General features: G+C 40.2%; 1 protein-coding gene and 1 pseudogene across 1 annotated transcript; both read left to right on the top strand.

Annotated features, from left to right (window-relative positions):
* Positions 1-62,937: 62,937 nt before the first annotated feature.
* Positions 62,938-112,094, top strand: PARP1 (poly(ADP-ribose) polymerase 1). Its single transcript, XM_069069106.1, has 23 exons — positions 62,938-63,253; positions 71,620-71,788; positions 76,876-76,994; positions 79,464-79,678; positions 81,703-81,799; positions 83,118-83,234; positions 84,837-85,013; positions 88,869-89,013; positions 90,474-90,614; positions 92,670-92,912; positions 93,835-93,903; positions 94,612-94,744; positions 97,162-97,357; positions 98,292-98,420; positions 100,490-100,573; positions 103,168-103,290; positions 104,562-104,690; positions 106,271-106,369; positions 107,157-107,309; positions 107,751-107,878; positions 108,391-108,452; positions 109,557-109,671; positions 111,508-112,094. The coding sequence occupies exons 1-23, from the start codon at positions 63,134-63,136 to the stop codon at positions 111,587-111,589; spliced, it is 3,045 nt and encodes a 1,014-aa protein (XP_068925207.1). The 5' UTR covers positions 62,938-63,133; the 3' UTR covers positions 111,590-112,094.
* A 4,018-nt stretch (positions 112,095-116,112) lies between these two features.
* On the top strand, positions 116,113-117,957 carry LOC138146975 (ribonucleoside-diphosphate reductase subunit M2 pseudogene; annotated as a pseudogene).
* The last annotated feature ends 26,222 nt before the right edge of the window (positions 117,958-144,179 follow it).

Below are 144,179 nucleotides of genomic sequence, written 5' to 3'. Positions count from 1 at the left end.
ATAGGTGTCCAGTTAGGACAGAGTATTTCAGAAAGCATTTATTCTCATTTAGATGTGAGCCCAAATTCCAGAGAAGGCATTATTTTACAATTCATTTTCAATTGTCTCCTTCCCTACCATAATTGGGAAATCAGATGTGGCTCCATCAGCCAGGCCACTAACCCATTAGAGCAATTCATTTTTGGATTGGAAACTTCTGGATGACAGGAGTTTACTAGCTTTGCCATCTCTGTCTCACTCTCCACATCTGCTGGCACAAATACACAAATTCATTGTCACAATTGAGATTTTAACAAAAGGACAAACTGAGGCAGATCTCCAAGCAAGATAATATTTATTAGCAAGGGTATACTACCTGTCAAATGGGTCGATGGATTGCCTCCATTAATATCAAAGACCCCCAAGCAACAAAAAAAACAACAATTCACCTTTTATACGTTTTGGGGAGTACAGAACAAAAAGCAGAATGGGCTAGGCGATGTCATAGGGTTGAAGGCAGAATGATTAGTTACAGAGCTGAGGCTCTGGGAACAACATGATTGTTTGGAAGTTTGGTAATGGGGGTTAGCAATGACTCCAGCACCACCCTGCTTTCTTCTCTCATGAGACTAAGAAGTGCTTTTTGTTATTGACCAGGTGCAAGACTTTGCCCAGACTTTGGGAAAGCAAACTGGACATCCTCCAAGGATAACTTGGTGGCATAAAGGTATCAGGCTCCACTTCCTATCTGTTCACGCACATTTCCCAAGGTTAGCAAAATTCCTTGAGGCAAGAACAGATAAATTTTAAAATTTAACCCACTACAGACCACCTGAACTCTGACCTAAGTTCAGACACAAAGAATCATGACTTGAGTGATTACAGGATAAAAGCGGTTATAGAGCAAAATCAATTAATTGCAAATAGGATCAATGAGAAGATGATACAGGATCAATTTTAATCTTCTGGCTTTGATGGAGCTGTGATTTTTGACAATGTGGGAAACTCCCTCTACCCGTATAGATTGCAGCTCGCCTACAGCATAGTACACATGAAGCCAATGGATTTGCTTAAAGCACATAGAAGTTAAACAACTCACTTTTCCAGAGTCCCACAGCTAGTAGGTAGAGGAGGCAGGATTTGCCTCCAAACCCAAAAGTCTAAACATTACACTGTGCTGCATGATACACAGTACTATGCAAGCAGATAAAAGCCCTTATTGCACCCTCTTTTAGAAATATCAGGGAAGTATATAAAATAAAAAAGATCCTAATTCTAAATCCTTTGGACTAAAGAGAAACCCTTATCAGTCTTTTTCTAACTATTGATTCCAAAATGTCCTGCTCAGCTCTCTCTAATTGGCCCAGAAAGGATTCCTCTCTGAAGTAATTAGGGTGGTGACTAGACAAGGGCAAACAGCCCTTGAATGATCCACCTTGAAAGGATTAGGGTAATGATCAGAAGGAAGAAATCTCTTGGATTACTTCAATTAAAGGAAATATCTGTGGAGTTCACCTTTGACCAACTGGGAAGGAAAATACTTAAAGAGAGTGGTCATAAAGGGATTAAGTAATTTTAGAAGATTATTCTTCAAGGGTATACTGAAAGTTAAGAGACTCTTGTTCCATTTGATGAGCTAAAATGCTAACTTAACATTACCCAGAATGTTACAACTATGTTTTAACTCCTTGTGGAAATTTGTCTATTATCCAGGAATGCTATAATTGTAACTCCAAAATGTCTGAGATTGGAGAGATATTTTCAGAGTCATTAGGGTAATTCTCTTCATCTTTGCTTTCTCTCCCTAAGCAGAAATGCTTAGATTTAGAGCACTCTAAATTAATAAATATTAGTTCTGGCAGATTTGTGCCTAAAATGCAAGGTACGGAATTTTCTTCCGCAGTAGATACTTAATAAATGATTGTTGATTAATTCACTGCATCTTATGCAACATACAAATAGACAATGTATATATTATATATATTTATATAAATATACCAATGTATACTCTGATGATAAGTCTAGCATAGAGGACTACAGCTGAGGCTATAGCATCTATTCTATATAAGAGGTGTTACAGGGAAATCAGATTAAAATGTAAGTATCTGAGACAGATCTGAATGGAGGAAGATGAGTCTTCCTGCCTTCAGACCCAGTGGTCTGTCTACTTCATCACTTAGCTTCTCAATAATAATAATAGTTAACATTCATATAGTACCTACTAAGTGCTTGGCACTATGCTAATGGCTTTATAATTATTATCTCATTTGATCCTCATAACAACCCTGAGAGGTAAAGTACTATTATTATCCCCATTTTACAGATAAGGAAACTGAGGCAAACAGCAGTTAAGTGACTTGCCTGTGATCACAGAGCTAGTAAATGTCTGAATCAGGATTTGAACTTAGGTCTTCCTGACTCCAGGCCTAGAACTCTATTTACTGTGCCATGTAGCTGCCCCTAATGACAAAACAAATTAAAATACAATAGAGCTTAGATAATATTGATATGTGATTTTCTAAGTAAATACAGAGGGTGTTGAGGTGCCTGCTTCTATTTAAGTTTGACAGCATGGTTCTACCGTGTTTCCCCGATAATAAGACCTATCCTGAAAATAAGCCCTCCCCTTACTGTGTAATATTCCTCTAAAATAAGCCCTCCCCTGAAAAGAAGCCCTATTGAGATTGCTACTGTAGTGAAGGTGATCCCCTGCGCTACACGCGAAACACACGATGCACTCCAAGCTGCATCCAATCAGAGCTGCAGCAGTGAGCGCGTCATCCTGTTCTTCCCCAGTGATTTGCTTATTGAATAAAGTTACATTTTTTTGTTCACATTTACCTGTTTATTAAAATTGCTGTCAATGTTCATTAAAATAAGCCCTCCCCTGAAAATAAGCCCTCTGGTGTTTTTCTGTCCAAAAAATAATAAGACAGTGTCTTATTATCGGGGAAACATGGTATGCCCAGCCATTGAGGTTCTGGACTGTGTTCTTCACTTGGGGAACCCTCCTCTAAGTGGGGAAATTAGACCCCCATTTCTCACACTCATCAACGCATTAACAAAGACCCACTGTTGCATCCCAAGGACAATATTAATAATAGTTTGAGTAATGGTTTATATCTGGTCTCATCAAAGATGAAAGTAAGAGTTTTCCATTGCATAGTGTGAATCAGTCACACACCCTGCAGGTAAGCCAGTCTAGCTGAAGCACAAGGTCTCCTGAAGTAAGACAGGAGGGTATGTACCAAGCAAGACAAACTAGCGCTATCACCTTAACCATCATCTCTCTCAGACCCTGATAGAGCCATTCCAGGAACCTGAGCCCAAATGCCTTGGGAATAACAATTCTCCCCCGCCACCCAATTCCCAGACAACCATTCCTGCTTCCAGCCCTGCCCTCACAGACACCATCTGTGAAAGCAACTCCTATGGAGAGGGGCCAACCACCCTCACCAACTGCCACACACCAGGTCAGACAAGACAGTGAAGCTGAAGCAGTGGGGCCCTGGATGGTGACTTAGGAGGCAGCATGTTTTAGACAGGTCAAACCACCGCTACCACCACCACCAGCCTGGTTATACTCAGACCCTGATAGAGACAGCCCAAGAGCCTTGGGAATAGCAATGCTTCCAGCCCAGTGCCCTGAGTCATCATCCTGGGCAGTAACCTCTGTAAAGATAGAGCCTGGAAACTGTTCTTGTAGATGCTACAGACACAGCTACTGAAGACCCAGAAAAGAAAGCTGTTGCCACCAGAGTCCATGGTTCAACATCAGAAACTGATCCAATTTTATCAATAGAAATGGCATTGAGTAGAGGTATATGCAATTATCTGCATTGGCTGCTCCCAAAGTACCCAGGGACTTAACCGTGTAACTTGCAAATTAAACCTTTCTTATGCGTTGTTTTCTTTAGAATGTAAGCTCTGAGAGTAGAAACTGTCTCACTTTTCTACTTCTATCCCTAATGCTTAGTACAGTGATTAGTAAGGTAGTTTTTCATACACAGAAAAAGGAACTCTAAACATAAAAGCCTAATAACACATATTAACAGAATGATTATGACAAAACTTAGGAACAGCTTACAATTATGTTTACAATAGGCCTGGAGGCTAATATGTAAACTTCATCATTAAGCAGTTTTACAATATTCCTAATTAGGCCGTCTACATTTCATCTCAACACTGCATTGTTCAAATACTCCATTGGTGAAAGCCTTCAGACAAAACAGCCAAATGGAGCCAATCATGTTTCTCTTTATGATGGAGATGATTCTTCCTATTATCAGCCACTGCCACTCGAAGGATACCACAGATGCCAACACCCAGACATCTCAGATCCTTTGGACCTTTTAGAACTGATAGGGTGACTCTCCAGTCCTATACAATCCATCACAGCATACTCATTCACCTAAGATAGGGATGAGGGAGACTATAGGAGCAGAAGTGATCATGTGGGAAACAAGACAATTACCCCTTTCTCTTACTAATGCTCAGGACTTAGCTTTAAGCAGACCTCATGCTTTACAGCCACAAAGAAAGATGTAAAGAACACAGTGACTTATCTTTTTTTTTTAATATCCCTGAAGTCAGAGCAATTCTGACTCAACAGGAAGGTGTTGACCTAGTCCACTAGTACCAGGTAATGAATAAATTTGCACATTCTCTAAGGAATGACTTCAGAGGGTCATTTCACCTATGTTACGATAGTGTATGCCTGTATTGCCAAGGAGATATTCATAGCAACAACAGCAACTATGAATATGTCAGCATAAGTCTGAATCACAAAATATAACAGACTCTCCATATAGAAGGGAGCAAAACATTTATTGAGAAACTGGGTCAAATCCCAATACCATAAAACTGAATTCATTATAGCAACAAAGAAATCTATACACAATAACACTGCAGAGAGCAACACCATCCCAAAGCCTTCCTACAAACAAACACTCACAAGCCTAGCTGTCTCCTTGCCTATGTCCTCTCTCTCCCACCATACTACTTACTCTGACTCCCAGCTTCCTCTCAGCTCTGCTCCCCCTTCAGCAAACTCCTCCCACCACAGGTTTCATGTGATTACATTTGGCCTATTAAGAGGCAGGGAAGATCTTCAAATTTCCATTACCATTACAATGCCATTGTTTGTTTCTCTATGCATAGGTTCCCAAAGTGAGTGATACCACCTCCTGGATTGGAATGATCCAGGGGGCAGTAGTAGCCTTGGGTGCACATGGGGGCTGTTGAATAAAAATAAGGGGGCAGCGGAAGCATAAGGAAAGAAAAGAAGAAAATTTTGAAAAACCATTCATACATGTTTCATCTGTTGTATAATAAAGTCACAGTGATTATATTATTTTCCAAATAAACACACAAAGCACAAATTATAACCAATAAGTGATCAAGTCCACTGACAAGCCTTAACAAGCAAGTGTTGGCAGGTGAGCATATAGCACCTTTTCAGGAAGTCCAGCATACATTGGCAGGAATGTACACGTGTAATGACTTGTTTACAATATGAGAGTATACTGTTACAAGGCGCAATATTGCATCATCAAAATTTTAATGCAGAAAAAAAACAAATTTACAATAAATTATTAAATTTAAAATCTGTCTTTTTTTTTAATTTATATTTTTTTGAAATGGCACATTTTTTTAAAAGTTAAAGGACTAAAGAAAGTAGATTTCCAGTGGTACACTGGGTAATTTTTTTTAAGGGGACAATAGGCCAAATAAGTTCAGAAACTTATGATCTACAGAGTATCTCTCAATGTAGCCTGGCTCATGAGGGTAGAACCTTTCTTTGCTTATCTCTCCTTTCACCTAGGCCTGCCCACCACGTCGCTGAAACTACAGAAGCCTGGGAGAAAGACCTGGAGATAAAACCATGGAGAAAATGTCATGATGTGTTATACTGAACAGAGACTCTCTAAAATGACAGAGTGACCATGAGGTAAGGGGGTACTATGACAGCTGTCATGACAGCAACAATGTTAGAGACTGATAACTGCTAGAGAAATTGAGACAGAAAGAGCCATGCTGGACCACTCAGAGGCAGCCAGGCCTGACTGCCATGCTGAACGCCATGAGAGAAGGTTTGCATGATAGCAAACTCACTGTCCTCTTCTCAAACCTCTAAGAGTTCAGAGTTAGGAAGAAAGGAAGGAAATAAGCATTTTAAGTGCCTACTATGCGCTTAGGCACTGTGCCAAGTGCTTTACAAATATTATCTCATTTCACCTCACAACAACCCAGGGAGGTAAGTGCTATCCCCCATTTTGCAGTTTGAGGAAACTGAGGCAGAAAGCAGTGAAGTGACTTGTCCAGGGTCACACATCTAGTAAGTGTCCAAGGCCAGATTGGAACTCAGGTCCTGACTCCAGATCCAGAGTTCTAGCCACTGTACCACTTAGCTAAGACTGTCTTGAATGCTAGAGAGACAAAATTTGTCTGTCATAGTGTAATGGGAATGCAAATTTGGAAGATCTTCCCTGCCCCTAGGCTAAAGTGCACCTGAAGCCTGGGGTGGGAGGCTTGTTTTTCAGTAGATACTTTTTGATTGGCCAGTGGGTCAATAAGGTTGTTACATTCTCTGAGCCAGAAGAAGGCTATATAAGCCCTGATGTGAGGCTTTGTTTTGGGGGCTCACTTTGAGAAGTGTACTGTGATTTGATCTGTATTCTGGGAAGCCGTTGTCCAGGGTCCCCCCGGCTTTGAAAAACCCAGATGTGGAAACCCAGATGTTGACTGGGTATGGATGTAATGGTTGGACAGTTTGGAAATCTGTCTACTTGATCTGTTTCTGTCTTGATAATTCTGCCTGTATACTTTGAAGTTCGGGGTGCTGACCTTTTCCCCTGAACAAGGTAAACAATATATGTCTGACTGATTAAAGTAAGCTTGTTAACCCATTTTGAGTTGCTTTCCTTTATCAAAGCAGATCCAAGAACCTGTGTGAGCAGCCACCCTAGGGACTCCAGGGTGCTTGCTGCTACACATAGCCAGAGATAATGCAGGATCATTGTGTCTATAATAGGAGTTTGTCAAACCCTAGAGGATGGACAGAATCACCTGAATATGGGGAGGGACTGGTCCATTCAAAAGAGTTAGGGGAGGAGGTCATCACTTAGCCTCTCTGAGGTTCCATATACTCATCTTTAAAACAAGGAGTGTGGGCATGATGACCTCCAAGGTTCCTTCTTTGATGTTTGATCCTACAATCCTAAGAAAAGATGTAGGGACAGGTTAGTTGTTTCAAGTATTTAAAGCACTGAGGTTAGGATGATGCTCCCTGCCACAGTGGGCATTCAGCTTGGTAAATATAAAAATGTGATTTCTTTCTAGATTATGAGGTCCTTGAGGTCAAGAACTATGTCTTACATACACTTTGTATTTCTCTTAGCACCTAGTTCAGTTTTTTGCACAGCGGACCCTTACATAAATGTTTGTTATTGTTGATTCTCCTGCTGTTGTAGTTTACCTAGAAATAATGAGCCTCTGGTCAATTGACTCACACGAGCCATGCTCCCACAAAGCTGTTGTATGAGCCAGAATGCCAATTTATTTCCTTACGGTGAAAAATAAGCTATGGAATTGGCAAGAATACTAGAAAACTCACACCAACCAGTCAGAAAGACCTTTTCCTAAGTTGAAAAGTCTGCTGCGAAAGTGAATTAACATCAGGATATTTGGTGAATATGACATGATATCCACAAGAGTATGATGAGTCGCCCTCATCCAACAAGGTTCATACCAGCAGTAGGTCATGGGTTCCTCTCCCCTGAAGAGGGTTAGAAATACATTGACAAATTTTATTTATTAATGCTGGTTATTGTAGCATACTCTTTCTAGCCAATTAAATACCTTCTGCACCATTTTATTTTTATCTGGAGCTCATGAACCCCTACAAAGCTACCCTGGGTTCAAAGTACTTTGCCAGTCAACTCAAAACCATGGCATACAAGCCCCCATTGATGTGTTTACTTTTATATAGGCCAAGCAGAAAAGACATATTAGTTCAAAGCAAAACACATTTAATGAAACAACATAAAAAAATAAGTAACCAGAAAATATATACATGGGGGGGAGGCACACTATGCCACAGGACACACATTTAGAAAACACATGTGATAGGGTAATAGAAGTAGGGAATATACGTGGCCAGAAAGCTCTAGGAGTGGCTTCACTCTCCCAAACCATTCCTGCTTCCAGCCCAGCCCCAGAAGCCATCATTCCAGGAAGCAATTCTCATGGAGAGTTGACCTGGAAACTATTTCCATGGGTGCTGCATCCACAGTTATTGAAGCCACAGAAAAGAAAGTTCTCACCACTAAAGTCCTTGGCATTGTCAAGTGATTCAAAATCTATCAAGCTAACAGGAACTGATAGGATTTTGTCAGGGGAAATAACATTTAAAAAGGCATTACCATTTGCTCAGGCATTATCCTCTGATGACCATGGGGACTTTCCATATGGCTGACTCCTCTAATGTGTTACATCCTCCGTTAGAACAAGAGCTCCTTGAGAACAGAGACTTGTCTTCTCTTTTCTGTTGTTATCCTCAGAATTTGGCGCAGTGCTTTTTACATAGTAAGCACTTAATAAATACTTTTCCTTTTGTTTACTCATTCACTTTAGCAAATTGAAAAGGGGATGGGTGAAACATTGATGGAGAGAAGACTTTTTCAACTGTCATCCCCACCACCCATCTTTATCTCTCTCTCTCACACACTCACACACACACACACACACACACACACACACACACACACACACAGTTCAATCATGAGTTAATCTCCCTTTCTTATCTCTTCTCTCCCTTGGGAAAAGGGGAGAAAAGATATTCCATCAGGTCCCTCCATTGGTCCCATCTCCTGAGCTACCTTGCTCCCTGAGAAGACTCCACCATGAGAACAAAACCCCTGTGGATACTGATATCCTACTTAAATTCATTCCTCAGTGATTAACAAATTCCTGTCTTATAATGCTTTTTCTTTTCTTTTTTTTTTTTTGCCTTTTTTGGAGGAGGGAAGGCAGGGCAATTGGGGTTAAGTGACTTGTCCAAGGTCACATGGCTAGTAAGTGTTAAGTGGCTGAGGCTGGATTTTAACCCAGGTTCTCCTGACTCCCAGGCTGGGGCTCTATTCACTGCACCACCTAGCTGCCCCAATAATGTTTTTTCCATACCAGTGATACTGAACCCCTGACTATCATCATTCAAAACTGTTCTCTCTCCCCTACCACGAATTCCTTTATTCCCATTTCCATGAACCCACCACTTCCTCATGCACAATGTCTTACTCTAAGATTACCCAATTCTTCCACTGTGCTCTCTAGAATGCCTGCTCCATAGGTTACAAACTTGCATTCATCTTAAATCTTTTCCTTTCCCATGCCTTCCTTCTCTAGGTTCTCTCTGAGATTGGCTACTTCCTGCTGACACTAGCTACCCATTCAACCACTGTTTGCTCTTTCATTTATTCCCCACAACTCATTGGGTGAGGTGGAATACTCTTTTCCTCCCCATTACCAGTTCCAAACTCTTCCTCTATCATCATCACTCCTCCTTTGAGGTTCACTCAGTCCATATCTACTACCCAATCAAAATTCTGGTAGTTGGTGTCTATTGACTTCTTACATTCTCCTCTGCTTCCTCAATGAGCTCAGTACCTGGTTCACAATCTCTCTTCTTTAACTTCTGTCCTCATACTAGGGGATTTCAACATTCATATAGACACTCCTTAGGGATCCCTAGGGACGTCCCTAACCTCCAAGTAACTCAACTTACTCATTTCCCATGATCCTATCTTCTACCCCACCTCAGCTACACACAGATAAGGTCATACCCTAAATCTTGCTATCATCCACAAATATACCACTTCCATGTTTATTAACTATGAAATTCCCTTATCAGATCACAATCTGTTGTCATTCCACTTCTCCCTCTGTTTTTCAACCCCAAAGCATGGTCTTCATCTTCACCATGACCTCTAGTACTCACTTTTTTAGCAGATCATTGCCCCTATACTTTCTACATTCTCCTCCTTCACCCTCTTGGAAAAGCAGTTCAATTCTATACTTTCCTCTTTTCTCAAGTCCTTTGCCACCATCAGAACATCTCTCTTGTACACTCTCTTGTCTCCTCTGAAACTGAAACTATCTTAGTGAAGGAACCCATCACCTCACTCCTGAACTATTTTAATAACCTGTTGGCCTCCATACCTCAAGTCTCTTCCCACTCTAGTCCATCTTCTATTTAGCTGTCAAATTGATCTTTCTAAAGTACACTGACCCTCTCACCCCCCTACTCAATAAACTTCAGAGGCTCACCACCTTCAAGAGTAAATATAAAATCCTCTGTCACTCAAAGTTCTTCATAACCTAGTTCCCTTCTACCTTTCCAGTTTTCTTACACCTTATACATACCTCCATCCTCTTAAATCTAGTAACATTGTTCTCCTTGCTATTCTTCACACAGACCTTCCATATCCAGACTCCAAGCACTTTCACCAGCTGTTTCCCCATACCTAGAATGATCTCTGCCTCTTGGCTTCCTTCAAGTTGCAGCTAAAAGTCCACCTTCTACAAGAAGGCTTTTCCAGTCCACCTTAGTGCTAGTTCCTTCCTTATGCTGATTATCTCTAATTTATTCTGCATATATCATTTGTACATAGTTGTTTCTATGTTGTCTACCCCCATTAAACTGTGAACTACTTAAGAGTAGGGACTATCTTTTGCCTTTCTTTGTATGTCCAGAGTTAATTTTGTTCAGTTGCTTTTGGTTGAGTCCATTCTTGACTTCATTTGGGGTTTGCCACTTTCTTCTCCAACTCATTTTATAGACAAGAAACTGAGGCAAACAGGGTTAAGTAACTTACCCAGATCCACATAGCTAATAAGTGTCTAAGGCTGCATTTGAACTCAGGAAGATAAGTCTTCCTAACTCCAGACCCATCATTCTATCCACTTTGTTACCTAGCTGCCCAGAGTTTAGCACAATGCCTGGCAAATAGTAGGTGCTTAATATCAATGCTTGTTGACTAACTTATTTTGGGGGGGGGGAGGGTTACCTTTTAATTTCTTTTTGTTGTTGTTTTTGCTTTTTGGAGCGCAATTGGGGTTAAGTGACTTGCCCAAGGTCACCCGGCTAGTAAGTACTGTGTCTGAGGCCATATTTGAACTCAGGCCCTCCTGACTCCAGGGCCAGTGCTCTATTCACTGTGCTACCTAGCCGTCCCCTACATTTTAATTTCTGATCTATCTCCCTTCATGTTCCCTTCCTCACCCTGCTCTAAAGAAGGCCACCATTTGATACAGATTTACAAATATATGTAAAATATACCATACCATGTATATTTCTATTCATCAATTATTTCTCCAGAAATATTCCTTCTTAAGATCTTCCTTCCATCTTCCTCCATAAGTCTTTTATAGTTGATTTAAGTATTTATAGTACTCAGAATAATTTGGTTGTTCACAATTATTCTTCAAACAATATTGCTCTTACTGCACATACAATGTTTTCTTGGTTCTGTTCACTTTACTTTTTATTTTTTCATGCAAGTATTTCCATGTTTTTTCTAAAATCAACCAGCTCATCATTTCTTATAGCTCAGTAGCATTTCATCACAATCATATACCACAACTTGTTTGACCATTCTTCAATTGATGGGCATCGCTTCAATTTCCAGTTCTTTGCCACCACAAAGATAACTGCTATAAATATTTTAGGACATATAGGTTCTTTTCCTTTTTCACTGATCATATTAGGAAACAGACCTAATAGTGGTATTCCTGGATAAATATATAAGTATATACATATATACAGTTTTATAACTCTTTAGGCACAGTATCAAATTGGTCTTCAAAGTAATTGGATCAGTTCACAGTTCCACCAACACTATATTAATGTCTCAAATTTTCCTCAACCTCTCGAATATTAGTCATTTTCCCCTTCTATCATTTTAGCCAATCTGATAGGTATGAGATGATATCTCAAAGTTGTTTTTAATTTTAATTTCTCTAGTCAATAATGATTTAGAACATTTTTTCATTTGACTATATATAATTTTTATTTCTTCATTGAATAACTAACTGTTCATATCCTTTGGCTTTGACCATTTATAAACTGGAGAATGGCTTATACTCATACATTTGATGAAATTCTATATATATATATATTGTGTACCACCATGGCAGGCAGGGGGAGAAAAGAAGGGAAGAAAATTTGAAACTCAAGGAATTGTGGAACTGAATCTTGTAAACTAAAAGTAAACAAACAAATTAATAATGACCAAAAAAAAAAAAAAGAAATTCTCTATATATTTGAGATATGAGACCTTTATCCAAGAAATTGTTCATAAAAAAATTTTCCCCCAATTTTTTGCTTTCCTTCTAATCTTGGCTACATTGGTTTTATTTGTACAAAAAACTTTTAAATTTAATGTAATCAAAATTATACATTTTACTACTCACAGAAATCTCTATATCATTTATTCATAAATTCTTCTCTTATCCATAAGTCTGATAGAGACTGTGTTCCATCTTCTTCTAGTTTTCTTATGATATCTTCCTTTATGTCTAAGTCATGTATCTATTTTGACCTTATCTTGGTAAATGGTGTTAGATAGTGACCTATACCCAATTTCTGCCATACTGCTCTCCATAATTTTTTTGTTGTTGCTTTTTGGAGGGCGTAGGGCAGGGCAATTGGTGTTAAGTGACTTGCCCAAGGTCACACAGCTAGTAAGTATTAAGTGTCTGAGGCTAGATTTGAACTCAGGTTCTCCTGACTTCAGGGCCAGTGTTCCATTCACTGTGCCACCTAGCCTCCCCTTATCTCGATAATTTTTTACCCAATAGTATATTCTTATCCTTGAAGCCTAAATCTTTATATTTGTCCAACACAAAGTTACTATAATAATTTAGAATTGTGTATTGTCTGCTTTGTTCCACTGATCCACCTTTCTATTTCTTAGCCAATACCAAAGAGTTTTGACAATTTCTGCCCTATAATATAGTTTAAGATCTGGTACTGCTAAACCTTATTTTTCTTTTTTTTTTCATTAATTTACTTTTTTTTCATTAATTCTTTGATATTCTTGACCTTTTATTCTTCCAAATGAATTTTATTATTATTTTTCCAGCTCAATAAAACAATTTTGGTAATTTAATTGAAATAAGATTGAATAAATAGATTAGTTCAGGTAGAATTGTTATTTTTATTATATTGGCTCAGTCCACCAATGAATAATTAATATTTCTCCAATTATTTATATCTTACTTTATTTGTATAAAAAGTGCTTTGAAATTATGTTCATGGAGTTCCTAGGTTTGTCTTCACAGGTATTCTCCCAGGTATTTTACATTGTATAGTTATTTTAAATAGGGTATCTCTTACTATTACTTCTTACAAGGTTTTGTTGGTGATATATAGAAATACTGATGATTTCTGTGGGTTTATTTTATGTCTTGCTACTTTGCTAAAATTATTCATTGTTTCAATTAACTTTTTAGTTGACTCTGTAGGATTTTCCAAGCATATCATCATATTGTCTGCAAAGAGAGATAGTTTTATTATGTCATTCCCCATTCCAATTCCTCCCATTTGTTTTTCTTCTCTTGTTGCTATTGCTAGCATTTCTAATACAATATTGAATGATATTAGTGATAATGGGCATCCTTATTTCACTCTTGATCTCACTAGGAAGGCTTCTAGCTTATCCACATTATAAATAATGCTTGTTGGTGGTTTCAGTAGATGCTTCTTATCATTTTAAGAAAAATCCAATTACACTTATGTTTTCAAATGTTTTTAATAGGAAAGAGTGTTGTATTTTAACAAAAGCTTTGTCTGTATCTATTGATATAATCATGATTTTTGTTACTTTGGTTATTGATATAATCAATTATGTTAATGTATTCCTAGTACAAATCCCATCTGGTCACCTTGTATAATCTTTGTGACAAATTGTTGTAGTCTCCTGGGTATTATTTTATTTAGGTTTTTTGCATCCATATTCATTAATAAATAGTTCTATAATTTTCTTTCTCTGTTTTTGTTCTTCTTGGTTTAGGTATCAGTACCATATTTTTTTCATAAAAGGAGTTTGGTAGGATTCATTTCTTCTTGCCTATCATTCTAAATAATTTATTTAATAATTAAATTAATTGATCTTTAAATGTTTGGTAGAATTTACTTGTAAATCATCTGGTCCTGCTGCTTTTTTCTTAGGAATCTTATTTATGGCCTGTTCAATTTCTTTTTCTAATATAGGTTTATTTAGATAGTCTATTTCCTCTACTGTTAATCTACGCAGTTTTTATTTTTGTAAATATTCTTTGACTTTATTTAAATTGTTAAGTTTATTGGCATAGAATTAGGCAAAATAACTCCTAAAAATTGCTTTCACTTTATCTTCATTAGCGAAAAATTCACCTGTTTCATTTTTTATACTAGCAATTTGGTTTTCTTTTCTCTCACTTTTTTTAAATCATAATAACCGGTGGTTTATCTATTTTATTGTCTTTTTTTTTTTTCATAAAACCAACTTCTAGTTTTATTTATTAATTCAAAGGTTTTCTTACATTCAATTTCATTAATCTTATTATTAATTTTTAGAGTTTCCAACTTGGTGTTCAATTGGGAATTTTTAATTTGTTATTTTTCTAATTTTTTTAAATGGTATGCCCAATTCATTGGTCTGCTCTTTCTCTATTTTATTGGTGTAAGCATTTAGAGATAGAAATTTTCCTCTGATTACTGATTTTCCATAGGTTTTGATGTTATTTCATTATTATCATTCTCTTTAATAAATTTATTTGTTTCTGTAACTTGTTCTTTAACCCACTCTTTCTTCAAGATTCATTCTTTAAAATTAGGTTTTTTAGTTTCCAATTAATTTTTAACTGTGTTTCCATGGTCCTTTTTAAAATATAATTATATTGCTTTATTAAAATTATGCATTTAATATTTCTGCTCTTTTACATTTAACTATAAAAATTTTATATTCTAAAATATGGTCAATTTTTTTAAAGGTGTCATGTACCACTAAAAAAAGGTATCTTCCTTTCTATTCCCTTTCAACTCTCTCCAGATAGCTATCATATCTAGCTTATCTAAGATTCTATTCGTCTCCTTGACTTCTTTCTTTTTCATTTTTGTGTTAGATTTATCTAGTTTTGGAAGGGAAAGATTAAAGTCTTCCACTTTTATAGTTTTGTTATATATTTTTATCTGTAATTCATTTAGCTTTTCCTTTAAAAAATGTGAATTATATAGCATTTGGTACATATAGATTTAGTACTGATATTACTTCATTTTTATAATATGTTGTAAAACCAAGCACAAGCAACTTTTAGGTTCAATTACGAGCATAGCAAACTCCATTTATTCAGTGACAGATTAAGGCAAAACATTCACAGAAAATCAAAATACAGTCATTTAGTAAGTTCTTAATTCAGTCACAAAGTACTAAGGTCCAAGTATTCCACTCCTGGGCAGTACATTCATTTAGTCAATCACAAAGTCTCCTCTCTATTCAACTGGAGATTAGTTTCTAATCATAAACAAAGTACATTCATTTGATCAATCACAAAGTATAAAAATCAAAAGTTTTCCACCCCTGGATCACAACTGAATTACAATTATGATCAGTTACCACTAAGCACTTTCTCAAAGGGGCAGTGGAGAGCACAAAGGTCATCTACCCCTAAGCCACAACAAGGTTATGTCATCACAGCATTCAGTACCCAAGGAGAGGTCTTTTCTTCATCCTGACCCAAGGCAATTCTCAGCAATCTCTGTTCCTGGGAAGACAAAACTTAACAAAGCCACAATATACATTGCCAGTGTCCTCATCAATTCACTCTCTGCCTGCAGAATAGTCTCAGGACCCCTGAAAACATCAGCAAGAACCTCCTTCAAGATTTCTGTAAACATACAACAAGAAAATCCTCCTTCAGGGTTTCTGAACCAACAGCAAGGTTCCAGGACCTCTACAACAACAGCACTGTCCTTTACCAGCAGAGGAATCTGTCAAACTAACATCAAAACAGACCAAAAAAAATACAGGCACCACAGTCATCTTTCTTCCCAGTCCAGTCCTCAGTTCTCATTTCTCTCTCTCCAGCAGTAGCAGCAGCCTCCAGATGCTGGCTTCCAGAAGTTCTTCTTACTTCTCTCTGCTTGAGCCTGTCTCACAAGTGGGATTCACAAGCTCTGGGTTTTAACACTTAACCAGAAAACTAAGCCAATATAAAGGAAAACTAGCCATGTAACCTTGGGCAAGTCACTTAACCCCAATTGCACTACCTTCCCCCTCCAAAAAAAGCAAAAAATGAAACAAAAAACAAAGAATCCCTCCCTTATTCTCTCCTCTTGTCCTCTTTTTTCTTGATCTGCACACCTTTCTTTAAAGTCTCTTCTTTATCCTATCCTCTCACCCTCTTATTTCTCTGTAAGTTAAAAAGATTTTTATACCATTATAGATGTATATATTATTCCCTCTTTACCTCAATTCTGATGAGAATGAGGTTATAGTACTTCCATTCCTCCACCCTCTCCTTCCTTCACCGTAATAGTTCTCCTATTCATGCCTCATTTATATTAAATGATTGCTCCATTTTGTCTCTCCCTATTCAATTTTATTTTTAGGATCATCCCATCATACTCAACTCAACCCCACACCTTGTATCTCTACATGCTTTTACAAACTACCCAAGTAATGACAACATTCTTAAGTATTACAGATAACATTTTCCTATATAAGAAGATTTTGACCTTATTAAGTTCTATATAATTTGTCTTTAATGTTTACTTTATGTTTCTCCTGTGTCCAGCAGGTCAAATTTTCCATTCATTTCTGGTCTTTTCTTCACAAACACCTGAAAGTCCTTTATTCACTAAATATCCATTTGCCCCCCATAAAGGATATTACACAACTTTGCTAGGTAGATTATTTTTGTAAACCCAGCTCTTTTGCTCTTTGGAATACATTGTTACATGCCCTTCTATATTTTAATGTATAAGTTGCTAAATTTTGTCTTATCCTGAATGTAGCTCTGCAGTATTTCTTTTTTTTTTCTAGTTGCTTGTAGTATTTTCTCCTTGACTTGGGAGCTTCAAACTTAGCTATGATGTTGCTATGAATTTTCATCTTGGTATCTCTTTAAGGTGGGGTAATTGGCAGATTTTTTTCTGTTTTGATTTTACCTTTTCATTCTAAAACTTTAAGGCAATTTTCCTTAATAATCTCTTGAAGTATAGTACCTAGATTTTTTTAAATCATAACTTTCAGGTAATCCAACAATTCTTATGTTGTCTCTTCTCAATTGGTTCTCTAGGCCAGTAATTTTTCTCATGAATTCTCTTCTATTTTTTCATTCTTTTGATTTTGTTTTATTATTTCTTGGTGTCTTATGAAGTCATTAGCTTCATCTTGCCCAGTTCTAATTTTTAAGTCACTTTCTTCAGTATATCTTTGGATCTCTTTTCCTAATTAATTGACTTTCTTTTTCACAATTTTCTTGATTTTCTTGCATTACTCATTTTTTCCCTAATTTTTCCTCAACCTTTCTTATTTGGCTTTCTAAATCCTTTTCAAGCTCTCCCAAAAACTCTCTGTGCTTGTGCCCATTTTGCTTTTTTACTTTGAGATAGAAGTAGCTGTTTTAACTTCACTGTCTCCTTCTGAATTTGAACCCAGGTCCTCTCTATCACCATAGTAGCTATCTCGAGCTGGGTTATTTCTCTTTTGCTTGCTCATTTTTGCAATCTATTTCTTGTCTGTTAATTCTGTGTTAAAGTTGGGCTCTAGTCCCAAGATGTGGGGGATATCTCAAGCTTCAGGGTTTGTTTGTTTTTTTGCTGTTGTTTTCTGAGCTCTATCCAGGAACCTGACTTCAGGTATTCTCTCTAACCCTGAGCCATGTTCAGGGCCCCCAGCAATGCTATCACTACAAACACTCCTGTTTCCTGTGATCCTTTCTGCAGTTGCAAACTTCTGCTCACCCCCTCCCTGGAACCAAAACCAAGCAACCTGCTCTCCTGAGAGCACACAAAGCCAGCAGGGGCCCTTGTCCTCTGCAACTGCACCCTCTGGTGTGTGTTTACTCCTCCTTGCCCATAGCTACAGCCCAGGACCAGTCAGGTCAGCACATCTTGGCCTAGAGTGGAGCACCAGCAAAGAGCCCTACAATCTTCCCCTTGTCAGCTGTCTGACCCCCACACTGTTCATGATGCAAAAGTTCCTGAAGCTGAGGCTACCACCAACACAACTGCCCCCAGGGCTTATTGTTTGTTGATTCAACACCTGAAAGTATTTGCACTTCAATCAAGTCTTCCCAAGTTGTCTTACATGGACAGCTGCTTTGTCCTGACTTTTAATTATTTCTGCCACTCAAAGCTCACTTTGAGGAATTATTTTATATTGTTTGTGGGGTATTTTAGGAGAGCCAGGTGATTTCCTGTTTTATTCCATCATCTTCCCAGAATTCTCCCTGACTTATTTATGTCTGTGTCTGATAGAGACACATTAAAACCACCAACTATTATTATTTTTCTCTTAGTTCTCTATAGTTTGGTTAGATTTTCTTTAATTACTTGGATGCTATGCCATTCCATAAATCTATATTTAACAATGATGCTGTTTTATTATGTGTGGTACCTCTAAGCATAAAGGAATTTCTCCGTTTATCTCTCTTAATCCCATCTATTTTTACTAATGCTTTATCTGATTTCATGATTGCCATCCTTGCTTTATTGGATTCGACTGAGGAACTATGGTTTCTATTTAAACCCCCTCATTTAAGACATCTATTTTAAGTATATTTCATGGAAGCAGCAAGTTATTGAGTTTTACTTTCTGACCCATTCAGCAAGCCAGTAGAAGACATTCACTGTACAATATAAATCAAGTACATGACAGGTAGTTTATTCTTACACGAAAAAGAAATGCTAATAATAGAATCAACTAAACAGGATTCAGTAACAACTTATAACTGTAGTTATAATCTGCTAAGAGGTTGATACTTAAATGTCATCAAGACAGAACAACTTATAGGACTACTAATTAGGCATTTTATGCTATACTTCAGCTCTGTGATGCCCAAACAATTCCCAATATGTGTTTGCTAACAAAATGGCCAGTTCTCATATCAGTGGCCATGTGTTCTTGACTGCCATGTCCTCACTGCTCCATGGTAGATTGCATGGGGAACAGAGCCAGCCTCCTCTCCCCAACATAACTCTCAAAAAGTACTTTGAGACAGCCCTAAAACAAGTCACAGACAGAAAGAAAGAGGAATTTGAGGGGGGGGCAGGCCATTTCCTTTTGTATATCTACTGAATCATCAGCTTCTCTGGCTCCACAAACCAACAAGAGGACTCTTGGACATCTCAAAGAACAAGCCCCTGAGGCAGAAACAAGCTTCTTCAAAGCTTCAATATGGTTGTCAGGAACCAATAAAGGCAATTCCAGGCATGTTCTATGGGATGGCCCATACTATAACTGTATACAGAGGTATAGTTAGGAACAATTGAGATTCTCAAGAAAAAATGTCATGGTCAACTCACTCATTCACCTGTGACTTCAGTAAAAGGCCACTTTATTTTTTATTCATTAAAAAAATCCAAAAACAACCAGAAATACTTCCACTTCCTGAAATGTGGCTCCTACTTGAAACACACTTTACACCAAAGCAGAAAGAGAACCGAGGCACTAGCAGGGATAGTCTGCTTTCCTCAGACTTCCACTGCCTTTTGAACTTCTCTCTCAAGAGCAGAGTTATATCAGATTTTAACCTTGGCTCCCACTTACCTTTCCAGTCATTTCATAATACTCCCCTTCACATACTCTTTGTTCTAATCAAACTGGTCTAGTAATTCATCTTGGTACCCAGCGTACTATCTCCTCCCTCCATACCTCTGCATAGGTTGTTCTCCCATTCCTGGAATGCCCTCCTTCCTCACTCAGCTCTCTCTGTTTCCCAGGTACCTCTCTAAGTAGAAAATCAGTATTGATAAGGGCAATTTCCACACCCTGAAGTAATGTAATCAAAGATCTGACCCAAAAATAAAAGTATTTTGGGGAAGGAGGAGGACAGCAGTAACTGAGGGTATCAAGATTGACCCCATACGGGAGTTAGCCCTTGAACTAAGCCTCACAACAACTCTGTGAGGTAGGTCCCCCCTTGTCTTACAGATGAGGAAACTGAAACTCAGAGGTTAAAGGTCTTTTTCAGGGTCACAGATAAAGTATCAAAGTCGATCATATATATATATAGTGTCACATCTCTTGACTCCAAATTAATCACACCTTCCACTATTATCATACTGCCTGTCATGGTGCAAGTTGTAATGACTAGAACCAGAGGACTCTGGGATTGTTTCTAGACCAGCCATCAATAAATCAATGAACATTTATTAAGCATTTAGTATGTGCCAGGCACAGTCCTAAGTGCTAGAGGTACAGTAATAGACAAAAGACAATCCATGCCCTCAGTAATGGGGGAGACAACTTGCACACAAATATATACAAAGCCAGCTGCATACAGGCATACATGTAGATATATATCAATATGTATGACATGTTTATTATATATATTATTTATATTATATATGTGAAATAATTACAGAACTAAAAGAGGTTAAGAAAGGCTTCCTGTTGAAGGTAAGATTCTAGCTGAGACTTAAAGGTTTTCAACCTGACCACACTATGACCTCTCCCCTGTAAAAAGACAGGTGCTCTCAACTCCTCCCTTTACCCCCAAAACCTTCAAGTATTTTCTATTTCCAGGAGATTCTCTGCAATAATATGGCACTGGAACTGACCTTCTGTATCAGTCTTTAATTAGCAAAAAAATAAATAAATAAATATCTATTCCTCTCTCCCCTGGAATGCCAGACTCAGCAAGAAAGCAAAGGAAAAAGAAGGAAAAGCCGACCACATGGAGTTCCCCAGGGACAGACTTTTATTGCCCATTCAATTAATGCTTTTCAAGTTCCCTTGGGTTTCTAGAAAAGTCTTTTTGCATCTTTATCAAGACCTGCAAATCCATAAAAGATGCACCTACTCAGCTTCCTGGGGTCTCTCCTCTCTGAAGTGATGAGTCAAGGTTGTTCTCAATCAGAACAGCTTGACTACTTGAAGAGGCATTTAGCATCACAAATGAAGAGAGTTGCTTTAGTCCTTGTTGCCTCAGTTTTCCCTCTACAAAACAAGCATTGTGGTCCTTGGTCCTTCCTGACATCATAGAGTTATTACAATGATTGGACTTGATCCTTGCCACATAGCAGGGAGACTCCCTTATGCTTGTTTGGGAGCCATCGTCAATATTCCACAGCATTGCCTAATCACTTAATGGCAGACCAGAGAATCACTCACACTACACCACCATGACTTGGAGGAACAATGGCAGCCATTGCCACTGGATTTGGAACTCTCCCCTTGCCACAATACTGTCACTGCCCCCTGAACCAGTTTCCTGGTGCCACCCTTCAGTGGTTTACATTTGGTTCTGTAGAATGATTCTGAGTTCAGTACTCAGTCTATTCTCCTGCTATGTTCTTTCACATCATATTAACATACACCAGGACACCCCACCGGAAATTTCAAGGAAGAGAAGGATTTCAACAAATAGAGATATGAAAAAGTGCTTTCCATGCAAGGGGGACAGCCTAGATGAATTGTGGGAGATGGCAGTGGGGGGGGGGGGAAGGAGAGAGGACAAGAATAAGACCAAGAAACAGCTGTTACTATTGTTCAATCATTTCTGACTTTGTGACCTCATTTGGGGTTTTCTTGGCAAAGATACTGGAGTGGTTTGCCATTTCCCTCTCCATCTCATTTTAAAAATGAGGAAACTGAGGCAAATAAGGTTAAGTGACTTGCCCAGGGTCACACAGCTAGTAAGTGTCCGAGGCTGAGACTCGTCTTCCTGACTCCAGACCCACTGCTTTTGCTACTGCATCACCTAGCTGCCCAAGAAACAGCTAGCAGTCTAAGTTACCTGGCACATACAGTGTACACAAAGGAAAGTAATGTGAAATAAGGCTGGAAAGGTAGGTTGAAGGCACACCATTGCCTTGACCACTGAGACATGCCTCTTCTCTGACCTCTGGGAAGAAGGACAAAGGAATCCTCTCCCTCAGTACCTGGGGAGCCAACGAGGAAGATCAAAGTCCCCACCTACAGCTACAGAGCCCAGAAGAATATATGGCAAGGTTGCTCACCATCCCAATTCCCAAATAAATCACTCTGGGTTTATAGTCAATAAGCCACTTCTAAGCAAAAGCAATAAACATAGATCTGTAAAAATAATTTCATTTGAGATGCATTTTTTTTCCTAGGCAGCCCCAGGCTTCATTAGTATGTAGGAGGCTTGAAGCCCCAAAACTCCCTGCTGTGCCTCTGGCTAATTGGAAATTGATCTCTACTTTTGAGAGGGAAAAGATGATTTTCCAAGCAGGGGAGAAACTCAGGAGGATGTGTAGCCACTTCTAAAGACAAGGCCGAGAGGTCCTTAGATTGCTATAGGCTGGAATTAAAAGAGTCCTGCAGCTCCAAATCTGAGTAGCCTGAGACCAAGTAGAAAAAGTATTGCCTTTCCTGTACTTAAGACAAAAGCTTCAGCAAGACCCATGGGCTGTGCATTGGTTTTCTGTAAGGGGTGGTGAGTTTATGCTGAGCCTCTACTGTTATATTTCTAGGGAGGGTAAAGAGTATACATTTATGACATAAGATCATGGGACTTTAAAAACACCCCTCCTTTTACTGATGAGTAAATTGAAGTTAAGTGACTTGCCCAGGGTCACACAGCCAATAAGGTAGGATTTGAACTCAGATTTTCCTGACTCCAAGTCATACTTTCTACCCACTGTGCTACCTACCTGGCCTAAGGGCTGGAGTCAGTTATACAGCCTGAGATTGTAAAATAAAATTAAATTAAAGGACCCTCCCAAGGGGATTAAACCCTAAGAACTTCTTACAAAAGTGTCATGGTGTGAGCTCTATAAAAGAAAACTCACTGAGATACACAGAAAAGAACAGAATAGGTTCAGCAGGTCTAGACAAGCAAGATAACTTTGAAACTAATATATTGAATTTATTATATGCCTTATAAAAGTACACTTCTATTACAAATGCTTTTAAAATACAAACTGTATCTGATTGAGATTCACGGTATCATATGCAATCCTCTTACAATCCTTCATATATTGAAATATTTTTGTTTATTGAGGTTTGTCAAATTCAGAAAAAAAATATTGCATACAACCCCCACCCCAAAAAAACTTTAAAAAGGAAAACCTCCCCAGAGGTCACCTCTTCTTCACCCTGCATTAGGTCACAGAATTTCTGGCACAATGTTGTAAATGCTGGGTGGAGGTGAGATCACTCTACTGGACCCCCTTCAGCTGTCAAATATGATCCCAGGTTAACGAGACCAACCATGTGTCTCACCAGACTGACCTAATATGTCACATTGTCTTGTAACACACAAAGTCTTAACTATGAGGGCTATTTCTCAGCAAAGAAAAGGTAACCAAAAAAAGAAGTGATTTCTCCCCCTCCCTCAAACTGCCCCATGGCAGCACTTCCTGTCTGTTCTCTGAGATGAGGCAGAGGGGAAACCATCATCTTTAAGAGATAGGCACAACACATCCAATAAAATGAGTTCAATATCCTAATTTCTTCTTAAATTTTTATTCTCCTGACTTCCTCTAAACTTTAGCACATGCCTAAGTCCAGTCTTCTCTCTGAGCCTTCCCAAAATGTTACTAACAAAGAAAGGCAGAATTTTCTCTTCCATGGCTCTTGTAATAATAATGATGATTATGGAGATGGCATTTATTTAGTACTTCAGGGCTTTCAAAGCATTTTAGTTACATTATCTCATGTGATCCTCACAACAATTCTATTAGGTAGGTGCTATCATTATCCTCATTTTGTAGATTAAAGAATTGAGGTTAAATGACTTGCCCATAGTAACACAGTTATCAGGTATCTAAAGCAAGATCTGAACCTGACTGCAGGTCAAGCTCTCTGAATGCTATGCAACGCTGATACAGAGTGACCTGCCTTTTGAACCTCTCTCCACTTGTCTTTTTCAAATCTCATCTCACTGCAGAACCCCTCCCCACCTCCTCTCTCTTGTTCTCCTCCCTTCCAACCCCTACTTCCTAAACACCTCTTGTCCAAGCATGTCTCAGACTTGATTATTGGTTAAATGATTAAATACTTTCATTTATTTGCCCAATAATAGCTTTATAACTCTGCTCTCAGTCATTTGTCTTAGCATGACTTGTAATTTTGAATAGAGAGACTGATAGAGTATATACCTGTAGACACATATATATGCATGTGTATGTAAATGTAATAGTAATGGAATTTAAAGATACCCCTGTATTGGCTTGGTTTTGGGGTTCAGTGTTAAAACCCAGAGCTTGTGAATCCCACTTGTGGGATGGATTTGTTGATGTGAAAAGAGAGGGCTGAACTGGGAGGAGCTGGTGCCATAGATTTGGAGAAGCACAAGCAGAGGAAGAGAGGCAGAAGAGTTTTTGGAAGCAGCATCGTGGAGGCAGAGTAAGAGAGAGAGGATTCCTGAGGGCCAGTTTGAGCTGCCCAGGACTTTTGAGAGCTGCCACCCAGAGCTGCCAAGGACTGAGGAGACATGGCTGTGTTGCTGGTACTTTGTCCATTTTGATGTTGTTTTGCCAGATTCATCCACTGGTGAAGGACAGTGCTGTTGTTGCAGAGGTCCTGGAACCTTGCTGTTGGTTCAGGGGTCCTGAGACTGTTCTACAGACAGAGAGTGAATTGTGTCCACTGGTGAAGGCCAGTGTTGTTGTTGCAGAGGTCCTGGAACCTTGCTATTGGTTCAGAAGCCCTGAAAAAGGATTTTCTTGTTGTACATTTACAGAAATCCTGGAAGAGGATTTTGCTAATGTTTTCAGGGGTCCTAGGACTGTTCTGCAGACAGAGAATGAATTAATGAGGCAATGTATCTTGTGGCCTTGTTGAGCTTTGTGTCCCCAGGAACAGAGATTGCTGAAAATTTACCTAGGGTCAAGATGAAGAAAAGACCTCTCTTTGGGTATTAAATGCTGTGCTTAAGCTTGTTGTACTCCGGGGTAGATGGCCTTTTCAGTTGTGATCCAGGGGTGGGAAACTTTTGACTCTTTTGTGCTCTGTGACTGACCAAATGAATGTACTTTGTTTATGATTGGAAACTAATCTCCATTTGAGAAGAGGGTCTTTGGGATTGACTAAATGAATGTACTTCCCAGGGGTGGAGTAGTACTTAGAAATTATTGTATTATACTTGGTGAATGCTGTATTTTGATTTTCTCTGTTCTTAATTTGTCACTGAATAAAAGGGAGAGCTGCTATGCTGGTATTTTGAATCTTTGGGAAGTTGCCTTTGCTTGTCACTACAGTAAATAAACATATATCCCCATATCTATGTACATATATGTGTATGTGTATATATACATATAGGAGTTCAAAACCTGCTTCTTACACACTGATATATGTTAGTCATGGGACTCGGCCAAGTTACTCAATGTCTCATTGTCCCCAGCCAAATCTCTAAAACTTTATAGAAATTACAGAGCATATTCTAAACTACATTCAATCAATTAAGCATTTATTAAGCTTACTAAGTTTCAGGAACTCTAAGTGCCAAGTGTTGGAGATACGAAGAAAGTAGAAAGATAATGACTGCCCTCAAGGAACTTCCATTCTAATAAGGAAGATGACATGTATATAAATAGATATATATAAGATACATACAAAATAGATATAATGTAACTTTAGGAAAAAAGGCACTACTAGCTGAGAGGACCAGGAAAGGCCTTTTGTAGAAGATGGGTCTTGAGCAGAGTTTTGAAGGATTGCATTGGTTGAGGAAGTTCCTAACTAAGAGCTCCTTCTAACCTTAAACAAATAAAATCATAGAAAAATTATGTATATAATTATTTATTTTATATACATGTATATTGTATATGTATGTATGTATGTATACACACACATACGCATATATTTCTTCTTGATGCCACCCTGCTATACATGTCATCAAAAATGAGGCTACCATGAAATCCTTGGAAACAATCCCACCAACCCAGGACTAGGGCAATAGTGATGAAAAGTGGTAGGTTGGAATCATCCTGGGCTCTTGAGTCAGAAGCTTTGGATTGGAATTTTGGCTCTTCTTCTTACTACCTGTATAACTTTGAGCAAGTTACAAAGTGCCACGTATGTAAAAGATGCTTAATAACTGTTTACTGAATTGAACTTAATTTTTTAATGCCTCAGTATCCTCATCTCTAAAATCAGGTTTAGATTTTTTTTTCTATAGATAGTGATATGGCTCTGCAGGTATAAGGTACAACTTCCCTAATCAATCAATAAGCATTAATTTTTATTAATTTATTATTATTTATTAATAAGCATTTATTAAGCACCTGCTATGTACTAGACATTGTGTGAGCCACTGAAGATACAAATACAAAACTGAAATAGTCTCTGCCTTAACATACACATGGATAGGTGTAACTGTCCTTCTGGAAAGTCTTGGGCTGGCTGCCTTTTAAAGGGAAGAAATACAACTCTCATGATCTTTAGTAAGTACAAGTACAAGGCAGCCCAGTTCAAGCTTTGCCAGAAGAACTGTTATATTCCTATATATATAAAACACATACCAGATAACATTGTGGGGGAAGTTACAAGAAACTGGGGAGAACAAGAAGGGCTTCATATAGCAGCTGAGCTCAGCTCAGCTAAAAACTGAGGAAGTGAGAGGTACAGGTAGGGAAGGAATACATTCCAGGAATGGGTGATGGATGGCCTTTCAAAGTCACAGACTCAGGGAATGGAGTGTCACGTGGCAGGAAGGACAGTTTGGCTAAATGAAAAAATAAATAAAAGAGAGTAGTGTGTGATAGTGTATAATTATAATTACACATATGTACTTGGTGATTGCCTAGCAAACATATTCAGGCATTTGCAATATTAAGGAGAGGAAGGGATGAGAATAAACCCAGGAAATAGTATAGACACAGACCATGTCCCACCTTTTGAAACAGGCAAGACCAGGAACCTTGAATAGATTTGATAATTAGGGAATAATTTTAAAGTACCCAATATAGTTGTTTCTTTGTACCTGCCTTTGCAAAACAGATGTGTTCTCCAAAATTTGGGAGTTTTCCTCAAGCAACAGGTCACTGCTGTATCTTCCCAGAGATTTAGACTACCCAAAGGGCAACTGGGCATTTTCTGGAAGTCTGTGATCAGAACCGTGAGCAGATCTGCTGTGAGAGAAGACAGCAGAGAGCCAGAGCCCACCATCCCCTGGAAATTGTCTAATGGTGTGGTCAGCTTACCTATCCAAACCCACACTCAAAACAGTCAAACTACTCAAAACAGTCTAGACTAGACCTATTTTACCCTACCCTACCCTTAAATTGGTTCCCAAAACAAGCTCTAGACAGAGCCCTCTATAGTTTGTGTGAAAAGATCAGGAGCAGGGATGTGAGGCCATAATCTTAGGATATCTGCAAGATGAATGATGAAGATAAAAGAACAGAGTAAAAAGTACAAAGAGAAGAAGATGGCAAAAGTCTATAGATATTATGACACTTTTTTAAAAAGCACAGTATGAGACAGAAGAGAAAGGGAAAACCTACTTCTATTAAAATTGGAAAAATCAAGTCAAAAGCCACAGAATTACAGAATCTCAGGCTTGGAAGGAGGCCTCAGAAGCCATCTAGTCTAACATAAATCTGCCTTCCAATACCCTAATTCTGCTTCCACTTAAAGAACCTCAGGGTTGGGGGATTACCTACTGAGGCAGCCCATTTTACTTGGGGACAGCTCTGATTGTTAAGAAGTTTCTCATTAGGACCTGGAGCTGAAATCTGCCTCTATTTCATTTTCATGCAGCACTCCTGATTATGCCAATATGGTCAAGCGGCAATAATCCCTCTTGCACATGACTCAAAGATAGCTTGAGTCTTTCCTTCTCTAGGCTAAACATTCCCAGTTCCCTTAACCAATCACAGTTTCCGGTCGTCTTGGCATCCTGGTCACTATCATCTGGATACGTTCCCAAAATGGAGCCCCCGGAACTGAACACAATAATCCAGATGGGACTGACCAGAGCAACACTAGAATCATCACCATCACTGTGTCACAGTTTATCCAGAACATCTACCTCAAAAGGTTGTTGTGAAGACTTGGAAATTATGAAGATTTGGGAGTTTTAGCAAACTGTAAATGTCAATTGTGTCATATGATTACTAGATGAAGAGAAAATAATCATAGTAATAACAACTGATGCTTCTGTACTGCTTTAAAGTCTTTTTCTTTTATCTTGTACTGGTGTCTTTTATTTTTATATCACATACTCATTTATGAATATATTTCTTTTATCTTGTACTGATGTCTTTTATTTTTATATCATACATTCATTTATGAATATATCTCTTTCCTCATCTCCTAGCCAACAAGTCTTTCCTTGTAACAAAGATTAAAAGAAGGGGAGAAAAAAGCCCAGTTCAGCCCAATTTAGCAATATAGTATAAGATAATGAATGAGATAATGTAGGGAAAGCACTTTTGCAAATGTTAAAATACTAACTAAAGCAGACTAAAATAAGCAGAAGCAGGAAAATAATATCCATAATGACTAAGACAATGTAAATGAGAAGAACAATAAACCCAGTTTATTGTGAATAGAGCTCTAGGTGTCAACTTAGGAAGACTTGAGTTCAAATCTGGCCCCAGACACCTACTAGCTCTGTGACCCTGGGCACGTCTGTTTGCCTCAGTCTCCTCATGTGTAAAATGGGGATAATAATAGCTCTTACCTGCCAGGGTTGTTGTAAGGATCAAATGAGATAATATTTATAAAGTGCTTAGCATAGTATCTGCCATATAGTAGGTGCTACATAAATATTAGTCATTATTGTTATTAATGATAGTGACCAAACTTGGCCCCAGAAAAGAGCTGAGAAAATAGACCTGACTCACTTCAGTGCTAGGGCAGAGGATTGTGGGTATGGAATATTATACACACCATATTGTTGGGTTGAGCTGAACTGGAGTTTTTTTTCTTCTTTTTCCTCTTTTAATTTTTGCTTTGTTAACAAAAAGGCTTGCTGGTTAGGAGATGGGGAGAGAGACAGTCATAAATGAATGCATGATGTAAAAATAAAGCATCAGTGCAAGAAAAAAGGAAAAACTTGAAAGCACTACAAAAGCATGAGTTATTGTTACTATGATTATTTTCTCTTCATGTAGCATACGTTCACATTAGCTTTTTCACCATATGGCACAATTGACATTTACTATTTGCTAAAACTCCCAAATTTCCCCATAGACAGGTATCTCTCTGTCCTTCCTTATTGTTGGCTAGGTTTAACTTAGGCTTGGTCTGGTGATTTGGGTTTGGATCTGGAACAAAATAATAATAACAACAACATTTATATAATATTTACTATGTGCCAGTTACTTTGTTAAGTGCTTTACAACTTTTATCTCATTTGTTTCTCATAACAACCTGTGGAGGTAGGTGCTATTAATATACCCATTTTATAGATGAAGAAACTGAGGCAAACAGAAGTTAAGTGGATTCTCAAGGTCCCACACAATTATTAAGTGTCTGAGGTAAGATTTAAACACAGGCCTTCCTGACTCCAGACACTGTACTCCATCCACTACACCACCTGGCTACTTTATATGAGACTTGTAGAACAAAAAATGGTTATCAGAAGGAAATTTACTTAGCCATTGCATGGAAAAAATATTCAGCATGGATATAGCATTGATTCACTTGGGTGCAATTTTTTTCCTCTGTATATACCCTAATAGGTTGGTGCCAAGAGAGGATAGGGTGCCAGTTTTGGAGTCAAGAACACTCATCTTCCTGAGTTCAAATATAGCCTCAGACACATACTAGCTGTGTGAACCTGAACAAGTCACTTAACTCTGTTTGCAGGGACTGTCTTTTGCTCCTTTTTTGAATCCCAGGACTTAGCACAGTGCTTGGCACTTAGAAGGAGTTTAATAAATGTTAATTGATTGATTGACCCTTAAAGGATGGCAATGGATAGTAGGTTGGCCTGGCAGTTCCAAAAACCTGGATTCAGGTGTTACCTCCAGAAAGTATAACCATGGGAATACTCAGACTATGAGCTGCTGATCTACATTGGTGAAGGAACTTCCCATATCAGAAACTCCCTATCTAATGAAATTGTTAATTTGGACTCATTTGGATTTTGAGTGAGAGAACCTGCATTCAAATCCCAGATATATCATTTACTCCCTGTATAGCCTGGGGCAAGTCACTTAACCTCTCTGAGGTTCACTTTCCTCATCTATAAAATGAAGGGGTTGATCTAGATGTCACTTCTAGTTGTAGATTTTTATATTGGTCCAGATTTATATATCATATATATATACATACATATATATATATATATATATATATATATGTTTTTGTGCTATATCAGGACAGGCTTGAGAATCAGTTGAGAGTTGGTCATAACTGAAAGACAGAGTGAGTCCTGTCTCTTTGATTAAATGATAAAGTCCTCATTCGGCCCTCTGTGGTCAAATTCTAGCTTTGAAAATTCTACTTTGCCCCTTTTGATTTGAAAAAGTATCAGGGAAGAGGCTTTAGGAGCCCCCTTTTCTCTCCCAAATTCAGTTTTTCCTGTTTTTTCCCTGAAGACCGACCAGCATGCAGTCTGCATATTAATCAAGAAGTTCTTAATTCAGCCAGGAAGCGCAGACAGAATAATAATTATGGTAATCATAGGAGGAAGAACATGTTCATTTACATAGCACAACAATATCATCTTTCCATACAAAGTGCCATGCATCTTCTCAAAGTAGTGGGGCACTGAGATGGTGCTGACTGCTATTCTTGGGGAAAAATCAAACCCCAAGAAATTAGGGGACTTGTCTAAAGTTACAGTGAGTCAATGAGAGATCAGTCTCTGGATTTACATCTGGCTTGGCTCACAGTTGGCAGGGCAAAGAGTAATTTTAATGCAAATAGTTTTCACAGTCTTCAAGAAGAATCAAGCATTTTTTAGGTGACTACTATGTATCAGGTGGTGGGTTAAGAGTTTTACAAATATTATCTCATTTGATCCTCACAAAAGCCCAAGGAAGAAGGTGATAGTATATTCCCATTTTATAGATGAGATTAAGCAGACAGAGGTTAAGCAATTGGCCCAGGGCCATACAGTTAGGAAATGTCTGGGTTTGAATTTGAAGTGAGGTCTTCCTGAGCCCAGATCCATCACTCCATCTACCAAGCCACCTAGGTCCCTCTGGGCAAAGGATAAAGTTCAAGTAACCCTGCCTTTAGAAGTGTGTTGGCAGCCTGTAATAGTAGCTCACCTATACAGCATCTGCCCTGGGACTGTAGCTAGGATAGAAAATTGTCAGTTCTTTTATGAGATAACATATGTAAAAAAATTTGGAAACCTTAAAACTCTATGAAAATATGAGTTATTACTATTATTATTATTTCTGAGAACCATAGAGAATTTTTCTCTCAGCACTTCTATTAAAGCCGAGTGGTTGTGTGTAACTGTAATGGGAATGTAAATTTTGAAGATCTTCCCTGCCCCTAGGCTAAAGTGCACCTGGAGCCTGGGGTGGGAGGCTTGTTTTTCAGTAGATACTTGTTGATTGGCCAGTGAGTCAATAAGGTTGTTACATTCTCTGAGCCAGGAGAAGGCTATATAAGCCCCGATGTGTAGCTTTGTTTTGGGGCTCACTTTGAGAAGTGTTCTGTGATTTCATCTGGATTCTGGGAAGCCATTGTCCAGAGCCCCCCGGCTTTGAAAAACCCAGATGTTGAAACCCAGATGTTGATTTGGTATGGATGTAATGGTTGCACAGTTTGGAAAGCTGTCTACTTGATCTATTTCTGTCTTGATAATTCTGCCTGTATTCTTTGAAGTTCAGGGTGCTGACCTTTTTCCCCTGAACTAGGTAAACGATACATGTTTGACTGATTAAAGTAAGCTTGTTAACCCATTTTGAGTTGCTTTCCTTTATCAAAGCAAATCCAAGAACCTGTATTGGCGGCAAACCCTGAGGATGCTTGGGGTGCTTGCTGCTACGGTAACTACCAGACAAAGCATGAAATACCCAATGGGGAAAGAAGAAAGAAATGAACATTTATTAAGCACCTACTATATACCAGGAATTATGCTAAGTGTTTTAAAAATATTATCTCATTTGATAAGGAGTGCCCTATCATGTCAGCTGAACCTAAGATTGGGATCATGACAATCAACCCCACCTTGTTGGCAAAGTCACCAAAGTGAGCACCAATATCTGTTTACATGTGTTTGGGAGTTGTATGGGGAGAAGTGCTCAGAAGGAAAGAAAAAAAGGTAATCTAATTTATGACCTTATTTATTATAGTTTTTGGATGGGGGAAGGGAAGGCAATTGGGGTTAAGGGACTTGTACAAGATTACACAGCTAAGTTAAGTGTCAAGTGTCTGAGGCTGGATTTGAGTTCAGGTCCTCCTGACTTCAGGGCCAGTGCTCTATTCACTGCATTACCTAGCTGCCCCATGACCTTTTTTATTATTTAGCTATGTGTATCCCCTCTCCCCAGTTAGAACATAAAGACAATGGCTATGGAATTGGTGGGGGGAGGAATATTTTTTGGAGAAAAATATTAAATCCTCATAGCTCACTGTATCCAAAGTCCAGTTAAGACAGTGGCTTATAGCACTTTTTGTGATGGCAAAGAATTTAAAATTGAGGGGATGCCTATAAATTGAGGAATGAATGAACAAGTGGTGATATATGATTGTGATGGAATACTATTGTGCTATAAGAAATAATGAGCAGGATGTTTTCAAAAAACCTAGAAAGACTTACATGAATTGATACAAAGTGAAGTGAGCAGAACCAGGGGAACATTGTACACAGTGATAGCAATGTTGTACAGTGATCTACTGTGAATGACTTAGCTATTCTCAGTAATATAAAGATGGAAGACAATTCCAAAGAACTTATCATGAAAAATACTATCCACCTGTAAAGCCAAGCACGAGCGGCTTTCGGAGGACTGCTGCTATGAACAGCTTTCAAGGTTCTGATTACATAGTATAGCAAACTCTCTATTCAATAACAAATCAGAGCAAAACATTCACAGAAAAATCAAGATACAGAATTCACAATGTTACAACTTATCAGAGAAAATCAAAATACAGTATTCACCATGTCATAGCTCAACAACTTATCACTAAAATGGCCACACAGTTTTCACTAAAGTGGTCACATAGTTTAGAACAAAGTACAATAATGTAGTAACTCAATCATTCAATCATCCTTAAGGAGGCCTCCTTAAGGGATACAAAGTACAAAAGGTCAAAGTCCTCCACCCATGGGACACAGTAAGTTACAATCAGTCACTATTCAATCATCAGTCACTACTCAGTACCCTCTTAAGGGGTAGTGGAAAATACACAGGCCACCCACCCCTCAGTCACAAGTAAGTTACAATTTCATCAGTCACTACTCAGTATCCAAGGAGAGGTCTTTTCATCCTGACTCGAGGCAGGTAGGTCCTACCTGAATCCATCAAATTGTCACCTGAGTTCAAAGGCAGACAGCTCCCAGTTCCTTGTCCAGCTGTCCATGCATTTCCTGCTCCATATTGAAGCGCCCAGGGTCCAGTCCATCTCAAATCCTTCACAGTCTCTGTTCCTGGGAAGACAAGGCTTAACAAAGTCACAAGAACATTCACACACATTAACAAAGTCACAACAACATTTGTACAAAATACCAGCACCACAGTTACACTTCCTCAGTCTTCTGCAGCTCCAGCTGGCCCTTGGAAATCCTCAGCAGCTCCTCAGCACCATAAGCTTAGTTCTCAAAATCAAAATCACTTTATCCAACCTCTGAGTGGCTTGCTCCAAGAAATTCTGACTCAGTTCTCAATTCTCATTCCTCTTCTCAGTTCTTCTCAATTCTCAGTTTGGTCTTCAGTCCAGCAGCAGCTGCCCTGTCTCCATGATGCTTATCTCAAGAAGTTCTGTCTGTTCAGTTTGTGTTCTTCCTTATATAAGATATAGCTCCTCCCTGTTCTTCCCCTTCCTGTTACATCAGCAACTTCCTCCCAAGGTGTTAACTACTTCTGTCTTAATTAAGTAGCTTAAACAAGGTGTTAACTTGAAACAAGGTGCTTTACTTACTTGCCAATACAAAGGGGCATGGAAGATCTTCAGATTCCATTAACATTACACCACCTCCAGAGAAATAGCTGATGGAATCTGAATGCAGATCAAAGCATATTTTTGTATTTTCTTTATTTTTCCTTAGGTTTTTTTGTCTATGTTTTCTTTCACAATATGGCTAATATGAGAATGTTTTGCATGACTGCATATGTATAACCTACCATAAAATTGCTTACTTTCTCAATGAGGGGAAAGAGGGAGAGAATTTTGAACTCAAAAAATTTTAGAAACCAAAGTTAAAAATTTTTACATGTAATTGGAAAAAAACTTAAATATATTTTAAGAAAAGATGGTAGCTTGTGACTAACTCCAAGATGAGTAACTGTGGCCTCAGGTCTCTTCTCTAGCATGAGACCAAAAGGTGGAATTGACTTTCTCTAGATTGACTGTAGCCTTTGGAGGCCACTTATGGAAAGGCAAAAGGTGGTGGTATGTAGAACATTGAATTTAAAGCTCAGAGGACCTGTGTTCAAATTCCAGCTCTGCCACTTACTTCCTGAGAGACCTAGGGCAAGTCCTCAACTTCTTTAGGATTCAGTTATCATAATTATAAAATAAGAGGACTGAATCATTTCTACGGCTCATGATCAGGTCTAATTCTTTAATATATTGATTTGGCTGCCAGAGGAACCAGTTGTACCAACCCCCAAAATACAGAAAAAAATAAATTCAGAGTTGGAAGGGCACCAGAGAGCATCTAGCACAATGAGTGCCTGAAACAGAATCTCTCTTACCATAAAACTGACAAGTGGTCATCCAAGTTCTACTTGCAGGGAATAATCTACAACCCACCAGAGCATCCCATGTCCACTTTTGGACTAACCTTCTAAGATTTTTCCTTATGTAAAACCTAAATTTCCCTCCTTGTTCCTAATTCTGTTGCTCAGCAGAATGATTTCTAATTTTCTTATTTTCCATAAGACTCCAGGGTCTCCCCTCTCTCTTTCAAGCATACCTCTGCTTTATCTATAATGTGTTAGGACCAAAAATATTGAGCTGGAAGGGACCTCAGAGGCCATCTCATCCAATCCAATTATTTTACGGATGAGGAAACTGAAGCCCATGAAGGTTAAGTGACTTGCTTAATAATAATAAGCATCAGAAGCAGGTTTTGAACCAAGGTCCTCAGATTCCAAAGCCAGAGCTTTGCTTTTCTGTCTTTGAGCAACTCCTTACATTTCCCTAGGTCTTGGTTTCTTCTTTTATAAAATATGGGGGACTGGACTAGATGATTTCTAAAATGGCTTTTGGTTCTAATCTATGATCCAAATAAGGCAGGTGGATCTAAAACTGTGGGAGTCAGCTTATGGGTAATGCAATCTCTGTGTGTTTTGATCACCATCTAGTGGCCAAGAAGGCAACCTGCAGGCCCGTAGTTCTAAACTATTCAGCCATCATTTTTAATATGTAGCTTCCTCATGTAGTGATAGGCATCTAATTCCAAAAGAGACCCTTTGGCATTCATGCCTTGAAGGGAAGAGTGAAGCAAGGTAGTACGGTGGAGAGTGATAAAAGTCAGTAGTGACGATGAACCAGAGATACTAACACAAGAAGGCAAATTTGACCTCAATTTCCATCAAATAAGATTCAGCAGAATTGAGAACCATATTTGAAATATACTCTGGTAGAGCTCATAACTCTAATGTTGTGAGTCTGGTGCTTATTCTTTTGCCCACAATCAGTTAGGCTGTGCAATTTATAGCGTGCTGGGCTTAGAGTCAGGAAGACCTGAGTTCAAATGTGGAGTCAGACACAAGCTGTGTGACCCTGGACAAATCACTTAACCTCTGTTTGCCTCGGTTTGTTTTTTTTTTTTAATCTTTAAGATGGGGATAATAAAAGCACCTACCTGCCAGGGTTGCTGTAAGGATCAAATGAGATGATATTTATAAAGTGATTAGCATAGTACCTGGTACATAGTAAGAACTATATCAATGATAGCTATTAGTATTAGTCCAGCAGTTTCCAGAGTTGGGGCTGGCAGGAAAATGCCTTTATCCTAAGGCAGTTGTAGCTTGATTTTAAGGGGTGTGTGTTATTAACAAGTCTGAGAGTTAAAAGGTGAATTGCTGGAATCCCACCCCCACACACAAAGTGGTCTCCAACACAACTACACCAGCCGCTTCACCCAGTCTAAACAAACACCACCTCTCTAAAATCCCTTTCACCACTGGCATCCCGTGGTTATACTGAATATTGGCCACTGTAGTGGGAGCAGTACATTAAATGACTCTTCCTCATGTGAATTTAGACAGTTGTTTATTAACAGGTATTAAAAATGTCCTTCAGATTTAACTGATTTGGGGACTAGGCCACGATTTCTGGGTCACATGAGTACAAAAAGTTAGGTGAAGCTTCAGCTGGGCCACCATTAACACTTCAGAGAAAGAGGAACTAAGCTTGGCTGAATCAAGTGTCCTTACTGAAAATCCTTCCCTTTCCCTAAGTAAATGTCATTTTGTTCAATGCTAAGTGTTCCACAAATATTAATTCTAGTCTAGAATTAAAACTCCTTCCCAACACATGCATGGTGCTTAGGACAACGCTTTAATAAGCGCTTACACACACACATACACACACACACACCTTTCCCCTGCTTAGGATCCCAACTACCACAAGGCACCCTCAAAAGGAGGGCTTCTTTAGAGCAGAGCTCAATAAGACCCTGTTGATGGAACCACCATCTTTCCAAACACCCAGATTTTCATCTTCAATGTCTTGATTCTGACTGACAAAATACCTTAAACATGGAAACTGGGGCAGCCAATGGGTTTCTAAGTAAATGAGGGAAATGGGATCCTTGAGTGACCAGTACAGGGGTGGGGAACCTGTGGTCTAGAGGCCACATGTGGCTTTTTAGGTCCTTGGGTGTGGCCTTTTGACTGAGTCCAAATTTTGCAGAACTAATCCACCCCTGGGCCAGTACCTCAAGTATTAAATGCTAATGACACCAAGCTGGAAAAGACAGTTAACACACTGGATAAGTGAGTAAAGTTAGCAAGTATGCAGAAAGATCTCCACAAAATAGTTCTATAAACATTGGGCCCAATCTGATAAGATAAAATGTACTAGTTATGAAGGTATCAAGTCCTGAAATAAATCAAACTCATGAGTGGAGGAATAAAGTGTCTCTAATCAAGATAGCAGGGTAGCAAGCTTGCCACCCTGAGGGAATTTCCACCAGCAGACTCACAAGAAAAGCTCCTTATACTTTTAGCAGAGAACAGGGCTGGAGTCATCTTAGGTAGCAAGGCCTGGTCATGCAGTGCCAACCACTGTTGGCAGTCCAAGCAAGGAGCACTTCATTTTGGCTGTTTTGCCCTTCATGCCATAAATCCCAAAGGAAGGAGGCTAGGACATTAGGAACTACTTTGGAAACTGGTCTAGTCCACACTGGCTTTGTTTACAGAGTAAGATTCCCAAGGTGGGACTCCACCTAATGAAGAGTAAATGTCTTAAGAGTAGGACAATACAAGGACATTATTGAAATTCTGACATTGCTAGGGTAATTTAAGGGACTTGGCAAGTAATATTACATTTGGTATTCACAATTTTCTGTCATTATACTAACAATTCTTCTGTCTAAAGGTAAAGTCTATCATGTGGGTTCAAACAATCAACTTTAAACAGTAAAAATTGGCATTGGAGAACACGACTAGATAATAATTCAGCTGAAAAATATCTGCTAGTATGTGTATAGCTTTCATTTTATTCTCACAACAATGTCTTATGTGGAAGGAGGGATCAGTGGAGGGAGAAGGAAAAAAGGGAAAAAATAAATTTACATAATAACTTTATTATATATTTAAAAGGAATAGCAAGTTGTAATGAAACTTACAGTTTCATCTGTAATCATCTTTTTTTATTATACTGTTATATAAATGCTAGTTTTATTCCATAAATTAAAAATAAATAAATATGCTTTTTTTAAAAAAGGAGTTTACAGTGTGATATGACAGCCAAAAGAGTTCGTGTGTTCATTGATTATGTTAAAAGAGTCTGGGACCAACGGGAATCCTTGCTGTACTCTACTGCATTCAGAATTCACCGTGGAGAACACCTTCAGTTCTGGACATCACACTTCAGGATGGACACTGATGAAGTACAGAATTTCGGGAGGATAACAAGGATAATAGCTGACCTTTCTATAGCCTGTTAAGGCTTCCAAAGCATTTTGCATATACAGTTATCCCTTCCACATCTCATCTTTCCCCACTTCGGTTTCAATATATCATGGATTGACCTAAGAAATCAAATGGGAATTTTGGGAGAGTTTTGCAGAAAGCCAGCCAACAACACAGAAAAAGTTTAGAAACTCAGAAATGCATAAAATATGTGTATAGTATTGTGTAACATCAACGTATTTTATCTTTTAATTCCATAATAATTCAGACTTTCTCTGGTAGGGAGGACCAAAAAAATTTTACACGGATTTTCCAAATTGTGGGGGCACCTCCCCCCTAATCCCTGTGATGTGGAAAGGATAAATTGTATTATCTCATATGACCTTCACAGCAGTCCTATGAAGCAGGTGCAATTATTGTCCCAATTTTATAGAAATGGAAACTAAGGCCTCAGAGAAGTTAAGGAACTTGCTCCAGGTCTCACAAGTAGGAAGCAACTGAATCAGGAATTTAAAAAAACTTCTTGACTCCCAAGCCCAGAAGTACTTTATCCACTCCCATATTTGAATGAGGTAGCTAGGTGACATAGAGTGCTGGGCCTAGAGTCAGGAAGAACTGAGTTCAGATGTGACCTCAGATATGACCTCAGCTTTATGACTAGGGTAAATCACTTAAGCTCTATTTGCCTTAATCTGTTGTTGTTTTGTCCTTCATTCTCAAAGAGGACTATGACATCAGGAAGGTGATGACATGAATTGCAGGTGAATTGGATTTAAGTGAGGGAGGGCTGTACAAAGTCACCTGTTTCACTTTCTCCTACGGAGCCATACTAAAGAAGGAAATGCCAAACCACTCCAGTATCTTTGCCAAGAAAACTCAATGGACAGTATGGTCCACCAGGTCATACAGAGGAAACGACTGAACAACATTCTTGAAGAAAAGAAACCATAAGGTTGAAGCTAGAAACAAAATAATAAACGGTTACGGTATTTGCAAATGTCTGGAATGTTGGGAACCAGTAGATTATTTCTGCTTTGCCCCTGAAGGCAGAATTAGAATCCATTTGTATACTTTATTGAAAAGCAGATTTAGGCCTGATAAAACAAATTTTCCTAACCACTAGAGCTATCCCAAATTAAAATGGGTTGCCTCAGGCTCTTCAAACAAAGGCTGCATGCCTTACTTCCCCAGTGCTCTCTCCTCTTTCTGAGCTCCCTCACTTCAAATCCCAACCTTCAACTGGAAGCCTTCTCTGACCCCTCTTAATTCTAGTGCCTTCCCTTCATTAATTATTTCCTATTTATCCTGTATATGTTTGCTTTATACATATTGTACAATTAGATTGTAAGCTCCTTGAGGGCAGGAAATGGAAACAGCCTTTTTTTGTATCCCCAGTGCTTACTTAGCACAGTGTCTGGCATATAGTAGGCACTTAATAAATGTTGACTGATTTGAAGATTATTGGGGGGCAGGGGACATGGTGTGATTCTGTGGTTCTGGAGTTGGACTAAGGTCCCTTTCCCAGAGACTTTTCTTGTTTTTGTTTTTTGGAGAAGGGAAGGCAGGGCAATTGGGGTTAAGTGATTTGCCCAAAGTCACATGACTAGTAAGTGTTGTGTCTGAGGCTGAATTTGAACTCAGGTCTTCCTGGCTCCAGGGCCTGTATCTATTCACTGTGCCACCTAACTGCCCCACAGAGACTTTTCTTGTTTTTGTTTTTAATAAGAAGCCCTCAAGGGGCATTTAGAATAAGTGGGTGGATGTTACTAGAAGGCAGGGACCCAGTCAACACAATTTCTTAACTTCATCTGGCACTGTTCAGTGGCGCATGTATAGGAGCAGAGGAGCCAGATGGCAAGAATAATCCTGAGCTGGGGCTTGGCAAGGCATAAGTGAAGATGTAACTAGATTTTTTGCAACTCTGCCTCACTTAAATCCAATTCATGAGCAAGTCAAAAAACCACCTTGATGTCATTGGTCTTCCTGGACAGACAGCAACTGTTCTCTTAAGGAAACACTGGTCATAAAGCCAATACAGAAAAATTATCTCATCACATCATTATGACATAATTTCTTTTTTGGGGGGGGGGAAGGCAGTTGGGGTTAAGTGACTTGCCCAAGGTCACATGACTAGTTTTTGTTTTTAAGTGTCTGAGGCCAAATTTGAACTCAGGTCCTCCTAACTCCAGGGCCTGTGCTCTATTCACTGTGCCACCTAGCCACCCCAATCACATAATTTCTAAAAAAAGGCTCTGGATTTCCTTGGACTCTTGAAATTACTTATCTGGCTTTTTACTAGGGCCTTTGATAACAATAATAAGAATAATACACTTTTGTATAGCAGTTTACAATTTGCAGAGCACTTACATATATTTTTATTATCCCTATTTTATAAGTGAGGGAAACTGAAATTCAAGGAATTTTTTAAAAATATTTTATTGATACTCCTTTCTTTTTTTTATATCACTATCACTTCCCAATGATTCACCACCACAAAGGGAACCCTAGCTAATAACAGAAATACCACTAGGTAAAACAAAGGAATACATTGGCCGTTTCTGACAATATATGCTTCATCCTATATCTATGGTCCACTGTCTCTCTGACAAGAGGAGAGGACCAGGCTTTGCCGATAGTTCATTGAAGTCATGAGAAGTCACAGCATTGATTAAAGTTCTGAAGTCTTTGTATGTTGTTTTCTTTTACTTCCATTACACTTATCATGCAAATTATTCTCTTGGCTCTACATACTTTACACTGCATTGATTCACACAAATTTTCCCAAATGTATCTTAATTCTTAACTTTCATCATTTCTTATGGTACAATAACATCCCATTAAATTCACACACAATTTATTCAGTCATTCTCCAATTAACAGGCAACTACATACTTTCTTTCCAGTTCTTTGCTATTACAAAAAGTGCTGATGTGAATATTGTTTTATCTATGGAGCCTTTTCCTTTGTCTTTGACCTACTAGGTACTTCCTAGTAGTGGCATCATGGAGTCTATGAATATGTTGAATTTGGTGACTTTTTAAGTACAATTCCAAATGATTTTCCAGAAAGGCTGATCCAATTTGCAATTCCTACAATGGTACATTAGTGCATAAATCTTCTCACAACCCTGCCAATATTTACCATTTTGTCTTTGGTCCCCCTCCTCAGTCTGATATGTGTGACAAGAAACCTCAGATTGTTTAAATTTGCATTTCTCTTATTATTAGTGAAAGCCTGGTCTATCATTTTCCTGTGAGAGACTCCAGGGAAGGAAGAGATCTACTTTCTTATGTACATTCAATTGTAGCCCAGTCTCTTCTGAGTCATCAGTCTACCAGATCTGAAGCCAACTAGAAAGCTTTTCATCATCACAGAGTACTAACCCTGAGTTATCATGGGCATCCAATTCTCCATGTACCAAATTGGAACCAAGTAGGAAATATTTATATGTGTTCCATGTAACTCATCTAGAAGGCCAAATTGGAGCACAATTCAAGGACTTAGACCTTATTATTAGACAGTTGTTCCACTATATTTACATATACTGAATATCAGATATTTACCAAATATATTTGTTACAAAGACTTTTCCCTCTTCTATTCTAGCTGCATTGATTTTCTTTATGCAAAAGTTTTACATTTTACGTAACTGAAATTGTACATTTTATCCTTTATGATCACCTTTATCCCGACTTCAGTTAATAATTATTTTCCTAGGCATAGCAGTACAATGTACTTTCTTCATTGTTCTCTAATTTTCTTATGGTGATCTTTTATATTTAGTTCACGGATCCATTTGAAGCTTATTGTTGTATATGGCATATAACATGGATCTGATATGCGATATTTGATATTAGGCAGATTCTTAAAATTTTTTCAAACTCAGGACCCCTTTAGGCCCTTAAAAATTATTCCCCAAAGAGCTTATGTTTATGTGAATTATATCTATATTTACAGATGAGGTACAGGCTCTGGGAACCCCCTTGAACTCTGATGGAATCTTCCCATTTGATAAGGCATTTGCCTGAGGCCATAAGCCTTTCATTATAGCTAGGCCCAAATCTCTGTTACTAGCCTAGCCCTCCATTGTCCAACTAGTTCCCACTCTTGATCCTCCCAAAATATATATACCCAAATCTTGTTACCCTTAGACTAACCTAGCCCTCCATTGTCTCTCATCTCCAGGTAGCCTCCAGCTACTTCCCACCCTTAATCTCTCATCACTGGAGTCTGACCTTATTTGACAGTCTGAAGACCCTCCCCAATCTCATTACTGGAATATGACCTCATTTGACTCCTCCTGAAGACCCTCCCCAAACTGCTCCTCTATACTCTAGACCTCTCCTAGATTCTTCCCACAACCTTTCTGTATATAAGACCCCATCTTGCCTCCATGAAAAAAAAGCCAGTGAATTCCCCAGCGCGGTCTCTATGTCAGATTATTCTGGCCCACTTGTCCAATACAAGCATCACAGATACTGAGGCTCCTTAAGAGTCTATCCGTTATGGCGAACCTTTAATAAACTTTGCTTTTCTTTGGCTGAGGAAGACTTGAGTCGAATTCATTCAGCAGGACCCAGTGTGTTGGTATTTTGGGGTCTCGAGTACCCCTAACCTCTACATTTTATGGTTCCCTGACCTCAACATTTGCCATATGAAAAACTGAAATATCTTCATAGTATTATGTATCATTCTCACCCCCTGTTAATCACAGACTCACTAGGAATCTTGCTCACCCAACCAGTGTCATAATAAACTCACTACTTAGGCTAAAAGAAGGTTTGAGTGGTCGAATTCTTTTGAAGCAGACCCACCCTCCACCCTTGCGTTTCAGGGTTCCTAGTACCCCTAGACCTCATCAATACTGCTTTCTAATTTTCCTAGTAGTGTTTGCTGTCTAGAGTCCTTACCCCAGAATTTCATAATCTTGGTTTTATGGAATGTTTCGTTAAAGTGCTTTTAGGTCCTGCTTACCTAAGGATCAAATAGTTTTATTGTTATAGTGTGACATTATAGTTTGAAATCAACTTAGAGAAATTACTTTCTTAAGAAACTATGCACTGTAAGTAACAATACCTTAACTAAACCCATCAACTTCTGTCTTATAGTCTAGGGCTCTTTATATACCACACTATCATGGTTTGTGTGCAGCACTAAGGAGGGCAGGGCTTTGATCTCCATGTAGACCACTCACTTTAGCTTTTTCATAGCCACAGGCTTCACCTCAATTTAGTCCAGCCCTCTCATGAACATGGCTACTACCCCCACCACTGGGAAACAAAAGATTTCTAAGTTTTGTTCATCCTCCATATGTAAGAATACCCTTCATATGTTGTTGTCCAATCATATCTGACTCTTTATAACCCCATTTTCTTGGCAAAGATACTGGAATGCTTTTCCATTTCCTTCTTCAGCTCATTTTACAGAAAAGGAACTGAGACAAACAGGGTTAAGTGATTTCCTCAGGGCAACCCAGCCAGCAAGTGTCTGAAGCCAGCTTTGAAATCACAAAGATGAGTTTTTGTGACTCCAGGCCCCACACTCTACCCACTACACCACCTAGCTGCCCTTATCCTCCCTGCCTTTTATCATACAACTCTTTCCATCTATGCTGTCTCTCCATATATTTTCCCTTCTTCCTTCTAACAATCCAAATGCTGACTCTGCTTCAAGGTCTAGCTCAAGTCTTACATCCTCTAGCAAACTTTCTGTTATCAAGCCACCTAACTCCTTTTTTCATCTAAAACATCTATTGAATTTGAATCAATACCATACCATTTTATCACTGATTTATTTTCTAATTGCATTACATGCATTCATTTTGTAGATCTCCAATAAAGTGCTACTCTTACATCTCTTTATGGCCAGGTGATGCTCCTAGTTTCCCTATGTGAGTAGACCACAAGTTTCCAGCAAGTTCCACCAAGTTGAAAGGGCTTTAAATATTGACCAGAGATATACTATATGTCTATTGTCTGAGTTCCAGCCTTGTCAATAAAGGCTCATCACCAGAAGATCGAACACCAAATGATTAATTTTGAGGAGCCATGAAATGGATAAAAGCACAGTTTTTTTAAATACCCTTTTGTTTCATTGTGATGGGGAGAAAGGCAGAGAAAAAGGAGCAGACCATATTAAGTTTACAAATATTATGATTCTTAGTCTACAAATATTAAGAATTGGCACATTTAAGTACAATTCCTATCAATGACCAGTTTCTTGGTATATTAACTACTACTTGGGTTTCTATTACTGAAAATAATCAAGCAGACTCACCTTTGGATCCCAAGAGAAACCATTATGGACTTGAAAAATATATGAAAAAATGCAAATATATACATATCACATGTGGCATTGTAAAGCTATCAATATATCAAGGATGAGCTATAGTAATGTAAGAATACCCTTCATGTGTCATTATAAAGCCTTTAACATGACATTGCAAAACTCACGTGTTGAAAAGATCCCACTCAGAGAAAAGGTCAAGAAGGTTATTTATAAAAGTATAAATGGCAAAACCTGGCAATAAATTAGATACATGTGGTAAGTGTGGGAGATGAGTTAAAGAGAACACTAAGGTTTTGCATTTGGATGACTAAATGGTGTGGCTTTTAATAATAATGGGAATTTCAGAGGTGGGGAAATATTTGAGAAAGATGAACTCAGCTTTGGATATGGTGAGTTAGAAATGTCTGTGGAATATCCAATTTCATATACTCCTCAAAAATTAGGGATAATGAAATGTGACATCTACTACTTTTCCTCCACTAATTTTTACATCCCTAGTCATTAAAGGGTCCTTTTTCAATTTCATGTCCTAAAAATTGAGGATATAATGTCTATTTTAATGAAACTCCCTGTAACCAAACAAGTCAGAATTCATTACAGTTTTAATATATTTATAATACAGCATTTATGTATTTAGCATATTGCATATAACACAGTATATATATATAGTATTTATGTTTTGGTCTTATTTTAAAGGTGAAAATACAGAAACCCCAAGTGGCCTCAGTAAGATACATGACCTGCTTGAAGTCATTATTGGTCTCTTAAAGGTGCCAGTCCTAACAGTTCATGCAACAAAAGAAGTTTCTTCACAAAAATAAAGGGAAAAGATCCCACTCATGTGGTATTATAAGGTCAATGTTCCTGCATCCAAGTTGATCATACCCTAGGAAGATGAATCTTCACCTGTAATTCCTACGAGGGCTGCCCTCTATTCCAAATCAAATAATCTCTCCAAGTCTCAATCTTATCTCCAAAATGGTTGGTAATACTTGCACAACCTGTCTCACAATATTGTTGCAAAAACCAACTGAGATAACATGGAGCACTTTGTAAATCCTATAAACTTTACAAACCTGCATTGCAAATGCCAGCCAAAAAAATCTGGTCTAAGACAATCCAGTACTTAGACCAGCTCACACAGTGTAGGAGGACATTCACATCAGAGCTTATGAGGTCCTCAAAGATCTAGTCTGACACCTCATCTTACAGATTAGGAAACTGAGGCTCTGAGAGAAGTGATTTTACCAAAGTCACACAGAGAGTAGTAAGCAGTAGACGAAGGTCTTCTGGCCCCAAATCTAGTGCTCCTTCCAAATCACCACAGTTATATTCCTCCCCAAACCGAAACTGACCTTTTTGCAACTTCTACCCCTAGCTCCTAGTTGATGTGTTCCCTGGAGCCAAACAAAATAAGTATGATCCCTCTTCTACTGACAACCTTTCAAATACTTGAAAACAACTGTCATTTCTCTACCTGCCCTGTAAGGGGAATGTAAATTTTAAAGATCTTCCCTGCCCCTAGGCTAAAGTGCACCAGGAGCCTGGGGTGGGAGGCTTGTTTTTCAGTAGATACTTCTTGATTGGCCAGTGGGTCCAGAAGATTGTTACATTCTCTGAGCCAGGAGAAGGCTGTATAACCCCTGAAGTGTAGCTTTGTTTTGGGGGCTCACTTTGAGAAGTGTTCTGTGATTTGATATGGATTCTGGGAAGCTGTTGTCCTGAGCCGCCGCCCCCCCCCCTCCCGTCCCCTTCCCCCTTTGAAAAACCCAGATATTGATTTGGTATGGATGTAATGGTTGGACAATTTGGAAACTTGATCTGTTTCTCTGTCTTGATGATTCTGTCTGTATATTCTGAAGTTCGGGGTGCTGACCTTTTCCCCCTGAACTAGGTAAATGATACATATGTCTGACTGATTAAAGTAAGCTTGTTAACCCATTTTGAGTTGCTTTCCTTTATCAAAACAGATCCAAGAACCTGTGTGAGCAGCCACCCTGGGGACGCTGGGATGCTTGCTGCTACACCCCCCCACCCCCATATCATCACACACACCCCTCCAGTTTTTGGTTTGTTTTCTCCAATATGTCCAGTTCCTTCAACCAACCCTCATATGACATGGACTCAAGGCCTTTCATCATTCTGGTTGCTGCCTTCAGGCACTCTCCAGTGGGGAACCATAGAATGTATGGTTGTAGGGAAGAAAAGGAGAAGTTATTGAAGAAATAAATCAGAACAATTGAAAAATACTTCTGTGCAAGCATGGTTATGCAATTTCCATGCTGATTAACATTATATAACTATTTCCAGAGTGACTGTTTCATAAACAAAGAGATTCTCAGCAGGGCAATAATGGAGCTGTGGTTTTGTGAGCCTGTTTCCCTCTGGAAGTGGTAAGCTATCTGTGGCTTCATTTTCTTCACTCTCCTCTTTATGTGTATTTAAAAAGGAACAAAGACATTAAAAAGGATGTACTCAGTTATGGTAACAACAAGGGGAATGGATGAAATGATCGCCAAGGTCCCTTCAAGCAATAACAATTCAATGCCGCAATCACTTGACAAGGTAAAATATAGAAAAACTAAAAGTAGGGAACGAGAAATGAGGTTCATTTTGATCCCAGTTGGTTTCCCAAAGCAATACTATCCCTATATGTCACATTATGATCTAACAGTCTTTATTTCCAAAGGGTTTGGTTTCATTGCAACAAAGCCTTTTATCTTGACAGAAAAATCAGTATCCAGTGCAAATGTGTGGGCTTGGAAAGGAACATAATTTTCTGAGACAGTTGTGGGTGTCTTTAAGTTGGCCTTGAATTTTAAAATAACACTGTGTTTGTTTACTGTATGGATAATTTGTTCAGTAGGAACCGCTCTATGGATCATAGGTTGAGAGCCAGAGGAATCTTAGCAAACGTAGTCACAGAATCAGAATTTAAGATTTGGAAGAAAACATAGCAACCATCCAAACACACATACACACACACACACACACACACACACACACACACACAACCCACTATAACATACCTAACAAGTAGTCCTCCGGCCTCAGCTTGAAGGAAGGGGAACCACCACTTCCTGAAGCAACTTGTTCCACTTAGAGACAGCTCTAATTATTAGAAAACGGTTTCCTGAGGGAAAGGTTGAGCAAGTTATGGTATAGAAATGAGATGGAACAAATAAGGAATAATGAAGGGGACAGATTCAAAGAAATCTAGGAAGATTTGGATTAACTGTTGCAGAATGAAGTATGCAGAACCAGGAGAAAAGTTATAACAGTTATTATTATATAACTATATATTATGCCTTATGTAATATATTTATATAATAATATATTATTAAATAACAATAATTAACTGTTAATAACAATTAACAAGACCAACAACTTTGATTTTACACAAGTAGTAGAAAGAACTCAAATCTTTAGACCCCAAATCCAGGGCTCTTTCCAAAGTACCACATGTTCCTCCCCAAATCTAGATTGGCCTCATAGCAACTTCTGCCCTTGGCTCCTAGTTCCGCACTATGGAGACAAACAGTGACAATCCATGTGACAATCCTTCAAATTTCTGACAACTGCTGCCATTTCCTCTCTACCTCTCCTCTCCCCATCTTCTTTTCTCCAGGTCCAATTCTTTTAACCAACCCTCATATGTCATGAGCTTAAGGGAAATGAAAAAAAAAAGGCAGGAAGAGGGACTAGCAGTACCTGATCTCAAACAAAGCAGTAATTCTAAAATCAGAATTCTCACATCAATACTAGTTAAAAAATAAAGGTGGGGGAGAGAGGAATTGGGGGGATTGGCAGAGGGGGGTTTTGGAGGGGAAGGATGATATAGCATCACCTGGGAGCAAGAAAGACCTGAGTTCAAATCTGACCTGAGACATTTACTAGCTGTGTGACCCTGGGCAAGTCACTTAAGCCCCCCAAAAAACCTAAATAATAAAGAGATAGACCAGTGGAGTAGAATAGGTACACAACATAGAGTCTATATATGCTATATTAAAATAGTTGGATGTAGCCATCTCTTCCATGGGGAGACAGAATCAAAGACTTAGAGATTGAAGGTGGTCATCTAATCCAACCCACTCATTTTACAGCTAAGGAACTGAGTCTCAGAAAGTTCTGTGACTTGCTGATGGTCACATAGATTAAAAGTCACAAAGATAGGATTCATACTCTTTCTCTGACTCTGAATCTGGCATACTCTGTCCTATTAACTCCCAAGGGTCAGCCATAGCACCTCCCCTTTGAATGTATCGAATAAACACTAACAAATTCTTATTCTTACAGCTTCTTTTTCTAGATTCCATATAGTTTTTGGTTATGGTATTACTCTTATAATTTTTAAATTATGCTACAACTTATCTCATATTAGTTCTATTTTAGAATCTTATCTGCCTGGGAAGTACCCTAGTCCTTTGATGATTAAGGAAACACCTTGGACTCCTTAACTAAATCTGGAAGCTATCTCAAAATCCCATTCACTAAATCCCTATTGGACTGGATTAATTTTGTACCTGGATCATCATTTTCTATTGATTCTAATTTATTTCATTTCAGAGCATGGCATCAAAATTCTGGCATGATGCCATATACGAGGTTAACCTCTAATAAGGAGAGTATGGGTGATGTTTACTTTAAGCATCCATACTTAGCTGGTTTAAAGCAATCAGGCTCTGGGCCAGAAAGAAGAGGTGTTTCTTGGCAGTTAGTGACAGTCTGCTGAGGGCAGTGGACCTGACATGGCCAATCAGGAACTATGCTCTCTTTCTGGGCTGTGTATGTAGGAAGTGGTATAGAGCCTGCTGAGATATCTCAAACCTGCCAACTGGCAATACTTCTGATGATTCACACAGAAACAAATGACACCCTAAGAAGGAATTTGGAAAGGATTTTGTGACTATAAAGTCTGAGCAAGAAAATCGATGAACTTTGCTGCATAAGATAACAGAAGAAGAAGTAGAATTGCTGAAGGCATATGTAAAAACAAAAGCCATCATTAAGACATAAAAAGTTGATCAGCAAAATAAGGGAGGGGATAGTCCCACTGGCTTCTGCCATTATCATATCACATCCATAGTATCATTTTCACTTCTGGGTACCACATTTTAAAAAAGACACTGATAAGTTGTCGTAAAACCTAGAAAAGAGCAACTGGGATACCATGAGGACTCAAAATCAACTCATAATAATAGCAATAACTCACATTTATCCCATACTTCATGTTTTACAAAGCATTTTCTGTAAAATAGGTTAATATGATGATTATACTCCCATCTTACAGTAAGGATATAGAAACTCAGTGAGGCTCTCGACCACTGTACTGTAACACCAAGGAAAGGCAACTTCCCAAGGTTCAAAATACCAGCATAGGTGCTCTCCATTTTATTCAGTGACAAACTGAGAACAGAGAAGATCAAAACATGACATCATTCCAAATACAGCATTTACTAAGTGTGATTAAATAATCTCCAAGCACTACCCCACCCCAGGACCTTCCAATCATTCAATCAATTACAGTCTCTGTTCTAAATACTTCTCCACCCCTAGGCTATACCTTTATTTGTCAATTACAGTGCACAAGAAGGTCAAAAGTTCCCCACCCCTGGATCACATTTGAATCTACCCCAGAGTTACATCAAGTTTAAACACTGCACTTAATACTCAAATGGAGGTCTTTTCTTCATCTTGACAAGAGGCAAGTTCTCAGCAATCTTAGTCCCTGGGGAGACAAGGCTTAGCAAGGCCACAAGATACGTTGCCAGTCCCTTCATTAATTCATCCTCTGTCTGTAGAACAGTCCTATAACCCCTGAAAACATTAGCAAAGCCCTCTCCCAGGATTTCTGTAAACATACAACAAGAAAATCCTTCTTCAGGGCTTCTGAACCAACAGAAAGGTTCCCAGACCCCTGCAACAACAGCACTGTCCTTCACCAGTGGACAGTATTCATTCTGTCTGCAGGACAGTCTCAGGGCTTCTTAGCGAACAGCCAGGTTCCAGGACTTCTTCAACAGGCCTGTCTTTCACCAGTGGACAAATCTGGCAAAACAACATCAAAACAGACAGACAAAGTACCAGCAAAACAGCCATGTCTCCTCAGTCCTTGGCAGCTCAGGGGGCAGGTCTCAAAAGTCCAGGGCAATTCAAAGCGGCCACCAGCAATTCTCTTAGTCTCTCTCTCTCTCCACGAGGTGCTGCTTCCAAAAAGGTCTTCCGCCTCTCTCTTGTGTCTCCAAATGTACGTCACCAGCTCCTCCCAGTTCAAGACTTTCTTTTCACATCAACAAGTCCATCCCACAGGTGGAATTAACAAACTCTGGGTTTTAACACAATCAGTTTGAAAACCAAGCCAATACAGGGGAATCTTTAATTGCCATTACTATCACAACCACAGAGCTAATAAGGGTGAACATTAGGACTATAATCAAAATCTTTTGGTTCTAAACCTGGTACGTTCTGCTACGCCACACTACTTTTCACATAAGCATGGGATATATGATAAAATGAAAACTATCTCCCCTCCCCCCCAATTTATAAAGGAAACAAAATATTTAAAAATTGGAGGTAGGCCAGAAAATATGGTCATCGTATATGAGAGAGGCTGATGAAATACTAACATATTGCAGGTCTATAATCATGCATGACCCAAACCAAAGTAGCTTTTCTCCATAAGCAAATCCTACCACACTCTGCCAACCTAAATGCTGGCTAATTCTCCTACTTATGCTTCATCTGCAACTTTAATAAGCTTTTTATGATAGATAAGTGGTCAAAGTCTATCAACAGGGATTTTTCAAAGAGGAATTACAAACCATTAACAACCATAAAAAATTTCTCCAAATTACTAATAGTGAATAGAAATATGTTAAAGCAACACCAAGATTTCACCTCATAGCCAGAAATCTGGTTAAGACAATAGCTAGAAATAGTCAGTGTTGGAGGGACTGTGGAAAGAAAGACATATTAATGCACAGTTGATGGGCTGTGAATTGGTGCAACTGTTTTTGAAAAACTATTTAAAACTGTCAGAGGACCATCACTAAACTGTTCATATCCTTTGACCTAGAGACCTAAGTACTGGGTACATACTCTAAGTTGGTCAAAGACAGAATTAAAAGCTCCGTATATGCCAAAAATATTCATATCTATACTTTTTGTGGTAGAAAAAAAATGGAAATAAAGTGGGTGCCTATCATTTGGGGAATGACTAAACAAATTGTGGTATATATAATGGAATATTATCTACATTATATTCCATTATATCATATCATATCATGCATCATATTATTTGTCAAATATGAGGAATTCAGAAAAACATTAGAAGATGCATGAACTGTGGCAGAACAAAGTAGAATCAGGGAAACAACAATATTATAACATCATATATTTAGAGTTGGAAGGAACCTTAGAAAAATCTACTCAGTAATGACTTCAGTAATGTAAACAAACATTAAATCCTATCTCTCTGATACGAAGGTGAAGGTTGAGTAATTATAATAAAGAATGTTGAACCTGGAGAAGAGATAAGGAAAGATACCTTTCTTTTGCAGGAGTCATTGGGGTAAGAGGGACTATGAGTATAGAATGCACATATGCATATGCTGTTCAACAAGACACAATATCAAGTGGTATCACCTACCTATTCTTGTTTGATACCATGAAAGCTTCATAGGGCACTGAGGAAGATTATTCTCTGAAAAGACATATATGAAAACAAAAGTCATCAATAAAACAACACACAAAAAATTGATAGGCAAGCTATCTATGTCTTGCTCCAGATCACTGATAAAAATCTTGAAGAGCACAAGGTTCTGACTTTGGGGCCAGGGCGCTTTCCATTGTATTATTCTGCCTCCCAAAATCTTTTGTCTTCTTTTCCAGTTTGTTGAATTTGAAGTGAAACTTCAGAGTCCTTTCAATGGATATTTCTCTTGTCAGTATATGAAGTAATCTTTCATATGATCGTTAATGGTTTTTAATTATTCTTTGGATAGCTGTTCACGTCTCTTAGCCATTTATATATTGGGGGATGGTTCTTTGTTTTATATATTTCTATTGTGTAACTTAAATAGCAGTTGAACATGGGGTGTACAGGTATTCAGGGAGGACTAGTACTTCTGGTGTGAGGGCTGCAGAGCCCTTTTAAGGGCTGCTTTCCACTTTTGAATCCACCTGCCACCCAGCTCTCACCTATGGCTCCAAGAAGTATAGCATGGACATCAGTCACACCCTGGTAAATCATTTCAGCAGATGGGATAAGACAGATTGAGTGTAACTAAGGGGCCTCAACCAGTTAAGTGAGTTAGGGGAGAGTCTACCCCAAGCATGTGAAGACTTTCCCCAAAGGAACAGGCAGATGAGGACAATTTGTTCCAATGGCTATGAAGGCTGCCAAAACAGGCATTGTGGAAGGCCTAGAGTTTGGCCAGACATCAAAGACACCAAAGTCCCCACTGCATACTGGGCCATCACCAGTGGTCCTGACTTTTGTCTTGCCACTGGATTTCCATGACTGTGGAAGAGAGAGTGAGACTGATGTCTCTTCAAAGCCCTGCCTCACTTAAATCCAATTTATGCAAAAGTCAAAAGACATCACCCTTACCATTTTAGAAATGTGAGATGTGCAAATTTAGAGCCATCTCCACTCCAAATGTTCATGTGGACTATTTGTGACTGACTCGTGATAGAGCCTTCCCAGTTCATATTGCTCTGATCAGCCACAGGCAGACACACTGTACCTTGACCCCAACATTTTGATCCTCTTCAAGCAAGGACAACAACCAGTTAGAATATATTAGTTGCCTGCTTTTACCAAACTGAGAGCACAGGTATGGGTTGAGTTAGATGACCTTTTGAGGTCCCTTCTGATTCTGTGCTGCTACATGGGCAAGGTGTAATGTTAATGGGAGTCGAAGATATTAATAGGCTTCAGGTGGAGCCCATTAAAGGAAGCTTGATTGGGGAGGCTTTTTTTGGTCCACATCTTCTGCTAATTTCTAATTAGATACTCAGTTAAGAGGGTTTTGATTCCCTCTAGCTCTGAGAAGTCTATATATACTCTGAGATTAGCATTTTGCTTTGGGGCTCACTCACTGAAAGACTATTCCTGTGATTCAGCCAGAAGAGACTGAGACTCTGGGTAACTGTTAAGGAGTCCCTGGCTTTGAAAACCCAGATGTTGGTGCTTCTCTCTCTGGTAATTATGTATGTATTGCTATGGTCAGACAGTTGGATGTGTCTGTTGATCTGTACTAATGTCTCAGGGTAAGAAGCCCTGTCTGTTGGTCTATACTATTTTCTCTGCTTGTAATTTCTGCTTATAATTTCTGATTGTATTTTCTCTAAAGTTTGAGCTGACTTTTCCACTGAACTAGTGAATGTGATTAAAAAGATTGTTGACCCCTTAAATAGCTCTTTCCTAGTAAAAGAGATCTAAGAACATGTGCTAGCAGCCATCCTGGGTATGTCAGTTTGGTTACTGCTATACAAGGTGGCACAGTGAATAGAATGGCCAGCCGGGAGTCAGGAACACTCATCTTCCTGAATTCAAATCTGGCATCAGAAATGTACTAGCTGTGTGACTCTGGGCAAATCACTTAACCCTGATTGCCTTAGTTTCCTTATATGTAAAATGAACTAGAGAAGGGAATGAAAAATTACTCCAGTATCTTTACCAAGAAAACCCCAAATGGGCTCACAAAGAGTCTGAAATGACTGAACAACTACAATGTTTGCATGTTGACTTTAGAAGCCAAGAGTTTTTGCTGATTCTTTTCTTGGATCCCTGTTTAATGTTTCCTCCCTTCCACTCCTTTTTCCATTTAAAGCCCTTTACATATGTTAATATTGAGGGAATTGAGTGAACCACACCAACTCCACTGACTAGTTCAGGAACTAGTTCAGTTCCCTTTCTACTCAATTATGGGTCTAATCCAGGGCTGGGGAATCCTCCTTAACAAAAGGATTTGTTCTATAAAGTTTAGATTCAGTCAAAGTGCTACATTTAAGGACCTAAAGGGTTATGTGTGGCCTGGAGGTTGAAGGTTCCTTACCACTGGTCTAGTCCAATTTTCTGTCTTGTGAAAAAATTGTATTCAATTGTGGGAATTGTAGGAAAACTTTAGTGCATTGTTTGAATCTAATCCTGCCTGGCCTGGAAGTTGGATCACCCTTACCGGCTGCTTAGAGACCCTTAACAAAGGACCTAGGTTATGCTGACCAGAAGCTCAGTCAGATCTAAAGATTATGCAAGGAATTTTCTCACAATTATATATCTCAAGTAACCCATGTGTCTTATCTGAAAACTGGCCCTATACCAAGTAGACAGTTACTGTTTTCATGTTCCTTTGGTTGAATACAGCCACTTGGGGGGAATAGGACACCTCTTTTTTTCTAATTTCAGGGAATTGAATATGTTCTGTCTTCCCCTCCCAACTTGGAAAGTCCCTAATCTTTCCTCCAATTAGAAATCAATGTATCCTGGTTAATTGTTCCCTTTTAATTAGTGTTTTGTGATTAATTGTTTTTAATGTATAAAAATCTTTTCCCCCTAGTATTCAGGGTCTACTCCTGAGCTGAGAAAGGGGCCTGGTAGCCTGATTTGTTAGGCAATTGGCATGTGTTGCTTAACAAATCAATATGCTCCAGAAGCTCAAACTTTTATTTCTTCAGTCATTTCATCTTTCACCCATCACAATATATAAAAATAAAGAGGTTACCCATAAAGAGGGTTAGGGTTGCTCTGGAGACCCCAAAACACCAACACACCAGGTCCTGCCAAATGAATTCGACTCAAGTCTTCTCAACCAAAGAAAAGTAAAGTTTATTAAAAGTTCGCTTGCATTAGACACAGAGTAAGCCTGTCCTAGGTCATTCTATGGCACTCACTATTCTTTTTTTTTTTTTAAAGCAATTGGGGTTAAGTAACTTGCTCAAGGTTACATGGCCAGTTATTTCTGGGTGTGGTGCTAAGTATCTGAGCCTGGATTCGATCCCCTAGGTCATCCCGACACTGGGGACAGTGCTCTTACTCACTAAGCCACCTGGCTGCCCCTCACTCTCACTATTCTATGGTGATCTCACACAAATGGAGGCAATATGGGGACTACAGGCAATGGTGGTGGGCTAGGCCAGTTCATCAAGGGTGGATTGATATTTTGATAGGCTCAAGGGTGGGAAGTCTAGTAACAGAGATAGGCTCAGTCACAAAGTAAGGCTTATGGCCTCATTCAAATGCCTCATCAAATGGGATGATTTAATCAGAGTTCAAGGGAGGTTCTCAGAGCCTGTACCTCAAGGACTCAAGGAGAGCTTGAGGGGGCTCCCAGAGCCCATACCTCATCATTCCCTACTCAAACAAATGGGACCCAAACTCCTTTGGGGTAAAGGGCAAAGGTCTCCACTTCTGAAAGTGCTTCCTGCTGGCAAGGGGAGTAGAGCTGTCCCTGCCTCTCTGGGTCCTGTTCAAGGGGATCAGACTTCACATTCAAGGGGTCAGACTCTGGAACATGAATGATGCTAGGTCCAGTGGGCTGGAGAACTTGGATGCAGTTGGAGATTTGCATAGCCTTGGTGGTCATCCAGAGGTTGATGGCTTGAACCCTGGAGGAGACAAGCTTGGCAAAGAGGTTAAGCAAACAAAGACCAAACAGGCACCAAAAAAAGGAAAAGAGGAAAGACAATTTCCCTGGTACAAAAGACAATTTTCCTGGTTGGAATTAAAGATGACTATGGCAAGGCCAAAACACTGTAAGATATCCCTTTCCTTTCCAAACTACTTTACGGACATTTAGTATGAAAAGCAATAGCAGCCACAGAATCTAATAGTTTTCAAAAACAGGCAACAACTCCCAAAGCCTGTTCGCCTTCCATCGTCATAGAGGGTAAAAGGTTTTTCCTAGATTGGGTAAAGCTGGAGTGTTGGTCAATTTAGTTTTCAAAGTCTCAAAAGCTTTCATCTGGTGGTCTGGGCCTTGAGTAGTAATTAATGATTGCAGTCCCTCCCAGGCCTTGGGTTTAATTGGATATAGACCACCATGGGGGGATACTTTAGGATCTAGGAGTCAGACAAATACTGGCATGGCAGAAGTAGCTCACCCAGGAATTTCCTGATCGCAACCTTTTGAGGGAACATGGAGAGATCTGGGAGGCTTAATTAGAGAAAATTGGCCCCCTAATTTCACCAACAGGTCCCTTCCCAACGAGGGTAAAAGATAAAAGAAGAGCATAAGGAAGGAGTGTTCAAACAAGAGATCCTCAAGTAGGCAGGGGACTGGGGATGTCTGGAGACATCCCTTCAGTTTCCCCTTCCATGCCCCTGACCTGACGAACAGAGAACTTAGCCATAATAAAATGGATAACCTCACCTTCAGCCTTGACGCTTGCCCAGAGTTCAGTGAGAGATGGAGAAAGTGGGAGCACTGCCTAGCCCCAGGCTTCCCTGTCATTCCAGTCTTGAGAAGACTGGAGGACAGGGTACTAGGAGGTGGCTCTACCACTTTTCCAACCTCAGGCACAATCCTTCCTGCAGTGTCCCTCCTGGTCAGATGGGCACAGTTCTAGAGGAGTTGGTTCCTGGGGCTCCCTCTGGGGGGGTGCCCTGGAGGGGCACTCCTTAGACCAGTGACCCTCCTTGTGGCATCGAAAGCAGGTTTTTCCCCTGCCCAAGTGACTGGGCTTCCTCCAAGGGGGTTCTCTAGAAGGGCTTTTCCTGGCCATTGCAGCAGCCACGAATCTAGCATGTTCTCTGTCTCTGGTTCATTCCCTTCGTTCTTTCTCCTCTGCTGCAATCAGATGTCTGTTATTAAAGACTCCAAAGGCCGTCTCCAGTAACTGGGCCTGAGGTGTTTGGGGTCCCATTGTCAATTTCTTCAGTTTCCTCTTAATATCTGGGGCAGACTGACTAATAAAATACATGTTAAAGACTGCTGCCCCTTCTATAGAGTCAGGATCTAAATTTGTATACTTTTTCATAGCTTCTACAAGTCTATCTAGGAAAAGGGCAGGGTTTTCTTGATTTGTCTGAGGAATTTCTCTAACTTTCTGATAATTTACTTGCTTTTGAAATGCAGTTCTTAGGCCTTATAACAGGCAAAGTACCTTATGGTCTCTCTTCTCCCTGTCATCCCAGATCTGATAATCCCATTCTGGGTCACTGGTGGGAACAGCAGCTGTTCCTGAGGGGTTTTTCTGGGGTCATTGCTAGCCAAACAACCCCCAAATGTAGCAGATTCTCCTCTTCTCCTAAGCAGAACAACAGGTAGAGAAGAGGATATGCAAATCACCCCAAGAAAGCTCAAATTGTAGGGATAAGTCCCAAAAGTCTTCAGTAAACTTTGTTGAGATTTTGGAGAACTTACCTGACTTTTCTTTAATTTGATTGAGATCTGAAATGGAGAATGGGATGTGCACTCTAGTTGTCCCACCTAAGGAGAGAGAGTTGCTTCCCTTAAGGGAAAAAGCCGTGAAGGCAGTGTGGGGACAGAGGCTTGTGAAAGAAGATTGAAAGTCCCACTTCCTGTGAGAGAGTAACTGGGAGGTGCTGGCTGAACTGGATCAGACTGTTAAGATTGGATGATCTGACTGGCAAGGGGGAAAGTCAGCTGGCACATGAGTAGAAGGGGTCAGAAGAGGAGATACCTCTATGACTGCCTCAGGGGTAGAGCCTGAGGCCTGAGTGGGTGTTGCCTCATGGGGAGGGGCCACAGAGGGAGGCACTTCAGCCTGACAAGTGGCTGGGACCTGAGCAGGGGTCCCTGAGGGGGGGAGGGGCCATGCTGGGAGATGAAGGGTAAGAGATATGGATGGTGTAGAAGACAGGAAATGAGGGTTGGGCTAGAGGAAAAAGGAAGGGGAACCAAGGGGAAAAGGGTTGGGGTGCAGCAGAAGAGGCTGGGGGAGCTGCTTCAGTGATCTGAACAGGAGTTTCTGAGAGGGGAGGGACTGGGGCTGAAGCCATAGGAAAGGGGTCATTTAATTGGTCTCTGTTCCCCTCTGTGGAGGGGCTCTAGCTTCAAGCATCTCACAGTCTTTCCTGAGAACTTTGTTCTGAGAAAAGCCATTAAGTAGGCAACTGCAATACATCTTGCTTCTCTGCAACAGTATGATTCTAACTGCAAGAGAGTATTATCTTTTAAAGTCCCCAAAACAGGCCACAATTCATCGTCTTCTAGGCTATACCTAGGCCAAACAGTGTTTCGGAAAAAAAAAATGCCTCATCAAATGGGATGATTTAAATAGTTCAAGGGGGGGGAGGTTCCCAGAGCATGTACCTCAAGGACTCAAGGAGAGCTCCAGGGGGATCCCAGAACCCATACCTCATCATTAAGATGTCACACATGGATAACTGTCTATAGCATATCTTCACCTGGATATATCATAAACTGAGCATGTCCAGAATCTAATCCATCAACTTTCCACCCTTGGATCCACTCATTGAGACTAAGAACCTGTCATTTTTGTCTTGTCTCCCCTTTATCCTTCACTTTTAATTAGTTATACTTGACCTGGGAAAGTCCCCAGTTTCTTTATCTATAAAACAGTAGGGTTTGATCCCAGTAGTAGAGCTAAAAAGGACCTCAGGATTGCCTAGTCCAATTCCCCCATTTTACAAAAGAGGAAACATCATTCAGAAAATTTAAATCACTTGCTTAACGACATACAGGTAATAAGTGTTAGAGGTGGAAAACAAACCCCTATCCTCTGACTCAGTCAAGGCTCTTTCCCCCTGTGCCAAGCTGTTAATTTACAACACATCTAAAAGTCATCCCTCTCCTTTCCATAGCATCCTAACTTTCCTTATTTAGGTCCTTACCAACCCTTATTTGTAGTGACAATAATAGGTAGTCTCTTGTTTAGCCCCTCTCTAATCCATCCTTTAAATGACTGAAAATGAAAATTTTCCTAATGATCAGGTCAAAAACCTTCAGTGGCTCCCCAATGCCTTCAAATAAAGTCAAGATGTCTTAGCTTAAAGCCCCCTTTACACTGTAGCTTGTAACCTGTACTTGAAAGATTATCTCATTCTACTCTTTGCATATTCTACAGTCTAGACCAGGGGTGGTGTTGAGGTCATGTGTGGCCCTCTAGGTATTTATTATTTACTAATCCTTAATAAAAGTGTTTGTTCTGTGAAGTTTAAATTCAGTCAAAGGGCTGCACTTGAGGACCTATAAGGTCACATGTGGCCTCCCCATTCTTGGTCTAGCTATATGGTACTATTCACTATCTCCTGTCCTCTTTCATCTTGGTACATCTGTTCATACAGCCAAAAATAGACACACACCCCCATTCCCACTTTTATTTTTTAAGGCAATCAGGGTTAAGTGACTTGCCCAGGGTTACACAGCTAGTAAGTGTCTGAAATCCAATTTGAACTCAGGTCCTCCTGACTCCAGGGCTAATGCCCATTCCCATTTTCATCTCACTTGAGGGAATCCTTCTCTTCCTTCATGATTCATCTCAGGTGCCACCTCTTCCATGAAGCTTCCCTGACTCTTCTCAACTGGACAGGATCTCTTTTGCTTCAAATTTCTCAAAGCAGTTTGGATCTCTCTTCTGCATTTTCCATATTTTCCTTTGCAGTATATTTATGAAAGTCCTGCTATCCCAAATAGATTGTAAGTTTCTTGATAGTAAGGTGTTGCTGCTACACTTTTGATCTCAGGGACAAAGAACTATCAAAATAAACTTAAAATGTGTACAATTTTTCTATTTTTTCTCCATTCAATATTCTTGAATACAAAACCAGTATAGAAAAGTTAACAAGGTAAAAATGCATACTTATTCTAGGAAAACCAATCAAAATATTAACAACATTGTTGTTAATAGCTATGGCATCAATAAAATATCACACCTCTGCCATGAGATATGTAATTGTGGATGGGCAAGTCACAACTTCTTCAGATAATCTCAATATTAGGATATTAGTCAATCAGCATTATTTTTTTAAACTTTTATTTATTTTTAATTTATGAAATGAAACAAGCATTTCCATAATTATGGTAGAATAAAAAAAGATGATTACACATGAAACTGCAAATCTATTATGTATGATCTATTCTTTTTAAATATATAATAAAGTTATGTAAACTTTTTTCCTTTTTTTTTCCTCCCCCAATGGATAAATGCCTACTGTGGGGAGGGATACAAAATAAAGGCAAAAGATAGTTCCTGCCATTAAGGAACTCACTGTCTATTGGGGCAGACAATTTACAAACTATATACAAACAAGATAAATTGGAGATAATCAACAGAGGGAAAACACCTGCAATAAAGGGTATGGTGGGATGGGGGCGGGGGAAGGCTTCCTGGAATGGACAGCTGGTTGCTATGAAGCTCTAATGATGTGTCTTAGTAACCAACCCCAGCTTTGCACGGGTAAAGTGCAATTAGGGTCTTATTTAAACTCTGTATCTCCTCCTCACCCTTCCCTCTCCCTCCACAGCTCTCACCCAGAGAAGCTTTATTGGACCAGTAAGTTAAGTCCAGGGTAAGGAACTCACCTCTGTCAATATCAGTTATTATTATTCCCAGTTGGTCAGAATTGCCTTCTCCCGGAGGGCCCTGTTCCCTCGCTCACTATTTTCTTTATAAAGGTGCTGGGAGGATTCTCTCAATGTAGAAGTAGGAATATGAGGAGACAGAAAGGAAAATGTTTCCCATTTTTATCATACAAACACAAAGGGGGTGGGGGCTGGAAATTAGAGGAAGGTCAACAAGCTGTTTCCCTAAGTATTCTTTGGGACAAATTGCTGGACTTTGATGATTCTGGAAGAGAGAGAGTGAGGCTGAGAACTTGGTGTCTCACTTAAATCCAATTCACCCAAGAGACAAGACATCACCCTGTGATGTCCTCGGTCCTTTTTAAGAAGGAACAACAATCATTCAATCAATCATTCAAACCAGCTTATGTCGAGGTCTTATCCTTCGGATACTGAAAGTTTCCAGAGGTCCAGCCAGGTCCTAGTATTTATGTCAACTTTGGCTACTCCCCTCCCTGGCCCAGGGGGACTGGGCAGAACTTGTGGATGTCAAGCTGCATTTTTTTATTAAGGAACCTACTACTTATAGGGACAGGTAGGTGGGGTAATGAATAGAGCCTGGCCCTGGAGTCAAAGAGGAAATGAGTTCAAGTTCAGCCTCAGACACTTTAATAGCTGTGTGACCCTGGGCAAGTCACTTAACCCTGTTTGCCTCAGTTTCCTTTTTGCCAAGAAAACCTCATATGGGGTCACGAAGAGTGGGACACGACTGAAAACGACCAAACAAGTATTAAATGCCAGACACTGCTAAACTGTGGGGACAAAAAAAAAAAAAACAACACAAAACCCTTCTATGTGCTCTCAAACAGCTCAGAAAACATGCAAACAGTTACGTACAAAAGATGCTAAAAATTAATTGGAGGTGGGGGGGGGTAATCTCAGAGGGAAGGCACAACTCCCTCTTCAACCATGTGTCCCCATCACCTCCAAGATCAAATATAAAATCTTGCTTGGCATTCCAGGCTTACCCTCAGCTGCCCCTCCCAGCACCACCGCGACCACTCCGGGGAGATGCCGGTCTCCTCCCTCTTCTCTGCCTCACGTCTCCACCCTGTGCATTTGCCCCGGTCCCTGCACCCACTCCGGGAATGCCGCCCCTCCCGACTCCCGGCCTTCCTCCAAGCCCGGGCTTAGGTCCCCTTGGATACGCCTTCCCCTTCCCCCCTTAATCCGAGCGCATCGGGCATCTCTCTGGTCTGTGCCTAGCTGTCTGCCCCGTTAGACTGGGAGCTCCAGGGGAACTGCGCCGGTCTTTGGTCTCTCTCTGTAACCCCAGTGCTTGGCACGCACGCAGCAGGACTCTCTCGGACCCGACTCATTGGTTTAAGTCCTAGATCTGGAAGCCTCCTCTTATGCAGGTCGGCACCTCCTCTGCAGCTTGCAGCCGCGGTTCTCTAGAGCTCTGATAAAGCAAGTGACTCGCACAGGGTCCCGCAAACTCTAGGCTTTCAGGTCAGCTTTCTCAGCTTAACTAGCTTTATTTCGGGCTTAACAAAGGTCAGCTGAATTGAATTGCCCCGCAGAGCGGCGATGCCGGGCCACCCCGCCAGGAGGCGCCTTACGCTCTCGGGCCAGCTCCCGCCACACCCACCCGAAGGGCGCCTACCTCCCTGGGAGGGGTTTCCCCCACGCACCTCCTCCCAGCCCCCTCCCACCCCTAGGCGCAGGCATTAGCAATCTATCTGGGGAGAGCGGCTCGGTGCGCGCCGGGTTCTCGGCGCTTACTCCGAAGCTCACTCCCTGGGCAGCCCGTGGTGGGCGGGAGAAAAAGCAAGGCGCGCGAGAGCCGGAGGCAGGCGGCACGCGGCGTGGGTGGGGACAAGGGCCTGCCTCCTCCCGACACCCACCCTCCCCGGCTCGGTGTCGTGCCGCAGTTCCACGCGTCCCGAGAACAGAAAGAAGGAGGAGGAGGTGGGAGGATGGCGGAGCCGGCGGACAAGCCCTACCGGGCCGAGTACGCGAAGAGCGGGCGCGCCTCCTGCAAGAAATGCGGCGAGAGCATCGCCAAGGACTCGCTCCGCTTGGCCATCATGGTGCAGGTAGGAGGACGGATTCGGGAAGCCCCTCCGATGGCCTCTCCGGCGGGGCCTGGAGGAAGCGAACCGAAGTTCTCCCGGCTCTCCCCTCCCCCCCGCCTCCATTCCCAGGAGGCCTCGAACATGCGGCCGAGGTGGGGGGAGGGCGCCCTTGGCTTTGCACTCTACGCCCCCCCCCCTCCCCCCAGCTGGGCCAGGGCGGACGGGCTTTGTATGCACTTGTCTCGTTCTGGAATGGGGCTGTACCTCCCCAATCCATGGGAGGCCTCTAAACTTTTTTCTTATCTAATTAAAACCAACAACAATAACAATAACCCGGGGCCGTCCTGTCAGTCCCTGGGGCCCCCGGCGCCTCTCCGGGCCTGCCTTGGAAGTGCCCCTGGGAAGGTTTTGCTGACCCTGCCAGCAAAGGCCCGTCCTTGGAAGGAGCGAGCCAGGCTCCATTCGGCGCCTCCTGGGTAGGCACGGCGTGCTCGATGCTGCTCGGGGGCGGGGGGCTTTTCCTCTATTCTGGGCTTTCTGCACGCTCCTCCTCCTCCCACCTCTGCTCGCCTGGGGGGAGCGGGCCCGGCTTTGTGAGCACCATGCGTGGGATCCTCAAACCCTCAGATAGAAGAGGGTTAAAAAAAGCATAGTGGCCTAATTTTTTGTCCTTTAAAATTGTCCCCTGGAGAGTTCCGATTTTTCCTCTGCCGTATTCCTTGGGCTTGGGCTAGGGAAAGAGATGAGCAGCTGCCTGCAAGGGATGTTTTTTAAAATAATTCGTGTAATAAGCGTACACATTTTAATGCTGGGAAATTGCAGTTCTTCTTGGCGTGTAGATATTTGGTGGTAAACGACCTAGCCCCGGACTTCAGAAAGGCCCGAGGGGGGAGGAAAGTTCAAACTTTTGCTCGGACAGCCAGAAACGCCTGGACCCTTGAAGTCATTTGTGAAGGGGTTAAGATTCCCCCAGTGAGCCCTGTTCGGCCTTTGGTGTCCAAAACAGGCTTCTGGGTTTTCAAGGTGTTGGTATTTGAGACTGGAAACATGACTTGCAAGAGTTTTTCCTAGTAGAAGATGGAGCGCAGGGATTGAATGGGTTCCACCAGAAAGCTTTGAGTGTACACCCCCAGTCGTATCCAGTTCATCTGGGAGGGCTGTTTAACTCATTAAATTTCACTTGTAAGTTATTATTTAGCCAGTCTGTTCCTGAGGCTGCCACCAGCATTCAAAGTCAGTGAGGTGCCTCTGTTTCTCCCATCTTATTAAAGTTTGGATCAGGTCTCTTGAACATTTACTTCTAAACAAAGAGCTCACCATCCTCATCTGCCTTTTGTTGATGAAGTACTGGGCTAGGTGTTGAGGTAGAGAGTGCCAGGTCTACAGTCAGGAAGACTCCTCTTACTGAGTTCAAATTTGGCCTCAAGATGCTTGTAAGTACCAGCTGTGTGACCCTGGACAAGTCATTTAGCCCTGTTTGCCTCAGTTTCCTCATTTGTAAAATGAGCTGGAGAAGGAAATGGCAAACCAATGCAATGTCTTTGCCAAGAAGAGGAGAACTCACTGAAAAATGACTGAACAGCAAGAAAAGTGTGCTGCTAGGGAGAGACTTAGATGCTAATTAAACAAATATCCCATACCATTACAGGGACCTCTAACTCTAGCCCTCTGTCTTTCATTCTTCCTACCCTGATCCTCTTTCCTTATCTATCCAAGTTCTAACCCATCTGCTTCCTTGGAGCCATCCTCTAACATCAACCCTTGTTCATTTACCCTGGAAGTGGTACATCTTCCACCTGTAACCTAAAATACACAACCCTGTATGCTGATTGGTTCATGTGTCTTAGTTTGTCTCAATTAGACTGTTAAGATTTTTGGAATCTTATAGTGCTACTGTAGGAAAAATAATGACTGTAGAGTCTGGAGGTGGGGTTCAAACCCACTTCTGTTTGTGTGGCCCAAGGCAAGCCTCTTAAGCTTAAAAAAAAAAAATTGGAGCATTGGCTGGTTCTGGAGCCTCCTTAAATAAAGGGGAGGAGCCATTAGAGCAGAGGATGAAGGGTTCATTCAAGGTGTGAATTTTTTGTGGGAGTGAAGTTTCTGGATTAAGAACTGAGGCATAGTTGGGGAACTCCTGAGTGTAACTTTTGTAAACATTAAAGTGCTTTTAAAATAACATATTTTATTACTTAGAATATCCTTGATTTTATAGGAGTGGATCCTCCTCTTCACCAATGCAGACAGCAATGTAACCATACCTTTGTTTTTAAATTCTTTGTATTTTTAAAAAACAAATTCTTTATTTTAACATTAATTCCTTTTGAATTCTGAATTCTCTTCCCCTCTCCTCCCCCATCCATCGAGAAGTCAAGGTATCAATTGTACATGTGAAATTATACAAAACATTTCCATATTAGCCATGTTGGGAAAAAAGGCAAAAGATAAAGAAAATGAAAAAAGATTATGCTTTAAAGAAAAAAGAAAGGGTTGTACTGCTTGGTCTCTGGGGTCCTTTCACATTCTGCTTCTAGAATCCTTAAAATAGTTGATAAAAAAAAACTGGAGGGGACCTCAGAAGAAATATTAGTGCTAGAGTACTAGATTTGGAATAAAGAGATCCAAATTGCAGACTGTGTTCTGTCTGTCACTACCTTTGTAGCCATCACCAATTTTAAATGTCTGTTTTGTTCTGTGGAAAAGAAAGGCGTTGAACTTAATAGATGATTTCTGAGGGCCTTTCTAGAGCTAAGGTTCCCTGATTCTAAGTAATCCCAGCACTACCAATCTTAAAAAGGAGATATGTCTAAATGGAAAATCTTTCTGAAGAGTATTGGACAAAAATATATGTTCAGATAATTAGGAAACTCAGGCAGAAAATCAATTCCCTGTTCATTATTGGAATAAAGAATTTTAAAGGTATAGAGATGGGAAAATCATAGGATCATAAATTTAGAGCTGATAGGGGATATGGAATCCAACACTTAAATTTTACAAATGACAAAACTGAGATCCACAGAAGTTGTGACTTGCCCAGGGTCACACAGCTAGTATATTTCTGAATCAGGATTTGAACCTAGGCCTCCCCTGCTCTCCAGCCCTGTAAATGCTCATTCGTTACATGTTCCATCTGATGAATTCATTGTAGGACCGTCTTAGAGGACATCTCATACAACTCTCTCATTTTACAGTTGAGGAAACTGAAATAAAACTTGCCCAAGATCACATAGGCAGTCAGTGGGCAGAGAAAGGCATTCTTCTGACCCTAGATCCAGTGATCCTTGCCTGCTTCCCTGGGAAAGGAGCCTAGGTGCCAGGATTTATTTTTTATCTGTCCTTGGAACATTTTATCTAATATTTTTTCCTTTTTATTATAAACTTATCAAACATTGACAAGTTCATATGCAAAGAACAGAAAAAGGATTATTGCAGGGTATCTGAAAAGTCTTTAGTTTGACTTTAACTTTAAACTCATAAACTAAATAAAAACCTAAAACCCATATGGAATCATGGGTCTGTCTTATATACAGTTTTAAATGTATCTCAATTTAACAAGATAATATCAACATTATCCTGCTTGAACTTCTTTCTGCTCTCTTATGTATTATTATTTATCTGTGTTGGTGTGTTTCTTTGAAGCTCTTGGGGTTTTTTGGGGGGGGTTCCTTCTCTATCACTAGTTTCTCATAAATATTGTCAAGCAAAACATATTAAATACATTGGTTAAGTCTGAAATTGTGTCCCTCGTTCTTCAGCTCTAATCCATCACCCCTCTACCCAGAGGTGAAAGCATGATTCATTTTCATTCATTCATTCCTTTCAGTTTTCTGGAGTCTGGATCAGTCATTGAATTATTCAGTGTTCTTGTGTCCTTCAAAATTGTATTTCTTTTAAATTGATGTATTCATTGTAAAACTTCTGCTCACATCATTCTGCAGCAGTTCATGCAAATCTTTCTAGATTTCTTTGAATCCATCCGCCTTAACAATGCAAAATATCTCTTTATGTTCAGATACCAAAATTGTCTTAGTTGGTTCATCCACTTTGCTAGGCCAAAAAATGCTGCAATAAATATTTTTGTATACGTGGGTCCTTTCCCCTCTGTTTTGACCTCTTTGAGCCTAGTAGTGTTATCCTGGGTTAAAGGGTATTTATAGTTTCATGACTTCTGGTATAATTAAAACATGGGAAGATGAGTCTTCCTGACAGAAGGCCCACCACTATCCACTATGACCCCAAGTTGTCGCCTTGTCTTTCCTTCCCCCTCCCCCATATGGAAATGCTTTCCTAGATTTTCATTGTGCAAAATTCACAATACTATGGATACCTAAGAAATACTGGCCAAAGAAATCATTCTAAAAGGAACTTCTGCTCTAAGAAGGGAGGACCTTTGAGGGAGTACTTTATTAATGGTCTTTGTGGAGACTTAGATTTAATTTATTAGGTGTATGTGTCTTTGGGTCTTTCTATTTACTCAGGTCTAAAGAAAAAGGCATTCACATTCAGCTCTTGGCCTCAGATGGCTTGTTTTACACTTATATGGAGCATTGTTCAGAAACCACCCATCTGCTACCTGATGCTGGAGGCTTGTAGGGAAGGGATGACCCATCTAAGGCCTCTTTCAGCCTGTCTGGATCTCTTACCTTTGGACTTCATTAGTTCATGTTTCCCCATAAACTCTGCCTCATAGTCGGGCTTTCCCAGTTACATCCTTGCTTTGAGGGCAATTTTCATGAGGAATTTGCTCCTACTGGTCTGTATTCCATTTAGAAAACAAAAGCTAAGGGGTTCTGCCTTCCCAGATGGCTGCCTTCTATTGAATCTTCCTGTATTTGTGACAAGGCAGGTTTTCCACTAAGTGAGCTGTTCCACTTAGCCATCAATAAATATTTAGTGAGCATCTGCTCTGGGACCAGCATTGTGTTCTACCCTTGTGCATGAGATAACTGAGGCACCCAGAGTTTAAGTGACTTGCATAATGATGCCCCAAGACCAAAATTAGAACTCCCCATACCCAAGTTTCCATTTGGTTGCTTTGCCCACTGAGCCATATACATCCTGCTTTGCATTGAGATTAGTGTTCAGAATGGTGTTTGGGGATCAAGGGAGGGACTCGCTTAGGCTAAAAACTCCTGGTGCAAGCTTCCTTAGGCCCTTTCTTTTGAAAGAAGCAGTGTTCTGCAGTAGAGCAGAAAAATAAGCTCATGTTTGAATTGTTATGCTCAGAGACTTATCAATGCAGGGAAGGTGGGTGGTGTCACTTGTCTTTTCTCATAAAATCAGGTGGCAAATTTGAATGTAAACTGCATAAATCCATTTTTAGAAATTTCACAGGGTCACTATCTCTTTGCATAAAATCAGGTGGTAAATTTGAATGGAAAAGCATGAATCCAGTTTTAGAAATGTCACCTTGTCTGGGGGGGGGGGGAACGAGGTGTAAATGCATATGTGTGTGCATAAGATATCCCAAAAGTCTAGCTTAGACCTGCACTAAGACTTTTTGAATATCCTATACTAAGAGCAATATATTCCTTTTCTCCTTCTCCTCCCCTATTCCCATGTAAATATCCCAACTTGAAATATCTATTGAAGTTAGGATGGAACCCCTGTTTTTAAACTTCATTGTCCTATAAATCAAGGTCAATTGTGATAAATTGCTATGATGCCTTTTTCTTCGAGGTCCTTTTATCTCCTTTAAATTTCTCACAGTAAATGCATCAAGATAGAAGTCCACTCATAAAGCATTTTTCTCTATAAGAATGCTTCCTAAAATAGTTACTTTTTTAATTAAAGGGAATTAAAAATAAATTTTGTTTGAATATTTTCACTTAAGAAAACTGGAGATTTTAGAGAAAACTAAAATCACAAGATTTCCTAACTGCCACTGTAACTTTAGGCAAATCACTTACCTTCTGAGACCACAGGTTTCTTATCTCAAATGCCACTTTTCCTTCCAGCCCCACATGACTCTCTTCCAGCTTTAAATATATGGTTCAGTCTGTCTTCCCATTTTAGAGATGAAAAAACTTAAGTTTGGAAGAGATGAGCAGATTTGTTCTTCATTGCACATCTACTTAGTGGCAAAATTAAGTCCAAATCCCAGATTTCCTGATATGGCTTTGTATTAGACTGTTCTGAGTGTGGGGAACCTACAGCCTCAAGGCTTTCTAAGTCCTTGGGTGTGGCCTGAGTCCAAGTATCATCCAAACTCTCCTGCTCTGTCTGGTTGCTTCTACAAATACTAAATGCTGTTTATACTCAATATTAGCATTTTTAAATGTTATTTAAACCCATACTGGGGGCATATAATCTGAGAATGAGTATGAAAGAGAAAAATTTTTCAGAGGATAGAGGGAGGGAAAAGACCAAGCCAACTCTATCAGTGAACTATTCGTATTTAGAATTTGAATTATAGTGATCAGCAAGGACTTGCTTTTCATTCCTACTCTTAATTTTCAAATACTTCTTGCTTTTTCTGAATGATTCTTATTTTCTGGTGTTTCATTCTTTCCTAAGCTTTGATAGAAATTTGCTAAATACTGAGAAAATTAACTTGACTCTTTCTGACCAACATATTTTCCTGCCTTGCTTACCATCTATTACTTCCATTACGAATTATTAACTACAAAAAATATTTGTAGACACTCTGCCCCCTCTCTTTGGCATCAGGACTATGAGGTAGACTGACTCATGACCTGAGCATGCTATCATTTCTAATCCCATCGGTGGATCAGTTGTTAATGCTTATTTCTCAATATACTGCAGGTGAATTCTATTACATATGACATGGCATACACTGAATCAGATCAGCATGGTGTAACGGAAAGGATGCTGGCATCAGAATAACTGAGTTTTAAATCCTAGGTCTGCCAATTTACCACTTAGGTGTCTTTAGGTTCCTTACCTCTAAAATGGTTGAGGGGTGAGGAACTTGCAGCCTTGAGGGCACATGTGGCCTTCTAGATCCTTAAGAGAAGCCGTTTGACTTTTGTCCTATAAAATCTGGATCCAGTCAAAAGACTACGTTTAAGGATCTGGAAGGCCGAAGGGTCTCTGCTCCTGGACTAGACAACTTCTCATTTCCCTTCCAACCCTGCATCTATGATTCTTATGTCTCCACATATAACTATGTGGGTTAAAAGCCTGAGTTAACATGACCAGTCTCTAAAATGGCTACCTTTTCTCTAGTACCAGCATTATAAAGTTATAGTTTGTTGTTCAGATTGAATGTGAAAGAAATGGTCAGCTTCCAGATTAGCCTCAGGAAGTAAAATACTTATTAGGAGTTCTAAGAATCTTTCTTTCACTTTCCATCTCCTATGATGGAAAGTGGTTGTTTCCATTTGAATAATGCAAGTGCAGACTATCTACTATATTATTTATCTTCTTAGGGTGCTCAGAAGGTCCGTATTCAGTGCAGAACTGGGGTTTGTAGACCCCAAGAAGCCTGTGGATAGATTTCAGAGTTAGTGAACTTGGATGGGGGAAAAATTACATTTGTCTGAATATTTTTTATTTCCTTTATAATTTTATGTAGTCAGTTCTGTTATAACATGATAGATGCATTCTTTAAAATCATATGATGAAAACCATAGGGTTTATGGGGGAAATGGGATTAGGAATACAATACTCAAAATATGAGTGATACCTTTAAAAAAAAAAAAGAGGGGGTGACCAGGTGGCACAGTGAATAGAATAGAACACCAGCCCTGGAGTCAAGAGGACCTGAGTTCAAATCCGGCCTCAGCCACTTACTTAGTAGCTGTGTGACCTTGGGCAAGTCACTTAACCCCAATTTGCCCTGCCTTCCCCCCTCCAAAAAGAGGGGGGGGAATAAGATAATAAAAATAGTATCACAGTTTTGTACAGGTTAAATAGTTAAGAAACACATAAATACTATGATAGTGATATCTCCAGCCTTGGGTTGCAGCTGGGCCTACACTCCAGTTTCTGTGGGGCACAGAGGCAAAGTGAGGGCTGTTAACTCTCAGAAGTTATGGTTCCAGGCAGGAGACTGAGAAAAACCTAAAATTTGTGTGAGTAGATATCAAAGGGGTTACATCTTGTGAGTTATTGTGAAGTGCAGTTTCCTGGATTTTTACCCATGAAATCTCACACAGGCAAGTACAAAATCTGTATTATACTCAAATTACTCCTTAATATATCCTCTGGATACATTTGGAACAAATCTTCACTTTAAAAACAAGTATTACAGCAGAACTGTATTTTACTTTGCACATTAAAAAAATAGTTCTAAGAAGGGGCTTTGCTCTTACTGCTGAAGGGGTCCATGACACAAAAACTGGCCAAGAACCCTTGTTCTAGACATGTGAAATCCATACCTGTGTTAATCATTCATCTGTCTTCCTATGATTCTGCTTTCTTCTCAGTCACCCATGTTTGACGGGAAGGTCCCAAACTGGCATCACTATGCTTGCTTCTGGAAGCGTGGACTCGTCATCTCTCAGGCTGAACTTGAAGTAGATGGGTTCTTGGAGCTGCGATGGGATGACCAGCAAAAAATTAAGAAGACCATTGAAGCTGGAGGGCTGACAGGAGGTCTGTGGAAATGATAATGTTTTGTATTGACACTCTAGGGAAGTGTTCCTTGGGTGCCCCCACCATAGGCCTTAGAAGAGAAAGTGGAACAGCTAGAACCAGGAAGACATGGGCATCAAAAGCAGATTGACTTCAGTTAAGGAGACTTGGGGTGAACGCTTTATACTGTACTGCAAAAGTGCAATGACATCTGCCTCCAAGGAACTTGGATTCTACTGGTGGGAGACAGCATGTACATAGATAATTAAATACAAGGTCGTGTGAGGAGAGAGAACTAATGCCTGGGAGAGGGAGAGAAGCTGGGGCCTCTGAGACTGAGGTGAGGAGTCTAATGAATGCATGGGGGCAGCCTATGGAAAACCACAGTGACATGAGATCACAGGTTGTTGTGTTAGGGTAACAACTCTAAGGCTAGATTATAGGAAGGGGAGGGATATGAAAGGTCTGGGAAGGCAGGGAGGTGATAGATTTTAGAGGGCCTAAAATACCAGCAGTAGTTTGGATTGAGTCCTAGAAGCAATAGCAGCAAGCTACTAAAGATTTTTGAGCAGGGTAGTGACATAGCCATCAAGACTGGAAGGCAAACAGAGGGTCTGTGTAGGTAAATGTGTGTGGTTTGTTCTTGCCAAAGACTAGAGATTTTTACTAGGGACTCAACAGACTCCTCGTTGATTAATAATCCATCTGAGGTGCAATCCTGAAAGATACTTAGTGAGGATGTCTGCAGTGGGACACGTTCGCTTAGGATGCATAGGAGACCTTAGATGCTGGCTTCTTGTACTCTTGAAGCTTGACAATAGAACTTCAGGGGAGAACCCAAAGTACCACTTGGGGTTCTTTGTTACTCCTCTCCAAAGCAGACACAGGGCAAATTGGTAGTAGTGGTGTTACAGAAACCTCCATCACGCATCCTGGGAGAGGAATGAACTGTTCCACAAAAGTGAATTCTTCCCAGGTGAAGCTTATATCTCTTTAAGTGCCAAAACATTTTTTTTTTAAATTTAACTGCTTTTCAAGGAAGTTTTTCTAAAATGGTTTGACCTTTTTCTTGCCTTTATAAAACTGAAGATAATTTGACTTTTTCTTGAAGACTTAAGGTCCTCCTTGTGAATGTTTGTAATGGTATGTGCACACCGTGATCTGGGCAGCAACATCCTGGGAGCCTAATGATATGCAATGGACACTTAATAGTTTCAGATCACTTTGCCTTCTTGGGTCTGACTTTTACAGATTTTTTCTTTTTCTTCCTTTGCTGTCAGGACTTTTATTTAAACTTTGAACCATGTCTTTTATTTTCAGTTATTGAGCTTTTATTTCTTTCCCTCCCAAAAACAACTGATAACTTTGTCACAAATACGCACCAGCAATGAAGATCCAAAATAGTGTGACTCATTCTGCATGTTAGTCCATCAGCCCTCTGTCAGGATGCTTCATCGTTGGTCCTCTTGGAGTCATTGCTTGATCAGTACATTGATCAGATTTCTTAGGTCTTTCAAAAGTGTTTGTTTCTACAGTGTTATTATAGTATAAATTCTGTTTCTGTTCACTTCACTCTGCATCAGTTCATGCAAGTCCTCTTAGGTTACTCTGCTTCCAAGTCTCATCGTTTCTTGTAGCACACCATTACATTCCTATAATAATAGCTAATAACGGTAATAACAACTAGCATTTATATAGTACTTCAAGATTTACAAAGCGTTTTGTAAGTATTACCTCATTTTATCCTCACAACAATCCTGGGAGTCAAAGGCTGTTGTTATCCCCATTTTACAGGTAAGGCAACTAAGGCTGGTTAAGGGACTTTGCCAAGGTCACACAACTAGTAAGTATCTGGGGCAGGATTGACTCCTAAGTCAAATTTATTTAGCCTTTCCCAAATTTCTGGACACTTTATCCTCCTCACCAACTACTAGTTAGTTCTTTGACACAATAAAAGGAGCTGCTATAAATATATTTTTTTTCATTTTTCAAATGGTTTATTAACTTCTGATTTACATCATTCCTTTCTGCCAGATTTTGAGTTACAAATTTTCTCCCTGTTTTTCCCCTACCCACCACCCCAAAATAGCAGTCCCACAGGATATCCCCTCCTCCAATCTGCTCTCTCCCATATCTTCTCCCATACCCCCTTTGACTTTTCCAGTAGGGCATGGTGGATCTCTATGCCGCAGTGCCTGTATATCTTATTTCCCAATTACATATAAAATAGTATTAATAATAGTATGTATATGTATGTATATATATCTTTTAAACATTTGATTTTAAAACTTTGAATTCCAGATGCATTCCCTTCCTCCCTTGTCACCCACCCTTACTGGGAAGATAAGCAGTTCAGTATAGGTTGTACATGTGTAGCTAATGCAAAACATTAACATAGTAGATATATTGTAAAAGACTGACTATATTTCCCTCCCTCCTATCCCACCTCCCACTTGTTCTATTCTCTACTTTGATCCCGTCCCTTTTCAAAAGTGGGTGCTTCCAATTTCCCTCCCCCCAGCCTGCCCTCCCTTCCATCATCCCCCCTCTGATCTCCTTCCCGCCTACTCTCCTGTAGGGTGAGATACCCTATTTAGTGTGTATGTCATTTCCTCCCCGAGCCAAATTCAGTGAGAATAAGGTTGACCCATTCCCTTTTGCCTTCCTATTCTTCCCCTCCATTGTAACCATTTTCCCTTGCCTCTTCTATATGAGATAGTTTACCCCATTCTGCCTCTCCCCATCTCCTCTCATTATATTCCTCTCTCACCTCCTAATTTCACCTTTTAAGTATCATCCCTTCCTATTAAATTGGTCCTGTCCCTCTATCTATGTATACCTGTATACAAATATACACACATTCACATGTGTATTCATACACCCGGTATACCCTCCGATATAGACATACATATTTGTAGAGAAAAAGAATATATATATTTATATTCCCTTCAACTATTTTCATACTGAGAAAAGTTTCATCAGTTACAATTATCGTTTTTCCATGTAGGAATGTTAATATTAATAGTTCAATTTTGACAAGTTCCTTATGATTTCTTTTCCCTGTTTACCTTCTCATCCTTCTCTTGCTTCTTGTATCTGAATGTCAGATTTTCTATTCAACTCTGTTTTTTTTTCATCAAGAATGCTTGAAAGTCCTCTATTCCACTGAATGACTGTATTTTCCCATGAAACATAATATTCAGTTTTGCTGGGTAGATGATTCTTGGTTTTAATCCCAGCTCCTTTGACCTCCAGAATATCATATTCCAAGCCCTTCGATCCCTGAGTGTAGAAGCTGCCAAATCCTGAGTTATCCTGATTGTGTTTCTGCAATATTCAAATTGTTTCTTCCTGGCTGCTTGTAATATTCTTTCCTTGATCTGGGAATTTTGGAACCTGACTATAATATTCCTAGGAGTTTTGGGGGGGGGATCTTTTTTAGGAGGTGATCAGTGGATTCTTTCAAGCTCTGTTTTGCCCTCTGGTTCTAAAACATCAGGGCAGTTTTCCTTGAGAATTTCTTGGAGGATGATTTCTAGGTTCTTTCTTTGATCATGGCTTTCAGGTAGTCCAATAATTTTTAAATTATCTCTCCTGGATCTATTTTCCAGGTCAGTGGTTTTTCCAATGAGATATTTCACATTGCCTTCTGTTTTTCATTTGTTTGGATCTGTTTAACAGCATCTTGATTTCTCATAAAGTCATTAGTTTTCATTTGCTCCAATCAAATTCTGAAGGAATGATTCTCCTCAGTGAGCTTTTAAGATTCTTTTTCCTTCTAGCAAATGCAGCTTTTTAAGGCATTCTTCTCCTCATTGTTTTTTTGGGCCTCTTTTGCCATTTGAGTCAGTCTGTTTTTTAAGGTGTTATTTTCCTCAGTCAGGCTGTTGACTCTCATTTCATAATTTTCTTGAATCGTTCTCATTTCTCTTCCCAATTTTTCCTCCACATCTCTTATCTGCTTCTTAAGGTCCTGTATGGCCTGTAACCAGCTTGTATTTTCCTTTGAAGCTTTTGGTGCAGGAGTTCTGACTTCACTGTTTTCCTCCTGTTCTATGCTTTGCTCCTTTTTGTCCCCAAAATAGGAGTCTAATGTTGGATTCTTCTGTTTGCTTTGTTTCCTTTGCCTGGTCATGTTGCCACTCGATTAATGACTTTGGAGCTTTTTGCCACAGTAGGACTTTGCTACCAGACAGGGGAGCTTCCGTCCCAAACTCTGGGGTTTTCTCAGCTGCCGGAGGTATTAGTTGGGTGCCCTCTCTGAAGCTTCCACAGGCTCTGGCAAGCTAGTCACACACCCCAGAACCTCCACCCTAGACTGCAATCCAGATCCAAGCAGGTTAAAGCAAGAACGATTATCCCTCAGACTGGTCACTTGGTCCCCCTACATTCTGCAGGCCAGGAGCTGAAGCTGCCCTGGGGGCAAAAGCTGAGGCACTCTCAACTACTGGGTCCCATGTACTGACCTCTCACTTTGTCCTTAGCATCTGTATGTTGATAATTCTGGACCTCCACAGCTGCTGGTGATCTGGAGTCCCTCTAGCCAGTGGCTGGTGAGGCCCGCCGTGGAGCTAAAACCTGGTTGTGTGGAGCTGGGCTCGGCTTCCAGAGCACTGCAGTGGCCAATGGCCAATTCCTGCTGGCCTGCCGGGCTGTCCTCAGCAGGAGGTTAGCTTCTCTGTGTCATTTTGTGGGTTCTATAGCTCCAAAGTTTGTTCAGATTCCCCTTTTACATGGATTGGAGGTGGTGAGAGCCAGAGCCACATGGAGGTCCTGTTTCTACCTGCTATAAATATTTTTGTACAAAAGCATCCTTTTCCTCTTGGATCCAGGTATAGTAGTGGTAGTACTGGGTCAAAAGGTATGCAGGGCCCAGCAGCTTTTTGATCAGAAAGGCCTTGTTATAGTTGTCCTTGTGTCTCACTCACATCCCTACCCACTTTTCTAATTTTGCCTATTCTGGGAACTTCTCATACCTCTTGAACACAGCTAGTAAGTCTCTAAAGCAGGATTGGAACTTGGGTCTTCCTAAGTTGAAGTCCAGCATTCTTTCCACCTGGAGAAACCACAAAACTGCTAAGATGGGCGTTGTTGTGTTTCTTGCTTAGGCAAAGGCGGGAGTCAAGATGGAGGTGGCAAGGGAGAGAAAACCCTAATCAACTTTGCGGTCGAGTATGCCAAATCCAATAGAAGCGCTTGCAAAGGGTGTCAGCAGAAAATAGAAAAGGTAAGAGTGGTGGTGGGCCAGGTGGCAAGGGAGGCCACAGTGGACCATATGAGGTCCTTCCCAGTTAACACAGTGGGACCTCCCATGTATAGTCATTGAGAAGGTTTGTGTAAAGTGCCTTGTAAAACAAAATGCTCTATAAATGTCAGCTGTTATTATCCCTGTTTTACAGAGAAGGAAACTGAGGCTCACAGAAAAAAAAAAACAGCTAGTAAATATCCAATGTGGGACTTTAACTCAGGTTCTCTAACTCCTAAGTTCAACTTAGAAATATTTTCAATACTTAGAAAAACGAGACTTTGCCTGTCTAGATTAATGTGGAGGGAAGGCAGTCAGAGATTGAAACTGGGATGGGTAGGTGCCAGGTTATGTTTCAGGATGCCTGCATCCCAAACCAGTCCAGTGATGGTGCATTTGGCTTTAGAAGAGCTGACCAGATGCAGAGCAAATGGCACTGAACCTAGCAGGCCTTCCCTGATGATGGTGCAAATAAGATGATGAGATCATGTCTTCATTCAGTCTTGGGCGGGCATGTGGGTGGGGCAGATTAGCATCCATAACAATCTAAGGGAGAGTAGGTGGGAGAAGCTTTCTGTGTCAAGAGAGGAATCCAGTGGCATTTCATGCAGTAGCCTGTGGTCCCAGGGGCCCAAGTTCAAACCCTGTCTCTTGCTCAGCATTCATGTGCTTTGGGGCAAGTCACTTAATGTCTCTGGGTGTTGGCTTACTCTCATATATTTCAGCCGTGAAAATTAAGAAATGGTTAAGGTTTGTTTATAGCTTTCCTCAAACCACCAAGAGCTCCCTGAGCATAAAATGTAATGTCTCTATTATGATCTAGGGGGAGGGAATGGGTGATGGAATGCAAGGACAGCCAGGTGGCTCAGTGGGCAGAGAGCTCCTGAATTGGAAATCCCACTTCAGGCCCTTATCAGCTCTGAGCCAGCCACTGCCTCAATTTCCTCATCTGTATAATGGGGATAATAATAGCCTTTCCTTTTAGGGGTTGATATGAGTATCAAGTGAGGTAATATTTGCAAAGTGCTTTTTAAACCTTACAGTGCTATATAAATATTGATGATGAAGATGTTTTCTTCCCTGAGATTTTGTCTAAGTGAAACCAAACTAAAGCTGAATTTGGAAATAAAATGATTGGCTTCAGGTTCCAGTTCTCCTACTACCTAGCCATATGTCAGTGGAAAGAGTTAGTGAACCAGAAGATCAAATTAATTATAGAAAAAGTGCTTTGCAGACCTTCAGGGGGCTAGATAAATGTGAGTTATCCCTGTTCACTTTGCTGATCCAATTTCCTCATCTCAAAAAGGGGGGTGCTGTACTACCTAGACCTACTAGGTCTTCTATGAGGAAAGTGCATTGTAAGGGTAGGATGCCCTGGAAGTGTGAACTTTAGCTGCCTTCTAGGGAAGGAGTGGAGGCCAAGGGTTCCCCATTTCCAAATGCCTACCACTCCATCTACTTGGCTTCCAATAACTGTCTCTCTAACAGAGTGGAAAGGGGCTCCATCAGTCACCTGGGCTTCTCTACTCAAGCACGGGTTGGTGATTGAAACTCCTTGAGATGGTCTCGTCCTCCTTCCCATTAAAAAAAAAATGCCTTCCATCCCATCCCATTTAAAGAAGAAAAACCCTGCAATAAATATACATAGTTAAGCAAACAGATTCCCTCGTTTTTCATATCCAGGCTTGTATGTCTCATGCTGCATCCTAAGTCCATCTCATCTGGTAGGAGATGGGTAGCATTCTTCATTGGCATTTCTCTGAAATCATGGTTCCCTTAAGGTTGTTGAAAGGCTCATACAAGAGACCATCTGTGAAGCACCCTAAAATGTATATACATGTTAAGTCTTCATCATAATTCTGAAAATAAATACCCTCTGAGAATGCTTAGGCACTTTTCAGTTACTAGGACTAGCTACAGTGAGCCTTAGTTGTCAATCCTGGGACCTACAGGTATATCAGGCCTCTCAGAGTAGTTGTGAGACTCAAATTGGATAAAAGCACTTTTTTTTTTTTTTTGAGATCTAGATAAATGTTAGCTATTAGCATTAAACCCAGAGTGACTGGTTAAATAGCTGCCCTCCATGTGGTTTCTCCTGGGTTCAAGTGCTGACTCTGAGAGACACTTACAGGTTTGTGTGACCCCCAAGATTTTACATTTTAATAATAGTTGAGGCATCCTGGAGAGTTTTGCATCTGTAAACAAGTTTGACCTCTCTGGTTTAGATGACATCCAAGGCCCTTTTTCAGCTCTGAACCAGAATTTTAGGTCAATTTACCCTGAGAATTATTAGGGGAGGAATGAGAGTCATTGAATATAGAAGTTATTTTTCCTCACTTTCTACTGGCAGTCTTGAGGACTAACCTTCATTTGAGTTTCCGGTAAAGTTGTTCTTCCAAGTTAACTCTGACTATACTATATCTGTCTCCCACTTCTGGCCTTCCTTCACAGGGTCAGGTACGGTTGTCCAAGAAAATGATTGATCCAGAGAAACCACAGCTGGGGATGATTGACCGGTGGTACCACCCAGATTGCTTTGTCAAATGCCGAGATGAACTAGGATTCCTGCCTCAGTACAGTGCTAGCCAGTTTAAAGGATTCAGTATCCTGCAGCCAGAGGACAAGGAGACCCTTAAGAAACAGCTCCCAGCAGTCAAAACTGAAGGGTGAGTGAGGGGAGGGCACTGGAGAGCTGTAGTCATTACAGCAGCCCTGTGCTATCCTGAGTTGGTGAGACCAATTTATAGCAACTAGGACCTAACTTTAAAGTCCAGAAAGTCAGGAGCAGAACCCAAGGAGAATGAAGTCATGCAAAGCATAATGTAAAAAGTATTTCTTCTCCCTTTTTTCCCCATGTTGTATAGTAGGTACACTTTAAATGTACTTCAGGAGCTTTTAATCATCATGTAATCAATCAACAAACATTTAAGCGATTGATTCCTGTGTATTAGGCCTGAGGGAGGCCCAAGAGATAGGAAGGGATGTGTCATGTGTGAGGAGCAAAAAGGCCAGTTTGTCTGGACCCAAGTAGACACTGGAAAGGTAGGTTGGGGCCAGATTATGAAGGACTTCAAATGTCAAACAGATGAATTTATGTTTGATCCCAGAGGCAGCGGTATCCCAGTACTCAGGAAAATCAGTTGGGTGACTGTATGAAGGGTAGAATTGATCCAGAGAGAGAATCAAGGTAGGGAAACCAATTAAGGGGTTCTAAGTAATAGGGAGAAGAGATCTCACAGACAACTTGTCCTGGAGAGAGAAATGTCAAGACATACATGATGTTAATTGAATATGTAGGATGAGGGAGAGTGAGTATTTGAAAATGACCCTGAGGTTGCTAATGGATGAGGATGGATTTAAAGGGCAAAACTGACTTTCACAACATATGCAGAGTATGGCCATACAATGAAATTCCTGTAACATAAAATCAGGCACAGGGAACAGCATAAATCCTCCAGATATTGCCACTTCTTACAAAGGAGCCCTAGTATGCAGTTTGTAAAATGGCACAGATATGGAATTGATGGGCTCCTGACATTTGTGGTTCCTGTCATGTTCAGAGGTTATGTTGCTGATGTCACTTAGAAATAGGTAATAAAAGCCATGCTGGCATGCTTCCATCCCTCACTTTCCATCAGTGTTTTGCACATAGTAGATGCACAGATGTAGACCTGAAAAGAGCCTTAGAGATCCTGTATACCTGTCCTCCCTATTCTGTGGATGAGGAACCTGAAACGAAAATATGATAAATAATTGGCCTCTGGCCACATTTGGAACCCTGTAGCATGCACCTTTGCTCCCTCCTAGAGTGACATCTGCAGCCTTTGGCTCCTGGTCCTTCCTTCTCCCTGTGTATGGTCTGGGGCCAGTCCTGGCTCCCTCCCTGCCTGCAATTTCTTGTACTAAGAGCTATGTGCGTTTCACCAAACTTTAACCGGGTTCTTTTCTTCCCTTTCCCCTCAATCCTTAGATCATGGTCACCCATGGAGTGAGTGACATCATGATAATGACAGATCAACATTTTACAAGCTGACCAACTGACACTCAATCTTCTTTCTTGGTCAGCAACTTTTTGTAGCTTAAATTTTGCTTGCTATGCATTGACATCCCTGATAGAAGATTGTGAGTTCTTGTGTCTGGGTGTTTTGTGATTTGAACCTCCTATTTTCTCTGTTGCTTTATGCAAATTATGGCTTTCTCCTCAGGGCATCTGGGAATACTAAAAGAAAATGCATCTGTATTTTAATTTAGAAGTTGGTCTTGACCAGGAAGGATGGTGTTAAATGTAGCAAACATTTATATAAGACTCCATTACACAGGTTTGAATCCTCACAGCAGCCTTTTAGAGAAGTGCTACAAGTGTTACTGGTCCCCTTTTATATAAGGAAAGTGGGGTTAAGTGATCTGCCCATGTCTGTTGTCTGAGGGGAGACTTGAACCCAAGTCTTTCCAAGTCTAGTATACTCTTCACTAACTAAAAGCTGACCATCACCACTATAACCACACTCCCACCAGAAGAACCCCAAAATTGTCCAGATGTCATTGTGGAACAAGTTGTGGGCCATGTCATGTGAGTTGGCATTTAATGTTGTTTTTTGTTTTTCCTCCCAAGGGCCTGTATCTTTCAGAAAGGAAGGGCAGTGCTGGGTTTAGGGGAGTCTCTCTCCTCATGTGTCTGTGTCTCTTTCAGGAAGAGGAAAGGAGATGAGGTAGATGGAGACAATGTAGCCAAAAAGAAGGCCAAGAAGGAAAAGGACAAAGAGACGAAGCAAGAGAAACTCTTCAAGGTTAGCACATTTTGTTTAATCCATGGCTCCCTTCTTTCCTGTCCCTAAAGTGTGTGGGACAGTTTTCAGTCTGACCATCCTCTTCTTTTTAGGCCAGCCTTCCAAGGAGAAGCAGAGCCCACTTTCCTTACCCTAACACTGTCCCTTTAGTGGGCCAGACAAACTTGTGCTGTGGGAAGGGATGTTTCTCAGCAAGTGTGGAGTGGCTTCCACAGTCTGGCTTGTGTCTGTCTGCCCACATGGGAAGTGAGCTTAACCATGGAAGGGTCTCTCACAGGGAGACATTTAAGAAGAAGGAAAAATTGGGAGCTGCAAAAGAAAGTTAATCGTTGTTATTGACCAGAACCAGACAGTTTGGTTCCATTTTTAATTCTCTATTAAAGCATATTAAGAAAGTCACCAGGGGCGGCCAGGTGGCTCAGCAAATAAGAGCACCAGCTCCAGTGTCAGAATGACCTGGGGATCAAATCTGGGCTCAGATACTTAGCACCACACCCAGAAATAACTGGCCTTGTAACCTTGAGCAAGTTACTTAACCCCGATTGCTTATTAAAAAAAAAAAAAGAAAGTCACCAGAAGGAGCTTACTGTGAGAGTTGGGTGTAGCAGTGCTAAGTCCCAATATGTGTCATGTTGATTGCTGGCCTTCTTCAAGGCACCTTCTTGGCCTTTTCCGTGGGCAGTGAATCCTTTTCAGCCTCATGGTTTTGGTGTTCAAGGCCTAACAGAAGTAATGTTTTATATGGCTTCCTCAACAGTTTCATAAAAATGAAAAACTTAGTGTACACATCTTCCCAAAAAATTATTAATTTTCAGTAAGTTGAAACTTTCTGTTGGGTTGCAGTAATTTTATTCTGAGTGCTTTGTGTTGGGTTTGCTTTTTCTTAACTTAATGACTTGGGAGTTTTTTGTTTTGTTTTGTTTTTTTTAATAACTCACCTAGTTATTTCCAAGTTGTCTCCCCCATTAGAATGTGAGCTCTTGGACAGTAGGCACATAGTTAAGTACTTAGAGCTACTGACTAGGCTTATTGGTAGATTCCTAGAGTATGAGCTTATCACAGCACCTACTATGTATTAGGTGCTTAATAAATGCTTATTTCCCTCTTTCCTTTCCTTTTTACTCTTCAGTGCATCATAATGCATTATCAGAACCCCTACTCCTATGATCTTCAGATTTTCTGGAAATGAAAAGTAGAAAAATGTTTGTAGACTTGTATAGATCATTTATCATTGATCAGGGTCTGGGACTAGTCCTTCAGGGATAGTGAATCAGGTGCTCACAGTGAGCAGGTCTTTGAACCACCTTCTCTGCTACAGACACAGACAGAGCTCATCTGGAGCATCAAAGATGAACTGAAGAAAGTCTGCTCTACAAATGACCTAAAAGAGCTGTTGATAGCCAACAAGCAGGAAGTGCCTTCTGGGGACTCTGCGGTGAGTATACACATGTGCGTGAGTGGGCTTTACATTGTCTTTATTTTTGAGACCAGATCTCCTTATCTGACCCAAACTCAAAGTGCTGTCATTCTTCACCAGTCCAAGTTTAATACTGATTGGCACAGGAGCTAATTTAGCTGCTCTGGTTCTCTCCCTTCTTTATGTAGCCTGGTGGCTACATAGACTATCTTAGGGTTCCCAAGTTGGTTTTGGAATGAAGCTGCTGTTCTTGTTCAGGGGATGTCAGAGAGAATGTAGAGGGATCCATTTCCTGTAATAGCAGGAGCCACTTTGACTTTCGGATATGTTACTGAGGGTCTGGTCCTTAATGCACTTGTGCAGGTGTGAAGGGTAGAATTGCATAGATAATATTACCCTTCATCCCAAAAATAGAAGTTGACCCTATGCTTTCATTTGTCCTGGGAATAATGCAGTGCCAGTGATGTATATTCTGTGATTTGATAACTTTGGCAAGATACTTTAGTTTTCTGTACCATGAACAGGCTACATGTTACTTAGCAAAGAGGCTTAGGGGACTGGACCTAAGTTCCCTAAAACTCCTCTAACAGAAGAGTCAGAAAACATCCATGCTAGATGAATATATGGATATACCTATCCATAAGAATATGTTTACACACACCCCAATATAGAAATAGAAGGACCACCTCTGTGGGTACTTGTTCCTTGCCTCTGCACAGCATCCTTTTCAGCCAAGGAATCAAGCCTTAGTGTTGTCCTGGACCTTTCACTCTCCCTTAATTCACATCCCATCACTTAATCAGATGTTGCCATTTTACCTCAAATATTTTACACTCTTCCCCTGCACTTTACTCACAGTTCCCACCTTATTTTGGTCCATAATCACTTCTCCTGTGGGAGCCTCCTGTTTGGCCTCCCTACCTCAAGTCCCTCCCCTCTCCAATCATCCTTTTTTATACAAGTCTTGGTGGGATTTTTCCTGAAGTGCAGGTGACTTTCCTGCTTAATAAATTCCAGTGGTTTCTTGTTGCCTCTAGAATCAAATATAGACTGAACTGAGGTTCAGCCTTTAAAGCCTTTCAGAATGTAGCCCCACTCTACCTTTCCAACTTTATTTTACATTACTCTCTCTCACTGCAGTACATGCAAACCCCCTACCTTGCTGTCCTTAAACCAAAGACACTCTCATCTCCTAGATCCGTGACTTTTCATTGGCTCTCTCTTCATGCTTGGAATATACTCACACTTCAGCTGCTCTACTTAGGTTTCCATGTTTACTTTAAAATTCATTTCATGCTTCACTTTCTACATGAAGCCTTTCCTTGTTCCCCCAGCGATTAGTACCCTTACTTCTAAAAAATTTTTCGTATTTATTTTGTATATGTTTGTTTATTTGCTATCTCCTCCTGATAGAATGTAAGCTCCTTGAGGGCAGACAGTTTCATTTTTGTCTTTCATCCCTAATGTTTAGCACAGTGCCTAAAATAGTTGCTTAGTAAATGCTTATTAATTGTCCAAATCTTTCCAACTCATAGTAGACAGGCGTATTTTTCTCACTTCTCAACCCCCTCCATAGTTCTATGACACATTTGGATTTATTTGTTCCTTTTCTTGCTGAAGATATTGGACAGAGTAGCCGATGGGATGGCTTTTGGAGCTCTTCTTCCATGTGAGGAGTGCAAGGGACAGTTTGTCTTCAAGAGTGATGCATACTACTGCACTGGAGACATCACTGCCTGGACCAAGTGTGTTGCCAAGACACAGACTCCCAACCGGCAGGAGTGGACCATCCCCAAAGTAAGTGGGCAGACTTGGTGTTTGAGGGCTGGAGAGGATTCATGGGCTTGCTGCTTAGACCCTGTCTTCTGTATGAGCAAGAGCATGCTTATCCTCTTTTAAAAGAAAAGCTGATTATCTCTTTTTACATTACCTTTATTTCCTAACGTGGACAAAGCAATTCAGCAAAATTAACCACATGTCAACATCTGACAGTGTACAGTATGCCCCAGAAGTCTTAGTGTCATTTTAACTGCACTAGTCTCTTGTCTCTTTCAAAGAGGGAAGAATTTGCCTTTGTATCTCTCTTTTCAGGAGCCAGGCTTGAGCTACAGTTTTTCAGTCTTTTAAAGAATTAGAGAGCTGTTTTCCAAAGTGTTCCCAACTCACATGAATCTCGGATCCATTTCTGTATATCCCGAAATACCATATGAAACATTTTGTGTTTGCCTCTCAAATCTTCCCTTGAGAATTTTTAATTGCCTTTTGACGTCTTTCAGTCGTGTCCAACTCTTCATGATTCTGTGGGATCCACTGTCCATGCAAAATATACTAGCATGGTTTGCCATTTCCTTCTCCAGTTTTTATGCAGGCATTGTTTGAGTGACTTGCCCAGGTTCACACAGCTAGTGTCTGAGGTCAAATTTGAACTCTGGCCTTTCTGACTCTAGGCCCAGTGCTCTGATCCACTGAACCACCTGGCTGCCTCCATTTAATTGCCTAGTTTTTATTTACAATGCAGTGACCAAAAAAATTTTTTGGGATTACTGTGTAGTAGAATTAAACTAGTGGGATAAAGAGGTTAAGTTTGGGAACTGCCCGTTTTTTTCCTTTTCAGTTAAAAAGCATTTATTTTATTTTCCTCACATCTTCTCCTACCCTCATGGGGGAGGGGAGGGACACCAAGGAAAACAAAACCCTACTAACAGATAATGCATAGTCAATCAAAACAGATTGCTGAATTGGCCATATGCCTATCTCTTCATCTCCAGTCCATCTCTGTTTGAGGGTGAATAGTGTTCATCATCAGTCCTGTAGCAAAGAAAAAATATTAGTGCATTTATGGTTTCAAGTCTACCAGAAAAAAAATTTTTTTAATTATTCTCCAAACATTTCTTTCTTGAGGAGAGATATACCCAAATTGGCATACTTCTACTCTTCCGCCATGCCCTCCACTATAAGTGTCTGTCTCAGCACAATTTTAGGTAACCATTACGGGAGTCTTGAATCAGGAAAACACCAAAATACATGAAAATGCAGTTTGGATTAGTTAGTTAATATTGTAGCATTGTTGAGTAATCACTTTTCCATTCCCTCCTGGACTGCTCCCTGAGAAGGATTTGTGGGAGAGCAATAGAGCGAATCTTTTCTTTTCTGAGTTGGAGCTGCAAGGTTGCTTCCATTTCCTGGAAATAGAGGATATTTAATTGGATCCTTTCAGGGTAGGGAAGGAAGTGATTTAAATTAGACCAGTGTTATTCTTTGTTCAAAGGTTGGGTACCATATTTAACTATTTCCCTTAAGAGAAAAATTTCTGACCTTGTTTGGGACTTTTCTCTGGAAACAGGAAAGAGCTTTAGGGGAAAAAATACTATTTAATACTTAACAGTTTTACCGAAACAGAGGTTTTAAACGTGGTTCTAAATCTGGAATCATGATTAGTCATTGTATTGATCTGAGTTCTTGTTTGTGTTTACAGTGTTGTCATTGTATAAATTATTTTTCAGGTTTTTTTTTCCACTTCACTCTGCATCAGTTCATGGAAGTCATCATTTCTTACAGCACAGTAGTATTCTATTATATTCCCATACAATAATTTATTCAGCTGTTCCTAAGTTGATAGGCACCCCCTTTGTTTCTGTTGCAAACCCCTCATAAAAAAAGAGCTGCTATAAATATTTTTGCGTATATGGGTCCTTTTCCTCTTTCTGTTATGCTCAGTTTAGTTATGTTTGGGGGCATGGTTCCAAATTGTTTTGCAGAATGACTGGACCAATTCACAGCTCTGCCAACACTGCATTAATGTGCTTGTTTTCCTGCAACCCCTCCAACATTTGTCATGGAAACTAACAATTTGAAACATGGCAGTAACTTGGGTGAAGATGTAGGAAACTATCTTGCTTAGTTGACACACAGATGAAGGAACAGCTAATGTTTAGCCCAGTGCCTGGCACATAGTAGGCTTTTACTACTTGCTCATTGAATTAATGTCCAGGATGACTAAATCAAAATTCAAAAAAAAAAAGGGAATTATGAAACTTAGGGGTTAATATAAAGGGTTGCATTTGAATTTAAAAATAACCGTACACCTGCAGGAACAGAAAGACAAACCTTACTGATTCATACTGAGAAGACTCGGGTTAATGAGGTTGAGTAGACTCCAGAACTCAATAAGAGTCAACAATGCCATGATAAATAGAAAGCAAACTGAAATCTGCATTGAGAATAATGACTATCACACATGTGCTTTTAACCTTAGTAAAATGCTTCACACAGTGTTATTTCATTTGATCTATTCAACAACCCGAGGAGAAAGGTACTGCAGGCATTCTTATTCCTATTTTAGTTTAGTTCAAGTGACTTTTTCTATGGCTACCTCTTTAGGTCTGTCCATTATAGGATAGTTCTCATTCTACATTGATAAGAGTTTCAAGCAACAACAAAAATACAGCTTTTAAAATCCTTCACTGGGGCAGGTAGGTGGTGCAGTGAAGAGAGCACTGGCCCTGGAGTCAGGAGAAGGAAGTTCAAATCTGGCCTCAGATAGTTGATACTTAGTAGCTGTATGACCCTGGGCAAGTCACTTAACCCTGATTTCCTTACAAAAACAAATAAAATCCTTCACTAAAGTAAAGACCAGTGACTCATTGGCATGGAGATAATCTTGGGCTCCCAGAGTAGGCCATGAGCCCTGGCAGTTCCTACCACACTGGAAAGGTTTCAGTGATAAGATACATCTCACCTGAGAACTAGCCCGCCTAGGTTGGCAAGGTGCCTCACCAGAAGGTTGATGAGTGTTTGGCCATCACAGTTTACAAAGGCTAATTTTAAGGTGCAGAGAGTTGTGATCTGCTTTGATGGAGAGGACACATAAAATGATAAAATTATGAAAATTTATTAATATGTGTAATAAGTACTTGGGCAGGTAGGTGGCACAGTGGGTAGAGGGGCCTGGAGTCAGGAAGACCTGAGTTCAAATCCAGCCTTTGACACTAATTGTGTGACCCTGAGCAAGTTCATTTAACCCTTTTTATTTCAGTTTCCTCATCTGTAAAAATGAACTTGAGAAAGAAAGGGCAAACCACTCCCAGTATTTTTGCCAAGAAAACCTCAAATGTGATCATGAAGAATCAGGCATGACTGAAATGACTAAACAACAAAAAATAAGTGCTTGGAACAAAGGGATAACAGTACCCGCATACTCTGAGTTGGTCAGATTTCATTGCATTGAGTTCTGGACACCAGGTTTTAAGACATAAATTGTAGAAAAGTCACCTAGATGGTGGTCTTCAGACATCTTAGGTGACCAGAACCAGGGTCTATGTGGTAGCTACCTAGGGTACCAAAGGTCCCCAGAAAGTTGTCAGGGGTAAGATTTGAACTCAGGCTTTCGGACTTTACAGCCATTTTAGGATGCTGTTTCTTATCACTGTTCTGTATTATTAACTGAGGTTTTGCTAAGCAAAGACTACTTTTTTTGGTTTTTGTTTTTAATTTAAAAACTACAGTAATAATTTAATGAAGTAAGTCTGCTCCATCATGTTACCCTCCAAGACAAAAGCCCACAAGAACAGATTTTCAGGCATCAGCAACAGCTGTTTCTAGGGTTTTCAAGGTGGTGCTGGCTTCTGACTTCCTTAAACTTCTGTTCCACAGGAATTCCGGGAAATCTCTTACCTCAAAAAATTTAAGTGCAAAAAGCAGGACCGAGTATTCCCCCCAGAAACTAATGCCCCAGCTTCAAAACCACTGCCCTCATCAGTGGCATCCCCTCCCACTGTGAACTCCTCAGCCCCACCAGGTAAGTGACTAGAGATCTACAAGGGGACTCTTGAGGCTCCTGTCTGGAAGCCCATCACACCAACCTGGCTTGGCCACCTGCAAATTCCTTTATCTCATTTTTTTTAAAGTCTTGTTTTTGTTGTTTTTTCATTTGCAGCAGCTGGAAAGGAGGTTGGGGGGGAGCCTGTATGTAAGGTTTATGTTGGTCTGAAGTAGGGGGCCGGGGGCCTTATCATCTTTGACTTAGTTAATGAGGAGTCTTGTTCTTCTGGGACCTGTCTGTTACAGAGGTCTTTCTGTTTCTTCTCTTGTTTCTCAGGATATCACAAAGCTAGCTTCTTTTCATCTTCCCTTCAGATGATTTTTCTTCTCTCCCTACCCCTGCCCTCTTTCTGAGAAGTATCAGAAGACCACTTGAAGCTTTTGTTTATTTAGATAAAATATAAGCTCCACAAGAGCAATAACTTTCATTTTTCTTTGTCGTCCCTTTGTAGGCACCCTGCACCAGGGACTGGCACACATTAGGTATTTTACAAATGCTTGTTGATTGGTCGTCAGATTCTGGAGACCCTGTGGTACCTCCTGAGGCCTTTGGCTTATATAGGTTTGAATCCAAAGCATCCTCCTGATCTTTTTGGAAAAAAAAACAGTACTGTGCTTGCCCTTGGCCATTTCCTCAGGGAAGGTCTTCTGGAACCTGGGGATTCCTTTGGGGGAAGCAAAAGCTTTCAAGGCCAAGTTGGTTATGTCCCTGGTGTTGGTGAGAGACACCAGGAACATTGGCTAGCACTTTCACCACCAGATGTGGTCAAGTGGAGCCAGTTCTTCTTAGATTAAGCTGCTTTGTCTACCCAGTGGATGTTGGGGATTTGTCTTTGGTTGATTAGAGCACAGTGTTGTTGGAGCTTATCTTCCTGGGCCTGTCTCCATGGTGTGATATTTTGAAAGTGCTTTGCAGACCGTAAAGCATTATACAAGTGCAAGCTGCTCTTACTGTTGCCATCTTCCTCATCATAATTACAAATTTTTCCCTGGAGACCAGTGTTGCCAATTCCAGAAGTACTTTAGTTTCCTTTTAACAAGACACAGCTATCCCAGCCTGTCCCACATCTCCCCTCATCCTCCTGCCATACCCCTCCCCCCTTCCCCAGCAGGTAGCCTATGGGACACAACCTGGGAGCCCAAGTCTCTGTGGCTTCTGTCTGGCCCTTTTCTCTGTTTCTACTTCTCAGAGCTGGGGATCCCTTAAACAGGCAGGGTCTGTTTTCTTACTGTGACTTCACTCTTTTCAGCTGGAATCTTTTTATTGCCCAAACTCTTAGCTCTGATGAAGGGGGTGGTGCTTTTGGCCTGCACAAAGCTGTGTTGATATGAGGCTCTGATTTCTCTCCCATTCTTCCTTACCCCCTCCCCATTCTGACTCCCCTGAGCAGTTGTAGTGTCATCCCTACTTGATAATTGTGTTTCTCTCCATGATAGGCAAGCCATTGTCCAGCATGAAGATTCTGACTCTGGGAAAATTCTCCAGAAACAAGGATGAAATGAAAGCCACAGTAGAAGAACTTGGGGGGAAGCTGACAGGGACAGCTAACAAGGCTTCCCTTTGCATTAGTACAAAAAGTGAGTTTGTGTGACTTTACTTGTATTTCTAGAGTCCGTGAAACACCTGGTCTTGAGAAGGGGAAGCTTTTACCAAAACATTGGGTATTGGAGCACTGCTCCGGGCAATGCAGAGCTGGGCTATGCAGAAAAAGTGAACCTTGGTCCTGCTTTTAGAGAGCTGATGATCTAATTAGAGAACTAGGTACATAAAGCAATTACTGAACAAAAAGGCAAATCTCACCTTTCTCCATCTTCAGGGTCTGATAACCAAAGCCCTGTGACATTGCTTAGCAGCGTTGGGATTTCCTGGGCTAGAAGAATCCTCTTCCCTCTTCACGTTGTCACTTTGAAATTATTCCTTTTAGGAGCAGCTATGTGGCGCAGTGAATAGAACACCAGCCCTGGAGTCAGGAGGACCTAAGTTCAAACAAATCTGGCCTCAGACACTTAACTAGCCGTGTGACCTTGGGCAAGTCACTTAACCCCAATTGTCCTCCAAAAAAGCAAAAAAAAGAAATTTTTACTTTTAATGTTTCACCTAAAGAGTAGAGAGGTAGTAAATGAGCCCAGGTGAATGAAGACCTACAGGTTACATGGCAGGAGGGAAATGAGAAGGCTGGTGTTCATGCATATCATTTTCCTGATGTGTGCTGTTAACAGCTGGAATGGCTATGGAAGCTGTGTGGGTAAATTTTCTGTTTCCTGAACTTAAATATAGAGTTGTCTGTTTTCCCCAGATGTAGGTCACATGGGAAATCCGATTGTGTATACTTACTGCCTGGTCCAAAGAATTGCATTATCTTAATTTTGAACCTAAAGAATACAGGATGACTTTAAAATACGACTTTTCTGTGGATAAATGGAAGGCTAAACCACAGTGTGTACAGAAGACATGCTTCAGGTGTAAAGCAAGAGCACAGAATTTTGACCTTTTCACTAGGTCCCCATCACTAGTATTAATAGGAAGAGACAGGTGTGGATTTGAACACAGAAAGTAAATAGGTGAAAAATTGCAAATCTAAATCTTCCCTTTCTCTAAATCACTTCTCCAGGGAATTATTTTGCCTCCTTTATCTGACACTGAGAGGGGAAAGAACAGGGGAGAACCTAAAACAGGATGAAGTGACAGAACTGATTCACTGGCCTGTCTTTCCCATTATTCTAGGGTATTAATGAAGGAAGAACCAGCTTCTCCATCTGCCCCAGCTCTCACTCCCTGGGAACCTTTGTAGCAGGGGTTTCTTTGGTAGTCTGGTAAAACCTCTGAGCCTGGTTTTGGGGGTCTTTTGGGGTTTTTTTTTTGTTCTTTTTTTATGTAAAATATTTTTAACTGCTTTTAAGTGTATGAAATAAAATACATAGGATTACAAAGGGAAAGCTATTTCTGTTAAAATGTAGTTATCCAAAATATTTTTAAAAATCAACTCATGGACCCTAGTTATCAGTATCTGCTGAGATTTTGTTTAAATTCATTAAATGCTTAGTATATATTATAGAATCATAAATGTAAAGCCAAGAATAAACTCTTGAGGCCATCTAGTTCAACTCTCATTTTACAGATGATAAAACTGAGACCTTAGAGAGGTCAAGTGATTTGTCTGAGGTCTTAGATTATTGTTCATTTTTTAGTGTTTCTGTCTCATCTCTTCTTAGGAGGAGGGGACCGCCTTTTACATATTTTTTCCTCTATTTTTCACAATGTCTCACATGGTATCTTGCCTACAGTTGGTTAAATATTTGATGATGGAAAGTAAACTAGTTAAAATAGAAAAATAATTTTGACATTACTATAGTTGTAAAGTAGTGTTGAAGGAAAGGAAATGAGTATAGGAAGGAGAAAGGGATTGAGATTTTAACAAATGAAAAAAAGAGGATCTAAGAACCACCACCCTCATTTTATAGCTTTCTGGTTGAGCCCTCGGGAGACTGACTTGTCCAGGGTCACACAGGTAGCAAGTTCTCAGATTCCAGCACCTGTGCCCTTTCTGTCCTATAATGTTTTTATTTTCCTTAGAATAATTCAAATGTGGTTTTGAATTTTGATCTCAACTATCTCCTCATTTATTTAAACAGAGGAGGTTGAGAAGATGAATAAGAAGATGGAAGAGGTCAAAGAAGCCAATGTACGAGTAGTATCAGAGGATTTCCTCCAAGACATCTCTGCTTCTGGCAAGAGCCTCCAGGAGCTGCTCTCTCTGCATACCTTGTCCTCCTGGGGCGCTGAAGTGAAACAAGAAACTGTCGAAGTGAAGACAGGAGGGAAGTCCAGTGTCCCTTCTTCCAAGAAGAGCAAGGGTCAAGTCAAGGAAGAGGAAGGTGAGCTCAGAGAGAGGCGTCCTCAGGGTCCTGCCCCCAACACTGGCTTAGCTTGGCTCTTCTGATGTCTGGGGCCATGGTGGCTGTGCTGCCCTGCTGGCTCCTCAGTTTATGCACTTAGCCTTGGCCTAGTGCCACACAGCACACAGCTGGGTCAAGATAGGCTGTTTATCTAGTACCTAACTACCATCACATAATTTGAGAATTGGAAGGTTCCTCAGCAGCCACATAGTCCAGCCCATACTAGAAAAACTATCAGGGCGGCTAGGTGGCACAGTGAATAGAACACCGGCCCTGGAATCAGGCGGACCTGAGTTCATATCCAGTCTCAGACACTTAAAACACACACACACACATATATATACACTAGCCACATGACCTTGGGCAAGTCACTCAACCCCAATTGCCCTGCCTTCCCTCCTCCAAAAAGAAAAAGAAAAAAAAAGTATCCCCACTATAACATACCCAACAACAGGTTGACCAGCCTCTTGAAGACCTCTAAGGAATAAGAATTCACCACCACTTAGGCAGCCCACTCTACTTTGATAGGCTCTCATTGTTAAAAAATGGCATCAGGTCTGAATTTGCCGCTATGCTGTGTGCTTTCTCATTGTTGCTCCTGATTCTGCCCTTCGTTGCCATACAGAGCAAGTCTGAAGCTTGCTGTCCCTTCCCCTTGAGCCCTCTTTCCTCTAGCCTGCTCATGTCCAGTGCCTTCTACTAGTCCTCACGACTTAGTTCCAGTACCCTTCACAGTCTTGACTGCCCTCCTCCGGACACTCAACAGCTTACCCAATTCTCAGGAATTTGTTTTCATGTTAATGATACTGTGGCTCATTTTTAATAAGGTCAGGGAGGGTTCAGGCACTACCTTTTCCTGAAGCAGTCCCTCACTCGATACCTTTCTGTCTCTCCTTTGCAGGGACCAACAAATCGGAAAAGAAAATGAAATTAACACTGAAAGGTGGAGCAGCTGTGGATCCTGATTCTGGTGAGAGAAACTTAAAGGGCAACAGAACAGACTTTCTTTTTTTAAAGCAATCGGGGTTAAGTAACTTGCTAAAGGTTACATGGCCAGTTATTTCTGGGTGTGGTGCTAAGTATCTGAGCCCAGATTCGATCCCAGGTCATCTCGACTCTGGGGCCGGTGCTCTTACTGCGCCACCTGGCCACCCCCAGAACAGTCTTAAAGTAACAGTCTTGATGTAGCATTTGAGGAGGGGAAAATCTAAAAAGATTGCCTGAGAAATTATTTACTCTTCTGAATATGTGGCTACCTAATATTGTCTTTGTTTTCCTCTTCTCACCCCTCAGTAAGCCTATAGGATAGATAGTGAATTGTAAGTTGGTATAATTGAATTTAGTCATCATCATACCCCTTTAAGAGTGTCCTGCCTAGAATTCTTCCTCTTCCCCTTTCTTGGAGTGCATCCTTAATCCTGCATGGCAAAGGAGAAGTTTAGTGTAGTGGGAAAAAGTTCTGGAGTCCAGAGGAACTGGATTCAAATCCTAGCTCTCCCATTTACTACTTCCGAGGCTCTGGGCAAGTTACTTTTATGTTTTCTGGGTCTCCATATTCTTTACTCATTTATAAATTTGCAGGGGGAGGGAATTGGACTAGATGACAAGTGATTTCTGAGGTCCGGTTCTGTCTCTCAAAAACACCTTCTAGAACTGAGTATTTTGTCTCTTTGATCAGGACTCGAAGACTCGGCTCATGTACTTGAAAAAAATGGAAAAATCTTCAGTGCCACCCTTGGTCTTGTGGACATTGTTAAAGGCACCAACTCATATTATAAACTGCAGCTCCTGGAGGATGATAGAGAAATCAGGTGGGTTCTTGGGGTGGGGTTGGGCATGGCTTAGAGCAGTTTTTGGACTGCTGGGTTCAGTGAGTGTTTCACAGAAAAGAGAATCTGAGTTAGAAGTGCCGTCAGAAGCCCCATCTGAACCAAGAGTCCTTCTACAGTGTCCCTCAAGTAGTGGTCATCTGGCCTCATCTTCACTCGAAGACTTCTGGTGAAAAGGAACCTACTCTGTTTGGGGGCAATTCTTAACAGTTAGGAAGTTTTCCCTTCTATCAAGCCTGAACATTCTTCTCTGAAACATCTGTTCTGCGTTCGTAGTTCTGCCCTCTGGGCCCAATGAAAACAAATATGATTCCTTTTCCACATGACAGGGGTTCAAAAATTTGAAGACATCTGTTATTCCCTCCCTGATTTCCTTTTCTGGCTAAATATCTACACTTTATTCAACTTATCTATACCTTCTTATCCTGTGGAGTTCTTATCCATGAGTCCTTCAAAGAGGACCTCTCCCACATTTCCGGAGGCTTTCTACATATTTTAATATTAATTATGTAGGACTGTCCATTTAATAATTGCATTTATTATATAAAAGCATTTATATATATAACATTTAAGGCTTGCAAAGCTTTTGCTTTATAAGTATTATCTTCACTTCATCTTCCTAACAACCGTGAAAGGAAGGTGCTATTTTCATTCCCATTTTACAAATGTAGAAAGTGAGGCAGACAGTGGTTAAGTGACTTGCCCAGTGTCCCACAGCTAGTAAGAGTGAGGCCAAAGTTGAAATCGGGTCTTCCTGACTCCGGGCCCAGTCCTTTATCCACTGTAGCACCTCTAACTACATGGTTGACCTATTTGCTTTTCCAGTCTCTTGTATTTCTTGGATGCTATCTTCTATGTTGTTTTTTGTTTGTTTTTTCAGTAATCACTTGGTTAATATGCTACCTTCTGGTCACTGCCGATTAGATACATTGAAGATGTCGATGTTCTTTTGTACTATCTCTAGAATAATGTCAGTGTTGAAATGATGGATTCATAATTTGGAACTGTGCCCAAAGAGCTATAAAATTGTGTATTCCCTTTGATCTAGCAATATCGCTACTAAGTCTGTATCCTAGAGAAAGAATAAAATGGAGGAAGGCCCCACATGTACAGAAATATTTATAGCAGCTCTTTGTGGTGGCCAAGAATCAAAAATTGAGGGAATGTTCATCAATTGGGAAATGACCAAACAAGTTGTGGTATATGAATGTAATGGAATGCTATTGTGCTATAAGAAATGATAAGCCAGGTGGATTTTAGAAAAAACTGGAAAGACATAAACATGTACTGATGCTGAGTAAAGTAGAACTAGGAGAACATTGTAAACCATAATAGCAACATTGTGTGCAATAATCAACTTTGATAGACTTGACTTGTCTTAGTAGTGCAAGGATCCAAGACAGTTGCAAAAGGCTCATGATGTTTGAAAATGCTGTCCACACCCAGAGAAAGAACTATGGAATCTGAATGCAGATTGAAGCATGCTGTTTTCACCTTGTTTTTGTTTTTCCTTTCTCTTGGTTTTTCCCTTTTGTTCTGATTCTTTCACAACATGAGTAATGTAGAATTATGTTTATTACATGAATAGCCTATATCAGATTGTTTGCTGTCTAGAGGAAGGGAGGGAGAAAAAAAAAGACTTGAAACTCAATATTTTTTAAAAGTAAATGTTGAAAATTTTCTTTACATGTAATTGGGGAAAAAAATTCTATTTTTTAAAAGTTTTTAAAAGAAAGAAAAAAAATGATGGTCCTATCCCACTTGATAGATTTGCACCACTGGGGGCTGAGCCCAAATCTAATGTTCCACACTAGCTCCATGAGTGGTTTCTACAACCAAAATAAGCCCTTCTTAAGAGGGTAGGAATTTTTTCTCTAGCAGTTGTGAATCATGAGGAAGTTCCATAGGCCAGAAAGAAAAAGAGTTAATAAGTTCCAAGTACAGCTTTTGGGGTCCAGGAGCAAAGTGAACTAATGTGCCTTGGGTTCAACTTTATTTCTGGTTGTTTGGGGAGGGGGGGGTGGCATGCACCAGTAGCAGGAGTGACGGGCTTCTTGGGGTGAGGTTGAGGGGAGAGCTCTCCTAGTAGTCAAAAATAGCATTTTTAAGAAGTCCTTAGGCCAGCCTAACACAAATGGAAATTTAACTCCCTTGTGCTCTTTGTAAGCCAGCAGCCCATATTAAACATAACTTATTACTGACCTTGGATAGAACATGTTAGGGGGGGTAAATAGCTTATGAATTTTCCTAAACTTTTAATTGCCTTGCATTTTTTGTTGCTCCTGCTGTTTAGTAAAGTTTCTTGGAAAGTCTTTCCCCTCAGTACATGCAACTAAAAAATCCAGACCTTTTGATTCTGTTTTTGTCTCCCTCTCCATCTGCCCTGCTCCTCACTCCAGGTACTGGATATTTAGATCTTGGGGCCGAGTAGGTACTGTGATTGGCAGCAATAAACTAGAGCAAATGTCATCCAGGGAAGATGCCATTGATCATTTTTTGAAATTATATGAGGAGAAAACGGGCAACTCCTGGCATTCCAGCAACTTCACTAAGTATCCCAAGAAGTTCTACCCCCTGGAGATTGACTATGGGCAGGTAATCCTCTAATAGCCTTCCATCAGAAATAGTATTCCCTTCCTAAAGCTCAGTGAAGGAAATTCCATAGGAAGAGACATGGGAAGGAAAGCCTGGACAAGAAAATAATGCAGTCTGCGTTGATAAATCATTGGAGAGACCAGTGTCCCTAAAAGTGGTCAGTGAGGCATAGACCCCATCTCACTTTACAAATTAGGAGAAAGAAGCTTCCCAGTTCATAGTCCAGATAAAGAACTAAGAAGTCTGTCTGCCAGATTTCCTGACTTAGCTGTGAATCATAAATTTAAATCTAATGCTGGTCCCTGGTTCACAAGGCCTTAAAAGTGCTTTGTTCTTACTTTCCAAAAAAGAGAGGAAAGAAAATTTTAAAGTAGTGTTTCTGGTCTCTCTTAATAGATTGAGTTTTCTTCTGTACCTCTCTGTTTCTACTGGAGAGCTCTTAGCATTTCTTAAGAACTTTTTGTTTTGTTTTTATTTAAACATGCTTGTCTTTTTTAAATCATTCATTAAAAACCCTTTTTCTATTGACTGTGTGACCTTGGACAAAAGCCTCTTAGTACTTCCGGACAAATGCTCTTAAGATTTTTCAGACTACTAGTGCAGTTTGCTCCTTACTGTGACCCTGGTTGGGTCAGTGGCATCCCTACACCCATAAAATTGAAGGTCTGATGAATGGGGAGGAAGCCACTTAAGAACTGCAGGTTGGTACTTAAGACCTTAGATCTTTCTTGCCTTACCCCTTAAACAGTTGTCCAAAACCTGTAGCGGTCATTGTAATGTAAATGTTAGGATAGAATATCCTAGTCAGGATTATTTTTGTCCTCTGAACCCATTATAGATAGAGGTTGATTGTTTGGACTTTCTAAAGCATTGAGGCTTATTTCCTTCCCTGCTTTTGCTGATTTTATTTCCTGGTTCCCCCACCCTCCCCCAGGATGAAGAGGCTGTGAAGAAGCTGACTGTCAGTGCTGGCACTAAGTCGAAACTCCCCAAACCAGTTCAGAACCTCATCAAGATGATCTTTGATGTGGAGAGCATGAAAAAGGCCATGGTGGAATTTGAGGTTGTTGCATATTGTTAACTTTGGCCAGCCTGTTTGTTGACAAGGTTGTATGGCATGAGGGGCTGCCGGGGTAGTAGGCAAAAGACCGGCCGGTCTTTATTGGTTACTTCCCCTCCTAGTGTATAAGCAGTTCTAACACTGCTGAAAGTTACCTCTAGACTGAAATCATATGCCCAGGCTCAGTCCTGTATTTGTTTTGTTGTTTTTGCTTTTTGGAGGGCAATTGGGATTAAGACCTTGCCCAAGGTCTCACAGCTAGTTTTTGTGTTAAGTGTCTGAGGCCGGAGTTTGAACTCAGGTCCTCCTGACTCCAGAGCCAGTGCTCTATTCACTGCTGTATGTAGCCGCCTTCAGTCCTGTATTTGTGAGCTTCCTTTTAGGAATGCCTTCCTTTTAGGTAAAGAGCCTGAAGCAAAATGGAGCTTTTCTTACCTTAAGTCCCTTTAGGGACAAGAACTATGAATCCTTTGTATAGACTAATGTATTTCCCCACAGAGGTTGGTTTTAATATAAAACTGTATTCATGACTGATGTTTTAAACTGCTTGGAGACACACCTGAGTTCCTTAGTCCCTTCCCTTTTTACCTTATCTCTTCCTCTCTCCCTATTTCCCTTCCCTGTCCCCTCGCATCCTTTTTCTTTCCTCTATATTCTTTTGTTTCAGAAATAAAAAATTACCCTTTCCGTATCTCCCATTTGTTATGGGGGAAGTGTTTAGTCTGTTTTCCATTAAAGAGAATTGCTAGTCTAAATTGGAGATTAGATCAGCCCTGAGAAGAGCCAGTCACCTTACTAGCGGTGTGACACCTTGCATAAGTCACTTAACTCCAGTTGCCCTGCCCTCCTACCTCCAAAAAGGAAAAAAAAGAGAGAGAGAGAATAGCCAGTAACACATTTATTCCCTTCCTCCTTCAAAAAAATTACAGTTTAGGCCAATTGAATAGAAAAGGTGGCTTTAATTTCTTTAGTAATGTGTCTTCCCAGCACACTATGAACTGATTTGTATATCATCTTATTGAGACTGCTGTTTACAAGGTGGAACTGAAAGTGTCACCTTTGTTAGAGGAATTGCTCTCTTCCTGGATCCCACCCTTTTCCCTGAGTAGAAAGAGGAAGGAGTCTGTCCTTGCTTTAAGGTAGAAACTGAGCATCATTTTTCTTGTGCTTCTGTCATTGGATGTTTGACATTGCCCTTGGCAAATTCAGCCTGTTTGGCTTCACCTTGAGAGATATCACATAGCTGTGTGACTTTGGTTCACCTCTGGTCTTCAGTTTCCTCATCTGTAAAATTAGAATATAAATAATGTATTAAATCTACATCTAAAGTCCCTTCAGACTTCAAATTTTATGATCATAACTCTGATTTTGTAGTTATAGTCTCTGACTATAAAAATAGATTTGAAGCTATACTATACAGAGGCTAATCCACACAGCCCTGACCATGCTCTAAGATCTCCTATATTAGTAACAAAGATGCATATTACCCATCTTCTGGCAGAGAATCGTGGGCTCAAATTGCAGGATGAGACATATCTTTTTAGACATGACCAGTGTGGGGATTTGTTTTTCTTGACTTTGGAAGAAAAATCAAAACAGTGACTTTGTTTTTCCTTCTCATTTGTAGATAAAAGAGCTGGGTGAAATAATTGCTTGTATTTAATTTTGGAGGGGGAACAATTTTAAAAGTAAAATAAAACCTCGGTATGGAAAGAGCCACAATTTGGTCGACTCCAAATTTAACATTTGATGAAAACGATTGTGTCCTTTTCCATTGATAGTATCTTCTTTCAGACAACCTGAAGGCTTTTAGTAAGCTCCCAAAGCAAATGATGAACAGTATCCTTTTTTTACAGAAGACCTTAGGACTAGTTCTGTTGATTTGACATGGCACTTATAACCATATTCTTTGTTTCTGGTGGTAGACATCCTATCAGACATATGGGTCTTAATATCTGTCTCTCCAGACCAGCTGGAAATTCAACTTGGACATGTGTCACTTAAAGATTTATTGGTATCATTGCATAGTGTTTTAGGGAAACCCACTTGTAATGGAATGAATCTTTCATCAGATTGACCTTCAGAAGATGCCACTGGGAAAGCTGAGCAAGAGGCAGATCCAGAATGCATATTCAATCCTCAGCGAGGTCCAGCAGGTAAACGTGAAGCATGTTACCATCACATACCCATACCCTCTCCCCTTTCATTCACCTTCACTTTTCCAAGACATAGCAAGCATTTTATTAGACCTTAGTCACTCAGGGCTTCTGTTGAGCCACATCTTCATAGAAGTCAGGATTTAATTTGGAGCAGCAACAAAGTAGTGACAGTTTAACTTTTTAAGAGTCTTCTCAGTTAATTTATCTCAAGGAAGTTTCTATTAGGATGAAATTCAAGAAAAAGGAAAGATAATTATAAGAAATTTGGTAAACCTTTTTTTTTTTAAGTTAAAAGTTTACTGGAGTTTTTCATTTTCCCAGCCCATAAAAATGTTGGGTTTTTGCAAAGGTGTCCTTTTTTAAAGCCACCATAAAAGACCTCCCATCATAGTCTTGACCTTAGAGTTAGCCAGTTCAATTGTGCCTTTGTCTCCACTCTTGGATTCCTTTCTCCCTTGTCCTGCTGCTTATACTCAGCCCTGGAGCACTGTTACCATCCCCCCTCTATATTCCTACTCCTGTTCTATCAGTACCATTGGAGGGTATCACATAACTATGCCAACTGGATCAATTACAAATTTATATTAGCTAATCTCAGCTGGGCTCTCACAGCTACTCAGAAACCCTTTTATTCTGTATTGACTTTCTGTCACTGTTCCAAATAGTTCCAGAGCTTTTCTCTCCTCAGCCCACCCCACCTGCCCTCAGTTTATGATCTTTACTGAGAAAACAGCGATCGTTCATCACGCATTCCTCCTGTTCTACATCTTACACTGCCCTATATATTCTCCATATATTCATCTATTCTCTTCTCCTTTGTGGCAGCCTCTGAAGAAAAGGTCCCTTCTCCTTGTCAGGGCCAGCTGATGATCTCACCTCTTAAATTTCTCCCCTCTAGACTTCCCTGTTTCTGTTAAAGGCACAGCTACTTTCTTGTTTGTATAACCACAATTATCTGTAACTCATCTCTCTCCCCCACCAGCATGTCTACATTCTTCATATCTCACCCAGCCCCCTAGCTCAGGCCATCATCAACCCTGGGTTCCTGTAATAATGCCAGTCTCTCCCCCTCTCCAGTCTTCTTGGATGCAACCTAGATAACATAACCCTAAAACACAGGCCTGACCATAACACTCCTGTCATTCCCCTTTACTGCTAAAATAAAAACTTCTCAGCTTAGCGTTTAAGACCCATGACAGTCTGACTTCCACCTTCCTTTCCAGACTTAACTAAATATTACTCCGCCTTCATGCTCTGAACTGAACTACTTGCTGGCTTCGTGAATGTGACGTTCCACCTCTGCATTCACACAAGCTGTCTCCGTTCTCTCCCACCCACTGCCCCTCACTCCTTAATTCCTGGGAAAGAAAAAAATTCACCCCTTATCTTTCAGAATCTTTACTTTTCCTTCAATGATCAGTTTCACATCTCCCAAGTTGTTACTGTTCTCTCCTCCTTTAAATTACCTTGTGTTTAGCTACCTGTACATTTTATATTCCCAGGAGAGTGGAATGTATCTTGAGGGCAGCGACTAGTTTTTGTTTGGGGGGGTGGGGAGGAGGGGCTGTCTTTGTATCCCAGCACCTAGCTCAGTGCCTTGCCTTTGGTAAGTGCTTAGTAAGTGGCTGTTGAATTGAGCTGAACTAAATGTGGAAAATGTACCTTGCAGTAAAATCACAGTCTCTGTAGAAAACTTATCTACACTCGGGGTCCTGTTGTGAAGGGAAAAACACTCAGGCTCATCTCAGTGGATCCATCCCCAGGAAAGGACAGGGATATTTTCAGGAGATAAGTCTGGTAGTCAGTGGAGAGGATTCCCAGCAAGTGTTTGGACTGGAAAAAGAACTACTTCCTCTCAATGGCATCTCTCCTTGGTGTTAAGGACAGTGCCATCATCCCATTGTATGTCAGGGTGGGGATTTAGGAAGGGAAGAAGAAAGGGAGGACTGGGTCCAAGAGGCTATGCCTTGCCCAGAGTCACTGCCCACCACAATGCTGGTTCATTGAACCTTTCTCTCTCTACCAGTTCTTACCCTGGTGACCCAGCTTTTATTCATTTAGCAAGACTTATTGAACACCTCTGTTCATATTCCACCAAACAGATCTCCATCAAAGGAGGGCCAGGTTGCAAGTGTAATACAAGGTAACTTGCTTTAGACAACCAGTTCCCTGACTGAGAAAGTGGGCAAAGATTGAATAGAAGCCATTTAAAATGTACCTTCTGGGCATGTGAGCAATGGATTTGGCTTTTTAAAAAAATTTTCCAGAAAGAACTTTTACAAAAATGTCCAGTCCTCTGTATTCATTAATATTACTGTTAACTCCTTTCTTGAGTACTGGTTTTTAAAAACACACAGATGTTCTCAGAAACACAATATATGAAAGGTTAGTTTCCGTGTGGAATTTAGGTACTTCCATACCATAATCATCTTGCCCTCTACATAGACCTGTCTGAGGTAATATATTTTATGTCATATCCTTCCAAGCAGGAAGTTGAAGAAATGGGGTGGGGGCTGCTTAATAATCAGCTTCCTTTCCCTTTATCGTTCTTAACTATGTGTTACCTCCCTTTCTGATGTCTTCTCCTACAGGTGGTATCCCAGGGTGGCAGCGACTCTCAGATTCTGGACCTCTCCAATCGCTTCTATACCCTGATCCCCCATGACTTTGGAATGAAGAAGCCCCCACTTCTGAACAACATTGATTGTGTGCAGGTAAGGAAGAGCCCTTCTGGGCAGACAGGCTAGAGAAGACTGCTGACCCATGGTCCTTTGAAATCCTCCTCCACTACCTCCCACACCTATCGCCTCTTTTCATAGCAGATACATCTTAGCACTTAAATAAATAAGATGTAGATGACTTATTTATTGGTACATCAGACTCCACCTACTCATAAAGAATTGGCTGAAGGAAGAGTTAAGCTTTGTCTCTCTTGCCTTTCAAGACTGATCTTCCCAGAAATACCATGTATCTTAGGTAATCACATGTGATTGAATTAAAATCACTGGAGACCAGAAATCACAAGTAGGGAGAAAGATTTTTCTTCTTCCATCTCCTAGTAATAATGTGGAAAGCATTCCCTCCAAGTAGAAGACCAGCCAGTCAACAAACATTTATTAGGCATCTGCTATGTGCCAAGATCTCGTTGCAATACCGATTGTTCTCCCAACCTCAACTCCTCCCTCCTCTTCAATCCATTCACCACTCAGATGCCAAAGTGATTTTATTAATGCCTCGATTTGACCATGTCACACACAACTGTACTAAATAAACTCCAGTGGCTCTCTGTTAGTTCCAGGATCAAATAGAAAAACCGTGTTTGGCATTTCAGGCTCTTCATATTCTTGCTCCTTCCTGCCTTTCCTACCCCTTTATTCCCTTAATACACTCTACAATACATCAATGCTGGCCCCCTTAACATTTTTGACACATGAGACTCTCATATCCTGTCTCCATGCCTTTACATTTGGCTGTGCCCCATTTCTCCCTCCTCACCTCTGCCTCTTAGCTTCCCCCTTGCTTTCATCAGGTTCAACTCAGATCTCACTAGTCTCCCCAGCTGCTAGTGCCTTCCCTTCTGAGATTCTATCAGCGCTGTATGAATCTTATATATAACTGTCTATGTGCCTGCTCTCTCCCCTGTAGAATGTAAGCCTTTCTTTGTATCCTTAGTGCTTAGCACAGTTTCTGGTACACAGTAAGCACTTAGTTAATACTTGCTGCCTTACTTGGTTTGACCAAAATTAGTCCCAGGTAAGTGGTGACCTATTATTTTTTAGTTCTTATCCTTCTACATCTTCTTACACTATCAACTCAAGGCATGCTGCATTTTTCCTTGGGGAACTGTAACACTGATTTCCATGCAGGACAAGGTTGGTGACATATATATATATATATATATATATATATATATATATCTGTTATCTTTCACACCTATCAAAGTTCACATGGAAACTCAGTATCTGACCCATTTTTCATTCTCTAGGCCAAAGTAGAGATGCTAGACAACCTACTGGACATTGAGGTGGCATATAGTCTACTCCGTGCTGGGTCTGAAGATGGCAGCAAGGATCCCATTGATGTCAACTATGAGAAGCTTAAAACTGATATTAAGGTAACGGGTATCCCTTTTTTTTTTTTTTTTTTTTACTAAAGGGACTGGACATTTAACTGTATCATAACCCAGCCTGTCTCAGCAGTTGAAAAATTAGTTTCTCTTTACAAATTCAGCTCCCAAGCCATGGACTTAATTTTAATTAACCTTTAGAGTAACCTGGGGTCCCAAGTCCGTGAATAGATTTCATGGGGTTTGTCAGCTTAGGGAGAAAAAAATATGTCTATGTTTTCACTGACTTCTAAAGGAAACTTTATTTAATAAAAACATTATTTTGAGAAAGGTCCATAAATTTCAGCAGATTATCAAAGGGTCCCATGACTCCCAGAATGCCTTGATTTAGAGGGATCTCTAAGGTACTAGGTATTTAAAGGACATTTTTTGCTTTATTTCGTCCAGAGTAATAGTTATAAGTCTTTTTGTTGTCTTTTTTTCTAATTGGGTCTACCTATCTTACCCAAGCTAGAACTGCAACAGATACTTAGGGCCCCAGAAGCATTACTGATTAGTAGATTTATCTGCCTCTGTTTCCTGCATGGGTGACCCACACCCTCCTTAAGCGCTTGACTCACTGTGTTGATGCTGAATTTATTGTAGACACAAGATTGACTTAACCCATTACAGCTCAGAGCTCTAGCACTCCATCATGCCTGACTATGGATTAACTTCTAAAAGATATATACCTGTGTCTACAGAGCTTTGGGGGGAAATGTTGTCTCTTGGAAATCTGGAAGCTCTTGCATCACCTCGTATGGCAGCTATAGCAAACCTGCTAGTTGATAAGATTCTTTCTTTGAAAACTAAAATGGCAGGTATAGACAATCTTTTAAAAGTAACGTGTGATTCAGCCCTAGGTTGGCCAGTTACAGAACCAGAAAGATCATTGTCCCCAGAGTCAGGACTTGGGTTTTTTATAACCACATCCCTCCTACTTACTACTTCTCTATTGTTGGGCAAGTCACTAAAGCTCTCGAGCTACAGTATCTGCATCTGAAAAATAAGGGGATTGAACTAGATGGCCTCTGAGGTCCCTTCCAGCTTTTTTTTTTTTTCTTTGCTTTTTTGGAGGGCAATTGGGGTTAAAAGCGACTTGCCCAAGGTCATAGGGCTAGTTTTTGTGTTAAGTGTCTGAGACCGGATTTGAACTCGGGTCCTCCTGACTCCAGGGCCAATGCTCTATTCACTGCGCCACCTAGCCACCAACTCTCTTCCAACTCTTAACCTGGGATCCTTTGAGCTCATTTCTGACCTTTACTCCAATCCAAACTTGCTGTGACCTTGAACCAAGTAACATCACCTCTGTGTATTATCTTTCTTTTCCATACACTGAAATGTAGTACTGCCTATTCACGGGAGTGTTCTAAGAGGAATGATACAGTCTGGGACTAGAACCTAGCAATCCGGATTCCCCAGCCAATGCCTTTTCACCCATGGCACAAACTACCTCCCAATAAACTGTCCTACTTCTCAAAGAAGTACTGTTCTGAGCATCTTTTGATCAGGTCTCTGATCAGTCCTGGGCCTGAATTGGGTCGGTGGGTGGGTTCCTTCCTTCCCTTCATTCTGTGAGTCTCTTCCAGGTGGTTGACCAGAATTCAGAAGAAGCTGACATCATCAGGCAGTATGTTAAGAATACACACGCTACTACTCACAATGCCTACGACTTGGAAATTATTGATGTAAGAAACCATGCTACTTCCTTCTTCCTTTGATCAACCCCTGTGGGGAAAAAACAGTATATTGTACACAAGAGCATTTTTAGGAAATGACCCATCTTTCAGTTGAACAGAAACTGGGCTTCTTTTATTTTCCTTTTACTCAATTAAGAATTTGGTATCCCATTCAAAACCAAGAGTTACCAGAAAGCTAAAAGAATGTTTCTTTTTCAAAAACTTTCTCTTTATTTTCTATCCTTGATTATAGGGGCTGGCTCTCTCAATAAGAAGGTAGCTGGGAAGGATTATATTTGGATATAAAGTAATTTTAAGTTTCAAAAAGATATTTTATCTAGTGTTAATTTTATGATAAATAACACAGGTCAACATCCAGCCCTGATAATTCAAGAGAATAAGTAATTGGATTAACAAGTCTCTGTGAAGAAAAGTGAAAAGTTCAGAAAGTAACAGTACAAATAGTAGAAATCTGTAAACTTTGAACTTGACCATCTGGGAAAGATGACCTATGGGAAAGACTTTATTTAAACTATTGTAGGCAATTTAGAACCTCTTGATTTTTAAAAAGACTTCCAAAGGGAGAAATACCCCAGCTTCTTGCCCAGCAAACAGATAGGTTTCTATTAGCGGCTCTCCAAAATTTATGTTTTGTTTTGGATTTGAGAAAAGGGAAAGCAAAGAGAGGCTATCTTTGCTTTGAAGTAGCCTGACCCTTAAACTTGCAATTCATTCCTTGAGCTGTGTGACCAGTCAGAATTTCATCCTTTTGTCTCTTGTTAAATATTGCTTTTAGATATTCAAGATTGAGCGTGAAGGGGAAAGCCAACGCTACAAGCCCTTTAAGCAGCTTCATAACCGGCGGCTGCTGTGGCACGGGTCCAGGGCCACCAACTTCGCTGGAATACTCTCTCAGGGTCTTCGAATTGCCCCACCTGAAGCCCCTGTGGTATGTAGATAGCTGATCAGGAGTAGCAGAGGTTTTATTCAACAGTTTTTCTTCATAGGTGCCTCCAAGTGAGAGAGGGATGAGAGACCTTGTTTGAAAGAAAGCTTACATAGCTGACTCGAAGTGGGAAGGGACAGATATGAATGTGGTGACCAGGGCATCCCTTCTGTGCAGAAATCCATCCTGTAACCTAAACAGGCTTTTTTCTAGCCCCTGCTTGAACACTTTCAGTGAAAAGGAGCTTGGACTAATTCTTGACCACACTTCCATCCCCCACCCCCACCCTCATTCAATTGTATCGTTGGCCTAGAATTAGTTCTCCACTGAGAAGTTTTCAGCTTATTATGATTTGCTTTTGTTCTCTCATTTGTGTTCCATATGGTGCCGTGTTGTATACATAGTAGTGTCTCAAATCTTTGTTTGGTTTCTAACTCTTTATAGACTGGCTACATGTTTGGTAAAGGAATCTATTTTGCTGACATGGTTTCCAAGAGTGCCAATTACTGCCACACATCTCAGGGAGACCCAATAGGATTAATCCTCCTGGGAGAAGTTGCCCTTGGAAACATGTAAGTAACTTTAGTTTGGAGCCATTGAGATATGGTGGGCTAGATTGAAGTTAGTTAAACTTGAAGGAGAAATCCTTTTAAATTGCTGTTCCAGGTAAAGACTAGAAATTTCTTTTATCATTTGTTCCAAACAAGAGAACCTAAGGACCAGCTGGAAAGTTAGGAATGGGGAGTTGATGGGATTCTCTGCCTAGGCTGTCTTATGGTCTGCAGAGGAGGAAGGCTCACCTATCTTTGAATGGAAACTCCTTGAGGGCAGGGGCTGTTATCTTTTGTCTTTGAACCTAGCACAGTTTGGCATACTTAATCTGAACAAATTTGGCTACCTGGTCCCCATGCTTTATTAAGGTTACTGAGGCAGGGTATCCCAAGAGTCTTAAGGCAGCTTTTAGCTCTAATGGTTGAAAGCTGCACTAAGACTTTAGGGGACAGCCTGTATCCTTATATTTGGTGCACCTTTGTTCTTGAAAAGAGACTGAAAAATGCATTTTTCTCTGTGTTCTCTTGAATAGGTATGAACTGAAGCACGCATCCCACATCAGCAAGTTACCGAAGGGCAAGCACAGTGTCAAAGGTAATCTTTCGTGGGCTTCTGTTTTGCCAGTGGGGCTAAATTCTATTGCTAGATGTTCCGTAGCTCAAGACTGATAAGTAGCTCAGGGTTATTGAAATCTGTTCCTGGGCTAAGAGCAGTCAGTCATCTTTGTGATTTTGTCTAGTGGAAGAATTCCAAACTTGTGCTCAGGAGACCTGGGTCTCCTGCTTCTGACCCTTGCTAGCTGGGTGACTCAGGACACATCACAGCCTCTCTGACCCAGTTTCTTCATCTGTAAAAATTGCATGGTGTATGCACTGGCCCTTAAATTCAGGAAGGCCTGGGTTCAAAATCTTTCTCTGACCCATGCTGATTATGGGGCATAGTCTGTAGACTATGACATAGCTATAGTCATAGACCCTGGGCAAGTAGCTTCATCACTAAATGTCCAAACAAAGCTCTAGGACCATATCTCACATTAGTGGAAGGAGTTTACATATGAGTAGTTAACCATGAATGAGATCACAGAACCAGGACAAAAATAACAATAATTGTTCTGCCTCCCTTACAGGGTACTTCTAAATCTTTAAATGTTATAGAAGTGTTAGCTATGATTACCTCTGTGGTACTAGAGAAATGTGATACATTTGCCCATACCATCCTGTGGAAGCTGCTATTTTGAATCCCAGTTTTGATTTGGGAGAAAAGTATGTCATGTGTAACTTATCAAGAGTATGTGCTGGATTGCTAGTCTTTGACAAGGAGCGTGCTTATTTCTCACTTTGGTGGGAATGGATCTAAAAATTCAGGGGGGGAAATAGTCCAATCTAGAGTGTTAAGTATTAGGAGCTTACCCAGTGCTAGTTTTTAAAGCAGATATAAAAGTTAATGACCTTGTACTTGGCTGTGCTAATTTCTTTTCCAAGTCTAGGGAAAAGATGTGGAGTAGAATTAACAAGTGAGAAAATAATGTTTATTTGGGAAACAAATAGACCAACCTCTAAATAATAACAACAATAATAATTCACATTTATGAAAGGCTTTCCCTGTCATATGCCTGTGTTTCCAACAAAAAATGGAAATTTTCTTCCTGTGTCCTACATCTTTATACCACAATTTAAACCACGGTTTCTCCTTTTTCAGGCTTGGGCAAAACTGCTCCTGATCCGACAGCCAGTGTCACTCTTGATGGTGTGGAAATTCCTTTGGGAACTGGAGTTCCTTCTGGTGTTAGTGACACCTGCCTACTATATAATGAGTATCCTTTCTTGGCCATTGTGTTGAACCCCCACCTTTTCAAAATGGCTGAAGTTTGTCCCCATCCCCCTAATTGCGTATTATGTGATTTTTCTGTCATTTTAGGAACTGTTCTGGGAGCTTAGTAGTTCAAGTGTACAACCCAAGTAAATGAGAAATCAAAGTTGGCTTAAGGATCTTTAGGTTGGGACAGGGGTATGTTATCCTGTCCCTCCCCCCGCCCCAATTATTTTCTTTTAAATTTATATTGTTATCTCTTGTTTTTACATCACCTCCATTTTCAGATGTGACAATCTCCACTTACACATACCCAACAGTCCATCCCTTGTAACCACATTTTAAAAAGGAAAGAGAAAGAACCATATGGCAAAACCAACCAAATGTGATGGTGAATGTGTGCCATCCCACACCTATGGTCTTCCCTTTCTGAAGAGAAGGGAAAGAGCTGCACCTTCTCCAGTGCCAAGCCTGGTCATTACAATCACTTAGTGTTCGGTTCTTGGGGGGAGCATTGTTCTTCCCTCCTGTTATGGAGATGGGTTTTCCTAGTTCTGTATACAAGTCTTCCTACCACATTCACTTTTAGTTGTAAGTCCAAATTTAAAGTCCAGCTGTCTCTCAGTGTGTTTCATGTAAAATGCAAGCTAAGACACATTGAATGCCCATCAGATTTGTGTTGGGACAGATAGTTAAGAGTTGCTCTTTCAAAGTGTTATGTTGAACCAAGCAACTGAAGGACAGTGTGTTGAATGAAAGAAAAAGATCATTCATTAAACACTTAAAGGTAAACTAATTGTACTAAGGGCTGAAGATACACAGTTAAGTGGTACAGTGGATAAAGCACCAGTCTTGGAGTCAAGAAGGCCTGAGTTTCAGTCCAACCTCAGACACTTGCTAGCTGTATGACCTTGGGTAAGTCACTTAACCTGTTTGCCTCGATTTTCTCAGCTGAAAACTGGGGATAATAGCACCTACTCCCAGATTGGTGTAAGGATCAAATGCATATTTGTAAAGTGCTCAGCACAGTTATTAGTATTGTTGTTAGCAAAACTAAAAAGGGGAAATAGCCCCTGTTCACAAGAATCTCACATTCAAATGAGGGAGAGAATACATATTGGGGGGTTCAGCTGCAAGTCAAAGGAAAGGTCCCATGGTCCATAGAGAAATGAAAAAAAAAAAACAGATTAATGTATCTTTTTAAATGCTACTTCTGGTGATATAGAGCCATTTGACAGTGGCAAGAATTTTCTTTCTAGGTCTTCAGTAGCTGTGGCTTCTGAGGAGGCAGTGATCAGGGTAGCTGATTTCCCAGGATTGTGGGGCCTGACCCAGAAGTCAAGCTGGTGGCCTAGAGGTTGCTTCTGTTCCCAGGGCTGTTGGGTTCAGGGATTCTGCCTGGGCTATCTCCATTGGGATCAGAATTGGAGTAGTGCTCAAGATGGTGGCTGTGGACTGACTGGCCTACTATTTACTACTGCCTTTTGGGCTCCTAACTGCTTCTGGTAAACTGGCTTGCCTTCCTTGTGGGTAGTATCAGGTGGAGATGAATGACTTCATCTTTAGATCGCTGCTCTACATACCAGGCTCAGAGCAGGGAAGGGGGTGTGGTAGTGCAGGTGAGAGGCAACTCTCCCTGGGACTCTTGGGCCTTCCTGCCCTTTGAACCCTTTCTTAGCTTCATCTTGAGCTTTGAAAAGGACAACAGCTATGGGAACTCCACATGCGCACTATTCAGAGGGGACAAGACAGTCTTCCTCTTGGGAGTATCCAAGGTAATGTTGGGATCATGTACATTCAACCATTGAAAGCCTCAATTTCCTTAACTCTCTCACTCCAGATACATTGTCTATGATATTGCTCAGGTAAATCTGAAGTATCTACTGAAATTGAAGTTCAACTTTAAGACCTCTCTGTGGTGAACTGAGCACTTGCCTAGTGCTTAGATTAGTTCTGCTGTAGCATTGAGCTGCCTGGTAGGCTTAAACATTAACAACCCTTTCAGAAATATCAAAAGAGCTGAGTTGCAGATAACTGTTAACTTCACTAAATCTTCTCCATAAGGATTTTATATAAACAAATGGCCATATGTTGAAAAGATTTTTTTCCCCTGGCCTGAGTTTCTGAGTTTTGTTTGTCTCTGGGGATTTGATTCCCCACCCAACCAAGTTCCATGAACCCCTGGGGCATAGCAAATCTGTAACTGACAAGTGAGGAAAAGTTGGACAAAAAATGGTTTTACACAAAATAAGCATGGAGGGAGGGATTTTTAGAGAGAGGGAAATTACAATGTGATGTTTACATTATTAGATTTCAAAGGAAAATAAAGTGCTTCCGACTCTTTCTAAATGTTCTTCAGTTTTGATTTTGGCAAAAGTGTTAAGCACATTTATTTTAAGGTAAAAATAAAAGCTAATTTCATACTAATTAGTTTTTCTTTTGTATTCTTCCCCCCCCCTTTTTTTTTTTTTTAATTTGTAATTTTGTGAGACTGCTATAAATAGCTTCATTTACTTAGAGGTGGAGGTCTTTTAAATTGCAAATCCTGCAACATTTAGTTCTGGAATACATCCTGTTATGAATGAAAAGCAATGTTCACAATTCTTTCCTTTACAGTTTGTGCCTAGAATTTAAAAATATGCACCTGAGGGCTAATGGCCATTATTCATTAAAGTAGAAATGCCCTCTGATATCATGTGTGCCTGTCCAGTGCTAGCTTTGGACATTTGTACCTGTTGGAGTAACGTTTATGAGTGAGTACCACAAAGATCCAGGGACGTGCTAATGACATTACATTAAGTCATGAGCAGCAGGCAGAACGTTGCCCAGTGGAGAGCCTCTGTTTTTATTTTCATCTAGGAGGCATCATGACTTCATAGAAGCAGTGTGGCATAATGGATTGAATGGATTGGACACCAGACTTGACATTGAAAATCTAGGTTCAGGTCCTGCCTGAGGCACAACTTCTTTGTGCCTCAGTTTCTTCATCTGTAAAATGAAGCAGACTTGTTGACCACTAATATCTCAGAGTTCATGTAAATAGAACTTTGAAAACTACATTGCCATTTTTTTAAGGTGGCGTAGAATGAAAAAAGAAAGGTTAATTTCTTGGCGTCAGCTATTACCCACCAGGAAATGTTACTTGGTGGGAAATTATCTTGGTTAGTATTGACCTGGGATTTCATTAGTGTGGCTGTTCCCTTCATCAGTTCTGTTAGCAGCCCTTTCACACACATACTGTGTAATTCCTGTGTAATTCCTGTCATAGATTTTTTGAAAATCATCCACAGAGGATTGACACAACATTTTGAAAAACTCTGCTCTTATTTTTATATCAAATGTAGCATTCAGACTTCTGTGCCTTCTCCCCTCATTAGTCTTTACATTGCCTTTTCATTTTCATTCTTCTGAAATTATACCAGTACATGATTTGTTTTGTTCACTTGTACCAGCCTCACTGGGGAAATATAAGAACTTTGTATCAGCAAGCATTTGGGAGTTCTTGAAAGTTTCCAAAATGCCATCTAGCTTGAAATTGGCCCACTGGCCTCATCTCTTTGTCCATCTGCAGCGTCTGTTTAAGATACCCATATTAATTGAATCAATGGGCTATCCACCCAACTACATGTCATAGTTTGGGCAGTCTACTCTTTTTTCATCCACTTTGTTTTTTCAGGTGTGGATGATTAAGTCCATCATTTACACATCAGATGAAGATATGGCATCAGGAATCTCTTGATATCTTCCATAAGACCCATGTTCTTCCTAGTTTGTTGTATGTGATTGGTAACTACACAAAATTACATCTGTTGTAGTTGCATAATTTAATGCATGGGATATGTTTTAGGGCAGGTTTTAATCAGTAAGTAGACAGTGAGAATCTAGTCTCAATAAGCTTAAGCATTTAACATATACAAGGCACTGCTAAACACAAGATACAAAGAAAGACAAAAAGAATCCTTGCAGACAATCTAATCTGCCTACAGAATGCACGTAACATAAGTGGAAGGTGGTGGTGTTTTGTCCTTTTGTTTTCAAAGAGGGCTGATGATATCATGGGATGAAGTCTTGACTGTCTCGTGAATTAGATTCGAGTGAGAGAGCTGCACAAAGTTGTCAGCTTCACTGTCTTCCAGAGTCATCCAGGTTCAGTGACAAGACAAGTCAGGACAACTGACTGTGGCCTAGGATTCAGTATCTTTGATGTCTGGTCAAGCTGTAAGTGTTCTACAGTGCCTATTTCAGCGACCTTCTTGGTGCCCATTCCGCCAAGAGAAGGCTTCACATTCTTGGGCTAGACATCCCCCTAACTCACCAATAGTGGAGGCCAGTTGCTCACCCTCAACCTTGTTTAGCCCATCTACTGAAATGGTTTTACTGGGGTGTGACTGCTGCGCATCCTATAGCTTCCTGGAGCCACAGGTGAGAGTTAGGTGGACACCAAAGATGGATGAGCAGCCCTGAAAAGGGCTCAGCAAACCATTGCACCAGAGGTGCTAGTCTTACTAGAAGACCCCCAAATAGAAGGTAATCTTAGAGGGAAGGCGTTAGCTACAGGTGTGGTTAGAAAAAGGTTTCCTGTAGAAAGTGGAATATGAGTTGACTCCTAGAGAAAGGCAAGAGACAGAAATGAGGTGGGAAACCATTCTGGTCATGGGAATCATCCAGCAAAAAGGAATGGAGCATCATGTGAGGAACAGCAAGAAGCCCAGTGTTGCTATTTCATTGAGTACATGGAGGAGTAGAATCTAAGAGAACTACAATCTTAGGAAGGAGCCAGGTTGTCAAGGGTTTTGAAAGAATTTTGAAAAAACCCAGGGTCACCCAGCTAGTAAGTTTCTAGTGTCTGTGGTCAGATATGACCTAGGGTCCTCCTGACTTTCAGGGCCAATGCTCTGTCCACTGCACCACTCAATTGCCCACCCTGCCTCAACAACTTGATTTTAGAAGTAATAGGGAGCAAGTCACTAGAAGACAGGGAGTAACACGGTTCAGACCTTTGCTTTAGGAAAATCATTGACAGCCAAGTGGAGGATGAATTAAAGTGCAGTAAGGCCTGGAAAAAGGTTCACCAACCAGAAGGCCTTTGCAGTAGTCCACAGATGTGGAGTGATGAGAGCCTGTGCCAGGGTGTCAGCTGTTACTGATAAGGGGTCTTCTGCTAAGAACTGTTATTGTGAATATAAGACAAGAATGGACAACAGATTTAATACATGGATTGAGTAAAATAGAGAAGTTGAAGGTGGCAATGCCCTGAATAGTAATAAGGAAGTTTGGGAGAAGGGGTGGTTTGTTGGAAAAGATGAGTTATAGGGGAATAAGAAGCTTACTAGCTTACTCACCAGACCTCTTCCGTAAAGATCTAGAAGGTGTGCCAGACTGAATTCTGATGGGAAATCCAAGGAAAAAGTTATAGACATTTTTCTAGCCCTGAGAGGCTTAGAGAGGCAGAAGTCAGCAGATACTAGGTACGAGGTTTGGCCAGGGGTATACTTCCCAAAGCATTTAATTGTCTAGGAACTGAGCCAAGACTGGGCATCAAGCAAGAAGAGGTTCCTGTGGATCCCTGAACTAATGGAATGTGCTATTTGGCACTCTCAAAGGAATGGTTGCTAGCAGGGGCCCTAGTTTGAATACTGAGGCAGGATCAAGTTCAGAGGCAAACCATAACTGGCTCTGATCCCAGGACTAAGGCAGGAACTGGTTTTTTAACCTACAGCCCTGAGTGGAAGACTGGTGGAATAACCAGGGTAGTAGTCTTTGACTAAAGGTGGCCTGCAGTTCAGAATGACTGAACTACAGTAGCTTCAAGCCTATAAGAAGCAGACTTGAAAAATGAGCAAAGCAACATAAAGGACATTGGGTACACATTGGGAAAAAGATCAGCAAACAAAAAAAATGGTGACCTAGAAAAAACAATAATTAAAAAACATCTACAAGCAAAGCCTTAAAAGAAAAATACAGTTTGAACACAAGTTTGATTCCTAGAAGCATTAAAACAAGTTAAAGAGCTAAATTATTTTTTAAACCAAATGAAAGCTATAGAGGAAAGCTACAAAAAAAAAATCAAGCATTTAGAGAAAGAGGTACCAAAAAAAAAAACCTTAAAATAATTCCCTAAGACCAAGTAGAAGCTAATGATTCCATAAGACAACAAGAAATAATAAAACTCAAAGGACTGAAAAAATAGAAGAAAAATGTGAGGTTTCTCACAACAAAAACAACTGACCTAGAAAACAGATCAGGAGTGAGAATTTAAGTTTTTGGACTACCTGAAAGCCGGGACCAAAATAAACCCAAAGATACTTAATTCCATTTTGGCATGTTGAGTTTAAGATGTCTGAAAGGACATTAGGAGAGAGACTGCTGGAAATAATTTGTATAGGGATGATAATCAAACCATGTGAGCCCAGGAGACAGGAAGGTTAGAGTACCTTCTGGAGATATTTGTCAAGAATGGCAGGACAGGGCTTTGAATGCTTCAGCTCTGACCTGTCAGAAACGTCTGTCCAGCTGCTTCGTGCCAACTCGTCTCCTGCTTCCTGCTCACGCCTAACCCGTCTGCTCTCCAGCCACCGCCATGCTGTCCTCCCGCGCCCCTCTCTCCACAGTCACCGACCAGCAGCAACTTCACCTTTCACCTCTAAAGGCGCTCAAGCTTACAGACAAGGAAAATACGCCTCCCTCCGCCAACAGCACCTGCATCCTGGCCAGTAAGACGGCGAGAAAGATTTTCCAGGAGCCCTCAGAGCCGGTAAAAGCTAAAGCAGCCACCGGGGCAGCCTTCCTCAGCCATGAAGATGAGCCGCTACTAAAGGAGAATCCCCGGCGCTTTGTCATCTTCCCCATTCAGTACCATGACATTTGGCACATGTATAAGAAAGCGGAGGCCTCCTTCTGGATAGCTGAGGAGGTGGATCTCTCCAAGGATATTCAGCACTGGGAAACACTGAAGCCTGAGGAGAAATACTTCATATCTCATGTGTTAGCTTTCTTTGCAGCAAGTGATGGCATAGTGAATGAAAATTTGGTGGAGCAGTTCAGCCAAGAAGTACAGATAACTGAAGCTCGATGTTTCTATGGCTTCCAAATTGCTATGGAAAATATACATTCTAAAATGTATAGTCTCCTTATTGACACTTACATTAAGGACTCCAAAGAAAGGGAATTTCTCTTCAATGCCATTGAAACACTACCTTGTGTTAAAAAGAAAGCCGACTGGGCCTTGTGATGGATTGGGGACAAAGAAGCAACATATGGTGAACGTGTTGTAGCTTTTGCAGCTGTTGAAGGAATCTTCTTTTCTGGTTCTTTTGCATCCATATTCTGGCTCAAGAAACGAGGTTTAATGCCTGGATTAACTTTTTCCAATGAACTTATTAGTAGAGATGAGGGTTTACACTGTGATTTTGCCTGCTTAATGTTCAAACACCTGGTACACAAGCCTTCAGAGGAAAAAGTAAAAGAAATTATTATCAATGCTGTTAGAATAGAACAGGAGTTTTTGACTGAAGCTTTGCCTGTAAAGTTGATTGGAATGAATTGCACTTTAATGAAACAGTACATTGAATTTGTAGCAGACAGACTTATGTTGGAATTAGGTTTTAGCAAGATTTTTAGAGCAGAAAATCCATTTGATTTTATGGAGAATATCTCATTGGAAGGGAAAACCAACTTCTTTGAGAAGAGAGTAGGAGAATATCAGAGAATGGGGGTGATGTCAAGTCCAACTGAAAATTCTTTCACCTTGGATGCAGACTTTTAGATGAACTGAAGACATGCTATTACTTAGCTGGGTTTTTTTTGTTTCCACCAGGAAAATCAGTTACTTTTGATGCTACACAGTGAAATGACTGTACTAAAAAATGGCCATTATTGGCCTTTGAGACTGTTGTGTAGCTACCTCAGAAAAATCTTGTTTGATCTTTGCAAGTGGTGTTGCTTAGGATGTGGTGGTACTTGACATAAGCTACTCAGATTTTTGTGAAAGGTCTGAAAATGAAAGTGTTAATGCTTTAGCAAGAAGACTGATCTTAGATGACTTTCTGTAGCTTGAATGTCTTAACCATTTTGGCTTTAGAATGGGGAGACCCCTTAAGCTAGTTTAATGCAACAGACTAAACCCTTGGTTTCTAGGCAGATCCATACATAAAAATGGCAGCCTCACTGCTTGCAAAGCAGATTTTAAAAGTTTACTTTATTCTTTTTTAATAGTTTGTACATAAAGCTGGCACTTTACATAAAAATAAAAAAACCCATTTGTACTATTGAAAGGTGAAAAAAAAAAGAATGGCAGGACAGATGGACAGATATGAGATTGAACCTGGGAGGTAAGAGTAAGGCCATTTTAAGGATGAGGGATTGGGCTGTATTTTTATCTTAATTTGGTTTTTACTTTTATATCATTTATCAACCTTGAGGCTTTTATAAATAGTTCACAAAATAGGAGACTCTAACAGCAAGGATATACTTGAAGCGATGAGAAGGAAACAGGCAAGCTTTTGCAATGATATTCTATGGAGTATGCAAGAATATTCACTGTACATATTATTGACCTTTGGTTTGATATAGAAAATGCTGCCTTGAAGTGGTTTTTTTTTCTAGTGCAGAGAGGTCAGGATCACATGAGATTCCTTGAAACCAGAGAAAACTTCAACTCTCTGATTATTGCAAAAAAGGAAGACATTTGCCAGAGGTGTTTGCCACTGTCATATCTACCAGGGATCAAATGAAGAAGGATTTCCTGACATAGTGCTGATTACCAAGTGGGTACAGAATATGTTCCTATAATGTTTCTATGCCAATGCTGTTCATTTGAATAGGCATCTAATAGGACTGATTGTAATAGTAATGGAATTTAAAGATCCCCTTGTATTGGCTTGGTTTTTGGGTTGTGTTAAAACCCAGAGTTTGTGAATCCCCCTTGTGGGATGGACTTGTTGATTTGAAAAGAGGGGGCTGAACTGGAAGGAGCTGGTGCCATGGATAGAGAAGCCAGAAGAACTTTTGGGAGCAGCATCATGGAGGCAGAGAGAGAGAGAGAATTGCCAGGGGCCAGAGTTGCTGAGGAGCAAGAGAAAGAAAGAACTGTGAGCTGAAGCCACCTGGATTGCTGAGGACCAGTTGGAGCTGCCCAGGACTTTTGAGAACTGCCACTTGGAGCTACCAAGAACTGAAGATGCATGACTGTGGTGCTAGTATTTTTCCTGTCTGTGTTGATGTTAGTTTGCCAGATTCCTCTGCTGGTAAAGGACAGTGCTGTTGTTGTAGAGGTCCTGGAACCTTGCTGTTGGTTCAGAAACCCTAAAGGAGGATTTTCTTGTTGTGTATTTACAGAAATCCTGGAGGAGGGTCTTGCTGATGTTTTCAGGGGCCCTGAGACTATTCTGCAGGCAGAGAGTGAATTGATGAGGACCCTGGCAATGTATATTGTGGCTTTGTTAAGCTTTGTCTTCCCAGGTACATGGATTGCTGAGAACTTACCTTGGGTCAGGATCAAAAAAAGACCTCTCCTTGGGTATTGAATGCTGTGATGATATTGTAACCTGGTCATGGCTTAGGGGTAGATGGCCTTTGTGCTTTCCACTTCCCCTTTGAGAAGGTGCTTGGCGCTAACTAATCATAACTGTAATTCAGTTGTGATCCAGGGGTGGAGTACTTGGACCTTAGTACTTTGTGATTGAATTGAAGACTTAGTATAATTGTTGAGTTACACATGGTGAATGCTGTATTTTGATTTTCTGTTAATGTTTTGCCTTAATCTGTCGCCGAATAAATGGACTTTGCTATGCTCATAATCCGAACCTGGAAGTTGCTTGTGCTTTGGCGTTACACTGATCCATCAGTACATCTGTCTGGAATACACAACACGAACAGACAATGAACTGGGCTCAAAATCAGTTTGGAAGGAAGTAGCTTTTAATGACCTCAAGACCTCTTTTCTCTGAAACAAAAGCCCATCATATTAATGTATAATTCAAGTATCACTTGTATATTAGAAAATTTTAAGTGCAGCCAACCCCAAATGGTGAGCATGAGTAGGCTGTAGCACATTTCCAACAAAGAATTATACAAAGAGAAGCAGCATGAGGTCTCAAGGAGTTGTATGGCCAGAAAAGGATGTGGGCTAGTCATATAACAAGATGGAGGAATAATCAATGGGTTATCTATGTGCTCCATCAATACCAACATAACATCAAAAGACTTGTAGAAACCTTCCCCCCAGTGCATTAGAATCTTCCCACAGAGATTTTGTGGTAAGACATAGATAAGAGCACACGGGATGAGAAAGTTTGGATAAGTTTCAACCTATAACCATTAGAAAAATAGAATTTTTATAAATATATATTTATACATAAACATATATAACATATATAAAATTTATAAATATAAAAAATTAGAAAAATAAAAATTAGAAAAACTCAGATTAACCAGTTGATAATTATTTATCAGTGTATACCTTTTTTTTTTAAATCATTTCAAAGAGCTCATATAAGGGAGGTAGACTATAATTGTATAAATTTCATTCCCAAGTGTGTATACCTTTTTTTTTTTTTAAGTTACCTGATGCTTATTGATGTCCATGTGGGCTTGCAAACTAGGTTTTCAGCCACCAGTTCAGGCAGTAGGGGGAGACAAGGCATTGGTATCAAGAGATAGGGGGATGTGAGCAATTCAGTAAAGGTGGCTGGGAAAAGGATGGTACAGTAAAGAACCTGATTATTATTTGAGATGAAAGAAGCTTAAGATTTTCCTATGAAGACAGAAGGGATACTGTAAGCATGGTCTGGGGGATAAAAGGGACTCAACTAAGTCAGAGCTAGAGAATGAGAATTACTGATAGCTCATTGAAAGCGACCCAGTCATGGGAGCTTAGAAAGGACCTGTAATAGGGGTTGGGAGACTAGAATCTAGGCAAGTACTTAGTTCAGAGTTCAGTGCTATGGAGAAAGTGTGAATTTAAACAAGTTAACACATTTAAACACTGTGCAGAGTCCTGGGGCCAGGTGCTAGAGAAGATACAGAAGAAGATAGCCCTCAGAGTTGAAACTAGTAAGGTGCATATGGCATATAAAACAGAAGACATGGGTTTGAATCCCAGCTCTAAATGTATTGTGTAATCTTTGGTAAGTCACAAAGTTGTCTGAGTGTCATTCATGTAACCAGTCTGCCAAATGGGGATGAAGACTTGCCTGGCCTATCTCACAGGGTTGTGAGGACCAAATGAGATATAAGTGTAAAAAAAAATGCTGACATGCCCAAGGGGAATTTTTAGTCTAGAAAGTGTGTATGTGGGAAATTGGAAGAGAACTCTAAAACATACTACTGGAGGGGAAAATGGGGAAAGTCTAGCATTTTTACTTCCTAGCTTCCAGAAGTTTCTTCCTACGCCAAAATAATTATAATATTTTTTGTAGTAACAAAGAATCATGCATTCCCTCTTGATTGGGGAATGGTTCAACTAATTGAATGAAACTAATTAACATGAATATCACTGTACTATACAGAGAAGCAAAAAATTATGATATAACACAAAGTGAAGTACATGGAACCATGGAAACAATATGCCCAGTGACTGCAGTGTGAGAAGAAAGAACAAAACAATTAGAACAATGCTAAGAAATTGTAATGACTGAATTTGGACCTAAAGAAGAGATATGAGAAGACACTGCCTTCTTTGCAAAAGAGACTAGATATCAGACTTGTTCAATGTGTTCATTTTGCTGAAGCTTTTTTTCCCCTCCCTTTTTATTCTTTGTTATAAAGGTTAGTTCCCTGGGAGAGAACTAGGAGAGGAATGTACTGAGAAATGCAAAAACAAAAATAACAATAAAACTGTATTTTAAAATAAACTGGGGAATTATATCTGTACCTTTCAGGATGTTACATTTTTGAAATGACCCAAGAAGATACACTAAATTCTTTTAGAAAATGACCTAAAAGTGTCAGATAAAACTAACATCAAGATGGACAAAATATAGAGGTTTTGTTTTTCTTTTTCCCCAAGAGGGAGGAGACAAATTATAATTTAAAAATTTTCACTAAAATAATAGCAAAAAGATGTTGGGGTGGCTAGGTGGCACAGTGAATAAAGGACTGGCCCTGAGTTAAAATCTGACCTCAGAAATCCTCAGTATCCTTACTAGCCTGTGTGACCTTGGGCAAGTCCCTTAAATTCAATTGACTTGCCTTCCCCTTGCCAAAAATAAAAAACAACTTAGCTTTCTTCCTGCCTCTCTTTTAATCATGAGTTTAGCAATAAGTGGTAGTTACCAAAGACAGCATGTTGGAAAGCACAGAGTGAGAAGACCTGGATTCAGGCATTTGTTTTGCCAGTTACCACTTGTGCGTGGCCTCAGGCAGGTCACTTCATTTATTCTACAATAAGACAACAAGGGTGTTGAACTTGATGACCTTTAACTTCCCTGCTGGTTCTCAATCTCATCCTATAGCATCCATCTGACAGGAATCTTGAGTCAGAGCTTGAGCATTGAAAGACCAATATTTCACAAGAACTGATTGTAGGAGTTCATTGGCCTGGAGAGCACGATTGAGGCGGGGAAGAGGGTTGAAATGCCTGAACCATAAAAACCAGATTTGTTGTTGTTCGCTCATGTCCTGCATCTTCATGACCCCATTCGGGGTTTTCATGGCAAAGATACTGGAGTGGTTTGCCATTTTCTTCTCCAGCTCATTTTACAGATGAGGAAACTGCAGCAAACAGAGGTTAAGTGATTTGCACAGGGTCACACAGCTAGTAAGTGTCAGGCTGGATTTGAATTCAGGTCTTCCTAACTCCAGGCCTGTCACTCTATCCACTGCAACACCTAGCTGCCTGCTTAGTACAATACCTGTTAACAGAAAACACTTTAAAAAATGCTTTGTTGGGTTGACTTGGCTTATAAATGTACATTGTATTGTCTACCTCACTAAGATGAGAGATCTTTGAAAAAAATAAAGATATAGATACATGCACACACTCAAAAATAATTAGCAAATGGTTAATTTGGATATTTAATGGTGTAGGTTCAAACTCATCCACACTTTCTCATTTTGTGTATTCTTGTCCATGTCTTACCACAAAACCTTGGTGGGAAGATTCTAATGTGCTAGGAAGAGGTTTTTGCAAGTCTTTTGACTTGATGTGGGTATTAATGGAGCATATAAATAGCCCATTGATTATCTTTCTTTACTACTATATGTGTATATTGAATATTTTGTATGTATATACAATATAGTATTTTATATTATATGTTACACTATATGTAAAGCCATGCATGAGCAGCTTTCCAGAGGACTGCTGCTGTGAACAGCTTTCAAGATTCTTATTACATAGTATAGCGAGCTCTCTATTCAGTAACAAATCAGATCAAAACATTCATAGAAAATCAAAATACAGCATTCACAATGTTACAGCTTATCACAAAAAAATCAAAATACAGCATTCACTATGTCATAACTCAACAACTTATCACTAAAATGGTCACATAGTTTTCACCAAAGTGTTCGCATAGTTTTAAAAAAAAGTACATTCATTTAGTCAATCACAAAATCCTTAATTCAATCACAAAGTACAAAAGTCAAAAGTTCTCCACCCCTAGGCCACAGTAAATCATAATCTTCTCAGTCAGTACACAGTATCTAAGTAAAGTCTTCTTTCAGCTTGACTCAAGGCTGGCTGTCAGCTTCCATGGTTCCTCTAACATGGTCCCAGCTCCAACTGTCACCTGGGTTCAAAGGCAGGCAGCTCCCAGTTCCTTGTCCAGTTCTTTCTCCAGTTCCCATTCCATATTGAAGTTCACAGTGTCCAGTCCATCTCAAGTCCTTCATAGTTCCTGTTTCTGGGAAGACAAAGCTTGACAGAGCCACAATAATATTCATGCACGTTGCCAGCACTATCATCAATTCACTATCTGCCTGTGAAATTAACTAAGACCCACCAACAAGGTTTGAGAACTCAACACAAATCATCAACATAGAAATCAACACAGACCCACAAACAAGGTCCAAGAGGTCAGCACAAATCATCAGTAAAATCCCAGGACCTCCAGAACCCTCCTCCAGGACTTCTGTACACATACAACCAGAAAATCCTCTTTTCAGGGCTTCCAGTAAGGTCCCAGGGCTTCTGTACAAAGTATCACAAGCAAACATCAACACAGACAAACTGCCAGATACCACAAGTTTCCTCCTTCTTGACTCTGCCACCACAAGAGTCCTCTTCTCAGTTCTGCTGTCTCTAGCCTGGAAATTCTCCTTATATATATGGTCATTAGCTCCTCCCCTTTCTGCTGCGGGAGTTCATGAGTTCTAGGGTTCACAAGTTGTGGGGTTCACACATTGTTTCTTAACAGACTTGATACAAGGCTCAAAAGAAACTTGAACTGAAACAGAGTGTTTACTTCTATGCTTGCCATTATACTATGTCACCCAGGCTTGGCACATAGTAAGTGTTTAAAAATGCTTTTTGACTTGGTTTTTTTTAATTGTTTTTGTTTTTTGGATCTGATCTATGATTTCATGATAGAGAGAATTTTTAGTGAGGAAGGTCTCTCTACCAATACAGATTAACACCACAATGCAGGTTCCAGTGATGAGGTGCTTATGCATAGACCCCAGCCCTAGGACCATTATCTCTCCCCAGCCCAAACACCATATCTCTGGCAGTAATTCATGAGTGGGCCATAGTGAGGCAAACTATCTCTCCCTGGTACAAGAACAAGCTGACTTCTATAGAATTTCCCATGTATGAGCAGGACTATAGTGTGCCAGCAGAATTATCATGTACTGATTCTCACAGTTACCATATACCATCCAGAGATCAAGCCATAGACATTAACTCCTGAGGCTATCTTGTTACAGATGTAGATGTACAGACATACAGACCACTTAGAAGCCACTTCCACCCCTGGCCATACCAGTAGTGAATGACACTTGTGCCCAAAGTATAGACACTATGTCCGCCACCTAATTAGCATACTTGGCACACCATTCACTGAACTTTTTCTGTATAAGCCTTAGCATCATTCCTACTCAGTTGAGATTTCGCTAAGGAGCTCTGCCTGCTATATTAGCATTACAATAAACTTTGCCACTTGACTGAAAGATTGACTGAGTCCATGAATTCTTTCCAGACAACTTTTCCCTGAACCTTGGTATTTTGGGGTCCCTGCACCCCTAAAACCATATCACCAGGGTCACACAGCCATTATGTGTCAAAGGTGGTACCTGAATCCTAGGTTCCCTAACACCATATCCAGTTCTGTACTCACTTTGCCAAATCACTTCTTTTTCTTTGGTTTGGTTTTGTTTTTTGTTTATTTTTAGTTTTCAATATTCATTTCCACAAGGTTTTGAGTTGCAAATTTTCTCCCGTCTTTCTCCGACCCACCACCCTAAAATAGCGATCCTACTGGATACCCCTTCCCCCAATCTGCTCTCTCTTATATCTTCCCTCATACCCACTCTGACTTGCTTTTTTTGGAGGGGGGAAGATAGGGCAATTGGGGTTAAGTGACTTGCCCAAGGTCACACAGCTAGTTTTTTTTTTTTTTTTGGCTTGTGTGTTAAGGATTTGAACTCAGGTCCTCCTGACTCCAGGGCCAGTGCTCTATTCACTGCGCTACCTAGCCACACCACACCCCCGACTTTCTAGTGGGGCAAGATGGATTTCTGTACCCCAGTGCCTGTATATCTTATTTCCCAGTTGCATGTAAAAATAATAATAATTTTTTTTAACATTTGATTTTACAACTTTGATTTCCAGATTCTTTCCCTTCTTCCCTCGTCACCCACCCCTACCAGGAAGATAAGCAATTCAATATAGGTTGTACATGTGTAGTTACACAAAACATTTCCATAGTAGATATGTTGTGAAAAACTGACTATATTTCCCTCCATCCTATCCCACCCCACACTTGTTCTATTTTCTACTTTGACCCTGTCCCTTTTCAAAAGTGTGTGCTTCTAACTACCCTCCCCCCAATCTGCCCTTCCTTCTATCATTCCCCCTCTTATCCCCTTTCCCCCACTTTCCTGTAGAGTAAGAGATTCAATTTGGTGTGTATGTTATTCCCTCCTTAAGCCAAATTCAATGAGAGTAAAGATGACCATTCCCTTTTGCATTCGTGTTCTTCCCCTCCACTATAACAGTTTTCCCTTGCCTCTTTTATATGAGATAATTTACCCTATTCTGTCTCTCCCTATCTCCTCTCATTATATTCCTCTCTCATCTCTTAATTTTATTTTTTAAATATCATGCCTTCCTATTCAGTTGATCCTGTGCCCTCTGTCTACATATACACATATATACACACACACATGAATATTTATACACACATATATCCTCCTATATAAACATATATATGTATACATACATACATACATATATATATTCCCTTCAACTATCTTCATACTGAGAAAAGTCTCATGAGTTATAATTATCATTTTATCCATGTAGGAATGTAAATAGTTCAACTTTAATAAGTTCCTTATTTCTTTTCCCTGCTTACCTTCTCATCCTTCTCTTTTTTTTTAATTAAATTGATTTATTTACTTTTAGTTTACAACATTCAGTTCCACAGTCCCTTGAGTTTCAAATTTTCTCTCCTTCCCTCTCCTCCCCTCCCCCCCATCATGCCAGCATGTACTCGAATATAGGATCTATAAATATCTTCACATTAATCATTAGGTTGTAAAGAAGGATTATAACTGGTAGAATGATCCATGGGAAAGAGGAAACAAAACAATATAAGAAAAGGAAACAGAGCAATAGTTTGTTTGAATCTGCATTCAGACTCCGCATCTCTTTCTCTGGATGTGGATATCTCTTTCGATCATGAGTCTTTTGGAATTGCCTTATAACCTTACATTGCTGAGAAGAGCCCAGTCTACTGAAGTTAGTCATTACACATATGTTGTGTCCACGATTGCGTACAGATTTCTCCTGGTTCTGCTCTTCTCACTCAGCATCAGTTTATATAAGTCTCTCCAAGTTATTATGAAGTCTTTCTGCTCCTCATTATTATAGCACAGTAGTATTCCATTACATTCATATACCACAACTTGTTCAGCCATTCCCCAATCGATGGACATCCCCTTGATTTCCAATTCTTTGCCACCACAAAAAGAGCCTCTATAAATATTTGTGTACATAGAAATCCTCCTCCCACTTCTGTGATCTCTTTGGGATATAACCCTAGAAGTGGTATTGCTGGGTCAAAGGGTATGCACTTATTTATAGCCCCTTGGGCATAGTTTCAGATTGCTTTCCAGAATGGCTGGATCAGTTCACAACTCCACCAACAACGCGTTAGTGTTCCAATTTTTCCACATCCTCTTCATCATTTATCATTTTCCTCTTTTGTCATGTTAGCCAATCTGGCTAGTGAGATGTGGTACCTCAGAGTTATTTTGATTTCCATTTCTCTAATCAATAATGATTTAGAACATTTTTTCTTTCTTTTCTTTTCTTTTTTTTTTTTTTTTGCTTATTTGGTGTGCAGTTGGGGTTAAGTGACTTGCCCAAAGTCACACAGCTAGTAAGTGTGTTAAGTGTCTGAGGCCGGATTTGAACTCAGGTCCTCCTGACTCCAGGGCCGGTGCTCTATTCACTGCTCCACCTAGCCTCCCCTAGAACATTTTTTCATATGCTTATATTTAATTTCATCTTTAATTTCATTTTCTTTAATTTCATCTTCTGAGAACTGCCTGTTCATATCCTTTAACCATTTATCAATTGGGGTGTGGCTTGTATTCTTATAGATTTGACTCAATTCTTGGTATATTTTAGAAATGATGCCTTTATCAGAGACATCGGTTGTAAAAATTCTTTCCCAATTTTCCATTTCCCTCTTAATCTTGGTAACATTGGCTTTATTTGTACAGAAGCTTTTCAATTTAATGTAATCAAAATTACCATTTTGCATTTTATAATGCTCTCTAACTCTTGTTTCATCAAGAAGTCTTCTCCTCTCCACAGATCTGACAGGCAAACTATCCCTTGCTCTCCCAGATTGCTTACAGTATCAGCCTTTATACCTAGATCATGTACCCATTTCGACTTTATTTTGGTGTATGGTGTTAGATATTGGTCTGTGCCCACTTTCTGCCATACTATGTTCCAGTTTTCCCAGCAGTTTTTGTCAAATAGTGCATTTTTATCACAAAAACTGGGGTCTTTGGGTTTATCAAACAGTAGATTACTATAGTCATAGGCTGCTGAGTCTTGTGTAGCCAATCTATTCCATTGATCCACTACTCTATTCCTCAGCCAGTACCAAGTAGTTTTGATTACTGCTGCTTTATAATACAGATTAAAATCAGGTATTGTTAGGCCACCTTCCCTAGCATTTCTTTTCATTAATTGCCTTGATATTCTGGACCTTTTGTTCTTCCAAATGAATTTTTCTACTATTTTTTTTCTATCTCTACAAAGTAATTTTTTGGTAGATTGATTGGTAAATAAGTAATTTATTTTAGGTAAAATTATCATTTTTATTATATTAGCTCAACCCAGCCAGGAGCAATTGATGTTTTTCCAGTTAGTTAGATCTGACTTTATTTGTGTGAAAAGTGTTTTGTAATTGTGTTCATATAAGTCCTGGGTTTGTTTTGGCAGGTAGATTCCCAAATATTTTATAATGTCTACAGTAACTTTAAATGGGATTTCTCTATCTATCTCTTGCTGTTGATTTCATAACATATATATAGGAATGCCAAGGACTTATGTGGATTTATTTTATATCCTGAAACTTTGCCAAATTTGTTTTTTACTTGATTCTTTAGGATTCTCTAAGTATATCATCATATCATCTGCAAAGAATGATAGCTTAGTCTCTTCTTTGCCTAATTTGATTCCTTCAATTTCTTATTCTTTTCTTATTGCTACTGCTAACATTTCTAGTACCAAATTGAATAAGAGGGGTTATAGTAGACATCCTTGCTTCACCCCTGATCTTATTGGAAATGCTTCTAGCTTATCCCCATTATGTATAATGCTTGCTGATGGTTTTAGATAGTTGCTACTTATTATTTTAAGGAAGACTCCATTTATTCCTATACCTTTTAGTGTTCTTAATAGGAATGGGTGTTGTATTTTGTCAAAAGCCTTTTCTGCATCTATTGAGATAATCATATGGTTTCTGCTAGTTTTGTTGTTGATGTGATCAAGTATACTGATAGTTTTCCTGATATTGAACCACCCTTGCATTCCTGGAATAAATCCTATGTGATCAAAGTGTATTATTCTCATGATAAGTTACTGTAGTCTTTTTGCTGATTTTTTTTTTAGAATTTTTGCATCTATATTGTGATAGTAATGGAATGTGGAGATTCCCCTGTATTGGCTTGGTTTTCAAATTGATTGTGTTAAAACCCAGAGCTTGTTAATCCCACCTGCGGGATGGACTTTTTGCTGTGAAAAGAAAGTCCTGAACTGGGAGGAGCTGGTGACGTAGATTTGGAGAGATAGAGAGAGGCGGAAGATCTTTTTGGAGGCAGCACCTCGTGGAGAGAGAGAGAGGCTAAGAGAATTGCTGGTGGCTGCTTTGAATTGCCCTGGACTTTTGAGACCTGCCCCCCTGAGCTGCCAAGGACTGAGGAGACATGGCTGTTTTGCTGGTACTTTGTCTGTCTGTTTTGATGTTATTTTGCCAGATTTGTCCACTGGTGAAAGACTGTCCTGTTGAAGAAGTCCTGGAACCTGGCATTTGGTTAAGAAGCCCTGAGACTGTCCTGCAGACAGAGAGTGAATACTGTCCACTGGTGAGGGACAGTGCTGTTGTTGCAGGGGTCTGGGAGCCTTTCTGTTGGTTCAGAAGCCCTGAAGAAGGATTTTCTTGTTGTATGTTTACAGAAATCCTGGGAGAGGGCTTTGCTAATGTGTTCAGGGGTTCTAGGACTGTTCTACAGACAGAGGATAAATTCATGAAGGGACTGGCAATGTATCTTGTGGCTTTGCTAAGCCTTGTCTCCCCAGGAACTAAGATTGCTGAGAACTTGCCTCGTGTCAAGATGAAGAAAAGACTTCCATTTGGGTATTAAGTGCAGTGTTTAAACTTGATGTAACTCTGGGGTAGATTCAATTGTGATCCAGGGGTGGGGAACTTTTGACCTTATGTTTGGAAACTAATCTCCATTTGAGAAGAGGGGCTTTGTGGTGGACTAAATGAAGGTATAGCCTAGGGGTGGAGAAGTATTTAGAACAGAGACTTTGTAATTGATTGAATGATTGGAAGGTCCTGGGGTGGGGTAGTCCTTGGAGAGTATTTAATCACACTTAGTAAATGCTGTATTTGGAATGATGTCATGTTTTGATCTTCTCTGTTCTTGGTTTGTCACTGAATAAAATAGAGAGCACCTATGCTGGTATTTTGAACTTGGGAAGTTGCCTTTGCTTGGTATTATATTACATATATTCATAAGGGAAATTGGTCTTTAATTTTCTTTCTCTGTTTTATCTCTTCCTGATTTAGGTATCAGTACCATATTTGTGTCATAAAAAGAATTTTGTGAGACTCCTCCAATTTTCCTGAATACTTTGTAAAGTATTGGAGTCAATTGTTCTTTAAATGCTTGGTAGAATTCACTAGTAAAGCCATCTGGCCCTGGAGATTTTTTCCTAGAGAGTTCATTGATGGCTTGTTCAATTTCTTTTTCTGAGATGGGGTTATTTAAGTAGTTTACTTCCTCTTCAGTTAGTCTGGGCAACTTATATTTTTGTAGATATTCATCCATTTCACTAAGATTGTCAAATTTATGTGCATACAATTGGGCAAAATAATTCCTAATTATTGTTTTAATTTCCTCTTCATTGGAGGTAGATTCACCCCTTTCATTTTTGGTACTCATAATTTGGTTTTCTTCTTTCTTTTTTTTATCATATTGACTAAAAGTCTATCAATTTTATTGGTTTTTTCATAATGCCAGCTCTTAGTTTTATTTACTAATTGAAAAGTTTTCTTAAATTCAATTTTATTCATCTATCCTTTGGTTTTTATTATTTCTAATTTAGTATTTAATTGGGGGTTTTCAATTTGTTCTTTTTCTAGCTTTTTCAGTTGCATGCCCAATTTATTGACCTCCATTTTCTCTATTTTATTTATGTATGCATTCAGGGATATAAAACTTCCCCTAAGAACTGCTTTTGCTGTATCCCACAAGTTTTGGTATGTTGTCTCATTATTGTCATTCTCTTGAATGAAGTTACTTATTGTTCTATAATTTCTTTTTTACCCACTCATTCTTTAGGATTAAGTTATTTAGTTTCCAATTAGGTTTTGGTCTATCCTTCCATGGCCCTTTATTACATATAATTTTTACTACATCATGATCTGAGAAGGATGTGTTTAATATTTCTGCCTTTCTGCACTGAATTGTGAGGTTTTTATGCCCTAGTACATGGTTAATTTTTGTATATGTGCCATGTACCACTGAGAAGGTATATTCCTTTTTATCCCCATTCAGTTTTCTCCAGAGGTCCACCATATATATCATCTCTAAGATTCTATTTACTTCCTTAACTTCTTTCTTGTTTATTTTGAGATTAGATTTATCAAGCTCAGAGAGGGGGAGATTGAAGTCTCCCCCTAGTATAGTTTTGCTATCTATTTCTTCCTCTAATATCCTTAACTTCTCCTTTAGGAATTTGGATGCTGTACCACTTGGTGCATAAATGTTTAGTAATGATATTGATTCATTTGCTTTTTTTTTTTTTGCTTTCTTTTTTCTGGTGGGCAATTGGGGTTAAGTGACTTGCCCAAGGTAACATGGCTAGTTTTTGTGTTAAGTGTCTGAGGCCAGATTTGAGCTCAGGTCCTCCTAACTCCAGAGCTGGTGCTCTATTCACTGCACCACCTAGCCACCCCTATTGCTTCATTTTTGATGGTACCTTTTAACAGGATATGGTTTCCTTCCTTATCTCTTTTAATTAGATCTGCTTTTGCTTTGTCTGAGATAAGTGTTGCTACCCCTGCTTTTTTTACTTTAGCTGAGGCATGATAAATTTTACTCCAGCCTTTTACCTTTAGCCTGTGTATACCCCCCTGATTCAAATGTGTTTCTTGTAAACAGCATATTGTAGGATTAAGGTTTTTAGTCCATTCTACTATCTACCTCCGTTTTATGGGAGAGTTCATCCCATTCACATTCACAGTTATGATTACTACCTGTATCTTTCCTTCCATCCTATTCCCTCCCCTTTTAATGCTTTTATTTGTCCCCCCTTCTCCCTTCCCCTCCTTAAGAATTTTCCTTTTGACCACCACCTCCCTCAGTATTCCCTTCTTATCAGCCCCCCTCCCTTTTTTTCCCCTTCCCCCTTACTACTTCTTCCCTCCCTTCTAAACTCCTTTTCCTTAGCCCTTCCCCCCTCCTACTGCCTGTGGATATGATAGATTTTTATACTTAATGTAATATGTTATTTCTTCCTCGAATCAAGATTGACAAGAATGGATCTCATGCAATGCTCCTCTCCCTCCCCTCTTTCCTTCTATTATGATATGTTTTATGTACCTTCTTTATAGAGTCCTATACTTGACTGATTATGTTATTCCCTCCTTGTACCAGAACCAATGAGGGGAAAGCTCATATAATGCTCACCTACCTCCCTTCTTTCCCTCTACTATAATATTCATATGCCTCTTTGCGTGGCATAATTTACCCTTTTCTGCTTCATTCTTTCCTCTTCTTCCTTTGCAGCCCTTAATAAGGTTTTTTAAATCATCATTTTGTGTAATTTATACCCACACCCTCTGTTTATCTATATCCTTTTTAGATGTCGCCATAAGTATAGAATTCTTGATATTAACAGGTATCAGCTTCCCATATAGGGATGTAAATAGTTTGCTTATTAAATAATAAGTTATGTGTGTGTTTTTTCCCTATTTGCCTTTCTATGTCTCTCTTGAGTCTTGTAATTAGAGGTTGAATGTTCCATTGAGCTCTGGCTTTTTCATCAGGAAGGTCTGGAAGTCCATTATATCATTGAATGACCATCTCCTTGCCTGGAAGATTATGCTCAGTTTTGCTGGATAGGTGATCCTTGGTTGTAACCCAAACTCTTTTGCCTTGTGAAGAATCATATTCCAGTTCCTCCTATCTTTCATTGTAGAAGCTGCCAGATCCTGTGTGATCCTCCCTGTGGTTCCGTGATATTTGAATTGTTTCTTTTTGTCTGCTTGTAGTATTTTAACCTTTACCTGATAGTTCTGAAATTTGGCCACAATATTTCGTGGACTTTTCAATTTGGAATCTCTTTCAGGAGGTGTCTGGTAGATTCTCTTGATTTCTATTTTACCCTCTGGTAAAAAAAAAAAAAAAAGGTTTTTTTCTTTAAGCTCTTTTTTTTTTTTTTTTGCTTTTTGGAGGGCAGTTGGGGTTAAGTGACTTGCCCAAGGTCACATGGCTAGTTTTTGTGTTAAGTGTCTGAGGCCAGATTTGAACTCAGGTCCTCCTGACCCCAGGGCCAGTGCTTTATTCACTGTGCCACCCAGCCACTCACCTTGATGAGCTCTTGGAAGATGTTGTCCAGGCTCATTTTTTCATTATGATTTTCTAGTAGACCAATAATTCTCAGATTATCTCTCCTGGATCTATTTTCTAAGTCAGTTATTTTTCCATTGAGATATTTTACCTCTTTTTCTAATTTTTATTCTTGATGTTTTATTTCACTGATTCTTGGTGCCTCATGGAGTCATTAGCTTGAATTTGGTTGATTCTAATTTTTAGCAAATTATTTTCCTCATTTAGTTTTTGAAGCTCCTTTTCCATATGTTCAGATTTCATTTTTAGCTCACACATTTTTCTTTTTAAGGGGCTATTTTCTTCATTGTAATGTTTTTCTAATTTTACAATTTTGATTTTAAAAGAATTATTCATTTTATCTTATACCTCTCTAATTTGGTTTTCAAAGTACTTTTTAATCTCATCTAAGAATGCTTTCTGTGCTTGAGACCAGTTCATATTCCCTGTTGAAGCTTCAGCTGTGGGTGTGGAGTCAATACTGTCTCCTTCTGAATTTGATTCCTCCCACTCACAATAATAGGATTCTAGAGTCTTTGTCTTTGCAGTCTGTTTTTTACTCATTTTGAGTCAGGGCCTTAGCCACGCCCTTCCTCTAGGGTTCCCAAGCCTTTACTATTTAAAATTTTGCTCTGGGGCAATAATTACTGTGTTTTCAGGGTCAGAGGAGGGGATTGGAGCAGCCAGGGTTCACTCTGCCATTCTGGTCCTGGAAGTTCAGATAGGTGCTTTTTAAATTTCTAGGCTGTTGGTTGGTTGTCCCAGGAGTAGCTGCTGCCACTGCCGCGGGCCCTGCATTTGTCTCTCACCTAGCTCCATCAGATCCCATCCCTATGGTGATAGGCCTGGGGATGGCCCTTGGGGTTGATGGATAAACTTGCCACCACATTGACCAGGCCTTGTCCGGGCCTCTCGGCACACCACTCCCTCTTCATCATCCGGGCCTCCCTCATGCTTCTCTTGCTTCTTGTATTAGAACATCAAATTTTCTATTCAACTCTGGTTTTTTCATCAAGAATGCTTGAAAGTCCTCTGTTTCATTGAATGATCATATTTTCCCCTGAAACATTATAGTTTTGAAACATTATATATAAAAAACATCAGTTTTGCTGGGTAGGTGATTCTTGGTTTTAATCCTAGTTCCTTTGACCTCCAGAATATCATATTCTAAGCCCTGTGGTCCCTTAATGTAGAAGCTGCTAGATCTTGTGTTATCCTGATTGTGTTTCCACAATATTCAAATTGTTTCTTCTTGACTGCTTGTAATATTTTCTCCTTGACCTGGGAACTCTGGAATTTGGCTATGATATTCCTATGGGGGATCTTTTTCAAGAGATGATTGGTGAATTCTTTCCATTTCTATTTTGCCCTCTGGTTCTAAAATATCAGGGCAATTTTCCTTGAGAATTTCTTGAAGGATGATTTCTAAGTTCTGTTTTTGATCATGGCTTTTAGGTAGTTCAATAATTTTTAAATTATCTCTCCTGGATCTATTTTATAGGTCAGTGGTTTTTCCAGTGAGATGTTTCACATTGCCTTCTATTTTTTCATTTGTTTGGATCTTTTAATAGTATCTTGATTTCTCATAAAGTCACTATCTTCCATTTGCTCCAATCTAATTCTGAAGGAATGTTTCTCCTCAGTGAGCTTTTGAGATTCTTTTCCCATCTGGAAAATTCGGCTTTTTAAGGCATTCTTCTCCTCATTGACTTTTTGAGCCTCTTTTGCCATTTGACTTAATCTATTTTTTAAGGTGTTATTTTCTTCAGTCTGGTTGTTGACTCTCATTTTATAATTTTCTTGCATCATTCTCATTTCTTTTCCCAATTTTTCCTCCACTTCTCTTATTTGGTTTTCAAAATCCTTCTTAAGCTCCTCTATGGCTTGTAAGCAGCTTATTCTTTTCTTGGAAGCTTCTGGTGCAGGAATTCTGATTTTGTTGTCTTCCTCCTGTTCCATGCTTTGATCCTTTTTGTCCCCCAAAAAAGGAATCCAGTCAGACCACTGTGCTTGCCTTTTTTCCTTATTTGCTCATGTTGCCACTCAATTACTTGACTTTTGAGCTTTTTTCCACAGTAGAATTCTGCTACCAGAGGGGGGAGCTTTGTCCCAAATCTCTGGGTTTTTTGCAGCTGCTGGACCTATTAGTTGGGTGCTTTCTCTGAAGCCTCCCCACACTCTAGCAAACTGGTCATGCACTCCAGGACCTTCATCCCAGACAGAGATCCAGATCCAAGCAGGTTAAAGCAAGAGTGATTACCCTCTGAATAGTTGCTTGGTCCCCCTACAATCTGAAGGCCAGGAGCTCTGGAGGCAGCCACACTGGGCAGCACCTGCAGCCTCCATGACTCTGTTGCCTCTCGCCATGGGGGCAGGGGCCGGACCATGCCCTTCCTTTGCAACAGAGTTCCCCCCTGACATTTTACTTGATCTTTGGCATTTATGGGTTGAGGAGTCTGGAAACCGCCACAGCTGCTGGTGTTTTACTGTCCTGATCTGCTTCAGCAGCTATTGGTCTGGACTGCCCTGGGGCCAGAACCACACAGCTCACACAGGACTCTGCTCTGCTCCCAGTGCACTGCAATAGACCCTTCCTGTTGGCCTACTAGGCAGCCTTCAGCATGAGATGTGTTTCTCTCTGTCACTTTGTGGGTTCTGTAGCTCTAAAATTTGTTTAGAGTCATATTTTTTAGGTATTTGATGTGGTTGTTGGAGGGAGCTCACAAAATTTCCTGCTTCTACACCGCCATCTTAGCTCCGCTCCCAAAACCTGCCAAGTCACTTCTTATGTGATGACAATAGCAGACATTTATGTACACTTTTCCCTATGTTATTCATTCAACAGGTAATTAAGTGACTCCAATGCTTCAGGAATTTTGCAAGGCCCTGGGGGGATGCAAAACCAAACCCTGAACCAGAGAGAAACAACATGAACACAGATGGACAAATGCAAAGTACATAAAAGCAACGTCTCAGGCTAGAGGTCAATGGGAAGAATCCGGGTAGGCCTTTGAAGGAAACTAATTCTATAAGGTGAAGGAAAAGAGCCTTATAAAATGTCCTGTATCAGTAAAAGCAAATATGCCAGTTTATATGATCCCACTCAAACTTCATGAGAGTCCTATGAGGTGAGATTCACATATAATGGCCTTGAAGCTAGGATGACTTGTAATCACTAAAGGACATGATACCTAGGACCAGACACTGTCTTGAATAGTAGGACTTTTCTTATCTTGGTGTTCTATGGATATATACTCTACAGGGGAAAACACAGATATCCTGGGATTATAATTCCAACTGACACTTTGTCACTTGTCTTCTCTTATTGAATTTACACTTTATTCAACTAAGAAACTTCCTTTCTCATGCTATGGTTAAACATACAAGGAGATTATAAATTTGAGTGACAAACATCCTGAGTTGGAATTGTTCTAAATTGTTTTTAATTGTTCTAAATTGTATTGTTCTAAAATGTATTTAAGGCTTCTCATTCTTTAATCAGACAGCCAGACCTTTTCTGACTCCACGTATACATGTATCTGCTAGTTTTAAGGGAATAAACAATATGAATTTATGTATCCCCTAGGCTGTTTGCCTCTTTTAACCAAACTTCCAGGTCAAGGGGAAGGGCCGATTGTCCCAGGCAAATGCCAGGTACCTGGGCCATGTGGGAAAGTCCAGTGCCTTTTCCTTTTTGGGATCCAGATTCAAAAAAACATTGTCTTTTCTTTTTGGGGGCTCAGATATCATCCCCATCAATCATAGTGGTTGTGATGATGGTTTGACTTGCCTAATGTGTGCTGCCTTCTGTTTCTCCCTTAGGGTGCCTTTCTGCTTCAGCTAGACTGGCCTGTGCTGCAGATAGCAATTGGTTAGCATTTGGTGGGAATGGCTGGCTTAGGCAGGATTCACTCACACCTCTCCTGAGCATCCTATCCCCTTCCCCCTCCAAGTGACAAACCTAATTAGTCTTAGTGATGCCTCTCATCTATAAGAATCCAACACAGCTCTCAAGCATCCTGGGGCTAAGAATAATCCAGCTCTGGTCTCAGCAGATGGCCAGGCTAATTTTAGCCAGGTGGCCCCTTCAGCAAGAGACCAGGCATGGGTTTGGAAGCAGATGAATGAGGCAATACTTATCTTTGGACTGGGGTCCCGAGCGAAGACTAAAACTTCGAAATATGGGCATCTATGTTTTCTTGATATCTTTATGTGTATATAAATATAATGTGAATGTGTTACATGCATGTAAACATGTGTTTTGTGTTAATGTATATATGTCTATACATATATGAGAGTATATATGTATATATGTCTATAAATATATGAGAGGCCGAGGAACATAATGGGTAGAGAACTAGTTTTGGAATTAAGAAGACCTTGGTTCAAGTTTCAACATCAACAGCAATAATAATAATAAAGAAAAGGCATAGGAACCTCTTGCCTTTCAAGATTAAAATATATTTTATAAATAAGAACACATCACAGCCTAATTTTTAAAACTACCATTTAAAAATTGCAAACTGAAAACTTGATTCTGATGCATATTAACCATTTGACCTTGTGGGTTTTACTCAAACTCCTAGTAAATTGCCAAGTAGCTGAAATACACTATAAATGTGTGTATACATACACATGTGTGAGTTTTTGTGGGTGTGGGGGTGTGTGCATCTGTATATATTCCCTGCTAAAGTACTCCTCTAATGCCTCATCATGATTTGGAGGTTACCTGAAGGCTATGTTAGTGGAACACGGCTCAGGCCGGCCTTAGTGAGAGGTTTAGAGTTGGGAAAGCAGGTTCAGGTGTGAAAGAATTCACTTAGATCTTCTCTTTTAGCCAATGGGAGCTTTTTATTTTACGTGGAAAAAGCATTATGGGCCTCATTAACAAGAAAGCTGACACTCCGATATTTGGGGGAGTTATGCTTATATAGAGGTTTTAGAATGGTGATATAGTTTTAGAGGTTTTTATGGATGTTAAAGATTAGGGACAGGATGAGGAAGATGGACAACACAAGATAAGGAAATTTTATGACACAGGATGGGTGGAGACAAGGAATTTTATAATCCAGGATGGTTTAAGGATTTAAGGACAGGGCAGGAGAATACTGGTTAAAAATAAAGGACCAGGGGAACACAGCATAGGGGAGACAAAAGCAATTCTTTTGGTACAGGTTCAAGATAAGGTGGGAAAAGATTTTAGGGCTCCTTCAGGTTACAGAATAAACTAGGAGTTTTACAAAGTACTGGAGAAGCAATCCTTAATATTATTTTTAACCCTTAGGGCACTATTTGTATCCACATTATTTGTGATATGAAAATGCTTTAAATATGGTCCAGGCAGGGACATGTCTGCACAGCAGCCTAAATAAATTCAGAGAGGCTTATCATAAGTTTATCATAAGATAAGTGATTCTTGAAATATTAAAGCCTGTATGCATATATAAGTATATGTATACAAGCATATATATATATGTGTGTGTGTGTGTGTGTGTGTGTGTGTGGATCCATTAGAATATAAACTCTTTGCAATTAGGGATTGCTTAATTCCTTGTACTACTATCCCCAGTGGCTTGCACCATGCCTGGCACACAGTAGGTGCCAAATAAATACTTGTTGATTGATTGATATAAATGTTCCAAGTCAATAAGAAATCTTCAATGGGAAAAAAATAAAACTACAATGAAAGATTTAAGTTCCATGTAAAACTGCAGTTTAATGGGCAGGATTGTTGAGAGGGTATTGACCTGAGTTACCCAGGATGAAGGGTGCAGATGGGTGTAATAAGAATGTAAATTTTGAAGATCTTCCCTGCCCCTAGGCTAAAGTGCACCTGAAGCCTGGGGTGGGAGGCTTGTTTTTCAGTAGATACTTCTTGATTGGCCAGTGAGTCAATAAGGTTGTTACATTCTCTGAGCCAGGAGAAGGCTATATAAGCCCTGATGTGTAGCTTTGTTTTGGGACTCACTTTGAGAAGTGTTCTGTGATTTGATCTGAAATCTGGGAAGCCGTTGTTGAGAGTCCCCCGGCTTTGAAAAACCCAGAATGTGGAAACCCAGATGTTGACTGGGTATGGATGTAATGGTTGGACAGTCTGGAAATCTGTCTACTTGATGTTTCTGTCTTGATAATTATGCCTGTATACTTTGAGGTTCAGGGTGCTGACCTTTTCTCCTGAACAAGGTAAACGATATATGTCTGACTGATTAAAGTAAGCTTGTTAACCCATTTTGAGTTGCTTTCCTTTAACAAAGCAGATCCAAGAACCTGTGTGAGCAGGCACCCTGGGGACACTGGGGTGCTTGCCACTACAATGGGTTGCATTCATCCTTGGTGGATGGAGTGCCCACATTGATGAAATCACAGTTTTATCAAAGTACTTCACTGGGCTTAGCTGTGCATGGTTGTGTTACAGTGCCAGTCATCTTGGGGACCACTGAGCTACCCTATTTTGTTTTCTGAGCTGCTGTTTTGCTGAGAAAAGCAAAAGACAGCAAAATGTCCCTACCTTGCTTGTATGCTGACCAGACCCTTTATGTGAGTAGGCACTGGCTTTGTATTATCCTTCAGATTCCATGTGTGTAAGATCAAACTAAGAGGGTGATCACAATCCTTAGCTGCCCTATTTGGCAGCTTCCAGGCTTCTAAGGAAACAGGCAGCTCTCCTGCTGCATAATACACCTGGGGAATATCACCTCTCTAATGGCCTGGTTACCAGGTGTACTTGTAGGATTCAACCTCTTAGACATTACAAGCAAGTCTGTGTGCTGAGTTTTTGATGGGTCAGTATCTTCAATTAATACCCATTCAGACCCAGGCTTATAACCACCAATTCAATGACTAATTTGCTTAAGTCGTTATTAAGGTCCTGGACCTGGACCTGGCCCTCAACCCTCAAGAAGGTGTAGCATTTGGAGCATCCACACCCAGTAAACGATTTCAGCAGATGAGCTAAACCAGGTTAAAGGTAACTGATGGGCCACAAACCCTAGCAGAGCTGGGGGGGAAGGGGGTCTCTATTCCAAGCATATGAAGTCTGGTCAGACATCGAAGACACCAGGGTCCACCCACGGCATCACACACCATTGCCAGTCCTCTTCACTTTTGTCTTGCCACTGGATTTTAATAACTCTGAAAGAGAGTGTGCAACTCTGCCTCACTTAAATCCAGTTCATGCAGGAGTCAAGACATCACCCTGTGAAGTCATTGGTCCTCTTCAAAACTGAAGGACAAACAAAAATCAAGGTCCTTATGTGCATGTCAGCTTGCTGGGTGCTGTGGGAAAAACTGAAGTGTAAGGCTCACACACACACACACACACACACACACACCAACCCTACTTTCCAAGTTTACAATCTTAGGGTGGGGGCCATGGTGAGAAATATTAGCCAGAAGAAGTAATATAACTCAATCAGTGGCTAAGTGAAAGAAAAAACAAACAATGGAATAAATAGCAAGTACCGGAGGCCGGATGAGAACAGATTTAGCCCCTTTGTTGGGATTTAACATCTTTGATGGCTTCTAACTGATAATAAAAGAAAAGCTATATTTGTAAGATGGATTTGAGATTCACAACTTTTGTTGCCACTCTAGGGGAGATGTTAAAGATCTTTCTGCCTCTCTCTTTTAAACAGAAACAAAAAACCAGGAGTGATCAAAGGGCCAATATATACCAAAATATTTCTAATAGCTCTTTGTTGTAGCAAAGAGCTGGGCACAAAGTAGATAGATGCCCAGAGATTCAGGAATGGGTAGGGGGAGAACAATACTATGACATATAGATGTGTAAGGAGTGAATCTGAGAACTTACTGATCAAATAAAGGAATTAAAATCAAACCGGTAAGATTATATAATATGGATAATTTGTAGTCCTAGATAGAAAGATAGAGCATTTATTAAACACTTCATATGTGTCAGGCAGGCACTACAAATACCATCAAAAAGGCTCTTCCCTCAAGGTGCTTACATTCTAGTGGGGAATGACATCCCATAAAAGGGAGCTGAAAAGGAGGGGGGAGTGAAAAATGGGGCAAGGATCCATGGAAGGGATATAAGGGGGCAAGGTGAGAGGGATTAATTCAGGTGCTTTCTCACATGGAGAAAAGGGAAGAAATCACCAGTGGAAGGAAGAAGCCATAGAGGTGGACGCGTTACCAGCATGAGATGACCTCAGGGATCCAGGTGAAAAGGTGTCTTCTGGGGAATCATGGGTTGATCTGGGTTTGAAGAGAGCATCAAATTGAAGAGCTACTCATTAAAGAGAGGAGATTAAAGATCATGGGCTATTTGGGAAGGTAACCAACTAATCATTTCACTTGCTGAGAACCAGCCATTTATTCATTCTCTTGGTCTATAAAAACAGGCTGATCATATTCTCTTAGTGTTCTTAAATACTTATGCCTAACATTTCCCTGCTATCTTCTTCAACAGTACAGCAAAGTGCAGCAAAGGGAACAGGGTATTTTTCTCTCTCCTAGCCAATTCCCCAATCAATGTTTCATGTTGCCACCTCCTTCTGCTGCAAGGAAAGTGGATAAGACCATGGACTCATGGTCTCAAGAAAACCTGCATACAAATTCTTCCTTCCCATCATTGTGACCCTGGGCAAGTCATTTAACATCTCTGTGCCTGTTTCCTTGTCTATAGAATGAAGGGGTTGAACTCAATGGCCTCTAAGATTCCTTTCAATTCTAAATCTATGGTATGAACCTGACATCTAGGGTTTTAAGCTAGCTGTCACCCTCAGCTCCTCACTTACAATCTGGTGCTAAATCCTATCAGTTTTACCCTGTAACTTCTCTTCTCTCATGTAACCACTCTCCTGATTCACATTCTCATCACCCCATGCCTGGATTATTGCAATAGCCTGCTGTTGGTATCTCTGCCTTCACTGCTTACCACAGTGAGAAATGCTTGTTAACTGACTGACTGTGCCCTGCTCTACCTTTAGGACAGAGAGGAGGGGCTGATGGCCTCATGGGGCAAGCTTTCAGAAGCAACTCACGTTGCCCCCTAGGAGATGTTGTTTTTTCCTGTTATTACTCCAAGAGAAAGTATGTCATGGGATTTGGGACAGTAGAAGATCTTGATACATGCAAAACATGATGGAGGATACTCTGTGCTCTTGTCTTCAGGTAGCAGAATAGGAGAGATGATGGAGAAATATCCCATAGAGGGTTGCAAAAGAGGGGTATGGTAATGGATGGTGTCTAGCATGTGGTATGGTCAGAAGCTTCACCCACCAAAGTGAGCAGAAACAGTTGTTATGGGAATGGAAATTTAAGGTCTTCCCTGGCCCTTTAATAGGCTTAAGTGCACCTGGAGCATATGGAATGTTTTTTGATTGGGCAGTGGGTCAAGAAGTTTGTTATATTCTCTGAGCCTGGAGAAGGCTATATAAATCCTGATGTGAGGCTTTGCGTTGGGGCTCACTTTGAGAAGTATTGTGTGATTTGACCAGATGAGGCTCTGGGCAGCCATTGAGAGCCCCCTGACTTTGAAAACCCAGATGTTGGTACTTCCCTCTCTGGTAACTGACTAGGTATAGATGTAATGGTCACACAGTTGGAGGCCTGTCTGCTGAAATGTTTCTCTGTCTTCTTATAACTTCTGCTTGTAATCTGTCTGTATACTCTGAAGTTTGGGGTGCTGACTTTTTCCCCTGAACTAGGCAAATGATATGTTTGGTTGATTAAAGCAAGATTGTTAACCCATTTTGAGTCACTTTCCTTTAGAAAAGCAGATCTAAGAACCTGTGTTGGCAGCCACCCTGGGTATGCTGGGGGGCTTGCTGCCACAACAATGAAGGCAATTGAAAAAAAAAATAGGAAGAAAAATAGCAAAGTGTCCCAGGTTTAGTTAACATTCCTCAGTGACAGAATCCAAATATGACTCCTACTCTCTTCCCTTCAATGTCCATTTAGAAGGATTTGAAAAAACCCAGTGTTTCCTATTTTCTATCCACCACCACCAGTGATAGCCTGATTTTTTTTTAATAAATTAGTTTGTTTCCATTGTCTGCAGAAATTATATTACTTGTGATTAAATGCCAGAGGAGCAGTCTGTGCTGTGGAAAAGTGGACCTGAGGGAAAAGAAGTGTGACAGCCACAGCCCAGCTTCCAAGAGGAGAAAGAATATGGAAAGACTTAGATCATGATTCCAGAGGACTCATAAAGAAACATGTTACACCCACTTCCCAGCAAAGGAGGGATGAACTCAGGGTAAAGACTGAGGTATGTATTATTTTTTTATTGTTATGATCAGTGTGAGAAGTTATTTTCCTTGATTATACATATCTATTGCAAGGGTTTGGGTTTTCTTTCCTTTTCTTTTTTTTTTTCTTTTTTAGAGGGGGGGAGGGCAGGGCAGTTGGGATTAAGTGACTTGCCCAAGGTCACACACTAGTAAGTGTTAAGTGTCTGAGGCTGGATTTGAACTCAGGTCCTCCTGACTCAAGGGTTAGTGCTCTATTCACTGCACTACCTAGCTGCCCCTTTCTTTCCTTTTCAATTAGGGGGTGGGGTGAGTAGTTAGATTTTTGATCATTGAAAATTTTTTTTCTTTAAGAAACTATTTAGGGGCGGCTAGGTGGTGCAGTGAATAAAGCACTGGCCCTGGAGTCAGGAGGACCTGAGGTCAAATTCAGCCTCAGACACAACACACACACACACAAACAAGCTGTGTGACCTTAGGCAAGTCACTTAACCTCAATTGCCCTCCAAAAAGCAAAAAAAAAACTATTTAGCTCTTCTAGTCTAAAAGTGTCAAACTTTCCACTGTAAAATTCCTGAGGAAAACCCAAAACAGATTAAAACATAATTGGGACATGTTTAACAAAATAAATTAAAATACAATACAACAAAAATAAGTTTAATTTGTGTTTTTCTAAGTCAGTATGTGACCTTTGGGTATCCTTTTTTCTTTGAGTTTGACACCATTGATCTAGTCAACTCTGGCATTTGAAAATGAGGAAAATTAGACCCAAAAAGGT

Source organism: Petaurus breviceps, unplaced genomic scaffold (genome assembly GCF_028583685.1).
Source record: "Petaurus breviceps papuanus isolate PSGF00001 unplaced genomic scaffold, PetGlider_PUasm1.0 90778, whole genome shotgun sequence".
Classification (NCBI taxonomy): Eukaryota; Metazoa; Chordata; class Mammalia; order Diprotodontia; family Petauridae; genus Petaurus; species Petaurus breviceps.
This window is presented reverse-complemented; position numbering and strand designations above follow the sequence as displayed.

What these genes read in the sequence shown, in the direction of transcription:
- PARP1 (XM_069069106.1), top strand. Translation starts at nt 63,134, where the DNA reads ATGGCGGAGCCGGCGGACAAGCCCTACCGGGCCGAGTACGCGAAGAGC. An exon ending in AGCTGTGGATCCTGATTCTG is followed by an intron (nt 93,904 to 94,611) that starts GTGAGAGAAACT and finishes CTCTTTGATCAG; the next exon opens with GACTCGAAGACTCGGCTCAT. An exon ending in AGCTTAAAACTGATATTAAG is followed by an intron (nt 104,691 to 106,270) that starts GTAACGGGTATC and finishes AGTCTCTTCCAG; the next exon opens with GTGGTTGACCAGAATTCAGA.